Source organism: Kogia breviceps, chromosome 16, assembly GCF_026419965.1.
Source record: "Kogia breviceps isolate mKogBre1 chromosome 16, mKogBre1 haplotype 1, whole genome shotgun sequence".
In the NCBI taxonomy this organism is placed as follows: domain Eukaryota; kingdom Metazoa; phylum Chordata; class Mammalia; order Artiodactyla; family Physeteridae; genus Kogia; species Kogia breviceps.
In genome coordinates, this window is record NC_081325.1 from 4,050,162 (window position 1) to 4,172,057 (window position 121,896).

General features: G+C 46.5%; 1 protein-coding gene across 4 annotated transcripts; it reads left to right on the forward strand.

Annotated features, from left to right (window-relative positions):
• Nucleotides 1-20,915: 20,915 nt before the first annotated feature.
• Nucleotides 20,916-106,109, forward strand: TNFRSF19 (TNF receptor superfamily member 19). 4 transcript variants are annotated; one of them, XM_067016332.1, is made up of 10 exons: nucleotides 20,916-21,405; nucleotides 39,322-39,424; nucleotides 42,061-42,171; nucleotides 54,620-54,798; nucleotides 59,395-59,480; nucleotides 95,006-95,170; nucleotides 95,659-95,784; nucleotides 99,012-99,114; nucleotides 99,713-100,118; nucleotides 104,455-106,109. In XM_067016332.1, the coding sequence occupies exons 2-10, from the start codon at nucleotides 39,356-39,358 to the stop codon at nucleotides 104,485-104,487; spliced, it is 1,278 nt and encodes a 425-aa protein (XP_066872433.1). In that variant the 5' UTR covers nucleotides 20,916-21,405; nucleotides 39,322-39,355; the 3' UTR covers nucleotides 104,488-106,109. The 4 variants fall into 4 exon arrangements, with proteins under 4 accessions (XP_066872433.1, XP_066872434.1, XP_066872431.1 ...); XM_067016330.1 differs by lacking the exon at nucleotides 20,916-21,405 and adding an exon at nucleotides 29,267-29,456; XM_067016333.1 differs by lacking the exon at nucleotides 95,006-95,170 and having other exon boundaries at nucleotides 20,947-21,405.
• The last annotated feature ends 15,787 nt before the right edge of the window (nucleotides 106,110-121,896 follow it).

Consider the following 121,896-nt stretch of genomic DNA (forward strand, 5'->3'; position numbering starts at 1 on the left):
AAGAAGAAGAAATAGAAATCGCTAGTAAGCATTTGAAAAGATATTCAACCTCACTCGTAACCAGGGAAATGAAGATAAAAATAATGAAACATTATTTCATACTTATCAGCTGGCCAAAGCTTAAAGCCAAGCATTGGTTGAGGAGTACTGGGAACTAGAACAGCCTCTTGGAAAGCAAGTTGGCAACCGCTAGCAAATCCCTAAATTCCGCGTTTAGATCCCCTTGTGACGCTCTCGTATATGCGTACTTAGAGCTGTAGATAACGACGTTTAGTGGATGTCCATTGCAGCATTTTGTAACAGTGAAAAGCTGGAAACAACCTAAATGCTCAGCACCAGGGCAGTGAATAAACATTAGACATTAAGATCTACATGGCCGAGATGATTCTCAGCGCCTAGCCATGCCCAGCTCTTAGTAGATGCTCAATTAATACTTGTTATATATACGAGTAAGTGAATTCTAGTACATTCACACAGTCTCGTGTCATACAGCACGTAAAACAACCTACATGCATCAACATCAGTGAATCTCAGAGAAAAGACCTGCAAAAGAATTTGTGGAGCATAAATCCATACGTGTAAACTTTCAAAGCACACGTCTTCTCACCTAACACTCCATATATTTTACTTCGTATTTACTGTCTGTTCCTGCACTCTTTCAAATGTCAGCTCCAGGAGAGCGGGAATGTTTGTCTGTTTTATTTACTGCTGAATCCCCAGAAACTGGAACATTGCCTGGTGCAGAGTAGGCTCAGAATGAAGTATAAAGGCACAGCGGTCAGGAGGCTGACCCCTTTCAGGACAGTGATTGCCTCTGGGGACTGAGAAATGGGGGTGGGATGTGGAGATGGCTCCAGATATATTTTGTACTGTTTTATGTTTTAATCAACAACAACAGAATAGAAGCAAAGGTGGCAAATGCTGGCATTAAACAAATCTAAGTGACACATCTTGTCTGTTATGTAATTTTTCATATTCTTTAAGTTGATGAATAATACCTGTATAAAAAAACACAATCATCTCAAATGTGCAGCTTGATGAGTTTTTATATATGTATATGCCCACGTGACCACCAGCTAAATTAACGTTCACATGTTCAGCAGCCTATGAAGCATGTTTGTGCTGCTCCAGATTTATACCACTCCTGCCCCAGACAACCACTATTCTGACTTCAATAACTAGTAAATCTGCCTGTTCTTGATATTCATAGAAATGGGTTCATACGGCATATGCTCTGTTAGTCAACTTAATTTCATTGAGATGTATCCATGTGCTTGCATGTAGCAGTAGATCACTTTTTTAAAAAATGTATAGTATTCCCTTGCGTGAATAGATCACAATTATTTATCTAACCTCCTATGGTGGGAGTTTGATTTTTTCCCCCCAAGTTTTGGGCCTTTATGCATAAAGCATCTATACATTTCAGGAACATATTTGTGTACATATGCTTGCATTTCTCTTGCGTGGATCCTGGAACTAGAATTTCTGAGTCCTAGGTTAGGAATATGCTTGGATCTGGTAAAAACTGCCACGTGGTTGTCGGGAGCGGCCGCACCATCAACGCCAGCGCCAGTGGCGTCTGAGTTTCAGCTCCTCCGGGTCCTCATGAGCACCTGCTGCCACTGCCCGTCTTCTGAGGTTTTAGCCGCTCCGGTGGCGGTGGCGGCTTCTTGCTTAAGGTTCTAATGTGCATTTTCCTTCTTTTTTTATTACTATTTTTTACATTTTTATTTTATACTGGAGTACAGTTGATTAACAATGTTGTGTTCGTTTCAGGTGCACAGCAAGTGATTCAGTTGTATACGTACATGTATCTATTTTTTTTCAAATTCTTTTCCCATTCAGGTTATTACAAAGTATTGAGCAGAGCTCCCTGTGCTCTACATTAGGTCCTTGTTGGTGATCTATTTTATGTATTTATTTATATTGGAATAGAACTGCTTTACAATGTTGTGTTATTTTCCGCCATACAACGGAGTGAATCAGCTGTATGTATTCCTATATCCCCTCCCTCTTGGACCTCCCTTCCCCACATCCCATCCCTCTAGGTCCTCACAGAGCACTGAGCTGAGCTTCCTGGGCTTTACAGCATGTTCCCACGAGCTCTCTGTTTTACCGTAGCTGAAAAGGACACGTGCACCCCAGTGTTCATTGCAGCACTATTTACAATAGCCAGGTCATGGAAACGACCTAAATGTCCAACAACAGATGAATGGGTAAAGAAGATGTGGCACATATATACAATGGAATATTACTCAGCCATAAAAAGGAATGAAATTGGGTCATTTGTAGAGATGTGGGTGGCCCTAGAGTCTGTCATACAGAGTGAAGTAAGCCAGAAAGAGAAAAACAAATATCGTGTATTAATGCATGTATGTGGTTATCTATTTTAAATATAGCAGTGTGTACATGTCGTTCCCAAACTCCCAATCTATCCGTCCCCTCCTTCCCCTCTGGCAACCATAAGTTCGTCCTCCAAGTCTGTGCATCGGTTTCTGTTTTGTAAATAAGTTCATTTGCATCATTTTTTAGATTCTGCTTATAAGCGATATCATGTGATGTTTGTCTGTCTCTGTCTGACTTAACTTCACTTAGGGTGATAATCTCCAGGTCCATCCATGTTGCTGCACATGGCAATATTTCATTCTTTTTAAAGGCTGAGTAATATTCCATTGTATATACGTACCACATTTTCTTTATCCAGTCATCTGTCAATGGACGTTTAGGTTGCTTCCATGTCCTGGCTATTGTAAACAGTGCTGCAATGAACACTGGGGTGCGTGTATCCTTTCAAACCATGTTTTTCTTTGGATAGATGCCCAGGAGTGGGATTGCTGGGTCATATGATAGCTCTATTTTTAGTCTCTTAAGGAACCTCCATACTGTTCTCCATAGAGGGTGTATCAATTTACATTCCCACCAACAGTGTAGGAGGGTTCCCTTTTCTCCACACCCTTTCCGGCATTTATTGTTTGTAGACTTTTTGATGATGGCCATTCTGACCGGTGTGAGGTGATACCTCACTGTAGTTTTGATTTGCACTTCTCTAATAATCAGTGATGTTGAGCATCTTTTCATGTGCCTCTTGGCCATCTGTATGTCTCCTTTGGGGAAATGTCCATTTAGGTCTTCTGCCCATTTTTTGATTGGGTTGTTTGTTTTTTTTGATATTGAGCCGCATGAGCTGTTTGTAAATTCTGGAGATTAATCCCTCGCCAGTTGCACTGTTTGCAAATATTTTCTGCCATTCTGTAGGTTGTCTTTTTGTTTTGTTTATGGTTTCCTTTGCTGTGCAAATTCTAAGTAATAACATTCAGCAACTTCATTTACTCATTGGCCTTGGGAGCCCACTTATGTGAAGTGCCCCATCTAACAATTAGGTTGTTTGCCTTTCTTATCATTTGTAAGAATTTTTCATCCGTTCTGAGGCAGGCTCTTCAGGTCCTCATATGGTGAATATCCTTCCCTAGTCTGGCTTGCTTTCCACGTACTCAATGATATTTTTTGGTAACTAGAAATTTAGAATCTTGGTAAGATCCACCTGCATGTTTTTGGATATTTAAAATATTTAGCAATTTAAAATTTTTAATTGAAAATTAAAAAGAGATAAGGGCCTTTTCCTTTTCCTCCCAGTTAGAACATATGGTTGGAAGGATCCCTCCTCCGTCCCTTCCTTTCCTTCCTCTTCCTTCCTTCCTTTTTCCCCTTCTTTCCTTCTGTATTCCTTCCTTTTTTCTCTTCCTCCCTTCATTTGCTGTATATTCTATGACTTGTCTCTAACTCCAGGATCAGCATGGAGGGGAAGCTCTTCCTGCTCTCTGCGGCCCTCCCCTCCTTCGCCTCTGCCCTCTCCCCTGTGAGCCTTCCTTGGGGGCAGAGGCAGGTCTTCCTCCCTGGGGACCGGGGACCTGCAGGCCTGGAGGGAGGGGAGTGGGGGTGAAGGCCCAGCGCGCAGCCCCGCAGCCCTGTGCACCCCAAAGGAAGGGCAGGCGGGTGGCAGGTGCTGTTGCACAGGGCAGGCTGCTCCCATTCCACCAAGTTTCTGAAACGTGTCCCCGGGGCATAAGTGCTGGGATAAACTGTGTGGAGAGGCGGGGCGGCCCAGACACACTCACGTTGGGAGAATAATACCACAGAATTTATAGAGGGAAAATAGAGATAACATAGTACAGCATAAGGCATAGCTCAGAAAAGAGAATACATGCTAATCTACCCATCAGAAGAGTAATAGAATCAAGAGGATCAAATTTGAGAAACAGGTCATTCCTAACAGAAATTAGTCATTTATTTATTCAGCCACTATCTATTGGCCATCCACTGTGCCATACCCGACGTGAGATGCCGAGAATTTCTACTAGCTCCTAAAACGCATTGATCCAGTCCCTAAAGGAGCTTAAAGGGCAGGGCTGGCCTGGAGCCACATTATGAAATATGCAGTGGAACATGTATCATTGCTTTTCTTAATCTTCTTTTTGCAAGCTTCTCCCAGCCGCTTTCCCCTCTCTGTGGTTCATCTTTGAACTTTAGACACCAGAATTTAAAATTTATTATGGGAAATATATATATATATAGTTAGTGTAGTTGTGTCTTAGTGAGAATTTAGGTCTCCCAATAGTATTCCTCTTTTAAAGTTTATCTATTTTAATTGAATACATAAATAGTTACGTCTTAGTGGGAATTTAGGTCAACTGTCCTCTCCCAATAGTATTCCTGTTTCAAAGCTTATCTACTTCAGTTACAGTGGTTGACTGGCTCCAGTAAAGGAAATCAGAAGAAGGTAGAAACAATCCATCAGCAGACGATGATGATAAAAAGTCCTTTCTGTTTCTCCCTCCTCCCAGGTAAACTGTCTCACATTTTATTATTGTTAGGAACTTGAAAGGCCGGCTTATTTAACTGTGTGCTTGAAGTAACCTCAGTGAGAGTGAAAAGGAAAGTCTTGAGCTGGATCAAATGCTCCACGGATTTACATCACGGAACAGCAAAGGAATATTTTCTCTGCGGTCTGCTTCTCGACCAAAGAGTACCTCTGGGCTGCGCAGAGCAGCGTCTGTTAACAGGCGTAAGTTGATATAGTTGAGAGGGTCCGGAGCAAGGCACCAAAATGATCAAAGGAGTGGCTGTGCGTTAAGGTCAAAAGGGCTGGCAGAGTGTAGACTGGCCGAGCTGTGGTGGAGAGGGAGGGGATGCTGCCTGGGCGCTCGGTAAGAGTTCTGCAAATATTTGAAAGGTGCTAACACCCGAGAAGGCAAGTCCTTATTTTGCTTCCTTGGAGGTGACATAATGTGAAACAGTAAAGGTAAAAGTAAGGAAGGAACAAAGTACCCAGAACATCAGGAAACATTTCCTACAAATAACAACTGAAGTTTTTGAAAAATGTCAAACATTAGATCCACTATGCCCATAGTAGAAACTAACCATGAATAACTTCCCTTGTTTGAGAATCATTGTCTTTCTTACCTTATTATCCAACATTTAATGCTCACTAACCCACCTTCTTCTAGCTGTTGCTCCAATTCTTTCATATCCTTAGAGATCCCATCAACGATGTTGTACCTACTTTTTGGCAGAATATGATTTATGTAGCCAAGTCATATAGACATATACAAATAAGAAGCCTTCTGAAGTGGCCATCGCTGTATGTGTTCCATACGTAGCATCTTGGTTAATCGAGGAATGCAGAGGTTAGAAGAACAGGGTTTTAAGAACCAGAAGCAAGCTTGAGGGAACCGCTCTCATCAGAGAGGCTCATTGACTTCTCCAAAATGCACCAGCCTGATGACTGAGGAGAGAAAAAAAGCAGGTCTCACCACCGTGGGGCCTGATTCCCGGTCTACGGCAAAAACGTTTTCTTTCCAAAGATGCAGTGCTCTCTGACTCTATATGACAGTCTCAGTTCCATTTTTCTTAAAGCTACAATTAGCCCATTTTAGGAAATGTTTCTTTGCCAGATTTCCAAATTCTCCCACTTTTATTATTGCTAAGAGGAGATCTGTTTAAATTTGCGCATCAGTTTCATTCACAGTACAGCTCTTAGCCTGACGGGAAAATGACTTTGGACAAGACTCCCCGGGTGCCGGCCCGTCACTGCCCCCTCTGCACGGCGACCCGCTTCAGCCGAGAGGGACGGTTTCTCCCTCAACACAGAGGAGCAGCCCTGCTCCGTGCAGCGTCTCCGTGTAGACAGAGCTTCCCGTCGGCACACCTAAGTCTGAGTTGCCGAGAACCCTGGAACGGTCTCCCCAGAGTCCGGGACGGTCTTCCCAAAGGAAGTGTTGAGGTTGGGACTATGCTTGTTTCTTTCTACCTAGGAAATTCACCAGCGGCGAGATGATCGTGGTGGGCGAACCGCATCGCACAGTGATGAGTGGTACGTTTCAGCCCCTGCTGTCACCCTCCACTGACTGTCTCTGTCTGGTTCTCGGCACCGAGCCGGTCTCGAGGTCGGCCAGGATGACTGACTCGTGGTCCCTGCCTCCCAGGAGCTCAGGGTCTGATGTGCAAAGTGGAAACAGAGACCAATTTATAGCACTGTGTGGTGGGGAGCTACGATAGGGCCAGCACGTGCTGTAGGGATAGAGAGTGCCACAGAGATAAGTACTGCCCACGGAGTACGTGTTTCTTATTGTAAGTCACATCACACATACAAATGCTGAAAACCCTTTAGAATGTAAACTAAGTACTCTGGAGGTGACTTGCTGGCTTGACATTGCTGGTAAAAACACGGAGACTAGCTTGGAGAAGTCAGGCTTCCTAATCATAACACAAAATCCAGAAATCAGGGGCAAAACGAAATGTAAAATTGCTTCATTGTGCATTAATATGCAAGGGTAGATACTGGAGGAAGGGAATAGGAAATGAAGTTAGGAATGAGGATAGAAGGGAAAACATGTAAAATAAAGTAAAATACAATACAGCAAAACAAAATAGAATAAAGTAGAATACGTCAGAAGAGTCTGTAAGCAGATAATAGTATGCCTTGAGCTAAGAATAACGATTGTGTTAAATGCGTATACAAACACGGAAAAGTTTAAAATGCAGTAGCAGATTTGGAGACAATATTTGCAACATATATAACAGATAAATTATTATTTATAATACCAAAATTATTGTTTCAAATCAATCAGAACACATTAAATAAGAGAAAAAGACAGGAAATCACAATAGTGGAAATACAAATGACCAATAAATATGTGAAAAGTTGCCTAAGTTCACTTGTAGTTAATATGGAATGCAAATTAAAATGAGACAATAGGGCTTCCCTGGTGGCGCAGTGGTTGAGAGTCCGCCTGCCGATGCAGGGGACGCGGGTTCGTGCCCCGGTCCGGGAGGATCCCACGTGCCGCGGAGCGGCTTGGCCCGTGAGCCATAGCCGCTGAGCCTGCTCGTCCGGAGCCTGTGCTCCGCGACGGGAGAGGACACAACAGTGAGAGGCCCGCGTACCACAAAAAAAAAAAAGAGACAATACTTTTCACCTATCTAATTAGCAAAAAAAAAAAAAAAAGTGGAAAATGCCGATAAATCTCAATGTGAAGCAAAGGTGAAGGTTGGAGTAAAAGAGCTGGCAGCAATACTAAATGATAAAAACATTTTTGGAGAGTAATGCAGAGATACCATAAAATGTATCATTTCACCTAGCAATGTTCTAGGAGTCTTTCCTAAAAAAATATTAGCGGGCTTCCCTGGTGGCGCAGTGGTTGGGAGCCCGCCTGCCGATGCGGGGGACGCGGGTTCGTGCCCCGGTCCGGGAGGATCCCACATGGCACAGAGCGGCTGGGCTCGTGAGCCATGGCCGCTGAGCCTGCGCGTCCGGAGCCTGTGCTCCGCAACTGGAGAGGCAACAGCAGTGAGAGGCCCGCGTACCGGGGGAAAAAAAACGTATACTCTAAAAAACAAAACATATTATCATTTGCTGGCAAAGATATTAACTATGGTACTGTTTACAATAAAAACATAATTGAGAATAACTTAATATCCACTAATAAGGAAATACCATGCTAGCATTCTGATATATTTAGTATACAAAAGGTAAGTTTTAAAACAATAGAGCAGAATATAGCATAATCACATTTTTGTTTAAAAATAAGTAAATGTGTGTGCGTGTGTACACAGTGTGGTGCATGTGTGGTATGTGTGTGTGGTGTGGCGGGTGTGTGTGTAGTGTGTGTGGTGTAGGCATGGTGTGGTGCGTGCATGGTATGGCTGGTGTGGTGTGTGTGCAGTGTGTGCACCTGCAAAGACACACGTTTGGAAGGCCTCCCATCACAGGGCTGGCAGAGTTGGCCTATGTAATGGGATTAGAATGGAAGGAAGGAAGGGAGTTCCTTTTCACTGTACACATTTCAGTGTACTTTGAATTTTTATTACAGATTCCTGTACCGATGTTCTGATCTGAGTCACATTTCTCTTTTCATGCTAGACCTTTAGAGAGGAAATCGTGCAATTTCTATTCGAATTCCAACACAAGAGACCTTTTTCTTAGCAACCTCATTTGAGGACAGTGTCTTATTTTGCAGTCTCTCCCCCAGTGTCCGAGAGGCTCCCAATAAAGGGAGTGATTTTCAGAGATATTTGTTTCCTAAAGCTTTGCACGTAGATGTGATTATGAGATAAAGCAGCAGCAATGCATTTCCTGTATTAAATATCACACTGAAGTAGCACTTAAGATACCGACCGACCAGAAGGTTAAACAAACATGAGTGGAAGAGCACCCTTGTCAGAAACCAGCTTGCTAGCTGCCTTCTCTATTCAGGATTTGCCAGTAATGAAAAGCGTCTTGCTTTTTAAATTTTAAAAAAATTTTATTTATTTATTTTGGCTGCATTGGGTCTTTGCTGCGTGCGGGCTTTCTCTAGTTGCGGCAAGCGGGGGCTACTCTTCGTTATGGTGCATGGGCTTCTCATTGCAGTGGCTTCTCTTGTTGCGGAGCACGGGCTCTAGGCGTGTGGGCCTCAGTAGTTGCAGCACGCAGGCTCAGTAGTTGTGGCTCGTGGGCTCTAGAGCACAGGCTCAGTAGTTGTGGCGCACGGGTTTAGTTGCTTTGCAGCATGTGGGAACCTCCCAGACCAGGAATTAAACCCGTGTCCCCTGCATTGACAGGCAGATTCTTTACCACTGCACCACCAGGGAAGTCCCAAGCTTCTTGCTTTAATCGTTTGAATCCATATAATTTTTATAAAGAAGAATAAATTAGGATTATGGGTGATATGGATAATGGTTGTTTTTTTTTTTTTTTTTTTTTTTTTTGGTGTGTGTGTGTGTGTCTGTGGTACGTGGGCCTCTCACTGTCGTGGCCTCTCCCATTGAGGAGCACAGGCTCCGGACGCACAGGCTCAGTGGCCATGGCTCACAGGCCCAGCCGCTCTGCGGCACGTGGGATCTTCCCGGGCCGGGGCACAAACCCGTGTCCCCTGCAAAAGCAGGCGGACTCTCAACCACTGTGCCACCAGGGAATCCCGGATAATGTTTTTTACTTTGTTTTTCAGTACTTATCCAATTTTCTATAATAAATATATACTGTTTTTGTAATCAGAAAAAAAAACCCAGTCCTTGAAATTTAACATTTTTAATAGGAGTACCCATAAGCCTCCTACAGGGGATTTCTGTAGTCCAAGAAGCCAAGGTTAATTTACAGAGGCTATTAACACTTAAGTTGGCAGGGCTCCCTACTTGTGAAAACTAAAACAGTGTTTTAGGAAGATATTTAATTAACAGAAAAAATAGTGCAATAGTGTAAAACAACACAGGTTTGGAGTCATACACTCCTGAGATTGATTTTAGCCGTGTGACCTTGGAAGGTTGATATATCTTTTCAGACCCTTGGTCTCCTGGCCTATGAACTGGGGGAGTTGATTATGAACCTAGCAGAGGACCATGTTGAAGGGAAATGGTTCACCAGGAACTATTGTTAATAGCTTTGCAGAATGCACGTGAAAACTGAGTGTTCCATTATGTTCCCAACCTCTTGGAGACCCCAAATGAGCTGTCAGATCATCAAGGCACTTGAGGAGAACTGGACACTTTCCTGCCTCTGATCATAGACTGTCTCCTGGCAGTGTCCCAGGTGCACTGGGCCCCAGGGTCCTTCACTTCTGACTTCTTACTGGTTGGACTTGCTACATCTTTCAGGGGCTGAGGTCTTTGCTATTCATCATGACATGTGCAGCCCCTCCAGACCATACCCTTAGTCTTACTTAGCACAAGAAGATCTGGGCCTTCCTAGCATCTCAAGGTCTGTGCCCTCTCTCTAGGCAGCCTGCACCACACCAGGATGGCAGGCTCACAAAACGCAGCCCCCAGCCCCAGCACACACAGGCCACTCCTATTGTCTTCCCATCATTCCTCCCTGTCTCCATGGTGACTGCTGCCCTCCACCATACCCTTAGCTGGTGAAGGACCAGACATCCTTCTCTGTTTGGGGGCACTCTGCCCCTCCAGTAGTGGAGGACTCACTCACTGTCCAGCTGTGCCTGTATATGAAAGTCCTTTTAAATCATTGAAGTTTATGCATACAATATACACTTCATTTCTTATTTTGAGAGAATCTTATTTATAATCTTATACATTTATCTAAGGAGTGGTGAATCCTTAACCTCGAACGTGAATGAAGTATCCCCTCTGAAAATTGTCATAATACTCTTTGCACTTTTTGATGGTATAATGTAATACTAAATATAATACTAAATATAATATAAAATATCACAGTAGCAGTTTAAAAAAAAATCAAAGTTGTCCACTTTCAAATACTGTAAAACATGTTGCTTGACAAAATACAAAATATCTTCTGACTTCACCATGAGAAATGCTTAGAAAAAGCAGAATACAGGGTGCTTTTCTCTTCCAAAGAATTTTTTCTCACCTGATACGGTCAGAAATGACTTTCTTTTAGCAATACTTTAAATAGCAGGGAGTTAAGATGTGTTCCATACTTACTGTATGCCAGTACTATTCTAAGTTTGACAAATCCTTAGGGAGTAGGTACACTTATTGTCCCAAATTTTAGAGATAAGGAATCTGAAGTTTAAAGTGACTTATTCACGCTCGGGATTTCATGTGGAAATACTGGAATTCAAGCCAACACAGCCTGGCACAAGCAAACATTCACCTAAGCAGTGTGGCTCCAGCTAAGACATTAGAAAGTGAAAAGTTGACTAGAACAGTTTCTTTTTTGCAAAATTCCTTATATCTACTTCCAAAAATGTATGCACCTCTTACTTGCTTTTAATGATCTGTGAAGATGGAAAATAAATAGAGGCTAAACAAGTACAACCTATAGGCTATGACCTTGAATAAAGTTAGGAAAGGTCCATAATGTAGTCATTTTCTACAAATTAAAAATAGCAACTGCATAGTGTATGCTTTATTGAAAGGTAATTTTATATCTAGGGAAGAAATAATACCAATTCTACACAAACTTTCATAGAAAATAGAAGAAGAAGAAAGATTTCCCAACCTATCAATAGTTTATGAGGCTGGCATTACTCTATACGAAAACCAAACAAAGACATTGCAAGAGAAGAAAACTACAGATCACTATCTTTCATGAACATAAATGCAAAAAAATTGAATCCAGCAATATATTAAAAAGCTCAGACAGCACAACCAAGTCCCATGAATGCAAGACTGAGCTGCCCCAACATTTACAAATTAATCAGTGTAATTCACCACATAAACAAACTGAAGAAAAACCATATGATCATCTCAATAGATGCACAAAAAAGCATGTCACAAAAGTCGCCATCCATTTAAGATGAAAACAAAACCTTAGAAAATTAAGGATAGAGGAGGCTTTCCTCAATATGATGAAGAACAAAATCCCAGAAAAAAATCCCAACAGCTGCCAGGTACTTAGTGCTGAAAGACAGATGCTTTATCCTTGATATTAGGACAAAGGCAAGGATGTGTTCCCTCCCTGCTCCAATTCAACATCCTAACGGAAGTCCTAGCTAGTGCAGTAAGGCAAGAAAAAGTGTGTGAAAGTGAATGATTATCCATCTACTCTAACACTTTACTTCGCAGTCAGCTTTATTTTGCAGGACTGCTCTATTACACTTCTTTTTAAAAATAAATTTTATCTTTTCCTGATTTTATTCAGCAGTTATAATTATTCTGTGTGTTTTATTCCCCCAACTATGTGTTAGGTGCTTTTCAATTTCATAAATGATTGCATCATTAAATGTTTTGACTTTAGATCAGCATTTCTTAAAGTAGATTTTAAGAGCAGGCTTTTCTTTATCTAACATTGTACTTCCCAATGAAGCCAAAATCTCTCTCTCTCTCTCTCTCTGTAGTAGTATTCTGAAGACATTCATTACTGTATCTTTCTGTATGTTCTCACCATTCCATTAGCAGTCTAATTACCTCATATATCATGTCCAGCTTTCAACAAAAAATCATAAGGCCTGTTAAAAGGCAAGATAATGCACAGTCTCAAGAGTCAAAGCAAGCATCAGAACTAGACTCAGACATGATACAGATTTTAGAATTATCACATAACTAACCGTGATTAATATACTAAGGGCTCCAATGGAAAAAAGAAGACAACATGCAAGAACAGATGTAATGTAAGCAGACAGATGCAAACTCTAAAAGAGAGAATTAAAAAGAAAGGCTAGAAATCAAAAACATTGTAACCGAAATGAAGAATGCCTTCTATAGGCTCATCAGTACACAGGACACAGTGAAGGAAAGAACCAATGAACTTGAAGAAATATCAGTAGAAACTTCCAAGCTAAAATGCAAAGAAAAAAATGAAACAAATCTACAGGATACTTACAAAAGGCATAACACACAAGTAATGAGAATGTCAGTAGGAGAAGAAAGAAGGAAGGAAGGAAAGGAAGGAAGGAAGGAGAGAGGGAGGGAGGGAGGGAGGGAGGAAGGGGGAGAGAGAGAGAAAATATTTTAAATAACAACGGCTGATGAAAAACACCAAACCACAGATCCAGGAAACTCAGAAACTACCAACCAGGATAAACACAAAAAAATCTACACATAGGCATATCCTATTTAAACTGCAGAAAACAAAAGACAAAGGGAAAATCTTGACAGAAATCTAAAAACAAAAAATCAACACAACAGAAAGACTTTACCTATCAAGAAACAAGGATAGGACTTACATCAGACTTTTCATTAGAAACTATGAAAGCAAAAAGAGAGTGGAGAGAAATATTTAAAATGTTGAGGGCTTCCCTGGTGGCGCAGTGGTTGAGAATCCGCCTGACAATGCAGGGGACACGGGTTCGTGCCCCGGTCCGGGAAGATCCCACATGCCGCAGAGCGGCTGGGCCCGTGAGCCATGGCCACTGAGCCTGTGCTTCCGGAGCCTGCGCTCCGCAACGGGAGAGGCCACAACAGTGTGAGGCCCGCATACCGAAAAAAAAAAAAAAAAAAAAAAAAAAAAAATAAAATGTTGAAAGAAAATGCAAAAACTCACCAAATAATTCTTCAAAGAAAAGGAAAGTAATATAGGTCAAAACTTTAAATCTACATAAGGGAAGCATGAGTAAATGAAGGTAAAATAAAGGCTAAATTTTAAAAAATTCTTAATGGATCTAAAAAATAACTGTTCAAAGTAGCAACAGCAACAGTGCATTGAGTGATATAGCATATAGATATGTGAAAAAAATGACAGCAGTGTTATATAAGAGATGTGAGAGAGGAATAGGAACGCTTGGTTATAAGGTAACTGTACTACCCATGGAGCAGCATAGTGTTATATGAAAGTGGTTTTAGATTAATTTTTAGTGGTTGCCCTAGAGTTTGCAATATACATTTACAACTAATCAACAGATTGAGAAGGAAGATATTAAATTTTCTTTGTTCACAGATGACATGATTACAGACAATCCAAAGAACTGACCCAAATAATTAACAAAAAAACTTCTGGAGCTAAAAAGTGATAACAGCAAGATTGTAAGATATAATACACAAAAGTCAATTGTTTTCCTATATACAATCACTGAACAGTTGAAACTTGAAATTATAAACACAATATCATTTATATTAACAACCCCCCCAAAACCTAAAATACCTAGGTATAAATTTTTTAAAATATATGATCTCTATGAGGAAAACTACAAAGCTCTGATTGAAGAAATCAAAGAAGATCTAAACAAATGGACAGATATTCTATGTCCTTGAATAGAAAGATTCACTATTGTTAAGATGTCAGTTTTTCCCAATGTAATCTATAGGTTCAATGGAATCTCAGCCAAAATCCCACATATGATACATGACATTGCATTTGTCAAAATCTATACAACTATTCTGTATAATACCATAATGGCATTGAAACTATTGTGTATGAAACATGATATTATGCATCTGTTAAAATCCGTAAGAACTGTACAACAGAAAGAGTGACCTTTAGTGTGAACTAAGGACTTCAGTTTAATAATAATGTATCAATATTGGTTCATTCATTATTGCAAATATATCACACTAACATAAGATGCTAAAAATAGGGGAATGGGCTTCCCTGGTGGCGCAGTGGTTGAGAGTCTGCCTGCCAATGCAGGGGACACGGGTTCATGCCCCGGTCCGGGAAGATCCCACATGCCGCGGAGCGGCTGGGCCCGTGAGCCATGGCCGGTGAGCCTGCGCGTCCGGAGCCTGTGCTCCGCAACGGGAGAGGCCACAACGGTGAGAGGCCCGCGTATCGCAAAAAAAAAAATAAAAATAAAAATAGGGGAAACTGTGTACAGGGCACAGGGGGTATATGGGAAATCTCTGTACTAACTGCTCAACTTTTCTGTAAATCTAAAACTATTTTTTAAAATGAAGTCTATATGTATAAAAATGTAAGCAGTAGCATCAGCAAAATGCAAATTAAAACCGTCATGAGGTACCAGTAGACTCCATTCGAATGGCTAAAATGATAAAGACTGGCAATAACAAGTTGATTTTTTAAATTAATTTAAAAAAATATTTATTTAGGCTTTGCTGGGCCTTAGTTGTGGCACACAGGATCTTCGTTGCAGCGTGTGGGCTCTTTAGTTATGGCATGCGTGAGGGATCTAGCTCCCTGACGAGGGATTGAACCCGGGCCCCCTGCATTGGGAGCGTGGAGTCTTACCCACTGGCCCACCAGGGAAGTCCCAACAACAGCAAGTATTGTCAAGGACGTAGAGCAAATGGAAATCTCATACATTATTGACAGGGATGTAAAATGGTACAATCACTTTGAAAAATTTGGCAGTTTCTTGAAAAGTTAAACATATACCCTAGAACCCAGAAATTGTCCTTCTAGGTATTTACCTAAGAGAAATGAAAATATATACCCACTCAAAGACTTGTACACAAATGTTCATAGCAGCTTTATTTATAATAGCCCCAAATTGTGCTTTAATCCCTCTCTTCAAAGACTTTCAGTAATGCTCTGCTTCACGCAACAGTACCCCTGGCTGGCACTTTGGGAGAAGGAAGGAGTCTTCTGGCCACCAGGGAGGACAAGTCCAGCCAGAGCAGGGGGTGAGAGGAATTTTTAGAAAGCAGATTGGAGGGTGTATTGATCAGGAGACTGTCAGCCTTCTGAGATGCTGGATCGGGGCTCTTGATTGATTTTCTTAAGCTGCCCAGACAAAGCATTACAGACTGGGTGGCTTAGACAACAGAAATTGAAGTCAAGCTGTTACCAGGGTTGGTCTCTTCTGAGGCTGTGAGGGACAGTCTGCCCCAGGCTTCTCTCTTTCGCTCTTGGGTGGCCATCGTCTCCTACCTGTGTCTTCACATCATCTTCCCTCTGTGTGTGTCTGTGTCCAAATTCCCTCCTTTTATAAGAATATCGGTGATATTGGATTCAGGCCCACCCTAATGACCTCATTTTAACTTGATTACCTCTGTAAAGACCCTGTCTTCAAATAAAGTCACATTCTAAGGTACTGGGGATTAGGATTTAAACACATGAATTTGGGGGATTCAATTCAACTCGTAACAGGCTTGAATCATTCTCTTTTTATAATCACGTATAGCGTGGTCCCAGATCATGCCAAAGGGGTCCCAGGGCTCCTGACCCACCCAGGCTTCAGATTAACCAGGCCGAGGAGCTCTGTGATAGCCTGCCCTTCCCTTTCGACTACTGACCCCAACTCAAATTTGAGTTCGATATCCCAATTAAATATTGTTCTTTTAATCCTCACAGAGAAGGAAAAGGAACTTAGCTTCTCTTGGAGGGTTTATTCTGCTGGATGCTTTTTTCCCCAAATTTTAAAATTGTGGTAAAATACACATAACAAAATTTACCACCTTAACAGTTTTTTGTTTTGGTTTGGTTTTTGGTTTTTGTTTTTTTGGTACACGGGCCTCTCACTGTTGTGGCCTCTCCCGTTGCGGAGCACACGCTCCGGACGCGCAGGCGCAGCGGCCACGGCTCACGGGCCCAGCCGCTCCGCGGCACGTGGGATCCTCCCGGACCGGGGTACGAACCCGCGTCCCCTGCATTGGCAGGCGGACTCTCAACCACCGCGCCACCAGGGAAGCCCCTCTGTCACCGTTTTTAAGTGTACAGTTCAGGGGCATTAAGTACGTTCATGCTGTGGCATGACCGTCATCACCACCCGTCTCCAGATGGCTTTCCACATTGCAGGACTGAAACCCCGTACCCAGTAAACAGTAACACCCAACGGCTTCCCTCCCAAGGGCCTGGAACCCGCCATTCTACTTTCTTTCTTACTAAAATTTTCTATTTCCTCTTTTCTCCCGCACTCCAGCCTCTGGCAACCACTCTTCTACTCTTGTTGCTATGAGTTCAGTGCTTTGTTTTGTTTTTTAAGATTCCTCATATAATAATGCAATATCTGTCTTTCTGTGTTTGGCTTATTTCGCTTAGCATATGTTCTTCATGTTCATCTGTGGTGTCACCAATGTCAGGATTTCCTTCTTTTTCAAGGCTGAGTAATATTCCGTTGTATATATTCACGCCGCATCTTCTTTGTCCATTTGTCTGTGGGTGGGCACTTAGGTTGCTTCCGGGTCTTGGCCGCTGTGAACGTGGGGGTGAAGGTGTCTCTTCAAGACAGTGATTTCATTTCGTCGGACACATACTCAGGAGCAGGATGCTCTCACGTAAGGTCATTGTCTCAACGGCACTAATAAGGTAGATGTTGTCCCCTTCCCCTTTCCTAAACTGTAGTTTAGGAAAATGAAGCTCAATGCCATTGAGCCAGTTTACCCCATTCTCCAAGCTGTTACCCAGTTAGAGATGACGAGAGAGACAGAAACTCAGGCCTTGCTGGTTCCGGTGTCCACGCTCCTTCCTTGACATTGAGCTACTTCACACACAGACACGCACAGTGTGTAAATGAAACAGATTCTGAAATGATTCCTCCCAGCTGATGTATATGGAGCAGTGCATATCAGATATCATCCAGGATATATCCTCTGGACCGAAAGTTTGGAAAAGATGGCATTAAAGAAGACTTCTCGGGAACTCCAAGAACTCTAAAAAGTGATGGGAAAAAAATAATATGGATTGGGCTTCCCTGGTGGCGCAGTGGTTGGGAGTCCGCCTGCCGATGCGGGGGACGCGGGTTCGTGCCCCGGTCCGGGAGGATCCCACGTGCCGCGGAGCGGCTAAGCCCGTGAGCCATGGCCACTGGGCCTGCGCGTCCGGAGCCTGTGCTCCGCAGCGGGAGAGGCCGCAGCAGTGAGAGGCCCGCATACCGCAAAAAAAAAAAAAAAATTTATTAAAAAAAATAATAATATGGATTGCCTGAGCCTAGATCTCACAACTGTGGAAGGTATGTGATTTGCCTGTCAAGGTAGCGAACCAAAGGAGGCACGTCTCAGGTGTGGGAAAGAAAAAAGCACTCAGTGGGAACTCGGGGACATAAGACCCCTTCCTCAAGAACCTCAGGAAGCCGCCTCCATTCCTTGACGTGCACAAGTGAAGCCTCCTCAGGGTTAAGTGCACCAAAGGGCGGCCTGGGCCTCTCGCTGTGGGTCAGACGGCCGCCCAGCCCCACGGCACAGCCAGGTGGCAGAGACAGGACTTGGGGAAGAGAGCGAAACATGCCATTGGCACGCGACGTGGCACTAGGAATCAGCAATGAAGTACTGCCACTTGGCGTTGTTAAAACCGATCATTACGTAGCCTGTGGCGGCAGCATCAGATTTGATCGCTCTAATCCGAGCTTCTCGGAGGGGAAAGAGGAAAGCTGTGCAGCGGCTCCCCTTCCTGGACTCGTGCAGAAGCAACAGCGGTGCAGCCACGCCCCCACAAGGCAGGGGCTCCGTGGCCTGGGGCTCTGCCCTAATGAGCCAGGTCGGGAGGCCTCATTCCAGGCGGCCTCCAGCCACGCTCTGCTCCTGGTGACACGGGGCCCTAACCTCGCTCCCTTTCCTCTTGCACGTGGGGGGTCTTGGCCACAAGAGAAACAACTCAAAATAATTTTCAGCCACTTGGTGAATAAACTCCCCCACTGGAGATGAAATCGCATTGCTAGACATGTTTTGAACTACAGGTCTTCCTTGATGAGATTTGTGTAAACCGAGGATCATTTCAGTGGTTTTCATTGAAGTCCCTGCTTTCAAATGCCCCCTGCCAGGTTCCAGTGGAACTGTAAGAATCCTAAGAATTCAGCCCCTCACCTATTTCTATTGGTGTTGAGCTCTATCACGACATTAGGGTTTACTTGCTTATCCATAGAGCCTTACAGGGCATGTAGGTGTTATGAGTTCATATGTCAGTGTATCAGGAAACCTAATTTCTGAGGGCAGTTTGGTGGAATATGGATTTAACACTGGATGCAACGTTGGATTAACTCAGAGAAGAAATGGGCATATTTCCTATTTCCATTGGGAAATATTTTGTCCTTTGAGATATTTTCTTTGCATTCAGTGGAGCCCAGGAAACGTTACATGGAGTCCAGGTATCACAGGAGTTTTCCTGGTGTACTTTGGAGAAGCCATGGGAAATCACACCTGTATCACATACTGTCCAAGCTCTGAGTATCTTTGAGAAATGATGTGTGAGGGAGGAAAATCATACAAGAAATGTTGGATAAAATGACTATTTTTTAAAATTTTTTAAAATTATTTTTGGCTGCGTTGGGTTTTTGTTGCTGCGTGCGGGCTTTCTCTAGTTGCGGCGAGCGGGGGCTGCTCTTCGTTGCGGTGCGCGGGCTTCTCACTACGATGGCTTCTCGTGTGGAGCACGGGCTCTAGGTGCGCAGCCTTCAGTAGTTGCGGCACGCAGGCTCGATAGTTGTGGCTCACGGGCTCTAGAGCGCAGGCTCAGTAGTTGTGGTGCACGAGCTTAGTTGCTCCGCGGCATGTGGGATCTTCCCGGACCAGGGCTCGAACCCGTGTCCCCTTGCATTGGCAGGCGGATTCTTAACCACTGCGCCAACAGGGGAGCCCCTAAAATGACTATTTAAATGTTATACTGAGCTCATTAACTGTTGAAACCAAAAATTTTGCTATCAAAATTTGTTCGAGAATCAAAGAAGTCTGGAAATAAACACACCATAAACTACATTTTCAAATATCACATCAGGAAAAAGTCAGATGAAACTAATTAGGAAGGGAAGTTGTATAAATTAAATTCTGTTGTCTTCTAAGTTTTGCAAAAATATTTTTAACTGGCCTTCTAAAAGTTGGCAAGTTGCCATTAGAAAACAGAAAATTTTCCTTCAGGCCGTAAAAGAGTGGTCTGGAATTCAGAAATGCACTGTAACCTAGATCGTAAAGAAGATGAATTTTTTTATTTTTTATTTGGATAAATACTAAAAATAAAGTAAGCTTATTTTATTGAATCTGCTACTGTTAAGGAAGGGTAGCAAGACAATTCTACATAATTTGCAATAAATTTCTTTATTTTTTGAAGCATATTTTAAAAAATTAATTAATTCATGTTTGGCTGCATGGCTTGGTGCGAGGGCTTCTCATTGCAGTGGCTTCTCTTGTTGTGGAGCACAGGCTTCTAGGCATGCAGGCTTCAGTAGTTGTGGCACACGGCTTCAGTAGTTGTGGCTCACTGGCCCTAGAGCGCAGGCTCAGCAGTTGTGGCGCACGGGCTTAGTTGCTCCACGACATGTGGGATCTTCCTGGACCAGGGCTCGAACCTGTGTTCCCTGCATTGGCAGGTGGATTCTTAACCACTGTACCACCAGGGAAGTACAAAGTTTAATCTTAAATTATGGATAAATAGACTAATGTGATGATTTTTAGTGAGTAAAGAGTTCAAACTATGGATTTAGCAGAAACGGCCCTAAAAGTCAAGGAGCACAGCTTCGGGGTAAGCACGGGGCAAGGCTATCCTCTACATCATCCTTTTCTTTTGTGAATTTTAAATGCTTCACAAGTGTTCATAAATTACACCTATCTAAGAAGGACACGTTGTTTTAAAATATAGTTTTCTGAATCCCAAACTAAGACCAAGACTAAGATTAAGTGTCCGCCCAGGGCCTTAAGTGAGAGGGTGACAGATATCAGACACTAGGTAACTCTTGGTTATCTGCTCGTTAATTGCTTTAATTAAAGTACCGCTGTTTAATTGGCAAAGTCTAACAATTTAAATTTCAAGGAAAAGACAGTTTACTTAAAATCCCTAAGGACCTGTCACACTGCAAACAAAAACACACTTTGAAGAAGTCACCCTCTCCCTCCGGCAGGGTCCTGGTGCTTTTCCGAACCATTCTGGATACTGGACCCCCGGTCTTTGGGAAGAACTGTGATTTCTCTACGGAAGAGGCAATTATAACACGCTGTCCTCTGGAGCCAGGGTGGATCAGGGGGCCTTTCCCGCTGGAATCACCCCGCAGTACCGCCAGGCCTTCCAGCTGGGCAGCAGATGACAGAGCTGCGCGGCGTGAGTGGCAGGCGTGCAGCGCGATTAGAGGCCGGGCCGCCCTGCTTCCCGGGGCGGGGCGCGCTCCCCGCGGGCGGTGCAGCCTTCCTGCCAGGCCCGGCGCGGTGATGTCATGGGATCCGCGGCTCGGCGAGATGAAAGGGATCCAGCGCGGCCCGCTGGCACCAGGCGCAGCTTCCAGCGCGCAAGCAGGGCGCAGCGTGGGGACCCGAGCGCTGCGGTCCCGCCACTCAGCCCGGGCTGGGGGCACCGCCGGGCCAACTGGGTGCAAGAAAAAAGGAGCAAAGCAACGTGATCCGGGGCAAACAAAAGAATCCGAGGACGGGGAGGCGGGAGGGAGACTACCTGCTGAGAGGAGCGTTCCGGGAGCCCTGCGCGCACACACGCAAACTTGGCCTGCCTTTGATGTACTGCAGCTGATCACCGATCAGATTACGGGCGTTTCATCGCGCTGCTCGTCTGCCTTTGATCTGCAGGGTTCTTTTTCTTCTCCTGGATTGGAAGATTCGTCTGGGCTTGCGCTGACATACATTTTGGGGAAGGTAGAGCTTTTGGCCCAGAAGCGCTGCCAAGGAGAAACTCAGCTGCCGAAAAGGGTGAGTACTGCAAAGAGTTCAGCACGCTGAAGGCACAGCGTTCATGTTTCGTTGTGGCTTTCAGTTCACTTTTCCTGCGTGTTCTCAGAAAAGACGGTTTTAGTCCAGAGAGCGCGAGCATTTCTGTGCTTGAATACCATGTGTATGGATGAGAGGAAACACGATACTCGGTGCCGTTTTAGTAGTTTGTACAAAGGGTTTGCAATCTGTCGCGCACATTTTACTTGGAAATGAGTTGTTCCAACAGGACAGAAAGGGAGAGAGCTAACTTTAGCAATCACCCGCCGCTGCAGAGCCCGAGGTCTGTAGGCTGTAATTGCTCTAAGTATTTACAGGTTGCTTTACTTAGTAGACGGGCGGAGGAACTCTACTGGATGCCAATGTTTTCCTTGTTTTCTCATAGAAAAGAGTACAGTGCATCTCTGACAATACTGTTGCTTTATTTATTCTCTCACCTCCAAGACTCCAACCTATCAAATACATTTCCTTATGCAGTGTGTATCCTCGAAGGAATCACTGGAGAGGCGTTCAAGTATGATTAAAGCCTTTTCTGGGTAAAACTGAAGAATTTTCGAACAGAGAGGTTTAGGTTGTGCTGTTTGTTTTAAAAAAAAAAAAAATCCTCTAGTGGTTTTCTGGAACCTTTGGCAATAGCGCAAGCCTCATGTACAGAAACATTCACAGAGTTAATATTCCTAAATTAAAATGTACTTTAAATGTAGTGACAGCTGTTGTGAGTTAAGATTTGCCAACTCTTTATGAAAACTGAGTAGTCAACAGTTGTGATGTTACATACAGTTTTTAGCCACATTTTCACTTTAGTTTACGCTCAACATGGCAAAACCAAAATATATTGCTGTGCTGAATTTGAATGTTCACTTGTTTTGTCAATTCAGTGATCACATGCGTGTGCGCGTGCACACACACACACACACACAGAGTAAAGTCTTTACATCGAGATGCAAGAAAATACAGTGGAAATGTAAGAGCGCCATGTTCACATTAGTTCATTTTAATATTCTGGTCTTAATTTGGGGGGGGTAAAATATTTATCATCACAGTGGTCTATTTTAATGCTAGCCAAACCACAGAGAAAGTGTAAGTGATGAGAGAGACGGGTTATTCTTTAGTCTGAAATTCTGATGAGACAGGAAGGGCCTAATGAGTCTCATTTCACGTGTAATTAATTTTCCAGAGCCAATTAATTATATTACTTTCTAAACTTTCCTCCTGATATTCTGAGGAGGATAATTAGCATTGTTTGCTTAATTTAAAAACTGACAGCTGTTAAGTGGAGATTATTTAAAACCCTCCCAAACTGACTATATTTTTAAGATGTGTCAGTAAGAATTTGAAAGATTTAACTGTTGTTTTTAGTCATGCCAAGAGAGGCATTTAAATTTTTGTTTTACTGACAGTGTGGCAAAGCATGTTCACAAAATCCTGAATTATCAGCTTAGGTTGATTTTTTTTCATTTGTTTGCTGAAAAAGTCCTCTTTAAATCACAAGAGCAGTAGTAATGTTCACATTAGGATAAAGAAAATCAAACTTTTAAAATAATGACTGGAGAAGATGCCCAAAGAAATAGTGTGCTTAAGAACTCAGTCATTGAGTTCATGTTTGGGACTTAAAAAAATTTTTTAATGACTATTTATTCTGCTACTAGGTTCATTCTAACAAAAACAGACTTGCTTCAACACAAAACAAAAGGGAGAATTAGCAATTATCTGATTAATTTAGGTTTTGTAGAAAACTAGCTTGGGAAGTCAAGTCATTGAAAATTCGCTTCAGTGTCTGAATTAATTCAGTTAATTGTTTGCTTCTTGTGTCTTGGTTGAGAAATGAAACAGATTGTATTTGATATTAAAAGAAGGATGCCTATTGCCGAATGTACAGGTACAGTCAGTCTCAAAAGCTGTCTCTGAATTAATTGCCGCCTGATGACCTTGACTGTGATTTAAGAGGGGATACTCCATAAGATTTCCACTGAACGAGACCCTTATATTACATTTTTTAAGCACTTTCCTATCTGTTGCTTCAGTGGCAGCTTTGTTACTGCAGAAAGTCCAAGACTTCAAACGACTTATTTCTAGTCCTGATTCTGTCACTGATGAGCTATGTGACCTTAAGGGATATTTGCTTCACTCCCTAGTGTTCTCATATGGGAAATGAGGGAGTGGATCAGATCACCCTCCTGAAATAAGCAGGGTGGAATTTTTATAGCCATCTTACAGATGAGGAAACTGAGATTGCAGAAAAGTCACTTGACTTTCTTAACTAAGTTACGTGGCCTGTTTTCCAAGTCCTGGTCCTGTGTCCTTCCCAGTTCACCATGGATATTTTCCAACACCTGCTAAAACAAATGCACTGCTGACTGGAGAACAGGGTTAGTTTGAAAGATCAAGATAATCACTTCCTTCTGCTATGCAGTTTTTGTTTCTATGATAGATGTGTCAGTCAACTGGAGTAGTCCGCTGACCTCCAGCAGTTGCTTTTGCTTCAGTATTTCTAACCAGTCTGAACACAATTACCGCTACACATAATTTACCAGGGCGTTTAAAATAATTTTCACAAAAATTTAATGTATCACTGCAATGTGGAATTATATATATTTGTGTGTCTGTGTGTGTATGTATACGTGTGTGCACATATATATATTATGCACATCTTTTGACATTATATGCACATCTTTTTGTGTTTCCAAGGAATTGATACTTTCTTCGAAGATGTCAGTGGTGTGCATGAAACGTTTAATAGTTAATTAAAGGCTGCTATTCCTCCTGGGAGATTCCCAGTGGGATTTTGTGAGATTTCAGTTTACATGTTCAATATGGGCTGGTACGTGATGTATATTCCCTATTACATTTGATTATGTGAAGAATCCTTGAACATGTTTTCACTAACTCCTTCTGGGTTTTTTCTTGAGAAAAAAGGAATATATTTCTTGTGAATAAATTTATTTATTGACTATACATCTTACACATATACACTGCTCTCAAGGCCAGATATCTCTCATGTCTTATCACCCTCATAAAGTTTTCATATAAAGCTTTGCAGATCATTACTTAGTAACATTCACTAGTATTTATTAATGTACTAGTCATTCATTCAGTAATATTTATTGAGTACTTGTGTGCTAGGCACTCTGACAGTATTTTTTCAGGACACCATCTCATTTAAATTTCCAGCAATTAAGTTTGTCATTCCAATTTACAGATGAGAAAAGTGAGGCTCAGAGGGGTTAAGTAACAAGTGCAAGGTCACAGGGCTGATTAAGTGGCACCGCTAGAGTCTATCTGATTTCAATTCGGGTTCTTTTGTTCTAGGGCTGGGCAGTTAATTCCTTCTATTATAAGAATCACATACAGCTGAACTTAACTGTTAGCAAACATTACAGCCAAAATTTGGGCGCAAAAACGTGCTTTTTTTTTTTTCTTTCTTTCCTTCTTTTGGTGTATTTTATGAGCGCTATCAGAATTTTTTGATAGGGTTTTCCATCGGTTGGCCTAGAATCTTCACCTATAAAGGACCTCAGGACGTTATTTATTCTTCCTCTGCTTCAGGACCGGACCACACTCAAGCATCCACCGTTGGTCTGGTTGGTCCGACTCCCTGTGACGGCAGGGCTGGTCCAAGGCACCCTGGAAACATTCAGAAACTGGTGTGCCTTTAAAGAGTGATTCTTTAAAATGTCAGCACCGTTGAGGGGAATGGGCTGTGAAAGCGGGGGCGGGATCGGAGGCTCCCTGGTGGCCGTGCTTCATTTCTCCTCAACTGTCACAAGCCATTCAGCTTTGCTCCAAGCAGCCCCGCAGATCCACCCACTTGCTGAAATCACCACTCGGAAGTGACCAAGTCTCACATCCTTCGATTGACAGGTACTTTAGCATCATCCATTGTGACTTAACTCAGATCTCTGGTGACAAGGTGGAGGGAGGTGAGATGGGGGTGTTGAGTGACTTTATGAAACCATTTCTTCCAACGCAAGCGCCTCCCTTTGTGAGAAGAGTTCTGAGAAGTACAGCTTTCCCCATCCTGTTCATGGTCCCCCGTACTGAGACAGCCCTATGGCCTAGCCTCATTGGCTGCTGCCCTGCGAGCCTGTTCCTTAATTCTGCCACATGCGGAGGAGTCCCCTGTATTTATCGGGAAGCAGAGGAGGAGAGCCGATGGCTCACTTCTCCTCTCAATAAACACATGAGAAGAGTCTGGCCCACGCAGTGTCGTAAACACACCAGGGTCAGTGCAAGCGCTGCAACTTATAGCACCTTTGCCCTATAAATGTCCTGAGTTTGACATCATATCAGCTAAATAAATACCCTCCTTGGACTTTTCACGTGTATTAATTTAAGCATTCATGGTACGGTGATGATTATGTTAGGGTTCAGGAAGCCTGGATTTTGGATCCTGCTTTGTGTTTAACTTGGTGCGTGACCTTGGGCAAGTCGCCCCCCATCAGGCCCCAGCCCTACGCTGATAGTTTGATTGGCAGCCGTGGGTGCTGGGAATTACTGAAATAGCTGGGTCTTGGTTATTTCCCCCCTTATTTTCTTAACTATATTTGGCAAACTTCACAACTCTTTGAGATTGTGGCCCCTCATTTATTCATTCATTCAACAAATTTTTAATGAGTACCTACCACATGCCAGGCGCTGTGAACAAAGGGACAGAATTCAGGATTCTCGTGTAGCTTGCATTCTATTCCCTTTTCCCATGAAGTAGTGCTCTACGTGGAAATTACTAGAGAGTCAAACAATTTTCCATTAATTTTGCTTCCAGTGAGCTAGCTTATCACTGAACTTATTTCCTCAAGAAGTTTGTTACTTCATTGGTTCAACTCTTTTAGGAATATATTCTAAACAAATACACTGCGTATCAGCTTCGACATTGCTAAAACTAGCTTCAGAAAGCCAACCCGTAACGTAGTCTTAAAAACAACACCTCTGCCGAGATCTTCATAAGAATTTGGCTTTTTCAGGGAATGCGCTGGCGGTCCAGTGGTTAAGACTTCGGGCTGTCACTGCCATGGGCCTGGGCTCAATCCCTGGTCGGGGAACTGAGATCCCTCAAGCCCCAGCGGCCAAAAGAAAAAAAAGAATTTAGCCTTTTCACTAAAATTTCCATTCATTAATGACAGTCAGTGCTCTAAAGGGAGAGAATGCTTGCAGTCCTAACTCCAAGCATGGGTTTCATTCTGAAAGAGCGTAGGAGTCATATGATTCTTTTTGTACCACCACCGGGTCCTCCTTCCATCAGACACTGTGCCCAGGTCACTGACACTCAAAGTGAGGTAAGTGGGCGGCATCTGTTAACTTAAGCGGCCTCTTCTTTAAAGAGTAAGAGGCGCTTAGCAGCTCTAGTGCAGAGGTTCAATGGCTCTCCACTGTCAAATACCATTTCAGTTGTCATCGATTTTTGACGCGTGGCGTTGTGTGCCTGACAGAAGGTACAGCCCTGCCAACAATGGCTGCTATTTAATGAGCACTTACTGTGTGCCAGGCATTGGGCCAGGCTCTTTAAATACCGTGTCTTATTTAACAACGACCAGTGAAACAACTTACTTCAACAGCAGAAGATATCGAAAATGGGGAAGGTCAAGTAAGTTTTCTAAGGGCATGCAACTAGCCAACGGCCAGCTGGCCTCCAAGGCCAGAATATGCGATGCCAAAGGCTGTGTACGTTAATAGGACCTGTCCGCAGAGAGCTAGCAGCGGGCTCACGGAGGAGAGCAGTCACATACAGGTGACATGACGCAAGAATGAGTGAACGAAATAATGTGCCACTGTCTCTGAGTAGAAAGGGAGGCCAGAGAAAAAACAAAGTAGTTCCTGCACTGGCAGGTTCAGTTCCTCTCAGCAAACACTTATTGAACATGCGTGTCAATGTTTGATACTATCGGAGATGCAAGTTTGGGCAAAATCTGCTGCTTCTCGAAAGCAGGACTCCTTTTCAGTCCTTGAGGAAGAAAGCTAAGTCCCAGGAACTGCAGACAGGAGGGTGCTGTCGTTGTGGTAGAAAGGCCTCCGAGCTCGCGGTGACTCCTGAGAGCTGTGGCTTCTGAGCGGGTCCCTTACCAACTCAGGGGAGGGAGCGTAAAGAGGAAGCTTGGGGCGCAAAGGAAGGGCAAGTTCAGGGCACACAGGAGGCAAGGCACGCAGACCAGTTTGGCCAGAACTTCAAGTGTCCCGTCTAAGGCAGGAAAGATAGAGTTGAAGATGTGGGTGGAGCCCAAACATGGAAATCCCTGACTCGAAGCCGTCCTGCACAGTGAGGAATCTTTGTGAGTCTTTTCACCGGACAGTGACCACGGTGAAAGGCAGGAGGAGAAGCAGAGCAGCCACGAGGGAGGTTGGCAGGGCGGTTTGACGGCGGGGCGCTCAGGGGAAAGGTGCGGAGGGCCTTTACGGTGGTGGACGGGGTGGTGGATGAAGAGAAAACCAGGAGGAAAGGGGTGAGTGTGCGAGACCCTAACAGAGAAGCAGCAGTAAGTCATCTTAACCACGGTGGCCGGAGGATGCCCTGTGCGCTGGGCTCTGGGCTACGAAGAAAATAAGCTGTGCCCTCGGGAAGGAGAGGTCTAGTTAGACACACAGGTGACTTCCATCTAAGGGCGAGCTTGTTAGGGAACCTCGGGGTGTGATGTGGTCCCAGATCACAGCTGACAGGTAGGCTGGGGACAGGCACACTCGCCTTGACGTTCGGACAAGACAGTGCGTATCATTGGTAAATGGTTAAAAATAAGTCGTGATTGTGGCCTCTGTTCCGGCCATGACAGCCTTGAGGCTGACACTTGGAAGGGTATTTTTAACGTGTTTTTTACAAGTACTTAGTGGCGCATTCGCCGTTCTCAGTGCGGGGTCACGAGACGGGCGGATTGGTGACCAACTGTGACAACTTATTCATTCTCTCAGCAAACACGTATTGACCGCTACCGTGGGCCTTGCGGTATAGAAAGGAAACACGGGATTTGGTTCCATTCAAAGAGACGTGCAGGTGTGTGCCGGGGAAATCAAAACCAACACAGGAGGAAGTGGTGGCGCCCCTGCACCAAAGCGGGGCGTGCGCAGTCTCCTGGGTTGGGGGGAAGTCTGTCCACTTACTCACTGGACGGATGAACGACAATTGCTTACATTTCGACAGCACTGTAGTGCCGAAAACCTATTTGTTCTGTGCGTGGTTCTTTCACTCCTTCCGCTAACTCTGTAGAGCGGGCCCCATCAGCTTCGCTTCGTAAGCGCGCGAAGTGGAGCAGTTTCGACACCGTCCTCGAGCCGCGTGTGGAGGCACGAAGCCCGGACCTGCGCGGCCCACGATCCCCGGGGACCTGGGCCGGACCGGGCTGTGCCCGCGCCGAGGCGGTGGACGCACCCCGACCTCTGGAGGCCAATGTCCGGCCGGCAAAATGGGGAGGACCCGCCGGGAAAAGCATCTGCGAATGACGAGGCGGCTGGTGGGCCGGGTCCTGGTGATTCGGACCCGCCGCGTACACGTGTCACAGCGTTTCCCGGGCCTTTCCTGGCGCAGAGGCGGGCGCGGGGTAGAAGGTCACCGGCAGCGCAGAGGCACAAAGGCCTGGAAACAGGACCAGGTGGACGCGAAGGCGCCCCCCTAGCCGCAGGCAGGTCCCCGACACAGCCCCGCTCTCCGTGGTCCTGGTGAGACCCGTCCTGCCTGCCCAGGTCCGCCAGCGGGATGCAGTCAGCAGCTCCCGCAGCTCGGGGGACACCAGCATCTGGACCGCGGCCCGGGGCACCCGGGGGACTGCCGGGACGCAGCCCGGAGCCCAGAGGGTGGGTGGTGGGTGGTGGTTTCGATGTGGGCGGGGCTACGGGCTGGGCGGGGCTTCCCGGTGGGCGGGGCCTGGCGGCGGCCGTTGCCGGGCTACGGAGCAGCGCGGACCGGCGGCGCCTGGACGTGCCGGGTGTGCGCTCGTGGAGGGGACCCCGGCCCAGCTCGGTACCGAGTGCCGCGCTCTGAGCCCGTTTCAGCGCGTACCGGAGCGTCAGATCGCCGCAGGAACCTGCGGAGCAGCCTCCAGGCACCCGGGAAGGTAGGTGTCCCGCCGCCCCCGGGGCCGTGGCGCCGCGCCGCGCGGCGGATCTGCGCGGGACGCGCGCGGAGAGGAGGCAGCTGCGGGCGGAAGGAGGGGGTGCCGGCCTGGGCTGCTCGCGTGCAGAGTAGGGGGCGGGAGGACAGGGCCGGCGGAGGCGACTCCCGGGGGGGCCGACAGCAAGGCCACCGAGATGCTGCAGCTGGAGGAAGCGGAGGGCGTGAGCACCCGCCGGCCCCCGTGGGCGACGGGAGTGGCCGCGCTGAGCCCCGCTGTGCAGGGATCTTGTAAGTAGAAAGGCTACATGTAGGCGAAGGCGCGTGAGTGTGTAAGTGTGTGCGCGAGGCTCTGCCGGGGCCTGGACGGGGGCGCTCCAGCCCGTCCTGGCGGGAAGCGGTCTGCAGGCCGGCCGGCCCGGCGGGAGCTGGGGAGGGGAAGGGAGGGGAAGGGAGGGCACACTCGGAGGATGTGCCAGCAGCCCGTAGACGCAGTGATAGGAAGGGCCGCTCGCACAGCCCTGGTCAAGGGTCTCCTGCCAGTTCATGGAACAGAAATTTCGCTCATGCACTCGTGAGGGTGACGTTTGGAAGCGTCCAAGTACAGCGATCAGTTTTGATGGTAGCGAACTATGTGTCACACCTGCAGTTACCATTGTAAGAAATCCCAGTCACTTTTTTGTGTGTGCATTTTAATGAAAGGATTCAATTTGCAAACAACAAAAAAATAAGCATTGTTCGATATTTCTTTAATTGAAACAGTTTAACAAACTACTTGTGAATGGGTGGTTTTTACTCCAATGACAGTTTTCCTTTACTAGAAGACGATTTCTTTATATAAACAGGAAACAGTTATTGTTAAACATGACTTCCACAAACAGAAGGATTTATTTTAATATGTTGTTATTTCATGACCAGATACTTGTATGCAAAAGGGAAGATTCTATTGCATTCATTCAGGATTTACTCCATATGTTTTCTGCTGTACGGCTTCACCGTAGGTGTAGTTTAAAAACATGTTTATTTCAAGCACTGTTTATTATCTAATTTAAACATATGTAACTAGAGGGGGTGAGAATAGAGTCCTTCCCTGGAAGACAGTTTTTGACAGTTATTCACAGAGATGTCGGTACTTAAAAAGAGTTTTTCTTTGCATAATATTTATGAAGTTCCGAGAATAATACAAAACATAGAAACGCAATTTCATTTTGAAAATACTGCCTTGACATGAATACATAGTGCATTATCATGAGCTCTATGTTTGTTCCTTTTTAACCCATGGAAGTGTCTCATGACATTTACTTTGTTACTGAGGCCACATGGCTTTATTAACTTTGGAATGTTTTTCCATACTAAGTGCTAGCTCTAGGATGTTGTGTTAGCATTTTCTGGGACATTCATGGAAGTTAATTTGTTTCTTTGGTGGGGGTGTTTTTAGGCTCTGAGTCCAGACTGGATTTTGAATTTGAAAGGTAAGGATATAGGAAGACTTTTTATGCACTTGAAATTTTAATGTAAAGTGCCTCTCCTATCCAGAAGACTTGAATAAGGACCACTGCTAAATTTAAGTAACGTTTAAGAGACTTTTTAAAAGAACAGAAAGAAAAAATTTTTTTTTGCTTTAGATGGTCATCAAATTTAATTTATATATAATGTGTTTGTACATACATGTAATAACCACATGCTGTGCTTAATACGTTAACTTAATTTACTAGTTGTAGCTCTAATATATGAATCCAGGGTATGTTGGGGACATTTGAAACCTAAGTGAGGAATTCTGCTAACATGAGGAGAATATTCTTCTCCTTTTTCACCTATTTAAACCTCTGAACCCAAGCTTAACCCAATCCTCTGCAACCAGTTTAACCATTCAAAATATAACAGAGCACAAAAAACTGAAAGCATCTTTAATGAAGAAAGCCAAGTCCTCTTAAATCTGATGAATCAATATTTAAAGTCAAGCATTTAAAAATCTGGAGAAGGCCAGCATGCTCTATCTGTTGACAACAGGTTGAATAAGAATACCCACCTCGAATAAATGTACACCCCAGATAAAGAGACAGCTGCTTATGTGATAAGAGAGCCAGGAACAGTTAAACAGCTCAAGGCGTTTGTCTCATGGCAGCTGATTCTTAAATGTTCATAACCTTTCTAAAATGACCTTCTGGCTGAAGAAAAAGAACAGTCAAGCTGTAGGAACGCAATTTCCTTTCATGATTTACTGGCTGAGCAGTGAGTTCATTCATCGTAGTTTATCTGTCTCAAATGTTTACATTTAAAAGTAAGATGTTTAAACAGTATTGGGTTATCGTCTAGTCCACACATCACAGAATAGGTACCTTTTAAATTGACGTTTTAAGACCTGGGTTTTTAAAAAGAGAACAGCCAACCTCAGCAATTATGTAAGACAAAGGAGCTTGTCTACCTCAAGATTAGATGTTAGTCAGCCAACTCTTCCCCTTGGTCTGCTCCGATGGCTCTAATCTGAGGAAATTCTAAAAGAACGGAGGCCTCTTCTAATGGAGAACACCACACACGTTACAAAGAAGGACTTTGGAATCTCTCCAGGCTTCTGAAATAAAAATGTAAACAGCTGTGTTGTAGCCATTATTATGCACAATTCTCTAGAATAGACTGTGTCAGCGTTTGGGGTCCCCTCAGGCCTTGATGCTGCCATTGTCCCGTTTGGAGTTTAGGCCTGAGAAACGTTTGTGAATTGGGGGAAGCGCACGTTAGTTACAGCACGCTTTGCAGATTGAGCGTTCTGAGAGCACTAGGACTGACTTTCCTGAAGCAAAAATGATAACATCTGCAACTCAGAGAGATGAAAAGAATTCGTCTCAAAAAACCCTATCCTAGGTTAAGTTCTGTTGGAAAAAATTATAGGAGCCTGACAGTGACTGGCCCCTAATGTTTTTGAACTTTGGAGGAATTGAAGATATTGTATTTGGCAACAGGACATTTTAAAGCTTGTAGAGTTTTTAGTAGAAAATATTTCTTGACTCGAGAAGGGAAATCATTCTCATTTCCCAGCCAACAACAACATGTGTATTTTTATCACCGCATACCTTCGTGAGCTTCCTAGGCTACAGAAAGGGCTGCCAACCCTGCCGTGTAGGAAGAACAATTTTCAGGATATAGTGAAATTGAACACGAAGATGAAGAATAGCTAGAGGCTAGGGGTTATTGCCCCGTTTGGAAATAACTACCCTAAATTTCTAATTATTTTTTTATTCTTTTCACACATGGGACTGACATTATTCTCAGCCATTTATGATTCTGTTTCGCCATTAAATGTAAAAGGCTGTATGTGTGGCATTGGCGCCATTTCAGTGCTGATTTTATAAATTGTAAGCCTGCCAGTGTATTTTTTTTTTTTTTTTTTGCGGTGCGCGGGCCTCTCACTGCCGTGGCCTCTCCCGTTGCAGAGCACAGGCTCCGGACGCGCAGGCTCAACGGCCACGGCTCACGGGCCCAGCCGCTCCGCGGCACGTGGGATCTTCCCGGACCGGGGCGCGAACCCGCGTCCCCTGCATCGGCAGGCGGACTCTCAACCACTGCGCCACCAGGGAAGCCCAGTGCCAGTGTACTTTAATGTTGATTTCTTAAAAAATATTTCAGGTTATTGCATACTGGAAAAATGTATGAGTTGGTTGTAGCTTCATGATCTAATTTTTTTTTTAACATCTTTATTTGGGTATAACTGTTTTACGATAGTGTGTTAGTTTCTCCTTTACAACAAAGTGAATCAGTTATACATATACATATGTTCCCATATCTCTTCCCTCTTGCATCACCCTCCCTCCCACCCCTCTAGGTGGTCACAAAGCACCGAGCTGATCTCCCTGTGCTATGCGACTGCTTCCCACTAGCTATCTATCTTACGTTTGGTAGTGTATATATGTCCATGCCACTCTCTCACTTCGTCCCAGCTTACCCTCCCCCCCCCATATCCTCAAGTCCATGCTCTAGTAGATGACCTAATGTTAATACAGTTTTGCTCGATGAAAATGTTTACAGGTTGCATGCCCTGTGTGCTGGATAATAAATCAAATGGCTTTGAAGGGATGGCGGGGGCGAAAAAAAAGAAAATTAAGCAACTTATTCTGAAACGAATTACCCAGATTATTTGAATTATTTCAGATTCATATATTTTGGTCATTCATAAGATCACAAATAAACACTCTTCTCAAAAAGGTTACTGAATTGTTAAAATTAGAAAGATACATACCAGATCTTCCTCCTTGGTGATCTTTGTCGATATTATAGCCCTATATTCAGAAATGGGGTCCTCGCCTGAACTGTGTGCTGCCACCATCACTTATAGTTCAAGCTCAAGCTGTGGTTGCACAGATTTTTCTCCTATATTATTTTATCCCTTACCACAGCCCTAAGAGTAAAAATATTATCCCTAGCTGATGAATTTCTTCATTTATTCAGCAGCTGTTGGGCCCATATTTTGGGTGAGTTACAGTTCTAGAGGGAAATTGCAGTTCTTGTCATGAAGGCCTCAGACCCTAGCTGATGGTAAGCTCCAGTGGCTTGGTGGGTGATGCATAAAGGAAGGTTGCCCCCTTAGGGAGCAGTAGGAACTGAAGCGCCAGACGCCTCTGTTCTTCTATGGACGGGACAACAGATGCTCAGCTAGCTGTAGCTCACGTTGCCCTAATGTGGGACTCATGGATGCCAGGCTTTCTGATTTTTTTCAGGAAAATGCTTCATTTTTAATATTGAAAACTTCCTTTGAAAATTAAGTACCGTACTGACAGAAGGAAAGGATGCATCCTGGCAAGATGCAATACAAGAGCTACAAAGAGAGAAGGAACCAGATAATCATCCTGTGAGACAGAGAGATATCCAGGCTGCTAAGGAAGCACCAAGGCGGGTGCCCGTGCCAGATTTAGGGAGATCCCGGTTTGACCGATTCGGGGAAGGCACGGTCGATGAGGCCCAGTGCGTAGGAGAGCCCCGAGGCAAAAGAGGGGCCGGCCGTGGAGGGCCCTGCAGGTGGAAGCAGCCGCCGCGGTTCAGATCCAGGGGGCTGCCCCTCCGCAGCTGCTCCCGGAACCCCTGAGCTTTGCCTGGTGACGCAGCAGCCCAGGTCTTCAGGATCTGCACGAGGAAGGGAAGGGGGGCTGCACTTCGTTTCGGCGTCTGTTGGGTTTACCCCGTCTGGAGGCTGGCCATTTAGGAGCAGCTCGGGCTCCTACCTCTTCTTTTTTGCTTGCCTGGCTCTTCTGAGACCTGCGTGCACTTGCTGCAGAGCAGACGGTGAGGCAGGAACGCCATACGCCCGCATCTTTGGCCTCCTCCTCATATTTAGGCCAACTGTGAAAACCCTTGTGGGCCCATCGTACATCATCTCGTAGCGCGTGTATCTCGTGCTTGACAAGCCCTCCCCCAAATAAACAGAGCACGGAACTCCGCCTATAAAGGCATTTCTTTACCTTGGCCAGACCCGGAAGTTACAAGCGATTTCAGTAAATACCTTTGTATGGCCTTATTTTTATTTTAAATACTATTACTTAAATGCTTGCCATTTCATTAAACCTTGCCTTCTTTTTATGAATGCCAAAGCACTTCATAAGGTGTTTCATTTGTTTCCGGGAAATGCAGGGTCACGCTTGTAACACCGCACCGGCTAAATCGTTTATTTCTAAATAGTCTGTGGCCAGGTGGTATGAGAAGTCTGCGCGGCCCTGCTTAGCTGGGGGTCCCTGCAAAGCACACCTTGGCTGCGTCCTCCCCCAGACGGCACCACCTCCTTTCAGGCACCTGATAACCGCTTAATCGGAGTTGGTGCTCGTTCGACGTGGTATGTGGTTACATAGCTTCGCTCGCGTTGACCAGTTGGATGTGGTCCTGCTGCGCTAAGTGGAAGGGACTTGGGTGCTCCGCGCGGTGGGTGCAGCCCTTAGTCAAGCTGCCAGGGCGCCAGGGCCCGGCCTCGGGGTCACCGAGCGTGCATTCGCTCTGGTTTCCACTGTTTGCAGTACACGTGTCCTTCGGCCCTCCGCGTTCTCCCCGTTGTGTGGGGACAAAGTTCTACGTTAGAGGGTAGGTAGTAAGGAAGGAAGCTGTACTTCTCCTAAAGCACTGACAGCAGCACTTGATACCGTGAATGCTAAGTTCACACTGACCCTGTTCTCAGTCTTCGAACGCTTTCTGCAGCCTCAGTCCAGAGGTCTGAAACGCTCCCTGCCCCTCGATTGCGACTGTCTGCATCCTGTCCCGTGTTTGTCCAGAAGGTTGCAGCCTTCCGGGCCTGTCACACACACACGGGGCCGTTTGCCCCTCAAGGACGCTGTCACTAACAGTGGTGGCCACCATCGCCACCGAGCCCGGAGCACTTACTCTGGGCCGGGATCAGTCACATCTTCCAGCTGTTAAGCTCACCTATTATTCCTCACAGCCGTCCAGGAGGCGGTGCTGTCACGACGCCCAGTTCAGAGAGAAGGAAACAGACTTCGGTCAGGTCCGCAGCTAGTGAGTGATCCTCCCAGGAACGTCAGCAACCGTGAGCTTTTCCTCTGTCCCAGGCCCTGGGCTTCGCATCTTACCCGCGTTATCTCAGCGGCCCCTCGGCACGGCCCAGGAAGAGGGGCCTGCTTTTGTCTCTGTAGAAGCGTGGTCTCCGAGTGACTTCGCTAAGAAATGGGACTGAAAACCCAGGCGTTCCGGTTGCCATTTTCCTGTGACCATTCTCAATAACGCCCGGGCTGTTTTCAGTTATGGTGGGTTTACCGGCCGAAGACTATGTGAACTTGGCCTTTACATCGCCCCGATGGCTCTCGGGATCACCCGGCCGCGTCTAAATTACATCTCAGCCTCTTGGTGTACAAAGCCAGGTTAAACAAGGAGCCACAGAAAACAGAAGTGGCGTATTTCAGTGGCACAGTTCAATCCCCAGCTCCCAGTGTAAGAAATCTTCTGTGAAGAACTGCTGGCGTTTTTTAAGCCAATTAGGATTTTTAAAAATACATCATTATATCGTTTAATCCTGTGTCCTAATCGGAGGCACCGAATGCCTCGAGAAGGCAGTCAGGTTTTATATAAATCTGAAGCAGAACGTCTGTCCTGTTCGCTACAGAAAAGTTAGATCTGTTGCGTGCAGACAGATCTCAGGTGTTTTCCACGGTGTGTTTTCCATCGTCTCGTTGCTTCTTCATTCACTTAGTTAATCCCGGAAATGTTCACTGAGCACCTTTGTGCGCCACACGGGGAACACAGAGAGTTCTAGGCGTGATCCTAAAACTGAATGCTTTAAAGGAACACTCGGTCTGGGAGCGAAACTGACCTGCAATGTGACGGGGCTTGTCCATGGATGCGGAAAGGGCTGCGGAACCCCAGGGAGACTCCGCTTGGCTGTGGACCACACTCAGCAGAGTGATAGTTGAGCTGCTTTCCAGAGGGACCCGAGACGCGAAAGGCTGTCCAGACCAAGAGGGCAGGATCACGGGTGTCCAGAAGAACTGTGGGTGTTGGGCTACGGCTGAGCTGGGCGGACAGTGAGAGCGGTGACCCGTGATGGGGCCAGCAGGCCGGCAGGTGAGACCATACAGGGCACAGGTGCCGGGCCGAGGAGTTCAGAAGATAATTTGCAGGGACAAACCCACCGGTACCCCTGGAAAGTTAGGTGTAGCGATGCTCCTTTTGCATTTCCCATTCAAACCACTCAATTTGCCATGTGTGTTGGGAAGATAAGACAAATCAGCACCTTGGATCTAGTTCCATTAATGTTTTTCCACCCTATCATCTAAAAAACACCCAAAATCTTTGTGATGCAAAAATCATAGTACGCTTTGTTCAAATTTTCTCCTTTTTTTTTGGGTAGTGTATATGTGGTTTTTATCTCATCATCTTTTTTAGTTTATAAACTTTCAAAAAGGATCATGCTATTACCTTTATTGCCCCAAGAGCACTATACATATATATTTTTTTCATTATTAATGAAATATTTACACTACAAAGATTTTTTTAGGGTAAAAAATTCACCTGGATCGCCACCGTACAAACCTGAACCGTCGGTAATACGTTGGCATATTTATTTTTGTACACAAAATGGGTGTATCTTACAAAGTCAGAATCATAGCGCCATGACTTCTAGCTTGATGTGCCTTTACAAGAAGATGCTGCGGTGTTTGTGTGCCTTAGACAGTAATCAGCACTGTATCCCAGGAGAGTTTTCTGTGTAAACTAGATGCTCGATTATCGACTGATTATGGACAGACTCTATCGATCTCTTTATTGCTCATGTCTTATGTAAATGCTTTGATATTTATACCCTCTTTTCCATATTAGTTTACGTCCTTGCAGATTTTATGTTTTTTACTTTAAAAAAAATTAACACACTAAAAAACAATGAAGACCCCGCTGGGAAAGAGGTAGAGCCTAAAGCATACCTTTCAGGGAAGGTGATTTTATCTTCTGACCCCAATCCTGAGTCTACACAGCAGCAGGTTGCATGGTTGGGTAATTGCTAGATGATTTTGAGATATGCAAGGGGGGAGAAAAAGCTATGACCAAGAAGCTGAAAAAGAAAAAAGAAAAGAAAAGCCGTTTGAATTCACTCAGAATGGGTCTTTCATTCAACCAAGTTTAAGAATGATTTTTCATTGCCCTGGTGGTTGGACCTGCTGGGGCAGCAGGGGTGACCACCTGGGTTGGTCTCCAGGCGGGGGTGGGGTGCGCGCCCGGCTGGCTGCTTGGTCCACGGTTAGGACAGCAGCCCGCTCAGCCCTCTTCCTTGTTGTTATTGTTGCTGTTTTCCTTGAGCTCTTTGGTTCTGGTTCTCTGCTCTGGGTTTCTGTTAAAGAGAAACCGAACCATTTTTTCCTCTGTCTGATCGATGAAGCAACCAGCTGAGTCTTCACTTTTTAAAAATTTTCAAATAAATCTCTGCTCTTGACACCGAGTGGATCCGTAACACAAAACAAAACAGATTCGTTTCTACATTTTCGATTATTCCTGGTAAAGATAAAGAGGCTTAGTTTATCTTTTCTTGAAATGTCAGGATAGCGCCTCCAATGCATCACTTGTAAATGATTTTTAGATGGTTTTAAATAAATGCTCATTTTTCTGCTAGTAGATGATTTGCACTGCACTGGTTTGGGGAAGAGCTCACAAATGCCAGATGTTAGCTATTTCTGCTCCCTAGTGGAGCTGAAGGCCCGATACCCAAGCACACGGTTTTTATTAAGCGGAGCAGGTTGCTTTCAGGTGTATGTGGCACGGGACGTTGCAGCCACCCACCTGGGTTTGCACCCAGCTCTGTCTCTCACTGGCGATGTGACCTTGGGCAAGTGGCTCAGGCCTCTCTGAGCCTCAGCCTCTCCATCTCGGAAACGGGGACAATGACAGTGTCCACCTTCCAGAGTAGTTGTGAAGATGGAATGAGTTCTGCTAAAAATGGTGCCTGGCACGGCGTGCTTAGCATGTGTTAAGTGTTACTTTATCGTTATCATCCTGTGTGACTAAACCCGTATAAATGGAAGGTTTCTGTAAGTCACAGTTTGAATGTAATTCTCTGCTGGGTGAAGTCGACTGGACGCGGTAGAGACTTGGAGAGAAAGAAAATAAAGGCATGTGTAGCCTGGGAATTCAGAGCCAGCAGGAGTTTTGTATATACTGTGTAGGTAGACAAAGCTTCAATTCTCATAACCTAAATTTGTAAAGAATTACATCGTATTTGTCAATGGTATCCTTTTAAAAGGTGATTCCTTTTAAAACATGAATAGTGTTATGTTTTACTTACATACTAAATAATATTATGTTTTACTAGTGTATATAGTAACCGGTAACATAGTATAGTAAATACAGAATGCAGTCGCTCATGTTATTAATGTTAACTGTATCTTCTTATCTTTTAGAGCTCTTCAACCAGAAATACATTTAACTAGAGCGATGGCTTTCAAAGTGCTACTAGAACAACAGAAAGCATTTTTCACGGTTGTAGTTTTACTAGCCTGTTTGGTAAGTCAACTCTACTTTCATAATAATGTGGGGAAAGGATTCATCGAACTAGTACCCAATCTATTTTCTATTTCTAACCCCATATCTTAAAATTTTCTTTCAAATTCATTTTATCATTGTTGCATTTAATTAATAAGTCAGGGCTTCCCTGGTGGCGCAGTGGTTGAGAGTCCGCCTGCCGATGCAGGGGACGCGGGTTCGTGCCCCGGTCCGGGAGGATCCCACGTGCCGCGGAGCGGCTGGGCCCGTGAGCCGTGGCCGCTGAGCCTGCGCGTCCGGAGCCTGTGCTCCGCAACGGGAGAGGCCGCAACAGTGAGAGGCCCGCGTACCGCAAAAAAAAAATAATAATAATAATAATAATTAGTAAGTCAGAGGTTGCTGTTGGGTCTTGACTTTTGTAACAATGGTCGCAGTTATTTATTTAAATCTAGATGAAATCGTAAAATCACAGCCTCACTCGTTGCTGCCTGGTAATGATGCTCCATTGAGTTTATAGGCAGATGCCTCTCACAGCACAGCCTAACAAGACCTTAGATTCTAGTTTGGAGCCCATGACTTCACAGTTTGTGAAAAATTAGGAATCATTTCTTAAATGCTGTCGTTTTATATAGTTATTTATATCCTTCTCGGTTTCAAAAAGCATCAAAGACAGATGGAGAATTGTAATGTTTGACAGCTTTAACACAAAACATCTATGAAGGTGTTCAAAAGAATTACTGAAACAGTTAATCTGGAGATGCAGTCATGATCTACAAATAAAAAAAGAATTATTTACACTGAAGACAGTTCCTGAAGTCTTCTTGGAAGACGGAGTAGGAGGAAATGGGGTCCAGTTGGAGTCTGACATGCAGATAGACGTAAGGAAAACATCCCTTCCTTGAGTCGAGGTTGTTAAACATTGGAAGAAGTGGTCCACAAGAGAAGCTGTGGCATTTCTTTCTCCGAGCGATGCAGTGTCTTTGTGGTGGAGGGTAGTCTCCTCTCTCCCTTAAATAAAACCAAACTCCTCTAAGATGGCTTGTTAATGAGGGTTAAGAAAGGTGGGGGGTGATTACTAGACCTTTAGCCCCAAGTCATGGTTTGGTCTTGAACCCCACCTTGAATTCTCCCTCCTGCCTGCTCTAGAGGTTAAGGCTGTGATTTTATTTGAGGAGGTTGGCTGACTTCATTCTAGAAATTTGCCTCAAGGTGGAGGCAGTTTGTACTGAATAACCTCCCACTGTTGTAACCATCAAAAGCCATTCCTGTGCACTTGTGCCGTGGACATTACACACACCAGTCTCTGTTCCTCCAGTGCTTCCTAAGGCTCTCGGTTTTCCTTGAGGGAAACAAAATTGCATCAATAGTCAGGAATGTTACTGAGGGAGTCCCTGCTTGATGTAAGAGTTTGAACTGAATGTTGCCACCCGTCTGAGGTTCTGTTAATATCACCGTTTTTAATGAAATACCATCTGTTAAGAAGCAGATAGACACACTTTTGTAGGATGGTGTGTATCAGTTGAACTTACCATTTTTAGGTAAAATAAGAAATAAAGACTATATCTTGAAAATGACTTACAACCTTTGTTTTTGCAAGGCAGATACTCTTTCCATTTAAGTCCTATGCTGTGAACCACAGCTTATTGTTAGGACATGGACAACAGACTTGTGGTAGCCAAGGGGGAGGGAATGGGGGAGGGGTGGGCTGGGAGTTTGGGGTCAGCAGATGCAAACTATTATATACAGGATGAATAAACAACAAGGTCCTACTGTAGAGCACAGGGAACTCTATTCAATACCTGGAGATAAGCCATGATGGAAAAGCATATGAAGAAGAATGTCTATATGTGTATAACTGAATCAGTTTGCTGTACAGCAGAAATTAACACAACATTGTAGATCAACTGTACTTTAATTTTTAAAAAAAGTATATTGTTAGGTCCAATTTAAGTGGCAAAATGGCAGTCAGTAGGAAAGTAAGTTCATGTTTACACGACACTTTTACTTTGACGCGTTCGGAGAATTGGGCCATTGTTATTTTCATCATTATCAGGAATTTTACTGATCTCACGATTGTCAGAATTTTTTGAATGATGAACTCCAAGTATATGGAATTCAGCTGAAAAACTTCTGCCTCAAAGCTGGGTATCAGATATGCCTAAAAGATAATAACAAAGTTCTTGGGACTAGTATATGTATTCCATTTACTTATTTATTCAACTCATTATGGATGAATATGTTTTCTTAAAGAGCAAAACTATAATTCTTGAATTCAGATTTTTTCAGGTTGCAAAAGGACCTCGGTCTCTGCATAACTGTTCTTCTATACCTCTTCTTACTTAGAAAAGAGAGCAGTTTCTACCTAGTCTTACCTTGGGTACTCAGAAAAGTGTCAGAAGAAGATAGCAGTTAAATCCAGAAAAAGAGAGCTCTCGTTCAAGGCATACCGAGAGGCATCAGGCTTGTTGATTTATTTGTTCCACTGACTTTTCCAGAAAGTGGTTATTGTTCCTAAAGTGAACACTGAGTTGGCCTCGCTCTGAATTAGTGTTTACATTCCGTGATTATGTGAATAACACTGGAGATACTGTTCCTTTTTTTGTGAAAAGTAGAATTAACTTCCCTTAAGATAACGTGTTGTGAAACATTTTTTTCAGACATGTAGAGTGATCTGTGAAACGGGAGGCTGTGGACAACAGGAATTCAGGAATCGGTCAGGAAACTGTGTTCTCTGCAAGCAGTGTGGGCCGGGCATGGAGTTGTCCAAGGTAACTGTCGGGTGTGTGGGAGAGTTGTAGATCTACGTCTTTAAAATGCCTGCTTTTCAGCGAAATTCTTTCAGTTAATGACTAGGGAAGATTTCTTGGTTCGTCGTGTCCCTTTAGCCAAATATTGCACAATTCCCGTTTCAATACCTTCGATTCATGTGTCTTACTGAGATAAAAGAAATAGATTCTAATAACCGTAATTCGATAAATGTCATTGTTGTGTATAATTTAGTGTTTATTGTATTTTATTGAAAGAATAGAATCATTACACAACAAGGCCCTCCTGTATGGTGCAGGGACTTACTCAGTGTCTCGTGATAAGCTGTAGTGAACAGGGATATGAATAACGGGGTCACTTTGCTGTGCAGCAGAAATTAACACAGCATTGTAAATCAACTCTACTTCAATAAAGTACATTTTTAAAGAAAGAACAGAATCATTAAGGTTTATTTGCTTTAATTAAAAAGAATCAGCATTCTACTAAAGATTTAAAAGTAAAGCACTGATAACAGAAAATGGTAATAATACTATTTGCTGGGCCTTCTTTTTCTTAAAATTGAGGTTACAATTACTAGTCAAGAAAAACAGAGCCCAGCAGTGTCTTAAGTAAGCAGGCTCCAAGGGAGCAGTTCTTTTCCAAGCCAGAGTTTTGAACATTCCTTTGACAGTGCCAGGATGATTATATTAATTTTCCCACTTTGAGTGTATGCTACTCCCAGGAGCATCTTAAATGTATTCATCTTCACCACTGCTTGCGAAGCAGCTGTGTGCTGGCCGGCGGGGGGACGGGACGGGGACGACGACGACGACGACCGGGGGGTGGGGCGGGGGGGCTCCAAGTTCTGGGTGTTCCCGGGCACTTCTTCCGTGTGAGCATGTTCAGAGCTGCACGTGCATTTGCTCTATTTTCTGACCTTTTGAAGACGTTACCAGTTGTGGACAATTGATGTATCGTTTTTGTTCTAAAGAATGCACCAAGGTCTTCCTGGTAGAAAGGGAACAAAAGATGTGTCTTTTTATTTTAAGTGACTTTTCAAAGAGAAGCCCTTTCCCCTACAGTCTGCCGTTCTCTGAATTTGAGTCTTGTCATTCATAGATTTTTGACCGATGATGTGCAAACAGCAGGAAACAAAGAATTATGCATTCCACAAGTGATTCCTGGTGGATGGCCTCTCTGGGTGTTGTGTTTAATATGTTGGCTTTCAGCTTCTTGTGCCGTCCGCTTGGAACGAACTGGCTGAACGTTGAACTCTGCGGTGTCTAGTTGCTGAAGCACCCCAGCCGACGTTTTTTAAATCCCTGTGGATTGTAGTAACATAACGTTTTCAGACATAGGTTTTGCTCTGTTGGATGTAGAAAGGTCCTTTATAACAGCAGGCCTGCCTATCTAGGATCTGTCAACAAAGTAGTTAAGAGTGCGATTGTGCCGGGAGGAAAACAGTGATGTTTCTACCCCTCAGAGTTCTTTTGTCAAATCTCTGCGAAAATATGAATGAATCACAGATTGGAAGAGATGAGTGAATCATTTCTAAGAAATTACTCCCTAACCTTCATCCTTTATCTAGAGAATGAAAATGAAGGTTCTATCAGCTCACAGGTTTTTTTTAAAATCCATCCTCTGAGATTATCTGATAACAGTTTCTGTACTTCATAATTTCCCACAGATATCCGTAAGAAACTTTTTCATGAGGTAGTAATTTTCCCCGAGTATCGCAGTAGCTGTCCAACTTTATTTCATCAGGAGCAACCAAAAGGAAGCAATCTGCCTGTGTGTACTTTTTTAGTTATTAATATTTCTGATCATTTTCCTCATAAAAAAAAAGACCAGGACAAAAAATTGAGTGAGAAAGAGTAAAAGTAAAGGTAACGACACCACTGAAATATTAGATTCTCAGGACCCACTCAGAAGCACAAATTTACAAATGCAGAGTGTGTCCTGCTTGTCCTGAGGTGTCCACCCTGCCGCAGGCAACCCCTCAGCTTTCACCCTCACTGTCTAAACAGACCGCCCAGCTCCTTGTAACAGACACTTAGTGAATCGTTGCTCAAGGAGCGGATGGATCTGTCAGCCTCCGATAGGTTTTGGAAAAAAAAGGTGACAGTTATATCTAGTGATATAAAAGTTAATGAATGTGTGATTGTGTGTTGCAAATAATGTTTTGCCAAGTCTTTTAGCTTGGTTTTAGCTCTTAGTAAATAAAATTAACGAGTGAGCCTCGCTCAGGGTCTAAAATGTAAAACATAAGAAAGGCAAAGGAGTCAAACATACCTATGGAAGTAAAAACACATTTTTATTTTCTAGTTAGTTAATCAAGGCAAAGGATGTGAGTTTTTTATAAACAATTACTTTGGAGCTGGAAGTTTCTAAACTGTCCACTCATGAAATTGCAGTTTCTTCCTTCCAGGCTGCCTTTATTAAATTTTCAGCAAGAACACATATCTTTCAAAGGAAGGAAGAGTAAGTTCTGAGTATATTAAAATCAGATAAATCACTTAAATCAACAAGTATGTTCAACTGGTTAATTGTCACTTCCAAGCTTCGCAAATCAAGGCAAAATTTATTCTTTTCACTGAGACTAAGTTTTTGTTAAATTGTTAGATAACTACATTTATAAATAGTCTGTTTGCTTGTTGCTTGGAAGACTAAATATATCATTGGGGGGGTTACCTGTTAGTTTGTAATGAAGCAGATGAGTGCAAGAGTCTTTACTTTTTTAACTGAGGTGTACCATTTTGGTTACCAGTGGTGTTTGAAATTTTGAAAGCACAATAAATAGCAAATATTTTATAATTAGTTATGAAAAAGTAGGAAAGCTGGATCAAATTATTGATATCTACAACTAAAGTTTTCTTTATATTAAGAATTTTTAAAAGAGCATTTTCGGGGCTTCCCTGGTGGCGCAGCGGTGGAGAGTCCGCCTGCCGATGCAGGGGACGCGGGTTTGTGTCCCAGTCCGGGAGGATCCCACGTGCCGCGGAGCGGCTGGGCCCGTGAGCCATGGCCGCTGGGCCTGTGCGTCCGGAGCCTTTGCTCCGCGGCGGGAGAGGCCACAACAGTGAGAGGCCCGTGTACCGCAAAAAAAAAAAAAAAAAAAAAGAGCATTTTCACCAAACATAGAGCTTTTAATAATCTTTATTCTAACATTATTATGTAACTTATCCTGCTGTACTAAGCATAATTTAAAACTTCTGTCCATTTTTCTACTATCATGTCTGTCCAAAATAAATTCTGGGTCATGAGGTTCTTCGAATTTAAAACATATATCTATACCTTAAAACTCAAGCTTGGAAATACTTTGGGTAAGCAGGTATAGTTAAAATTTCCATCTGTGGTTTTATTACTCCTAATCATTATTTTCTTTGGAAGGCATTCAGTCCTGCCTTTTCACAAGGTACGGCTTACTCTCCCATGGTTAGGTCTCTACATTAGGACATGCAGTTGGGCTTGTTGGAAGGTGCCGGAAGAGCTTTCCTGGGGCAGCGTGTGCTCTGCTCACCTGTGGTGTGTGGTCAGTGTTTCCCGTCCGCTTTTAACTTCCTTTCAATTGTGAGAGCATAAGGAGTCTACACAGCAGCTCCAGGTTCAGTAAGACCCTTGATGCTTGTTGAGAGCAGTACCCTTCTTATCTCTGGCCACTTTTTAAACGAGTACTTATTTTAATCTCTCACCCTGGATACTTTGCGTGTGTTCATCTACAGGGTGTGTCTTAACCTAAAAAATCTGGACTCTCTCTCAAAATGTCTTTAACTGTGAGTCTGTGAGATATACCATGCAACGAAAATCGCTAACATTGGCCAACATGTATTATAGTGAGCCAGGTTCTATGTGATCTTTGTATGACATAAGGAATTCTTACAGCATAGGTCTTAAGTGGGGAGTATAACTACCCCTGTTTGCAGATGGGACACAGAGGTTAGTCGGTGGGTCCACCATCACTGTAAGTAAGTGACAGTGTGTGTGTGGGGGGGGCGCTCTTGGGGTCGCTGTCTGCCTCCCGTCTTGATAATGCCCGAGGACAGCGCACCTGGAAGGACTTTCTGCGCTGATGCACGTGGTCTCTGCCTGTGCCGTTCAGCACGGCTGCTACGAGCCACTGTGGTTATCGAACACGTGAACTGTGGCTGGTGTCACCGAGGAACTGGGTTGCTTATTTTATTTCATTTTAAGTAATGAAATTTAAGTTTCCCCACGTGAGGTCATGGTTGTCATATTGGACAGTGTCGTTCTAGAATGATCGACTTCCCTCCAGAAGTTGTGGCTTAGGACCGACTTCGAAAACAGAGACAAATATCCCAGCGTGTGCGATGCAGGAGCTGCTCCCGGAGCCTCCTCCTCCTCCGGGTGGGTGGGCACTGTCCCTTCCCGCCTGTCCCGCCCACTGCACTGGCTCCGCCCACCAGTGCTGCCCTGGCTCCGCCCACCAGTGCTGCCCTGGCTCCGCCCACCAGTGCTGCCCTGGGGCCACCCTGAGCCCTAGCATCTCAGCAGTCCTTTTGGTTCCCAGGTCCCTCCCACAGAGCCCCAAGCACCATCTCTGTCATTTCGGCTCTTTTTAGTAACTCAGCTTAGGAAGTCGTTTTCCTGGATCTTTGGGAAAATATGTGACGGGTCACCGAGCCATTTAGAGTCTGTTTTGAGGATTTTATCCCCTTGGGCCATATTTACTCTCTCCCGCACTGCAGGGTTTAATTTTTAGTCTTTGAAAGTTTATGACAAAGATAATGAATAATGTCTTTTTCCTATTTCCGAGGCAAAAAATACCGAGTCTGATTTCCATGGCTCTGTAAGCAGCTACGCGGGGCGTTTTGACCCCGACCGTGTGCGTGAGTGTTCGGTGGCGATCGCCTCCCGGCAGTCAATCAGGAAACTAGTTTTTGCATGAGCCTCTGGAAACAGACTTCAAGTTTCTGGAGCGGTTTTCAAAGTAAGCTTTGCTAAGCAATTATTGGGATGACTTCGGTTAGTGTGAAAAAAGTTAATTCTTGTAAACAACAGCGTCCTTCCCTCCACACGGGTGCATGTGGGGCTTCCTATTTTTAAAGACGTCTCCTCTTGGAAAACTGTTTACATCCTTATGAAGAAAATCACACAGAAAACTAATGTCATTTTCAAGCATAAAAATGATTCATTTCTGCCATTTAATTACAGTGTCGCTCACTTCATTTGTGTTTGAGTATACCTAATCAAGCCCAGGGGTGTTTGGCAGATATTAACAAGCTCTAGCTTGTAACTTTTCGTTAGAAAACTCAACTATGGGCTTTCACAAACCAGAAGTTGGGGGGATACGTCTTTGGTGTTGTTTTCTGAAAGGAAGTTAAAAAGCTGATTGCTGAATACCAGCCACACGTGAATCTAATGTGTCATTTCCATTTGTGTGCCCTAGATTTTCTTTGTAAGTAACTTCTTCTCCATCCAATTTGAGCTTTCAAAGTTCAGAGAACCCAAGTTAATACTTATTGGCTGTACAAATAAGTAGTGCTTTTGACCGGAGGCCCCTGGATGTGTTTCCTGGATAATGCATGGTCTGCGAGGATCTCCCCTGTCCGGGGTGGGGGGGCTGCTCCCCCAGCGTTTAGGTGGGATCCACTGGTGTTTTTTGTTCAGTTCTGGATTTGCAGAGGGAGAGAAGGGATATGAGCACTGTTTACTTTCAGTCATTTTGCTACTGGAAAGCCACCAAATGTGGCTTAAAAATATTGGGCAGAGTGACAGAGCCACGGCTGCCCCCAGCTCGGCTGGAAGAAGCCCAGCTGGGTCCAGCCCTCTCTCGCTTTGGAACCAAGATGAGGAAGCTGCTTACACCTCCAGCCGCCCAGGGGCAAGACTTGGCCTTACCAGCTAGGAGATACTGCTGTGGCCCTTACGGGCTTTTGCTCCCTGGGTTAAAATAATAGTAGTAGTACTACTACTAATACTACTACTACTAATAAACTTTATTAGCAAATACTGCTTCACACAATATTTGTTCATCCGTCCGTTTACCCAGCATTAGCTCTTTATTACGCACTGGCTGAACTACGGTGAAAGAAAAGATATTCAGTGGTACTTGCTGAAGTTGGCAGGGCGGGCATTATTCAGAACCTTTGCGGTAGGCATGCGGATCTTACGGGGGGTGGGGAGGGGCTGCTCTCCGAGCACAGCCTGGATAAGTGGGAATTCATAGCCGAGGAGCAGGGGTCGAGTCAGTGATGGGAATTACTACCAGGAGACATGAGAGGAAGAGAGTGTCTGACCGAAGCCGACCCGACGGGGTTCTTGGTGAACGCAGGGTGGGACGGTCGGATGTCACCTGGGGGGTGGGAGGCCGAGGACCCTGAGGGTGAGGGCCCCGGTTAAACCGACCCCGCAGGGTTCTTGCTAGAACTAGATTTCACGAGGACACGCGCAGACGGGCCGGGGGAAGGTTCAGAAGCCCGACTCGAGCGTGGTCACGCAGAGGACCTTTGACAGCTCCAGGGACGTGGGCTTTGGGTAAGGCGGGGTAGGGGGCGACGTCGGATGCCAAGGCTTAGTCACTTATTTTATGATTTGGGGAAGTAAGGAGGAACCGTATGGCAATGCCTTTTTAAAAAAAATTGCATTCTTTTTTTATCCACGTGTATATTTTCCCACCTCAAAGTTTATTAATTAAAAGGTCTTCTCGTCAATTCAGGCAAGTCCTAGGTATTTCCTTTAAGGTCATAATTTCAAAAATAAAGAACTGCCATATTGTTTTAAAGCCTCAATGCATTTCTAGCATTGATATTAATGGCAGACCGTCCTCCATAAAAATAAAACATGTAGCTAATTCTGGTAACACGGGAAAAACTAAAAGATCTAATACTGTTGATATTTTCATGAGATGCCCAATTAGATCACGTGATCCCCGCCAGCTCAGTGGGCCGTGCTCGAAGGGTACCCTCTGTGCCCCAGCACCTGGGATGCAGTGATGAGTAAGAGAAGCTCCGGCGGGGTAACAGCCTGCATCCCCACTGCGCCACCAGGGAAGCCCTAATAATCTTTTTTTAAATGGCAAATACTTTAGAGAAAGTATATATTTTTAAAGTTTTATTGAAGTGTAGTTGATTTACAATGTTGTGTTAATTTCTGCTCTACAGCAAAGTGACTCAGCTATACATACATACGTTCTGTTTCACATTCTTTTCCATATGGTTTATCATAAGATATTGAACGTGGTTCCTTATACAGTAGGACCTTGTTGTTTCTGCATCCTACACATACTAGTTTGCATCTGCTAATCCCGAACTCTCACTCTGTCCCCCCCCCCCACCCCCGCTCGGCAACCACATGTCTGTTCTCTGTGTCTGTGAGTCTGTTTCTGAGAGAAAATATATTTTGAATAAAATTCCCCCAAATAATCTATCTCTGTACAAGATACCTGCTCATGGTACCTGCTCTGTACATTTTGGTACTCTTTTGTCATAGTGATGATACAAAGCCTTATCTCAACCCCTCACCTAAATCTACTCCAAAGAAAATTGCTACAGCTGCCACCAGAGCATATAAACTGCAGGCAGGGCTTCCCTGGTGGCACAGTGGTTGAGAGTCTGCCTGCTGATGCAGGGGTCACGGGTTCGTGCCCCGGTCCGGGAAGATCCCACATGCCGCGGAGCGGCTGGGCCCGTGAGCCATGGCCGCTGAGCCTGCGTGTCCGGAGCCTGCGCCCCGCAACGGGAGAGGCCACAACAGTGAGAGGCCCGTGTACCACAAAAAAAAAAAACACAACAAAACAAAACTGCAGGCAGAACTAGTAAGCCAATATCCAGTTGCTAAAGGCAAGCTATGATGCATTTGGAGCCTGGCTTTGTTTTCTTTCTGTACATGATTTGGTCCAGTGTAGAATGAACCAAAAAAAAAAAAAGTTTCATGAAATCCTCATTCTATAAAATCTAATGACATGGGGCTTCCCCGGTGGCGCAGTGGTTGGGAGTCTGCCTGCCGATGCAGGGGACGCGGGTTCGTGCCCCGGTCCGGGAGGATCCCACGTGCCGCGGAGCGGCTGGGCCCGTGAGCCGTGGCCGCTGAGCCTGTGCGTCCAGAGCCTGTGCTCTGCAGCGGGAGAGGCCGCAACAGTGAGAGGCCCATGTACCGCCAAAAAACAAACAAACAAACAAAAATCTAATGACCTGTAAATCACACACAACGATACATGGCAAAAACTCATTGGTCGGGCTTCCCTGGTGGCGCAGTGGTTGAGAGTCCGCCTGCCGATGCAGGAGACACGGGTTCGTGCCCTGGTCCGGGAGGATCCCACATGCCGCGGAGCGGCTGGACCCGTGAGCCATGGCCGCTGGGCCTGCGCATCCGGAGCCTGTGCTCCGCAACGGGAGAGGCCACAGCGGTGAGAGGCCCGCGTACCACAAAAAAAAAAAAAAAAAAAAAAAAAAAAACTCATTGGTCAGAGCGGTCCTTATGTACAATATAAACTCTAGACATGGTCAGGAATCAAAAAAGAAGCACAGGGCTTCCCTGGTGGCGCAGTGGTTGAGAATCCGCCTGCCGATGCAGGAGACACGGGTTCGTGCCCTGCTCCGGGAGGATCCCACATGCCGCGGAGCGGCTGGACCCGTGAGCCATGGCCACTGGGCCTGCGCGTCCGGAGCCTGTGCTCCGCAACGGGAGAGGCCACAACAGTGAGAGGCCCGCATACCGCAAAAAAAAAAAAAAAAAAAAAAAGAAGCACAGAGATTTCCCAACACTAAAGTATATGTTCTTTCTCAAAAGAAATGGAACTGTCAACACACCTGTGTAGATTCTGTCAAGTTCATTTCTAGTCAGGTCATTTCTCTAGTTTCTCAGGATCGGAGGGAGGAAGTGAGTGGCTGTAGACAGAGGCGCTCAGCAGGAGGAAGGGAGGGCAGCTGGCCACGTGGCAGAGGCGTTGGAACAGCAGGACGGCCCCACAGACCCAGGACTGCCCACTTCTTTGTACGGCGGCACAACGCAGTAGCGGATTCAACCGGGAAAGGTTACATTCTCTCTTATGTACCCATTTTCAAAAGCACGTACTTGGGATTCGTTTTAGAAAAATTTTTATTCAGTAAAAATGTTTTAGATGGAAAGTGATGTTTGAAGTAGCCTGGAAAAAATTGGGGTCTGAAGACTTATTTACGGACACCTGTGCTTGATTTAGAGTTTAGAGGCTTTATGTGTTTTCCCTTTTATTCCTCAGAGTAACCCTGTAGGGCCTGCATTTTTATCCCATCTCACAGATGAAGAGTCTGAGGGTCAGAGAGTTCCCAAAATAACTTAGCCGGCAGGTGGGCGATGTGTCTTTGGCTCCAATGCAGGAAAATATACACTTTCCCCCTGTATCAGCCTGGCTTGAAAAGCAGCATTTCTGACGTTTGCTGCCAGTTCACAGACGCCTACCTCTTTCCCTTTGTTTTCCTGTCGTCCTCTCCCTCCCTTTGTCTTTCCTTCTCTGTTGTGTGTTAACCTGTATATGAGACCCTGACAGTCCCAGCTGCCCGGATCAAAGCGTGATGTTGAAATCGCTGCCGCAGGAACTTTGAGGGATAGGCCCAGCCTGCGAGTGAGGAGGTCCCGCCCCGGATGTCATGTGCACACGCTTTGATCCTGGGACTCGGGCTGGGAGGCTCCCTTCTGTGCCTGAAGAAAGCCTTTGGATGCCTGGGGCTCTCTCAGCAGCTAACGCTGTCCCAGTGCAGATTCCACTGCTGTGCACAGCCCCCCAAAATAGCAGTGGCCTCCCTCCCTCCAAGACCAAGTACACATCCCAAGAAATTCTTTCTCAGTGTGTGTCTGTATTGTTTTCCTGTTTACTAGAGACGCTTTGTGCAAGAAATCAAATCATTACAGAAGTATAAAAACTGAAAACACCTCATAATTCCACTACCCCCCCCCAAAAAAAAAGATAATCCCTGTTAGCAATTCTAAAGAAATTCTAATTTGTGAATCAGTATTTAAAATTCTTCCCCCCTGCTCCTGTCGGTGCCTTTGGTTCAGAACATTGTCTAGGTGGAGCCCTCAGGGTCTGGAAGGTGCTGACCTTCTGCTTTCTTTTCCTCCCCTGCTCTTTGCTGTGCTTGTTCAAGACACACATTTGAAAGATGGGCAGAGAAATTGAAGGAGGAAAGGAAGGGATAGCCCCTCCCAAATGTGAGTGAGTTCATTACTGAGGTCTGGATTGAAGTATCGTTGCTAATATCCTTTATGGAGTGGCTTTTTGAGTACAGGGAGTACTTTTCTTTGTGTTGGTTTTTCGCTTTTTATTGAAGTACAGTTGATTTACAATGTCGTCTTAGTTTCAGGTGTACAGCACAGTGATTCAGTTCTACATACATATTTAAATTTTACGGAGAAATAAGAATTCTGACCTCGCTGGATCTGTGTTGTGGCTTCTGTGGTTCCCAATGAGGAAGCTGAGGCTGTGAGTGGGCTCCCAGCATGCCCTCCATGTGGGGCTCTGTTTGCAGCTCGAGAGCTGCTGTCTGATTTTCTTTTGAATGGCCAGTGTTCTATAGAAACCATCACATAGTGCAGATAACCGTGTTAACATTTGATATGTAATCTTTCAGACATCTTCCTGTGTATATGTCACATAAAGTGCCTGAAAGTCCCAGAGTGTAGTGGTATGAGGTCTGGCTCTGGAATTAAACCATGTAGGTTCGTACCATATGACTCAGCAATTCCACTCCTAGGTATACATCTGAAAAAAACAAAGACACTAATTTGAAAAGATACGTGCACTCAGTGTTCATAGCAGCACCATTTACAATAGCCAAGGTATGGAAGCAACCTAAGTGCCCAGCCGCAGATGAATGGATAAAGAAGATGTGGTACATATATGCAGTGGAATGTTACTCAGCCATAAATAAGAAAGAAATTTTGCCATTTGTGGCAACATGGAAGGACTTGGAGGGCACTGTGCTAAGTGAAGTAAGTCAGACAGAGAAAGACATATACTGTATGATATCACTTATATGTGGAATCTAAAAAATACAACAAGCTAGTGAGTAAAACAAAAAAGCAGCAGACTCAACAGATAAAAGAGAATAAACTAGTGGTTTCCAGTGGGGAGAGGGCAGGAGAGGGGCAATATAGGGATAGAAGATTTTTTTTGTTTCTTTTTTTTTGCAGTACGAGGGCCTCTCACTGCTGTGGCCTCTCCCGTTGCGGAGCACAGGCTCCGGACGCGCAGGCTCAGCGGCCACGGCTCACGGGCCCAGCCGCTCCGCGGCACGTGGGATCCTCCCGGACCGGGGCACGAACCCGCGTCCCCTGCATCGGCAGGCGGACTCTCAACCACTGCGCCACCAGGGAAGCCCAGGATTTTTTTAAAAGGATTATTATGGGATTATATGAAATCATGTGTGTGAAACTTTTGAAAATTGTAAAGCACTATATAATAAATAAATGAATGAATTAATTAATTTAAAAAACTTGTAGGTTCAAATCCTAGTTCTGACATTAGCAGTGTCTCTTTGGTTAAGGTGCATGCCTTCTGGGAAACCCCGTACCCCCATCCAGGAAATAGGAGCATGGGAAGCACTTTCCTCATTGTGGGGGAGGATGAATTAATGAGATTCTGGCATAGAGGAAGCGCCCAATAAATGTTAGTACTTACTATTAATGTTTTTGTAAGAAATGGGATCATATTTCTCATTCTGTTTTATAACTTACTTTTTAAACTATCATGAACACTTGTCTATAGCATTCTTTCTGTGATTGCATTATAACGCCATCATATGACATGCTGTGATTGATCTAGTGCTTGAACTTGTGCAAATGATTGTATGCAGGTCAAAGAGCCGTCTGTGAAGCCCATCCTTGGAAAGCAGTTCTGGGTTCTGATGGCCAAATCTAGAGAAGCTTGAGACCTTTAGTATCACCGGGTTTGATCCAAACAAGGATTTAGTGTTCTTATAAGCATTGTGTAAGCATCCTCCCTCTCTCAGACAGTAATAAACAGCTAACCATTCCAAGTTTCTCTACGGATATTGTAAGCTTCTGACATTTCGTATGCAGCTGTCCTTGTGTTCTATTACTTATCAAAGCACTTATTTTCTGCCTTGGTAAGTGAGTAGGTGTCTACATATTTCCCCGACTCTAGCTTCTCACCACTCAGATGACCAGCTGAGCTGGAGAAGAAAGTGCCATAATTTCGCCCTAAACTGGTGATAATGCCGTAGCAGCGGGGGTGGGGGGAGGGGGGGGAGGCAGGGGGGGAGGGGGAGAGCCTTTCTTATTCAAATGCAGGTGCTCCTGGAATAAAGTGGATGAGTAAGTGTACTTAGGTCCTAAGAGAGATTATTAATTAGCAGGGGAGACACATTGGAACTCCCTGAAGGAGCAGCCTTTGTGTCCAGAGAGGCGGGCGCCGGGTAGAGTCAGCAGCCCAGTTCTCCGCTGTCTCCTCGTCCTCCTTTTTCACGCTCGCTCGCGGGGTCTGAATAGCTGTCTCTTGCCTGTTCGTCCCCGCAGGAATGTGGCTTTGGCTACGGGGAGGATGCCCAGTGTGTGAGGTGCTGGCCGCACAGGTTCAAGGAGGACTGGGGCTTTCAGAAGTGCAAGCCGTGCCTGGACTGCGCCCTGCTGAGCCGCTTCCAGAAGGCCAACTGCTCTGCCACCCGCGACGCCATCTGTGGGGACTGCCTGCCCGGGTACGTGGCCAGTCCTTCCCGCGTCATTCGCCAGTTAGTCTGAACAGGCTTTTCCCCGGTTCCCTTCCAAGTGCAGACAGACGCCCGCTGATATTAACCTGAGCCCACTTGCTGAGGTTCGTGGCTCTTCTCTTCTCTGGGCCTCCTGTGTGCCCTGCACGGCGACAGGCGTGGTTAGAATGAAATGGATAAGCGTGGGGACCGAGGCTCAGTGTCCCAAACATCCTCAAGAGTTCCTGCAGATCGATAAAAAAAGAAAACGTGGACAAAGGGACGAAAGAGGAAACAGACAGTTCACAAAAGGGGAAGCGTGCGCGTGTGGCCTGTGACCGTACAGAGATGTCTGTCCTCAACATGATCGGAGAAAGGCAGCTACCGCCATCCAGTCATTTCTGCAGTGTTTTGTAAGGCATCACTTTGGGGGGGGGGGAGACAGAGATCCCCACCCACAGGCAGCTTATATCCTAATAAGATTTGACAAATACCTACACAGCAAATGGTAAGCTAGACAAAAAGGTGGAAGATAGGATTGCTATGGAAAAAAAGAAAATCTCAAGCAGCTCAGGGCATTGGGTGGTGCCCCCTGCGGGATGCAGGGGATGCAGGTTGCGGGATCAAAGTGGGTCATCAGGATGGGCGAGGATGCTGAAAAGGTGAGCTCTCTCTGGACACAGACCCTGAGGTGGACATGGCCTGGTGTATTTCAGAAACTGCCAAGAGGCCAAGGCAGCTACAGGAGAAGGGAGAGCGGAGAAGAGGGAGAGGCAGTGAGAGCAGCAGGGGGTGGGCAGGTGCACCGGGGGAGACCTTAAATGGGCACGTTGAAAAGGAACCCAGGCCGTGGACAGAAAGGGGACCACCCCTGGGCCAGGTGGGGAGGCAAAGCCCAGGAGGAGGAGCTTTAACATTTTAAGTGCTTCTAGGTAACGGTTGGCCGGACATGCCAGATAAAACAGGCCGTTGGAAGCCAGAGTCCCGATGAAGCCCGGCACCCAGGCGTGGTGGTCTGTTGGGGCCGAGGCATTGCTGCAGGAAGTAAGGAGGGGAGGGGACAAAGTGAGCATCAGGAGAACCTCATTAGTATCTAGTAGAGCCAGAGGAGAGATCAGGATTCCTGGAGCTTTCATGGCACCCAGGCTTTATTGCAGGAGTCAAGCAACCGGGGCCAGGCAGCGTGACAGGAGCAGCAAAGTGAATTATGTAGTGGCTAAGCGGTGTACATGAATTATTGTCTGTGACGTTCACAGTGTTTTAAAGACGAAGAAAGTGAGCCTTATCGTTAAGGTTGCTCAGGTGAGGTGGCACAGGCAGTGCGCGGTGTGGCTTGGACTCTGCCACCAGAATCCACGCTCCAGGTCAGTGCAGACGGAGGACCCTGACTGCACTCGCGGGCTCGTGCCCATAGGAGCAGGGATTTGACAGATGCTGGGTGCCAGCTCTGGGGCTTTTAATGAAGCCAGAGGGCAGATAAAGCTCTGGGCCTGAAGGCCAGAAACAGGGCAGGAAATAGCCTCATGGGTCAAGCAAGTCCTTATGCGAAGACTCAGAACCCAAATGGATGCAAAAAGTAGTGGTCTTACACCAGCAGCACAAGTGACCAAAGAAAAAATAGCTATATTTGACTTCATCAAAATTAAAGCCTTTTGTGCCTCACAGGATACCATCAAGAAATGGAAACAACAACCCCCAGAATTAAAAGAACTATTCGTAAATCATATATGTGATAAGGGACTATCTTATCTAGCATATGTAAAGAGCTCTTACAACTCAATAACAAAAAGACAAATAACCCAATTAAAATATGGGCAAAGGATTTGAATAGACATTTCTCCAAAGAAGAGACACAAATGACCGGTGAGCTCATGAAAAGATACACAACGTCAATTAGTCAGTCAGCAAACGCAAAAAAAGAAAAAAAAAAAACCCACATACTTCACACCCACGAGGATGGTTATAACCAAAAGACAGGCAATAACAGGTGTTGGTGAGGATGTGGAGAAACTGGGAGCGTAAAATTGTGCAGCCACTTGGGAAAACAGTACGGCGTTTTCTCAGATGGTTGCACACAGAGTTACCACGTGACCCAGCACTTCTACTCTTGAGCATGTAACCAAGGGAACTGAAAACACGTCCACACAAAAACTTGTACGCAGATGTCCATAGCAGCCTTCTACATGAGAGTCAAAAAGTAGAAATGACCCAAATGTTCATCAGCTGATGAATGGATCAACAAAATGGAGTGTATTTAGCAATGGAATATTATTCAGCAGTTAAAAAGGAATGAATTACTGATGCGTATGGCAACATGGAGAAACCTAGAAAACATGCTCAGTGAAAGAAGCCAAGCACAAAAGAACACATATTGTAGGATTCCATTGGTGTGAAATGGCCAGAATGGGCAGATCTAAAGAACAGAAAGTAAGTTAGTGGCCGTCTAGGGCTGGTGGTTGGGAAGGGTTGAGAAGAAAGGGGAGTGATTGCCAAAGGATACAGAGTTTCTTTTCTTCCCTGATGAACATGTTCTAAAATGGATTGTGCCGATGTCTACACAGCTCCCTGAGTGCACTAAAGACCATTTAGTGGAATACTTTAAAGGGATAGATTGCACAGTATGTGAAGTATATCTCAGGAATCTGTTATTTTTTTTTTTTGAAAGTAGTGGCCTGTAATCTCAGAAGACACTGATAGCTGTGAATATTACTACCCAGAGTCTTGAGCTTGTGAAAACTGGGCACCTGATGCCTCTCTGCTCCTGTTCTGACGAAGCCGTGTGTTTGCTCCTCTGCCGTCTTCACCGGGGAAGAGGATGGGTGTCAGGGAGAGGAGGAGTCCACGGGGGGCACCAGGCTGAGCTGGGCAGTGCCCAGAGACCCAGGACTCGGTTCTTACAAGGGGGAACCCAGGCGTGGGCTGCTGGAGCGCGATAGGAAGCCCCCCCCCCCAAACATGCTTCACCAAATTCGTGGTCACCTGAGCCCACCGCTTTAGTGTCACAGTGTTTGTTCATTCTGTAAATAGATGCGAAGACGTGGGAAAGTGAGGCATGAGTAGACGTTGGAATGGTGTTTCGCGGTTTATTTATACGATTCGTTTAAAATTACATCCTTTCTAAGCGAGCGTGAAGGTAGGAGGCAGGCGCCAATTACAGAGTGACTCCCCCTCTTCCAGGGTGTTTCCAGAATGCTCACCCAGCCTGACTGTATTTTGGGGAAAGAGGAAAATAGTTGACACCCGTTTGACAGACAGGAAAACTGAGGCAGAAAGAAAATAAACAAGTTGCGTATTGCCTCCAGAAAAATGCCGAGGTCGGGCATAAGGCGGGCAGGTTTATCCTCTGCGGCCGCGGCCTCTCTCACATCAGGATCTTCTGCTGCCCAAAGGCCCAGCCCCCCACCGGACACCCGTGTGGAAAGTCTGTCCCGTGTGCTACAGTTTGACCAAGTAGGGAAATTCAGTGCCCTCCTTCCCAAATACGGCCAACAGCTTTCGGCCAGTTACTTAATTTCTCTGATGTTGATTCTTCTCACCTATAAAAATATCACCGAATCATAATACCAGCCTACAGACTTGTCAGAAGGATTAAGAACATAGCTCATGTAGAGCGCCTGGTACACAGTAAGCACTAGATAAATCCTTGACATTGTTGCCAATTAATGCTATTGGGGCCCGGTGAAAGCTTTGCAGAAAGTGGCCAAAGGGCCTCCAGCCCCTGTTCCGGCCCCCACGCCCCCTTCCCTTCTCTGCAGTTTGCACTCACTTGTTAGAAATGAGGTTGAACATTTCACTGTTAATTTTTTAAATTTAATTGCATCATCTTTCTAGTTTTAATTACGAAGTTTTAAAATGACGAAATGCTCTTCTTTGGGGAATTAGTGGGTTTTGCCTGTCTTTCAGTTGCCTTGTTCACTTTCACCATAATGATTTTTAAGTTTTATGTTATAGTCTTAAGTTATAGACAATACCACGACTCGAACTATTTTCCAGTTTTCTTTTGCCCACTATGTTGGTGATACTTTGTTTTTGCTCTTCAGATGCCTCTAGTATTTGTACGTCTGTGTGTGTGTGTGTATGTGCACACGTGCACACGCTTGTGTGTTCAGAGCTGTTAATCTCTTCCATTCTGGCTCCTGGGTTTCTTGTCATGCCTAGAAAGATGCCCCCTTGCATCACGATCGTATCAGTCTCTGCCTGCATTTTTCCAGTAGTTTTATGGTTTCCCTAGCATCTTTGGTCTCCGAATTTCAAAGGTTAAAAACTAGCACTTCACAGGGCACTTTGTCATTTAAATGACAAGAGAAATGTCCAGATTTCGTACACCCTCACGGGCACCTCACCTCAGTGTACGAAAAGTGGGGCTGAGTAGAACCTACAAAGTTAGGTTTTAGTGAATCGTTATTTCTTAAGCGTTCACTCTATGCTCTGAGACCTTTCTAAGGATGTGTCTGTCTGCTGTTATAGTTAAGCCTTTGAGAACCTGTTTTTTAAACATTAGAACTGGTTTTGGAGACTGCCAGTAATTTATCACATAAGTCTGTTTGCTGCAACTGTGAGCTTAGGTGAAAATGCTAACAAGGATTCTTTCCCTTGCTCTTCTAGATTTTACAGGAAGACCAAACTTGTTGGCTTTCAAGACATGGAGTGTGTGCCTTGCGGAGACCCCCCGCCCCCCTACAAGCCACACTGTGAGTAACGCCATGCAGAGAGCAGAGGGGACCCTGGGCCTTTTAAACAACCTTTCTTCAGCGGGCACGTGGAACAAAATCTCTCTCTGCCGCGGAGCTTAGAGTGCGTGGCCTTTTATCGGGAGTCCAGCAGGACAGAAAGCGCTTTTGTCGTGTGTCTCAGTCAGCAAACTGCATCCATGGATTGGAATCTCGGGTGAAGCACGGAGGCGTTGCTGCTGCCATGCTCCATTCAGCCTCTTATCTTTCATTCTAGATCATACCTCAGGCAACTCCAGTTAACTGGGGGGTCCACATGCTACTGCATGGCGTCTCTGCGCCGGGCTCTTCTCCTCGCCCCCAGACGCTGTCGTGCGGTGGCTCCCAGGCGTTTCTGGGGGCGCCCGCTCGGGGAATGGCGGTCGCCTGCCGAATGAGGGTGCATCCTCGTCCATTTCATTCCCTCCTTCACGTTTCTCATTTAACAAATAAGGAGAAGGAGAAAACCCATTACATGTTGGTAGAGAGGAAATTGTGCCTCCTCTTCTTTGTATTAACATTAGTAGAACGTTTTGACCATGTGTTTTCCTTTCGATGAAAAAGGCGTTTGTTGCAGGTTATTAACCTGCATTGATTTTGAGGAGGAAGGAGTGATTCCCCGCTCCCCTTAGTCCTACATACAAATCCGGCCAATGAAAACCCAGGAGAGAAGTCAGAGGGCGAGCGCCCCCCAACCCCGGCCCCCAGGTGTGCTCAGGGCAGGCGTGTCTCCGCTGCGCAGGGCCTTCCTGAGCTGTGGGGGCAGCGAGGTCCAGGAGGAAGGCTGGAGGAGGGCGCCGTCCCTGCATGGGTGGCTCTTGACTTGCGGGGAGGGTGAGTAATGCAGATGTTTATTTAGGGACAGTTTGCTATAATTTTCCATGCCTGGGATCCGACCTCTTGCTTCTTTTTGTGACAGAAGCCCCCTTTAATCCATTGAAAGTCATTGCATTATTGGATCAGGTCACATGGTACTTGTGTTTCCAAGAATGTCATGGAGTTTTGCAGTCCCTACTATTAGGACCTTTACCAAAACACGTTACTTTCTACATTTGAAGTGACGGAAAGGCAACGAACTTGACCCTTTCCAACTTTTATAGAAACGTACCTTGACCCCCATCTTTATGATAGGTAAACGTTAGCCAGATGATTCATTGCAATGAACAGATGCAGTATTGAATACCTGTTATGTATTGGTCACAATTCGTTTTACTCCATTTTCGCAATGTCTCATCATCAGCTCTCACTTGTCATTGAGGACACCGGGTCCAGAGGGGTTACTAACTTCCCACTGTTGGCTGGTAGTTGGCAGGGACAATATTCCATCCCAGGTCTAACTCCAAATACTACGTTCCTCACCCCCCACGCCCTACTGTCTCGCTAGAAAAACCCAGCTGTCCAGTCTGTCCTCTGTTTGCTGGTGTAATCCACTCCACGTTGACTTGTTCCTGTATTATTTGCGATAAGGTTCGTCATGTAACAAAAACTCTAGAAATCTAACATAGGGGAGATACAGAAAGAGTCTCTTTTTGCTACACAGCCCGTGGAAGGACGCGTCCCCTTTGCCAGCTAAAATGTGGCAGCAAACCTCGTCCTGCCAGTGGCTCAGCTCAGCCATCATCGTGTCCAGAAGGCCAAGATCATGCCCTTCATACTAAACGACCATACAAAGATTTAGGGGAGAAATCAGTATTGCCCAATTTAGAGTTGGAAAGTCCTAGAGGGTTTTTTTTCCCCCTTGAATTTATTGAGTTTAAATTTAAGGTAATCTGGTCATAAGTCTGAGGCACTGGAAGCTTTTGCCTTTGGGGAGGGATCTGGCTAAGCTTGGACATCATAAATTAGCCTTTAAATGTAGATTTCACATGTACCCTTTAATGTCTTGTAAAGCTGTAAGTTATAGTTTGAAAAGGAAATTGGCTAATTTAATGTATGTGTATAGATGTGTGTCTCCCTCTGTGAGACTTTTTAGAAAGCAAAGAAATATACATTGCTTTTCAGAGTCAGACATGCGGTACACACAGCTAGGAGCTTTTGGAATTACGAAACAGCTGTCTGGTGGTCTTTAGTGAGCCTTAATCCTTATCACTTGGAAGGAAAGTTTGCTGCCTTTGGCACAGTGCTTGGGAATAATTCCAGAACACAGCTAGTCTCTTCAAAAGAGATCTTGAGGTCTTTGGGGGACGTTATGTTTTCATTTCTTCTACTTCGGGCTTTTCCCCTCGTCCACGAAAAACGGGTCCTTCAGTGATCTTTCCCCGAGGAGTTGCTGTGTTATTTAGACTCTAAGCTCAAAGGTGGTGGCACCTCTCAGGCGCCCTGGAGCGATGGGGCTTGTTTCAGTGATACACGTGGCAGGGGAGGCTGCACTCCCCAGGCCCGGCGGCAGCCCTGGAGCCTGGGGGCTGTGGCCTCGGCAGCAGGACGCTCCCCGCAGCTACTTTTTCAGGCTCTGCTTCCGTCCCCCGCCCCCCCCCCCACAACACTCTCAGCGGGCTGCCGGGGTGTGCACTTCCCTGGTCGGGCTCCTGAAGGAGAGAGTCCGATCGGCGCAGGTAAACACCGTGGTCCTGGGAGGTACAGCCTTTCCCACTCAGCTGCTGAACAAATACGTGGGTTCCTGCTGGGAGCGCGCACAGCACGGGGCACACATAGCTCCGGTCCCGCCCTTCGTGGAGCTGAGGGCGCAGGCGGCACCTGGATGCGCCTGGCGACGGATCAGTCCCGCCCGGGCGGGCCTGGGAGGATCCTCGGCTTGAAGAAGAAGTGATGGGCGATGACTCAGGGAGCCGGGAGTGGGGCTGGCCCACGGTGACTTTCCAGCTGTGATCTAAGGATGGGCCTGGGGAGAATGAGCCCAAGAGGAGGAAGCTGGGGCAGGGCGGGGCGGGCCAGAGAGGCAGGAGGTGCCCTTGGACTTGGCCCCGCAGGTCTCTGGCAGCCTTTGGAGGGAGTGATGGAAACAGAAGCCAGACGACGGTGATGTTGTAGGAGGTCGTGCGAGGAGAGGAGCGGAGCCCGGAGCCGACGGCAGGCCCCTCGGTCCCGAGCTCTGGCTTGAAGGCGACGCGCGGGAGGGCGCAAGGCGGGCCAGGGGGTTTGCTTTATGTGGTTTGCAGGCAGGAGACACATCTGCCTGTTTGCAGGTTGAGGGGAAGGGCCAGTTGAGAGGGGCTGACTGTTCTCTATGAGAGAACAGAGGAAGGATGTCACGTGCGGTTTGTTGAAGGATCCAGAGAAGGGTCGGCCTCTGGTGGCGGCGAGGGCCCCCGTGCTGTAACCAGGGCCGGGCGGGGGGCAGGCGGGCAAGAAGGCGGGCTCGTGCGTCCAGGGTCCGGCGAGGCGCTCTCGTTCTTGGCTGTGTGCGCGGGAAGCACGAGGTGCCCCGCTGCCGGCTGAGGCTGGACCGGCACGGGTGGCTGGGGGGTCTCCTCCCAGAGAGCGGACGGACTAGATTAGAGTAAGCTGCGGGTTTCCCAGGAACACCAAGCGTCCGCTGGAGTTAGTGGTCATGGTGAGGCCTTGTTTGCCTCTGCTGTGATATCCGTGGGGGCTTCTGCTGCCACAAGACTTACTTAAATTGTACCCCCAATGAGCAGCTTATTGCGAGCAACAAAGAAGTCCTTAAAGAGGATGACTGTCTGTGTTAATAACACCAGAATAATTTTAAATGACTGTAAATACATTTTTTTATATGATACCTGAAGCAAACCGAAGATTTACTTCGCGAGATTTTACCAGAAAACTTAACAGAAAGCACAAGATTGAAGAGTTCCCATATTTCCGTCAACTCTCCAAAGGGCCACCCAGGCCCACCCTTGTCTTGGCTGGTGTAACTGTGGCGGGTGACTGAACTCCCTGGGGGCTGGGTTTCATGTCTGTAAAATGGGGTGCCCCCCGCCCCCCCCCCCCGCTAAGGCTGATGTGAGTAGGAGATGGTCGGTATCTGTGATCCTCTGTGTGGTGTCCGGGCGGGCAGGAGCTCCAAGCTCTCAGCTCCCTCCTTGCCACTTCTACCATGCGGTGCTTCCTGGGCACCTAGGCCTCACCTCCTAGCACTTGGGAGAAACTGCTGTCTGGAGGAAGGGCCGCGGGACTGCCCGGGGGTCTGGTGGGTAGCAGAGGCAGTGGTTCAAAGACCCGCAATGAGTGTGGGAAAACCGCCCCACTCAACCGGACGGGGGTAACAGGAGATGGAGGAGCCGTTCGCCATCAGATAACAGATCTGTTCTCTGCTGCTTAGATTTGTGATCAAGAATGTCTCAATAGGCGTTTCTCTCCCTGTAGGGCATACCTGTGTTGCTTGTAAACTGATTTCAAAAACTAGGAGGGACTTCCCTGGTGGTCTAGTGGTAAAGACTCCGCTTTCCAATGCAGGGGACGCGGGTTCCATCCCTGGTCGGGGAACTAAGATAGATCCCGCATGCCGCAGGGCAACTAAGCCCACACGCCACAAAGTACAGAGCCAGCGCGACACAACTAGAGAAGCCCGCGCGCTGTGACTAAGACTCGACGCAGCCAAAAATAAAAATAAATAAATACAATAAATATTTTTAAAAAAAACTAGAAGGAAATCTCTATCCCCCCCGACTCTTTATATTGGCCCAGTCTTAAGGAGTCCTCGGAATCTTGGCGTCTACCAGCAGCAGAGTGTAGGGACACAGCCTGGGACCAGCAAGAAGTCTGGATTCTCGTCCAGGCTCTGCCTGGACCGGTGGCGTCACGTCGGGCAAGTCAGCTCACCACTGTGAAGCTCCGCTTACCCCATGGAAGATGGGGCTAAGCGTGCCATGCTGGCCGAGTTTAGATAGAACTGAATGGAACGGCGTCCAGAAGCACGCCAGCCTTCTTCCCAGTGGTACCTGCGGCCCCGCCCACCCCAGGTGTACCCTTTGCGGGGTACGGAGGCTGGGAACTGCCCCCCCCCCGGGGGGAGGGTCTCAGATGCAGCCGGCTTTGATGTTGCCTTGCCGGTCCTCCCCCTGCACTGGGGGCTGAGCAATGAAGGTTACCTAGAAAGGGGCTGCGGTGGACTTCTGCGTTTGGTTACTCGGATGTGGCCAGAATATCAGGCTGAAGGGTCCCTCCTCCGGCTGGCGGCTTTCCTCTCTGCCCCATTGCCTGAGGCCTCATGCCCGCTGCCCAGCCAACGGGAGCTTTAAGCTCTCCTGCCCGCATAGTGATGACGGATGTGTGAACATCAATTAGTCTGCCTGTAGCATTCATTTGTGAGGATGTCTGGTCGACATCGCCGCAGACGCAGATAAATAAATGTTAACCTTTACGTAGAAACTCCTGCTTCAGGCTTTGCCCCTCATCGTAGCTTCACCTCCTGATAAGGTGCAGCTGTTTAGAGCACTAGGAGAAACAGAGAAAAACACCAGGAAATTTTAGAACTATGTCCTGCCACGGGCCTGATAAGAAAGGCAGATTTGGTGCGATTTCTTTTAGACCTGTTTACTTAATTTGGAACTGAAGTTGGAACAAATGGTTTAGAAAAAATTCGAAGCGGGTTTTTATTTAAGGGTGTTTAACCTAGATGTTTGCTTTGTTCTTGGGGGCTTTGTAAAACGAGCCACGTGATTCCGAAGAGATAAGCGATCAGATAAGTCGCCTGGTGGGGGAGAAGGAAAGTCGGGAGCTGTGCTAACCTGCAACTATTTAAGCATTTATATGACTCAGTACTCTCAGAAAACCCGCAGGTCTCTGCACCAGTAAGTAATACATCACATTATGAAAGATTGATTGTTTTCCAAAGGAAACTCAAACTGTCTTCTAAATAGCGAATGAAACTAATTTCGAAGTAAACTTTTAAAAGAATTATATGCTCGTTAAAGATAGTTTTTAAAGTTAAATAGAGAAAAGGGGAGAACATCATAAACAAAACATTTCCAGCATTAGCACATACAGAACAAAATACAGCCTCCTGATGGGTTTCTTTGCAGTATTTTTTCTATCTGTACTACTCATCTTTTTATAAAATCGGTGTAATTATTCTGTACATACAATTTTGTATCCTTTTCCCACTTGAGACGTATATTTTTTCATGTACTATTCTAAACATTAGTGATATTTTCGAGTGAGTATGGCGTGGGCCTTGGACTTCAGGTGGATTTCAGGGCTGTCTCTGCCCCACGCATTGCACTGTCCACGTGTGCGAGAGCCCTTCCACAGGTGGGCAGGTGGGTGGATGTGTCCAAAGGCACTGATATTTTTCTCTCTTGATCTGCAGTGCTAAGTTGTTTTGAAGTAAGGGTGCCTGGTAAACACCTCTTTTAAAGAGAACCGATTGAAAAGGAAATAATGGGGAGTGTTCTGAAATCGATGCCAGTAGGGGTTTTCCAGTTACTTGTGGTGAAATACAGGTGACCTCAGCTGCTACCTGTGTTTCAGCTGAACCCCTGAGGTTCAGAAGCCAGTTCCTGCCGTCCTGCCAGCACCCAGGACTCTTCATACTACTGGGGACTAAAACACTCACTGAATCTGATCAAAGTGAGTGACATAGAATGAGATGCAGAGAGGTACATAGAATCCGAAAGATTTATAGCAAATCCATTTGCTTTGGAAACCCCATGTGATGTTATTGCATCTGTGTGTGTCTTCTGTTTCTGCAGCAGAGAGTTCTTCTCCTGGGCTTGCTAATGCGTAGTGGCCTGACTTCCTGGAGTCCTTCCTGGATCCTCTGCAGGACAGGCCCACAAAGCCGCCCTGTGCTAATTAAGGGTTCAGTTGACAGAGGATGATGCTCACGGAGTCTGTGGCCCTCAGGCCGCAACTCTTAAGCGTCAGGCGGGGGGGTCTGGTGCCCTGGGTGTGCTGGTGGAGCCCGGCTTCCAGACCGTTTCAGGCCAGATGGGGGCTCCTGGACCTCCTAAACGGTGGAGAAGGGCAGCTTCTTCAAGATTTGGGTCTTTCCTGTTAAACAGAACAGGGTGGGGAATAGGAGGACAATGAGATCCAAGGAAACAGCCTGGGCTTACAGGGCAGCCTCCCCAGGCACCTGAAGCAGGTTCCCCATGCTGTTCACTCTTTATTCTTTGGTGTAGGGAACCATTCTCCTCTCTTCCTTCCACTTTCCGTAGTTCTCTGCTTTTTCTCAGTATTATGTGATTCCCTTACTTTATTGACATACCGTCTAAAACAGTGGTCACGGGGCTTCCCCGGTGGCGCAGTGGCTGAGAGTCCGCCTGCCGATGCAGGGGACGCGGGTTCGTGCCCCGGTCCGGGAAGATCCCACGTGCCGCGGAGCGGCCGGGCCCGTGAGCGTGGCCGCTGCGCCTGCGCGTCCGGAGCCTGTGCTCCGAAACGGGAGAGGCCACGGCGGTGAGAGGCCCGCGTACCGCAAAAAATAATAATAATAATAAGATAAAATAAAACAGTGGTCACGGAAGGTTGCTTATGGGGGAACCAAAGAGACCGAGATCTAGCAGGGCTCCCTGCAGGGTCCCGGCACGAATGTCCTGCATCGAGGACGCCTCGTGAACGCCCGTGGGGTCCACCTAGGCTTTACTGCGGGTGATGCTCTGTCGGCCCAGGCAGCCGGGCGGAGGGCAGGAAGCGGGGCAGCAGCCGAGACAGGCAGAGAGGTGGACGCAGAGAGAAGCGCGAGGGCAGCCTGTGCGTCCGGCGGGGGGGACGCGGGACCCCACGGGGCAGCCACAGGGCGCCGAGCACGCCGTGACGTCATGCCGTTCACTGCAGAGCAGGAGGACCAATTCCGCCTCAACGACGCCCCCCCCCCCCACCGGGCTTTCCTAATGGCACTCACGACAGGCACTGCCGTTTTCATTATTGCTCTGGACCCAGAAAGGGGAGGGGCGGGGAGACGCCACCACATTCGTTGAAATCTTTTTCAGAAAACAGAAAACTGCTGTAACTTCTTTGAAATGATTTCCATTGCAAATGGTTAACCGTTTTTGAAGCAGATTTGCTTCTGGAGGTAAACAACTGTTTTCTAAACATAGGTTGACAATTCGTTACAGCAAACTCCTCGTTTTCCAAGGAAATTAAAAAAGTAGCAGCAGGACAGTTTCAACATCTTGGCCTCTTGAGAGAGAAAAGAGTGTGTGGTAAATGCAGCTGCTTTGAACGATTGTTTAGCTGTTTTGGGTATGTATCTTTCCTTAGCCCTAGCTTCATTTAAAGTTATAAAAATCAAAAACTTTTAAGAGAAAAATGTTTCTGACGCTCGTGCGCTCTATGTGTGTTCTTTTCTCCCGGTATAAAATTGCCAAATATTTTGTTAAGCCATTCACTTGGTCCCGCATAAGAAGAAGAACAGGGAAGGGCAGTTTAGCTGCCTTCACTGGGTCCGTGGACCGTGTCCCTTGAGTCTGGAGATGCTTTGAGAGCTCTGGTCAGCCGGCTGCCGTCTGGCAGGTGGGAGAGTCCCCGTCTGGAGACGCTGAAGGCTTTGGTCCCACCCTTCGAGCGGGGCAGTTGATTATTACCCAGTGGGCTATAAATCTAGCTTCTCGGCCTTTATGTTTAGTCTCTTTCAGACATGTAAAGTCAATGAGCTCGTTTAAATATTTGCTCACGAAGAAAACAGGTTGTGGTTTGTTAAAGCCCATCCCTAAATTAAGTGAATGTAGGATTAAGTGCAGTTTATTTAAAAAATATAAAATCCAGCAGGCCTGTTTCATTAAGTTGTGGACTTTTACAAAGGGTACAGTGATTTGTGTGTGTACCCATTAAACTCTTGCAATAAATAGGTGTGGAGAAAAGCCGTCTCACAGTTTATGCCGGACCCGTCGTGGGAACACTCAGAGTCGCAGCTTAGCGATGACTCCGTCTCTTAGAGCAGAGCATTTATTCTCAGGAGGTGGTGTTGCCAGGGCGCCTGCCGCCTGGAAACCAGCGCGTGGTCCTTCAGGGGCCACACTCCAAGGGCGCCTGGAATACGTAGTAGCTGCCTCCGTGGAGAGGGGTCTTTTTGTCTTTAAACGTGGGTGAGCGCCCGGCTGCTTCCCACGCCAACTGCTTGACGAGGGGTGTCATTGGAGGAACATTGCTTTGAGGAGGGAAAAGAGAAGCATCAGGAGAGTTTAAAATAGCAAGCAGGGGGGCTTCCCTGGTGGCACAGTGGTTAAGAATCCGCCTGCCACTTCAGGGGACACGGATTCGAGCCCCGGTCCGGGAAGATCCCACATGCCACGGAGCAACTAAGCCCGTGCGCCACAACTACTGAGCCTGCGCTCTAGAGCCCGCGAGCCACAACTACTGAGCCCACGTGCCACAACTACTGAAGCCCACGCGCCTAGAGCCCGTGCTCCGCAATGAGAAGCCACCGCAATGAGAAGCCCGCGCACCGCAACGAAGAGTAGCCCCCGCTCGCCGCAACTAGAGAAAGCCCGCACGCAGCAACGAAGACCCAACGCAGCCAAACATAAATAAATAAAAATCAATAAATAAAATAAAACAGCAAGCAGGGCTTGAGTTCCGGAGGGTATGACACTCCATCCGCGTCCTGCAGCCTGTGCTGCCCTCACATAGCCGGGAGTCGGTCACAGGGAAGAGAGGCAGGACTGGAACCCAAGTCAGGCCGACCTCTCCAGGCCAGCTCGGAAGGGCCAGGAGTAAGAGTTTAATTTCAAACTTAAGGAAAAAACATTGACACTATACTTGAAATGTAGTTGAGTCATCCCACTTGAAAAAGTAATGTAGGGCTTCCCTGGTGGCGCAGTGGTTGAGAGTCCGCCTGCCGATGCAGGGGACGCGGGTTCGTGCCCCGGTCCGGGAGGATCCCACGTGCCGCGGAGCGGCTGGGCCCGTGAGCCGTGGCCGCTGCGCCTGCGCGTCCGGAGCCCGCGCTCCGCAACGGGAGAGGCCACAACAGCGAGAGGCCCGCGTACCACAAAAAAAAAAAAAAAAAGAAAGAAAAAAAGAAAAAGTAATGTAAAATAACTCAAAGGGAAAATAAAAAGTTAAAAAAAAATTTTTTAAATAACTCAAAGGGTGGAAAAGGTAGTAGAAAGTAAAACGTGGAAGCTTAAACTCAGATATCAAATAGGAATTAAAAAAAAAAATAATATCCCATTTCAGGTGTTCAAACAAGTATTTTAACTGCTTCGTTTATTATTTTGACCGTATCAGAGAAATGAAGTGTGTGTGAGGGTTTTGTCTATATATTAATCATGTATCCATTTTCTTAAATATTCAGGACGCTTCTTTTCTTAATACTGTACAATTGTAAGGAAAAGGAAGAAGTGCTTCTTTTGTCTTTAACTGTTCCAAAGTAATTTTTTAATGTACTGGACATACAAGAGGAGGCATCCATTTTACGTGCACAGTTCAGTGGGTTTTGACAGACGTGCACGGCTGTGTCATCATCTGCCCCAGGGAAGGTGCAAAAGTCTTTCCAAAGGGGAGTCATCTCAAGCAGAGCCTGGAGTCACCTCAGAAGGGTTCTCTTTATCATACTTACCACTGTCTTGAAGATAGGGTTTAGACATCTTTTTGTTCTCTTGCATTTAAAAAAAAAATGTATGTATGCATACGTTAAAAAATGTATGCATATATTACTGTTTTCTGTCCACGTTTCCTTTTCTATGTGGAGACCAAAGGGTTATGGTGTGAAATGTCGAATTTTGTGTTTAAATGATTTTCTGCAAAATCTTCAGTATCAAACTTAAACAGTGCACTGAAAATCGATCATCCCTGGAAAGCTTTCCAGTGGTCATAAGAGGCATGCTTTTCTTTAAAATGAGGAAAGTTACTTTTTCAAATTTTTGGTGTTAGGCTGCTTAGCTCGGGAAGTCTCCCAGGGAGTCCTTTTTGGGGGGCCTAATGCTCGTCTGGAAAGCAGAGGCCGTAAAGACAGCTCTCTGACGTGATAACTGTCGATCAGTCTGTCCTCTTGTTCACGGACAAATGTACTGAATCCTACCCTGGGCACTGACATGGCACCAGGGACCCTGGAGTGAAAAACACAGACTAAATTCCCAGTGCTCAAGGAGCCGACGCCCTAGTACTCCAGGGGAGAGGGGTATTATGTACGATAAGGTGGTCAGAAGAAGGCCTGTCCCAGGGTTCCTGACGCAGGGAGGAGGGCAGGGCGTGGGCAGAGACGGGAGCCCAGCCGGTGGGTGCAGGACCTCGGGACACCGTGCAAACCAAGGGGGGCCCTGCCCTCTGAGGGAGGACGTTAACTACAGGAGTGGCAGGGCGTGACTTCACATTTCACAAAGACCCTTCTGTGCTGCTGAGGATGGACTTCAGGAGGCCAAGGGAAGAAGCAGGGCAGTTCAACGCAACGGTTTTAGCTGATTTGATGAAAGGACGCACTTAGAAGAACGGGCTTCCCACCCGTTTCTCAAAGAGTTAATTTTTTTTTCGCCGCATATATTAATAGTGTAATACTATTTGTTATATTTTACCTTCTCTGTGATGTCAAAGAAAATCACAGAAGAATACCGTTCAGTTGATTCTTTTCTAAACTTGGGCAAAACACACATTTTGCAGAGGTGAACTTACGATTTTATATCACATTGTAAGATTTTACTGCATGATAAATGTTTTCTATTATTTTCGGCCCTGGGGACACGAGAAGGATCTGAAAAATAAGATCCTGGAAGTTTCTCTCTTACTTCTAATGCTCATTAGCACTGAAAGGACACACCCCTGACTACCTCATTTGATCATCCCAAGACTAACGCCAACCAATATCTACTTGATGTTTTTGTGGATTAGCTCATTTAATCTTCATTATGAAGAGGCTTGCTTTTGAGTCCTGGTCCTAACGGCTAACTTTCAGATGAGTTATTTAACTTGTCTGTGTCCCAGTTTTTTCATGTACCGAAGGAAGATTCTTACAGGTTTCAAAGAGGAAATAAAGGCCGCTCAATTGAACTCCTGAATCCGCTTCACATTCCATACCTCAAGACACATGTGCTCTTTCCAATCTAACCCAGACTTGGGTTCTTTACCATAAGGTCTGTCAACTGTCAGGTTATAAATAAATTAAGAGCAGGGTCAATTCTGCTGTAACAGAGACAGCAAGAAACACAGTCCAAATCCAGATTTTCTCTTCAGTCTAGACCCAGCCACATGAAACTGGGCAGACGTACACACGTTATTTTTTCTTAGTTGGAAGTTAATGGGTGGCAATGATTTGAGTTTCATCATTTTAGAATAATTTCACAGAAGATTACTTCTTTCAAGGACTTCCCTGGTGGAGCAGTGGTTGAGAATCCGCCTGGCAATGCAGGGGACACGGGTTCGAGCCCTGGTCCGGGAAGATCCCACATGCTGCGGAGCAACTAAGCCTGTGCGCCACAGCTACTGAGCCTGCGAGCCATAACTACTGAGCCTGTGCTCTAGAGCCCGTGAGCCACAACTACTGAGCCCACGTGCCACAACTACTGAAGCCCGTGCGCCTAGAGCCCGTGCTCTGCAACAAGAGAAGCCACCGCAATGAGAAGCCTGTGCACCGCAATGAAGAGTAGCCCCTGCTCACCGCAACTAGAGAAAGACCGCGCGCAGCAACGAAGACCCAACGCAGCCAAAAACAAAAAATTACTTCTTTCAATACTGCAGTGAGGTAAATAAGAATTATCCACTTTACTAATAACAGGGAAGCTGAGAAGTTCAGGAGGCAGAGTCCTTAGGTGAAAGCATGCTGAGCTGGACACTGCCTTCCCCGAGGATGAAGTCAAATGAACAAGGTCGTGCTTTCTCGGGAACACGGAGTCCAGGGCCCCGAGTGGAGCCTGGCACTCAAGGGGTTAAGCAGAGTCCTGCGCAGGAACCAGGAGGGCAGGGCCCCAAGTTTCATGTCTTTGTTCCAATTCCCAGATGGCAAGCCGGTCTGTTAGTTGCAGTTGAAGCGAAACTATTTTTGAGCCTGTGTATCCTACAGCACGGATGGTTGAGGCCATAATAATGTGTTTCTTTTACGGTGTCTTTTCTGTTTCTTGATGTGGAAGTCTAAAAGCTTCATTGTTTCATCAGTCAAATAAACACAGCAAGACCTTATGGGACTGTGGGATAATAAAAGGAAGAAAAACATCCTTGAAAGCAGGAAAAAAAACCTTTTTCTTTATTCTGTTTACAGAGAAATGCTATAGACACTCTGCGGCGATTGTGTGGCTTATAATTTTTTCAGCGTTAAATATGGTATTTATCATAATTACAGTATCAAACAGTTATAATCCACCCAGTGCCAAAGACAAGGCTAAAGTAACGAGCTCTCTCTGGGCATCACAGACTTTCTCCGAACAGCACCGGGCGGTGAAAGTCGCCGATCGATCGCGCGGTTGAACTGCAGACAGTGGTGGCCCGGGGTTCACATCCCAGTCTCACCAGCCACTCTGCTGTGACAGTTGCCTTGTCTGTCCTTCCTTTTTTTTTTTTTTTTTTTAAAAAAAACACCTTTATTGGAGTATAACTGTTTTACAATAGTGTGTTAGTTTTTCCTTTACAACAAAGTGAATCAGCTATACATATACATATGTTCCCATATCTCTTCCCTGTTGCGTCACCCTCTCTCCCACCCTCCCTATCCCACCCCTCTAGGTGGTCACAAAGCACAGAGGTGATCTCCCTGTGCTATGCGGCTGCTTCCCACTAGCTATCTAATTTACATTTGGTAGTGTATATATGTCCATGCCACTCTCTCACTTCGTCACAGCTTACCCTTCCCCCTCCCCATATCCTCAAGTCCATGCTCGAGTAAGTCTGTGTTTTATTCCCATCCTACCACTAATCTCTTCATGACATTTTTTTTCCCTTAGAGTCCATATATATGTGTTAGCCTACGGTATTTGTTTTTCTCCTTCTGACTTACTTCACTCTGTATGACAGACTCCAGGTCCATCCACCTCACTACAAATAACTGAATTTCATTTCTTTTTATGGCTGAGTAATATTACATTGTATATATGTGCCACATCTTCTTTATCCATTCATCTGTCGATGGACACTTCGGTTGCTTCCATGTCCTGGCTATCGTAAATAGAGCTGCAATGAACATTTTGGTACATGACTCTTTTTGCATTATGGTTCTCTCAGGGTATATGCCCAGTAGTGGGATTGCTGGGTCGTATGGTAGTTCTATTTGTAGTTTTTTAAGGAACCTCCATACTGTTCTCCATAGTGGCTGTATCAATTTACATTCCCACCAGCAGTGCAAGAGTGTTCCCTTTTCTCCACACCCTCTCCAGCATTTATTGTTTCTAGAGTTTTTGATGATGGCCAATCTGACCGGTGTGAGATGATATCTCATTGTAGTTTTGATTTGCATTTCTCTAATGATTAATGATGTTGAGCATTCTTTCATGTGTTTGTTGGCAATCTGTATATCTTCTTTGGAGAAATGTCTATTTAGGTCTTCTGCCCATTTTTGGATTGGGTTGTTTGTTTTTTTGTTATTGAGCTGCCTGAGTTGCTTATAAATTTTGGAGATTAATCCTTTGTCAGTTGCTTCATTTGCAAATATTTTCTCCCATTCTGAGGGTTGTCTTTTGGTCTTATTTAGGGTATCCTTTGCTGTGCAAAAGCTTTTAAGTTTCATTAGGTCCCATTTGTTTATTTTTGGTTTTATTTCCATTTCTCTAGGAGATGGGTCAAAAAGGATCTTGCTATGATTTATGTCATAGAGTGTTCTGCCTATGTTTTCCTCTAAGAGTTTGATAGTGTCTGGCCTTACATTTAGGTCTTTAACCCATTTTGAGTTTATTTTTGTGTGTGGTGTTAGGGAGTGTTCTAATTTCATACTTTTACATGTAGCTGTCCAGTTTTCCCAGCACCACTTATTGAAGAGGCTGTCTTTTCTCCACTGTATATCCTTCCCTCCTTTATCAAAGATAAGGCGACCATATGTGTGTGGGTTTATCTCTGGGCTTTCTATCCTGTTCCATTGATCTATATTTCTGTTTTTGTGCCAGTAGCGTACTGTCTTGATTACTGTAGCCTTGTAGTAGAGTCTGAAGTCAGGGAGCCTGATTCCTCCAGCTCCATTTCTCGTTCTCAAGATTGCTTTGGCTATTCGGGGTCTTTTGTGTTTCCATACAAATTGTGAAATTCTTTGTTCTAGTTCTGTAAAATATGCCAGTGGTAATTTGATAGGGATTGCATTGAATCTGTAGATTGCCTTGGGTAGTAGAGTCATTTTCACAATGTTGATTCTTCCAATCCAAGAACATGGTATATTTCTCCACCTATTTGTATCATCTTTAATTTCTTTCATCAGTGTCTTATAGTTTTCTGCATACAAGTCTTTTGTCTCCTTAGGTAGGTTTATTCCTAGGTATTTTATTCTTTTTGTTGCAGTGGTAAATGGGAGTGTTTTCTTAATTTTACTCTCAGATTTTTCATCATTAGTGTATAAGAATGCCAGAGATTTCTGTGCATTAATTTTGTATTCTGCAACTTTACCAAATTCATTGATTAGCTCTAGTAGTTTTCTAGTAGCATCCTTAGGATTCTCTATGTATAGTATCATGTCATCTGCAAACAGTGACAGCTTTACTTCTTCTTTTCCTATTTGGATTCCTTTTATTTCTTTTTCTTCTCTGATTGCTGTGGCTAGAACTTCCAAAACTATGTTGAATAAGAGTGGTGAGAGTGGGCAACCTTGTCTTGTTCCTGATGTTAGTGGAAATGCTTTCAGTTTTTCACCATTGAGAATGATGCTAGCTGTGGGTTTGTCATATATGGCCTTTATTATGTTGAGGAAAGTTCCCTGTATGCCTACTTTCTGCAGGGTTTTTATCATAAATGAGTGTTGAATTTTGTTGAAAGCTTTCTCTGCATCTATTCAGATGATCATATGGCTTTTCTCCTTCAGTTTGTTGATATGGTGTATCACGTTGATTGATTTGCGTATATTGAAGAATCCTTGCATTCCTGGGATAAACCCCACTTGAGCATGGTGTATGATCCTTTTAATGTGCTGTTGGATTCTGTTTGCTAATATTTTGTTGAGGATTTTTGCATCTATGTTCATCAGTGTGTCCTTCCCTTCTTTTCCCCACAAAGATATGCATGCTAATATGTGGCACAGCTCTGGTGGGGGACAGGTCTCTAAGCCAAGTGATCTGAAAGCAAGATTAAGAAGAACAGAAACCAGGGAACTCCCCTGGTGGTCCAGTGGTTAAGAATCCGCCTGCCAGTGCAGGGGACGCGGGTTCCACCCCTGTTCTGGGAAGATGCCACGTGCCGCGGAGCAACTAAGCCCGGGCGCCACAACTAGAGAGAAGCCCACGAGCCACAACGAAGAGCCCTCATGCTGCAACTAAGACCCAGCACAGCCATCAATCAATCAATAGATAGATAGATAGATAGATAGATAGATAGATAGATAGATAAATAAGCTGCTTGTTTCAGCTTCAGAAAAAAAAAAGAGAAGGGCAGAAACCAAGTTCAGTTAAATAATTGACCAAGACCAAGTCTCAGCTACTGGGACCTTCCGCCTCGTGGCAACAGGTCCCTAGCCAGGATTTTCCCCCTCCCGGGGATGCTTCTGCACGTCGGGTTGGACTTCAGGACCCCCTCCGGCCGCCAGCCTTTCAGGTCACTCCCCACCCCACAGGCCTCCAGGGCTGTCTTTCTACCTTTTGGGAGCCTGAACCCCTCATCCTAACCCCACCCCAGCACCTTGCCTGTCGGACCTCTTATCACACTTGTTCCAGGCCTGTCACGGGCTGCTGAGTGCCCTTGAATCCTGTTTTCCTTTGGTTTTTTTTGTTGCATTTTTGATGGCACTTCCAAGGACACACACATCTTGAGGAGTAGAAAACTGTTTATCTTGTCCATCTATAATTTTCTTTTGTCCGGCTGAGAAGAAATACAGCTGTTCACTTCAACGCCTTACATTTTAAAAAAATTTGTTTTTAAATGTATTTGTTTTATTTATTTATTTTTGGCTGCACTGGATCTTCATTGCGGCGCGCGGGCTTCTCATCGCTGTAGCTTCTCTTGTTGCGGAGCACGGGCTCTAGGCGCGCGGGCTTCAGTAGTTGTGGCTCGCGGGCTCTAGAGCGCAGGCTCAGTATTTGTGGCTCAGGGGCTGTAGAGCACAGGGCTCAGACGTTGTGGCTCGCGGGGCTCTAGAGCGCAGGCTCAGTAGCTGTGGCGCACAGGCTCAGTTGCTCCGCGGCATGTGGGATCTTCCCGGACCAGGGCTCGAACCCGTGTCCCCTGCATCGGCAGGCGGATTCTTAACCACTGCACCACCAGGGAAGCCCTCAATGCCTTATAAGTGTAGTTAATTTTCATTTTCTGGATAGAAACATTGCCCTTTGGTGCTAGGAAATAAGATCCAAAGCCAAATTTAAAGAAATGATAGGGCTTCCCTGGTGGCGCAGTGGTTGAGAATCCGCCTGCCGATGCAGGAGACACGGGTTCGTGCCCTGGTCCGGGAGGATCCCACATGCCGCGGAGCGACTGAGCCCGTGAGCCATGGCCGCTGGGCCTGCGCGTCCGGAGCCTGTGCTCTGCAACGGGAGAGGCCACAACAGTGAGAGGCCCGCATACCGCAAAAAAAAAAAAAAAATAATAATAATAATAATAATAAATAAAGAAATGATAAAAGGGAAACCTTTACCACTCCCTGTTGGTTAACAGTCGATCAGCAGTGGCTGGTCAGCTTCAGTGACCAGATCCCTTGGGGAACAAGAGGCCTGGTGAGGACGAGGCTCCCTTCCCAGCTGCTTCTCACCCCTCCCGCCAGGACCCCGCCGGGGCTCAGCGCATCCGCCCCTGGGTGGGTTGCCCTCCCCTGACCCCTCGGGGCTCCCGGCCGGTGTTGGTGAAAGCTGGTGGCTCAGAGTCCGGAGCAGCCACTGCTGGCAGACTTGGGCAGCAGGGCAGGATCTGCAGGGCGCAGAGGACATGGTGGGTGAGAACCGAGTGGAGGCTGGTGGGAGGGAGAAGAGGACAGAGGTCCAGGTGTTTGGAAAGGCAATTTTCAAAGCAGCGCATACCCGGCTGGATGAGAAAGGACATCCTCAAGTCATTACTCTTCTGGCCATTGTAGTAGAGTGAGTGATGACACTGCGTCTTTTCAGCTCGGAGCGAAACGGAACCCTGCGGGCAGGATACAGTGCTTGTCCTTCGGGGGTTAAGGGCTGTCGGCTCAGTGTGTGTCTCCGAGGGCATTTGCACCGGTGAACACGCGGCCGGTGGTGGACGCTCTGGGTGGTGCCGTGTCTCGGGAAGAACGTGCTGGGCTCCCCGAGACTCCGTTCAGACATGCGGTGGGGGCTCGTTTACTTAGTCGGATGAGGCTCGCGGTGGAAAATCCGGCCTCAGCTGGACAGGGAACCGAGCCCGTCTCTACACACACCAAGCGGAGACTCGGTGACTTCTGCCGGTGTTTAAAAAGCATTTTTTGTAGCCACGCAGGTTAGTAATTGAAGTCCGAAGATGTAGTTGGGTAGCTGTGTTGGTGAGAATCTGAACCCACCACCACATTCCTCCTTCAACTCACACCATCAGCTTGTCGCAAACACGTGCATCACCGACTTTGCGACCCTAAGGTGTCCCCAGGTGGGAGGAAGAGTCACTCGCAGGTAAAAGGTCACAGGTGAGGTCGAGGAGAGACAAGACGGTGAACCATCCCCGACGTTGGGTAGCACTTCCCGTCGCTCAGCGTGTCTTTTTGGCCGTGAGCGCTGTGCTGGCCAGGTGGTGGTCCAGCCTCCTTCCTCTTCACTGTCTCCCCTTTACCCCTCTTCCTCTCGAATAAGAGGGGCTCTCTTCCCACGTTGGCGGATCCACCACGTCGCCGATGCCCACCGAGCATCGCCGTCCACCCTCAGGAAAGAATAAGTCAAAGTCCTTTGCCCACAGAGACAGTTGTCACACATCCGTGGAACTGGCCTTTTTTTCTGCTGTAATTTCACAGTGAGGCCAGACCATCTAAACACTGTCAGATACATACATGACAACATACAGATTTCAGACAGTCATGTGTACTAATCTCTCTTCCTTCAATGCCCCCCTTTTTTTTTTGCATTGAATTTAAATATGTATCATTGTTTGTGCTCAAAGTCTGTTTCTGTTTATCTGTCAGTATGTCGGTGCTAAGTCCAAACTGTGGTCTCAGTGCTCAAGGAGCTAGAAGAGGAAGAAGCAGATTGTTTTAGTTTCTTCTCCCCCAATCCTGTACCAAGAGTGTGTAGTAAGTACAAGGCTTTGAGAGACGCTTGGAGATCTTGGACAAACGTTATACTCCGTCGGGACTCTCACCTGTGTCTCACCCACACAGAACCCTCCGCCAGTGTGTTTAAGAAGCAGTGAGGGCAGGTCCTACAGCTTGTGTGCCACGTTCCTCTAGAGGGGGACCAGAGGGTTGCTTCAGAGTCTTGGCAGGCGAACCCCTGCTCTGTATTCTCTGAGCTGTCTCTGTGCCTGACCGTTAATACTGTTTTGATTTGCCTAAAGCTGTTCTTGCTAAAGGCTTTTCTTAGTAATAGCTTTGCCACTTCTTTCACAGTATTCCATGAGGCTGAGTCATTTTCCTTGTGGTCGCTGATTCTTATGTAACATTGCCTCTGTTACCATTGGGAGATCATATGGTGGGACCCTTTGAGATACTTAGATAAAAGTAGCGACAGCTGTGTCTTTTGGAAGAAACGCGTCTGAACTTCTGGGGAGAGTCATGTTGGTTTGTCTTCGCTGTGAATTTTCCTTCTGAATTTTCCTGCCCTCTAGGGCCGTGTAACAAGGACCCAGGCTGTCCCATCGGTGTATTCAGCGGCCTGCCCACTACGTAGGCGGTTCGGTTGGTTTAAAAGACACTCCAGATCCCGACATCATAACAGTTAGAATATAACGTCTGGTTCCGAGTCATAGCAGGGGGAAGCATGGCTAACGCAGAAGGTTCTCGGTGGGAGGCACCACGCTAACCCTCCGTGCATCACGTCGTTCAGCTCTCACAAAAATCCTACGAGGTAGTTACTGTTATTTCCTGATTTTACCCATAAGGAAACTGGGGTTTCCTTCATTTGCTGGTGGTACCACAGCTAGTAAACGGCAGAGCCAGCTCTTAACCAAGAGTATGTGCAGCCATATAGACAATGGAATATTTCTCAGCCATAAAAAGCAATCAAATTGAGTTATTTGCAGTGAGGTGGGTGGACCTAGAGACTGTCATACAGAGGGAAGTAAGCCAGAAAGAGAAAAACAAACACCGTATGCTAACGCATATATGTGGAATCTAAAAAAAAAAAAAAAAAAAAAAAAATAGTTCTGAAGAACCTAGGGGCAGGACAGGAATAAAGACACAGACGTAGAGAATGGACTCGAGGACACGGGGACGGGGAAGGGTAAGCTGGGACGAAGTGAGAGAGTGGCAGGGACATGTATACACTACCAAACGTAAGATAGATAGCTAGTGGGAAGCAGCCGCATAGCACAGGGCGATCAGCTCGGTGCTTTGTGACCCCCTAGAGGGGTGGGATAGGGAGGGTGGGAGGGAGACGCAAGAGGGAGGAGATATGGGAACATATGTATATGTATAGCTGATTCACTTTGTTATAAAGCAGAAACTAACACACCGTTGTAAAGCAATTATACTCCAATAAAGGTGTTTAAAATAAAAGAGTATGTGCAGCATTTTACAGTAAATGTTAAAGCCAGGAAAAGAGAGAAGGAAAAAAGGATAAAGGCCCACAGATGTCCCTGTACCACACTTGGACCAGTGGGGGGAGGCTTCTGTCCAATCCTTTTTAAAAGCTGAGCTCTGGACCTTCAGCAGCAAAGTGAATTCGTCAACCAGCAGTGCTTCTAGTTCAAACAGCATCCACCTCCACGGCAGCTCTGGGAGAAAGAGCTGTGTGTTTGCTGTTTTAATTCTCACTCAGTAGAATCAGGTTCATGTAAACACAACTTGCATGAGCTCCCCTTATGTGAGCCGACGTCCACTAGAATCTGCTAGTTGTTTGTTATTACGTGTGTTATCTGGATGGTCACGGCCACTGTGTTCTGCTTCAACATCAGTAGGCCTAATTACATGCAATTGCTCTACATAATCAAAATCCTGATACTGCATTCTTTTTTTTTTTTTTTTTTTTTTTTTTTGCGGTATGCGGGCCTCTCACTCTTGTGGCCTCTCCCGTTGCGGAGCACAGGCTCCGGACGCACAGGCTCAGCGGCCATGGCTCACGGGCTCAGTTGCTCCGCGGCATGTGGGATCTTCCCGGACCAGGGCATGAACCCGTGTCCCCTGCATCGGCAGGTGGATTCTTAACCACTGCGCCATCAGGGAAGCCCCTGATACTGCATTCTTATCTTTAACCCTTTGATTGGTAATAGTGTTCTGTCAGTTCCAAACTCTTAACAATCAGTTACCTCGTTTCTCCACTGTCTTTAGTTAAGAGTTTCTACTATATAGCACAGGGAACTTACCCAATATTCTGTGAGAACCGATATGAGAAAAGAATCTAAAAAAGAATGAATATATGTATATGTATATGTATAACTGAATCACTTTGCTTTATACCTGAAACTAACACAACCTCGTAAATCAACAATGCTCCATTAAAATTAAAATATTTTTAAAAGTAAGAACAACAACAAAAAAGGATTTTCCAAGGGCAGAGATAAAGTTGCAGATAAGAACTGATAGGCCTGTTATTTAAAGAAGTTTCTTTCAATAACACACCTCTTCTTTTAATCACACACCTCTTCTAGGGTAAGAAATTCAGAAACATGTTTGGATGAAAGCTTTCCAGAATGCAAAACGGAGCTTTGATTCATATCACCAGTGTTTTCATTGCAAGATGTGGACTTTCCTTCTTTAATTCAAAAGATAATCATGCAATAATTGGAACCATTTTGGAATATTGACTATAATCATATCTTTTTAAATGTCTTGTGATAGAGAGTAATGTTTATTAATAATCTAAAGGAAAGACTGTATATAAAGATTATGAGAATAGACGTAAATGTGAAGGACACTTCCAAACGCTTTAAATTTAAGAATGCAGAGAATTATATCCACCACCCTCCCCCTCCCTCCAGTTTCCGGAAGGACACTTCACATTTTCTTCATAGTTTCCTCCCAACAAACGTAGTAACAAGCTGAGAATAGCAATAAAGCAGCGGCGGGCAGGCAGCCCAGAGGGAAACAGAAATTGATCAAGGCAGAATATGGCAGATGGAGAGAGGGCTCAGAGGTCCTCCATGGGGGTCTCAGGGTCTCCTGCTCTCAGCAACCTGAGCCACCGCCATCCCATAATCCCACAATCAGGGCGCCCAACCGTGCCCGTCACAGGGTACCCTGGGTTTCACCTTGGTTCTGTAGCCTTTCAGCTTTTACATGTCACGTTATTTATCCTCAGTGATTAGCCCAACTTGGCCAAGTGGGAAATAAAGACACAAAAGTTTACTTCTCAGAAGTGGGTTCTGCTTATGATAAAACCATATTTGTGAATCGTCTGTATCACTATTAAGAGAAGAAAGCAAGCTTGAGGCCACCTTGGGGTTCTGCCTTGATCCACTTGCATTTAAATCATGAAAGGACTGGTAATTAAGGCAGTGCCTGCAAGGGAACTTAAAAGAAGGAAACGAGCTCAGAAGTTCCGTATTTATAAACAAACGTTAAAACATTGCTCAACAAAGGAAAAATGCTTGCCTAGCTGCACTGTTTTAGATGTGCTCTCAGTTCAAAAAGGAACATCAATAAACAGTTTAGGGCACTAACTTGGGAACTCAGCACTCAGAGCATGTTTGAAAACTGGTGTGACACGATGAACTTTTGGTTTCACTTGCACACAACTGACTGCCCCAAATACAGATGTTACAAGATGGTCTGGCCAATGTTTACTAGGGTCAGAGTCTGGTAAACAGAAATGTCAAGTTGAATGATTTGGGTGAAGCTTCAAAAGTAAGGTCAGAATGATTCCTTTTAAAAAAAGATGCAAATCCTAGTATAATCCTCTATCATACCTTTGAAAAATGATACTTTCTTAATGTAAATAATCTTGCTTAATAAGTAATGAAATCTTGCTTGAGTTGTGATTACTATTTGTTATAAACTCCCACTGAGCTTTGCTCCTCTTATTTTACTTTGTGATGTCGTATTTTGAAATCACATTTTAGTTTCATTTTAATTCAGAGATTCATTCAACAATAAATTTGTAGGCAGCTGCAATGGGCAAGGTCAGTAATTTTTTAAAAATATGATAGTTCTATTTGTAATTTTTTAGGAACCTCCATATTGTTTTCCATAGTGGCTGCACCAATTTACATTCCCACAAACAGTGCAGGAGGGTCCCCTTTTCTCCACATTCTCACCAACACTTGTTATTTCTTGTCTTTTTGATGATAGCCATTCTGACAGGTGGGAAGTGATATCTCACTGTGGTTTTGGTTTGCATTTCCCTGATGATTAGTGATGTTGAGCATTTCATTCTGTCTGTTGGCCATCTGTTGTCTCCTTTTGAAAAATGCCTGTTCAGGTCCTCTGCCCTTTTTTCAATCAGGTTGTTTGGGTTTTTTTGATATTCAGTTGTATGAGTCCTTTATATATGTTGGATATTAACCCCTTATCAGTCATATCATTTGCAAATATCTTCTCCCATTCAGTAGGTTGGGTTTTTTTTGTTTGGTTGATGGTTTCCTTTGATGTGGAAAAGCTTTTTAGTTTGATTAGGTTCCAATTGTTTCATTTTGCTTTTGTTTCCCTTGTCAGTTTTTGAGAGGAGACAGATCTCGAAAACTATTGCTAAGACCAGTGTCAAAGAGAGTACTGCTTGTATTTTCTTCCAGGTGTTTTATGGTCTTTTCATTTAGGTCTTTAATCCATTTTGAGTTTATTTTTGTATACAGTGTGAGAAAATGTTCTAGTTTCATTCTTTTGCATGTGGTTTTCCAAGCACCACTTATTGGAGAGACTGTCTTTCTCCACTGTATATTCTTGCCTCCTTTGTTGTAGATTAATTGACCATAGGTGCATGGGGTTATTTCTGGGCTGTGCTGTTCCACTGATCCATGTACCTGTTTTTGTGCCAATACCATACTGTTTTGATGACTGTAGCTTTTGTAGTATAGTCTGGAGTCAGGGGGCGAAAAATCACAACTCTGTTTTAACTTTCCTCTGGACTTGTTGAAATTTGATTTCTGTAACCAATCCCCCAAGTAAATCCTGATGTTGCTTAGTTATTTAAGAACTAGGAGATTCGATGAAGACCTGCTTCATCCTTTCCATACTGGACATCTGGATGCCATTTAGGTTGAGTTTAGAAGATGGGGGAGTGGAGATGTTTCCAGGCCTGAGTCTCTTAACAGCAGAGATATGGAAGGGAGGAGGAGATCCCCAAGAGACCGGCTGTTGACTGCAGAGCACTGCCACTTGCCTCATGGTGGCACTCGCTGGATTTGGGGCAGCTGTGGTGTTCTGAGAGGAGGACCTGAAAGTGTTACAAGAGTTGTTGGATTTGAACAAATCTGCTTGGATCGGAGCAGCCCAGTCTGAGCCTGGCCACCACCGCTTTGCTCACATCTTCTCTGGGGGCACACGGCATGTCTCTCTGGGTGCTGGGTGTACGGAGAACCACCGGCTCGGGGCAGGTGCAGGCAAGGACTCTTGCTGATATATTGTTTTTATCGTGAAAGGGTTAGGGTTTTGTCAAGTACTTTTTTAGCATAAATGAGATGATCATGTGTTTTTTTCCCTTTCATTTTACGTATTACGTTGATTGATTTTTTTTTTATGATTAATCATCATTGCCTTCATGGGATACATCCCACTTGGTCATGGTGTATAATCCTTTAATATGCACTGACTTTGATTTGCTACTATTTTTGTTGAGGGTTTTTCATATATATTTGTAAGGGATCTTGATCTGTAGTTTTCTTTCCTTACACTGCCTTTATCTGGCTTTGGTATCAGGGTAATGTTGGCCTCATAGAATGAGTTAGGAACTCTTCTTTCCTCTTCATTTTTTGGAAGAGTTTGAGAAGGAATGGTTTTGATTTTTCTTTAAATATTTGGTAGAATTCACCATTGAAGACTTCTGGTTCTGGGCTTTTCTTTGTCGGGAGGTTTTTTTGGTGGTGGTGGTGGTGGTGGTGGTGGGTTTTTTGTTTTTGTTTTTTTTCTTTTGCGGTACATGGGCCTCTCACTGTTGTGGCCTCTCCCATTGCGGAGCACAGGCTCCAGACACACAGGCTCACCGGCCATGGCTCACGGGCCTAGCCGCTCCGTGGCATGTGGGACCTTCCCAGACCAGGGCACGAACCAGTGTCCCCTGCATCGGCAGGCAGACTCTCAACCACTGCGTCACCAGGGAAACCCTGTCAGGAGGTTTTTGATTACTGATTCCATCTCTTTGTCATGAGATGGGATATGAGATAATAGTCTCTCTATTTTGATTTTCTGTCTCTTCTGTGTCAGTTTTGTTGGCTCGTGTATTTCTAAGAATTTTTCTATTTTACCTAGTTTATCCAATTTGTTGGTGTATTGTTGTTCATAATATTCTCTAATAACCTTTTTATTTCTGTAAAGTCCATAGCAATGTCTGCTCTTTCATTTCTGATTTTAGTTATTTGAGTCTTCTCCCTTTTTTTCCTGTCAATCTAAGTTTCATCAATTTTGTTGATCTTTTCAAAGAACCATCTTTTGGTTTTATTGCTTCTGTCGTTTTTCTCTATTTATTTGTCTCTGCTCTAATCTTTATGATTTCATTCCATCTGCTAGCTTTTGGTTTAGTTTGCTCTTATTTTTCTAATGTCACAAAGTTAAACATTAGGTTATTGATTTTAGATCCTTTTAAATGTAGACATTTGCTGCTATAAATTTCCCTCTAAGCACTGCTTTTGCTGTATCCCGTAAGTTTTGATATGTCGTTTTTTATTCTTATTCCTCTCAAAGTATTTTCTAATTTCCTTTGTGATTTCTTCTTTAACCCATTGGATATTTAAGAGTATATTATTTAATTTCTGCATATTTGTGAACTTCCCAGTTTTCCTTGCATTATTGATTTCTAGTTTAATTCCATTGTGGTTGGAAAAGTTACTTTCTATGATTTTAGTCTTTTTAAAGCTATTGAGACATGTTTTGTGACCTAACATGTGGTCTATCCTGAAGAATATTCCACATGTACTTGAGAAGAATATATGTTCTGTGATTGTTGAGTACTTCCTATTATTCTTAGAATAGGATTCAAGCTCCTCACTACAGTTTACAAATCCCTACATGCACTGATCCTGACCAGTTCTCTGGCACTGTCTCCTTCCACTCTGCTCTTGGTTTGCCCAGGAATTCTTTTTATTTCCTGACTTACTAATTAACTTAATGCTTTAGTGTAATAACATTAAATAGATGAATGACTGGTTAACTTAATTCCTTAGTGAAATAACAATAATGTACCTTTTGATACCGTGTGGAACCATTGCTGTATATCTTCGTGAAAAGTTTATAAACATATATGGAAAAAGATTGAATGTAAATGTTCATAGCAACGTTATTCATAATAACCAAAAGGTGGAGACAACTCAGATATCCACCATCTGATGAATGAATAAACTAAATGTGGTCCATCCATACAGTGGAATGTTATTCAGTCGTAAAAAGGAATGAAGTTCTGATGCATGCTGTAACATAGGTGAAACTCGAAGACATTCCGCTAAGTGAAAGAAGCCAGACACAAAAGGTCACATGATATTTTATGATTCCATTTATATGAAATATCCAGAATAGTCAGATTCATAGAGACAGAAAGCAGATTAGTGCTTACCAGGACATGGGGCAAAAAGTGGGAGAAAAACCATCACTTTAGTGGTGATGGTTACACAATGTTGTGAATGTACTCAGTGTCACTAAAGGTAAATTTTATGTTATGTATATTTCACCACAATAAAAAAGAAAGTCAATTCCGTTTAAAAAATATATTTTCTTCCGTGCAAACAGAAAAAAAACCTCATTTTCAAATAATGTTTTTTATCAGTTATTGAAAAACAAACCACATAGTTCAAAGACCAAAGTTCAAAATGAAAAATAAGTAAAATGATAAAGACTCACTCTTTTACATTACATCCAGTGTCAGAGTGCTTGATATAAAATGGATTTTAGAAATCCACCTATTTTATTTATTGTTTATTTCAGAGGAATATGCCGCTGGCTTGAACTCCAAAGGGTTTATCTCAACAGATAAATGAAATCTGGTGGTAGGCAGTGCAGAGGATGTAGAGCAGGGATCGGTAAACTACTGCTCTTTCTATGGGAATATAGTCCTAGCCATTCATGTACATATTGCGTATGGCTCCTTTTCACTGCAGTAGCAGAGTTGAGTGGTTGCAAACCTTTACAGGAAAAGTTTGCCCACCCTCAGTTTAGATACTTCATTGAGCATTTGACATCACTGAGTATTCAAGCCTCCTCCACAAGGTACTCCAACATCCTCAGTAGCAAACTTTTATCCCCACGGCTGGCCAAAAAAACCAACCCGGGCACATTTAGGTAAGGATATCTCCATGAATAAGAATTACACAGTTTTTTCCTCCCAGCTGGATTATCACTTGCCTGAGGACAAGAACCATACTTTATATTTACTTATATTCTTTATACTTTGCATTTAGAAAAGTAAGAAATAGTTTGATTAGGTCTACAAAAAAATCAGAGGAAAATACTCAGGGACACTTTTGATACTCTCTGTCTTCATTTCTCAGAAATAAATTACTGATATTATTTTTCTACATGTTCCTTTGTTATCCATAATCAGCAAATTCCACTTGGAAAGAAAAAGGAACAGTGCTATTCTAGCATGTCAAATAAAAGGTAATCATGTCTTCTTGCCCTTCCTTCATCATCATTATCATCATCATTATTATTATTTTAAATAAAACCAAGGATACTTCAAGTGCCCCCCCAAAAAAAAAAGAATAGACGCTTTCTTTTAATGTGTGTGTCCCTTATAACTAGGGGCAGGCAGGGCAAGAGAAAGAGGAGGAGGTGAGAAAAAAACAAATGTAAATCGTAATTGCATATCAAGACCCTCATCTAAATTAGAAGAGGATCTATGTATAAAATAAATAAGATACACGGATATAATGTGCCACACAGGGAATATAGCCTATATTTTATTATAACTATAAATGGAATATAACCTTTAAAAATTGGGAATCGCTATGTTGTCACACCTGAAATTTATATAATTCTGTACATCAACTATACCTCAATAAACAAATAAATAAATTAGAAGAGGGAAGAAAAAAATCCAACTATTTTGTTTATTGGCAGACTTCTTCAGTACATCTGGAATTCATACATTGAGTGTTACCATAGATATTTTTGTTTAACCAGTTTAGATTAACAAGAGAAACCTTACACTCCAGGACTATATCCTCGCCTCAGTCAAGATTGCAAAATGCTCTTTGTGAATATATTTTTTTAATGAAAGGACATAGCTAGACATAGATTCATCAGGTTTTACATTTGAACAGTTATTCAGCATGGGGTTTTTTGGTTGGTAGTGGTTGTGGTGATGAAAGAGCACAGAAAGCAACGGATTGATTTGTACTTTCCTTGAAAGAAATATAAAAGTCAAAGATAAAATAGATTACTGAAAATTATTAGCAAACGTCTCAACTGTAAGTTTATCTTCCTGAACTAATTGTTGATTGAGTTGCATGTGCCCAAGCGCGGTCATCGACAAGTGAAAAGGCTCACATTTCCAATTCTGTTGGAGTTTCCAAAGTGACCTGTCACACAGCGTGACACCTGCTGTATTATTTTCTTATGTGAACTCTCTGATGAAAATGCAAGGCATTAGTGAGACCTTAAACGTGGAAGCCCAGACAGAAGCGTAATTAGTTCATTTACAACTGGTTCTTCCCTACTCTATGCATCTGACACCCATCCAGTTCTACCATACAGACCTTAAAAAGAACATTTAAAAAATAAATTTAAGGAGCCATATGTTCTTTTGCACTGCGATTACATGCCAGAGCCTCCTTAATCGTGGGGCAAGAGAGGTTGAATTTGTGAAGCTCTGTTTGTGTTTTAAGTTAGGTCAAGTTATATTGTATATGTTAGCTAATTAAGTAGAATTTACTGGTCTGTCCAAAATCTGAACTAGCAGTCCTTCACACCGTAGTATATTTTTTTGCCCTAAGCAATATCGTTGGAATATTGGAAGGAGCATAGCTTAATTTTTTTTAAAAAGAGCAGACAGACAAATCGGGCCTCAATGTAGGTTCAACAACCTGGTGGTGATTCAAATGAGAAACTTTTTATAGATTTGTACAGATGTCTTCATTTTTAAAAAATAATTTATCTTTTATTCAAATCGTTGAATACTTTGTATTACAGTAAATTTGATTGAAAAAAATGAGGAAAGAAATCAGTTTTTTAAAATATACTCGTGTTGAAATCAAACAAGCCAGCCAAACGTAGTACAAACCAAGGAACCCCCGTAGTTTGCTTTGCTTTCCAGACGATGAATACCCAATGGTGGTTTAAACGAAAAGCTGTTTATAGATCTGAACAGACGTCTTCGTCTGTAAAACCCTGGCTGTGAAGGATTATCATGACATTTCAAGAGTGGGTCGTAAGAGGCTGGCCCTCTGTAGGTGTTTGGTGTGTGGCATCTGTGATAATGTTGGTGATTTTGGATGACTTTCTACAAAAAAAAAAAAAAAAAAAATTCATGGGCTTCTGTTGTCAGCAGACCTCTAAATGTTCGTGTAATTTTCCCCACCCCTCTGAGTGGTTTTAGGGGGAGGGAGTGGGTAAAAAGGTAAGATAAAGAGGCCTAATTTGGTAAAACCATAGGAATGTGATTTAATCGTTCCCTGTATCCAGTTTGCCTAAGGGTCAGTTTCAGAAGTTGACACCAAAGCAGCTTTTGCTGGAAGACGTGATTGACCTCCTGAACGTCCTCTCCTTTTCTGGCTTCTTTGGTAATTCACTCTAAATCAGTTGTTGCTACGTGTGGATTTTTAACTAAGATTACGTTTGGCGGACAGTAACTTAAATGAGATCCCTTTTCGATGCGCCCGTGGGGTGCTGATTCAGATTGAATAGCGAGAGCTAAATTTTTGTCTCATTCTCACTCTGAGGTTATAGCCGATAGATAACCTTCAAGGTTTGTGTATTGATAAATCTGCGCAACCCTTGCTTTTTCTCCCAGAGTCAAATTAACATCACGCAAAGTTAAGTGCCTGCAGATGCAACTGTTATTTTCCTCCAGCTGTTTGCACCTGTACTGTCACCAGCCAGAGGTGGAGGGATAAAGGCCAGACGCATTGCAGGTATAATCTCACCCCAGTGACCGGTCAGTGTGTCATTTAACCAACTTTGGGGAATACTTAGCGTTTTCCAGTTTCTTTCACAGACACGCATTCGTTTCATCGTTTACATTTATTGGGCACCAGCTGCGTGCCCAGAACTCTTGTAAGTATCGTCAGTACAGAGGTGAACAAAACCGATGGCATCTCCGCCCTTGCGGAGCCTGTATTTCAGGGAGGGGTTTAATTGGCTGTGCTCAAGGCTAAGCAGCTGTAACGGGGAAGCCCCCCAATACTGCAGCCGCTGTAAGACAGCGGGTCCTCTCCGTCCTCTAACCGTCCAGGTGGAGAAGCTGGGCTGCAGGTGTCCTTCAGAGGCCCAGTGTCTGGCCCCAGCCTTTGGGTAGCTTCCTCACCTGTCCTCCTCACCCATAGGATCCAGACTGGGCTGCTGCTACGTGCAGCTTCAGCCCCAGTAAAGGGGACTCCGGAGTAATTTGTCCCTCAAGCGGAGATGCCACGGATGCCGCACCATCCCCTCCGCTCATCCGGCCGGGCCCCCCCGCCCCGACTCTGATTCGGACGCATCTGGCAAATGTCGCCTCTTGCTGGACCAGCTTAAACACAAGGCAGGGGGGTGGGTTTGGGGCACGGAGTGGGCTGTACTGCTCCCACCACAGCGGGGAATGACAAGGAAGCACCCACGTTAAATATATGAAATGTCAGGTGGTGGCAAGCGCTGGGGAGGAAAGGAAAGCGGGGGGCCATTGGAGAGAGATGACAGTTTTAAGGAGTTGAGCAGGGAAGCCTCACTGAGTAGGTGACACCTGAGGGAAGAGCTACACAGCAGCAAAGGGGTGGTGCTCGCAGCCCCGGGGAGGGCGCTGCAGACCGAGGCCCCGGCAGGGAGGAGAGATTCGTGGGGCGCAGGGCGGGTGCCGGGTGTGTGTGTGGGGGGGGGTCGGGGTGGTGGAGAGCTCGTCTGGGGATATGCCGGGCTTCAGGTGCTTCCCCCTCCACGTGGCGACGTCCCGCTGGCCGTTGGGTTTGTGACTCTGGAGTTGGGAATGTAAAGTTCAGAGAAGCGAGATGCAGCGTCTGACTCAGTCCTGTTCTTTACCGTAAAGACCGCCCCCATCTCTGGGGGGAGAAGCCGGCCAGGCCACAGAGAGGTCCCGGGCTCCTGACCGCAGACCTGTGCGGGTGTGCAGGTGTGCATGGAAGCCCGCTCCGCCCTGAGAGAGATTCTCATGGCCCCTCGCAGTGGATCTCGGTGCCACCTACGTGCCACTGTGTGATCGTCCCTGGGGAGGCTGAGGTCCAGGGAGGGGCCACGTGGTGCCACCCAGTTCCCTCCTCCTTGCTCAGCACCCTCTGTGGAGAGTGGGCTCTGGGAAGAGAGAGCTTCTGTTCAGCAGGTCTTTAAACACAGCCACCTCGGGCGTGAGAGAGGTTGAACGAGCAGGGGGCTCTGGAGGAAGCAGAGCTGCAGTCGCTAGTAGAGGGCGTCTGGGCGCCGCCCCTCCTGCCATCCCGCCCTCGAGTCCTTTCCGCAGAGTTTCCCCTCTGCCCAGCTCGTCATGCGACACTGAGATCCACGCTGGGCCAGGGGCCCTCAAGTGGAACCAGCTTCCATGCACACCTGCGCACCTGCACACGTGGACAGGTGTGTGATCGGGAGGCCCGTGGTCTCTCTGGGGCCCGGCCGGCTTCTCCCCACAGAGATGAGTCCCGTTCCGCTCGTCGTTACCGGCCAGATGTCTTACCTGCATCCCTGGACAGGGTGGCCCACCGGCAGGGATCCGAAGGCCAGGCTCCGGTTCTCAAGCTGCCTGCGTGTTGCTGTGTGACCTTGAGCAAGTCCCTCAGAGTCTGGGTCTTCTCCTCTGTAAATGGAGGGTGGTCAGCGGACTTCACCCCGTCGTCAGGAGGGTGGGCTCACCGGAGGTGCATGTCAGCGTCCGGTGGAGGAAAGCACGCCGAGGTCCACTCCGGCCTGAGCTCCTCCTCAGACTTTCCCGAAAGCAGTCGGGGCCCGGCAACAAATCCCCGCAACGCACACGTCTCCGCAGCCACGTTCCGAAGCTCTTTGGAGGCTGGGGCGCACGGGCGGCGTCTCGGCTACTCGTATTCGCTCACCTTGTCGCGCTGCAAAGCGGGGAGCAGGCCTTACAGAGACACTGGCCAGGCCTCGCAGGCGACCCCCGTGTTCTCATCTGTGCAGATCCTCACTCGGCGAGCGACGTGCCGCGCGTAGGACCGAGGCGTCTCAGTCGCTGCGGGACACTCAGTACCTCGTCGCCCCGTCGAGCTGAGCCCACTGAAGTGTTCGGTGTGAAACCGAACCCGTGTACGGTGTGTCCTGCAGCATAAAATTTAAGCGAAGGAACAGCTCTCACTCTGAAGTAACCTGCCAAAGGGGGTGGTGCTGAGATCAGGGAGGAATCTGATAACGTAATTGGTGAGGGTGAGACGTGCCTTTGCATCCCAGAAAAGTTAAAACTTTCCGGAGAATGTGGGTAGTGTGATTCCCGATTCCTTGGAATTACCCTCAGGATCCTAGCAAGGTGAGGGTGAGACGCCTTGAGGCCTCGAGGTGCTTGATCAGGGAATTGAGTTAAAGCCGTGGGCGGAAAGAATCTTGAACCTCAGTATCATGGCAGCAGCTACAGGTCAGAGAAGCGATCGTGTTTGGTTTGCAGTCGATAAATCCTTTTCTGAGCCGGACCTGAGCGCGGTAGAAGCCACTTCACACAGCTGGCACCGCTCCCTCCCCTCTGTTTTTACTGCTCCAGTCAAAAGAATGATAAGAAAATAGGCTTTTATCGGGAACTGATGTGAATGAGTTTCTGAGGGTGGTTCTAAAATCTAATGATATTCGCCCCAGTGTCTCATAGCTTCTGTAGTTATGTCTGCATTGCTGGTGTGACTGACTGGAGAATGATGAACCCATTTCCCATTAAAAAACAAAAAAAAAGACGGTGTTTGCTGTCTGGGTTGTCGTAAACTTGTCCACATAAACAAGAATAAAGAATGTGGCTTTCGGAGCGTGCTTCCCGTGGGGACTCTTGGGAGGGGTGCCTTTTCGTATACAGGTGTCAAAAACTGAGAGGTGAAACGTCCGTATTTTTCTTGTTCATCTTCAGCTGCTCCTGCCTGGGAAATGCACAGAGAAATAGCTTATTTGGTGTAATTAGGCTTGAAATGGATGTTACTATGACAACTCAGTAGCGTTGAAATCACACTATTCGTGTGCCCTTCCTTGGAAAGATATGTGTTACCAAGACTTTTCCGATTGGCTTGGGGGAAAATAAACCCTGAGCCACAAACCACCAAATTAAAAATATAATACCCGTTTGAGGGCATTTCAGCTTATTCGTGTTAGAAACAGTTCCTTTTCTATGAAGGCAAGGAAATTGACTCATCCATTTTAGAAAGGTTGTAAACAATAAGAACCCAGAAGACTCTAATCTTGATCTACTTTAACCTGAATTCCCGGTCCTTGGTAGGGTTTTCCTGAATATCTAATACTCCATTGATCAATGAGTTTAACTTAATCCTTACATCCTAGTTAAGAACTTTATCTTCGACTCAAATAATGTATTCAGTCTCATTTGGATAACAGTTCTGCTAAAGCCTGCTATTGACTAGAGCTTGGTTATTTGGTGGAAAGTTTCAGCCAAGGGGCCCGATCTCACTCTGAACTAAACCACTTTCTCACAAACGTAAATCACCTTCACCATTTGGTCGCCATAGGTAACACTTAATGTTTCCCAAGCGTAGCCCACGGTTTTACTTGCATTCGCTATAAATTCCTATTCGTGTGTTTACTTATCAGTGTTTGCACAGCTGTGCTTGTGTTCATAGGTCCTCTTGTGAATTTGTCCACTGACAGAGGCTGTTTCAGGTTTAGATTTCATCTCTATCAGGTCAGAGGTGTAATCTATTGAACTTGCTGCTGTATGATGAACATCTAACGTGTGTGATTTGATTATGACAGTATGTCTACGTAGCTAGAAGCGCTATTTTTTTGGTGAATATTAAAACGTGTTTACAAACAGATATCCTTCAAAATGTATGATTGGATTGAGATTCTTATTCATCCAGGTCCAAGGCATATGGTTTATGTGCCTTGCCCAGTGGCGCTACGACACATGTACGAGGGTGGCCCAGAATCACCGAGTGTAGGTACACCAAGATCCAACGTTCCAAAACGATCGCTGCCGCGCTGTCGTATTTTTATGGTTCAATAATATCAGCCCTGAAGTTTCTCTCCGGCTCCAGCCTCAGGGCTCGTACAGTGGAAACCGGGCTTCAGGGCTTGGGATGGGGGTGGGGCCTGTGCAGCCAAGAGTGGGGAGAAAGTACCAGGTGGTCTTTTGTGCCGTGTGCAGCACAGATGCAGACACCAACCTGTCGTCTCTAGGGCTGCCAAGTCCGTTACCGTCACCGTGAGCCACGGGGGAGAACGGCCCTCAAGATGTGCTTTGTCCAACTTGAGATGTGCTGTCAGTCTGAGGTCACAACGGTGTTCGTTTTTTATTTCTCCAAAACTTAGGTGTTGTTCAGTAATTTAACAGCTAAGGCGTTAAAAAAAAAATGTTCACTGTCTCCGGAAGTGGGGGCCTCCTGTGAGGTTATGAATGATCCAAGTCCTGCTTTCCCCCTAAAGTTGACCCCCAAAGCATACTTCAGTTCGGCCTGCTTAGAACCGTAGAAGGTCTGGCTCCAATTAAAGAGCGCATGTCGAGGGCTTCCCTGGTGGCGCAGTGGTTGAGAGTCCGCCTGCCGATGCAGGGGACACGGGTTCGTGCCCCGGTCCGGGAAGATCCCACATGCCGCGGAGCGGCTGGACCCGTGAGCCGTGGCTGCTGAGCCTGCGCGTCCGGAGCCTGTGCTCCGCAACGGGAGAGGCCACAGCAGTGAGAGGCCTGCGTACCGCAAAAAAAATAAATAAATAAATAAATAAAAAATAAAAAAAAAAGAGCGCATGTCGAGTGCTTGCTCTGTGGCCCACGCCGCCAGGGGCCGGGGAGCAAGAGCAAGATAGCAGATTCCCAAGTCACAGACGCTTCTGGCCCGACGGGCCCGACAGCACACGCGTCAGGGCTGCGCGGGGTTGCTGCCGTGGGGACAGAGGAGCGTCGCGGGTAGAGGTGCGGTATTCAGGCGATCTCCCGGGCGGAGGGAGGGTCTGGGCCCGCTAGAACACCTCCCCCTGGGCTCGTCGATGTTGCGTGAAGGCCGCTGCCGCAGGGGACCCCGAGTTCGGTGCGAGCACCCGAGTCCCTTGGGTGGTCGAGACGTGCTGACTCCATCCCCGTGGTTTTCAGGTACCAGCAGGGTCAACCTGGTGAGGATCCCGTCCACGGCCTCCAGCCCGCGGGACACGGCCCTGGCTGCCGTGATCTGCAGCGCCCTGGCCACCGTGCTGCTGGCCCTGCTCATCCTCTGCGTCATATATTGTAAGCGGCAGTTTATGGAGAAGAAACCCAGCTGTGAGTTCTGAGCTCTTTCTGTGTCTTAGCATCTTGGTGAAGGGCGTCGGTCATCGCTGCCGTCCGGGTGTTCCACGAGAGCCTGAGAGGAGAGTCGGGTTGCAGCCAAAGGGACAGAGAGAACACGTGGAAACAGGCATCCCGGGGGCCTGCTCCTCCCCAAGAAGCCTCCTGCCGAAGGGCGCTGAGGGCGCGGCCACCGGGCAGCCATCACTTCCCGGGGATCTGAGGAGGCGGGGGTAGCCCCGCCCCTCGGCAGAAACACGGCTCGTCTGAGTTCTGGCAACACAAGTACCTTACATGTTGAGCTGTCTTGACCGATTGTTTCATATCTTTGCTTCCGTGTAAGAAGAAGTCTTTTTAAATGTGAACAACAGCTCTCCTTTCCTTTATAACTGCAAAAGCTGGGGTAGTTCTGGTTGCACTGGGATGTTTGTGGGCTCCTCCCGGGGGAGCTGTCCTGCTGACCGAGTTCTCGGCCTCCGCAGGGTCCCTGAGGGCACAGGACCTGCAGTACAACGGTTCGGAGCTGTCCTGTTTCGACAGACCTCGGCTCAGCGCCCCTGCGGCCCGCGCCTGTTGTCAGTGCCGCCGGGACTCGGCCCAGACCTGCGGTAAGTTCGGCGCTTGGGCGCCCCTGGGAATGCAGGCCCTGAAGCTGCAAAGAGCTGCTCCCACTCCGTTTTCTAGTTAAAGCTAATCCAGTTCAGCCATTCTCCCCCCGTCCCCTGATATTTGGGGTGTTTCGTGTCTCTCAAGTATTTAACAGGAAGGAAGCAGCTCATTAAAAGTCTAGAATTTCTCAGTAACTTTTTAAGCAAGTTTGCCTTTATGTTGGGGTGAATTGATTGAAAATAATATGAGCCTTTTGTAGAGCAGGGGATCCATCTCCTTTCTTGTCTGGTGGATGCCAACTGAACCTGCATGTAAGTGTCTTAGTGTGTTTGGGGATATCTTAAAGAAGAGGGAGGAGGGAGACCTATGGCAGGGTTTTCCACAGACCATAATTGCCTCTGGGGTTATTGACAGAAGTGAAAGTTTAGGGAAGTCCAGGCAGACCCCAGAGATACTGTGGGTTCGGTTCCAGACCCCTGCAATAAAGTGAATATTGCAATGAAGCGAGTCACGTGATATCTGGGGGCTTCCCAGTGCATATAACAGTTATGTTTGCACTGTACTGTCGTCTACTAAGTGTGCAACAGCATTATGTCTAAAAAAATAATGCATACACCTTAATTTAAAAATACTTTATTGCTGAAAAATGCTAACCGTCATCTGAGCCTTCAGCGAGTATGGTAATAACATCAGAGATCCCTGATCACAGATCAGCATAACAAATACAATAATAATGAAAAAATAATGAAAAATTCAAAATATTGGGAGAATTACCAAAATGGGACACAGACACAAAGTGAGGAGATGCTGTAGGAAAAATGCCGTCGATAGACCTGCTCGACGCAAGGTGGCCACAAACCTTCCCTCTGGGAAAAAGCAACAACTGAGGCACGACACAGCCAGGTCTGCCTGTGATTCAGATGGACTCGGTTTCTAACGTGGGCAAAAACGGGCAAAGGTAACACCAGCTGGCACACTTCCTGCCCCTGTCCCCACAAACTCACCTCCTCTGCAAAGTAAAAATCGACGCGGCCGCAGCCCTTGCGGAAGCCTGCCCTCCGCCTGCTCCTCACCTCACAGGTCCCCCGGCACCTGTGGTTGCAGTAGCGCAGCAGCGTTTTGTCTCCTGTAACCTTCCTCGAAGTTAAACCTTTCCCAGTTCAGTTGCTGATTGTCTCAGAACTGTCCGATCTTTCTTTTCAAGAAATTGAAGGGTTCAGCTTCTCACTCTAATATTGAATATGTGGGATAAGGCATCTTCAATGTAATTATTTCTCTGCTGGCCACTACCGTCTTCTGCTTTAGGGTTAAGAGTAAAACATGGGATTTCCATAGCGCGCGGGGATCTGGTTTTGCCTTTGCCTGCAGAGATCGTAGACTCAGCTCCTGGCAGCACCGATGCCTTGGTGATTCTCAAGGCGGCGCAAGCACTGCATTTTCTAGGTGCTGTGCCAGGCACTGGCCCTAGATCAGAGTTAGCAAAGAGGATCGCTTGAGAGAGAAACTTGGGTTTGAAATGGGATCACGTACAGCTTCGTGCAAACTCTGCCTCATCGTCACTTCTATCTGAAAAGAAAGATTAAATACGCGGATGGCTTTGTTGCAGGTTTTTGTCATAGAACGCAGAGACTGGACAGAATCCGCCCCCGCAGTCACCTGCCCAGGTGCAGTGTCGCTCATCATATACATTGCTTCTTCCTTAGTGGCAGTGCCTATTTTCTTTTCACTTTTATTCGGACATAATTTCAGGCTTACGAAAATGTTGAAAGAATAGGACAAAGAATTCCCACATACCCTGTACCTAGATGCCCCCAGTATTAACATTTTATCTCATTTCCACATTTGCTTTATCATTTGTAATCTCTTTCTAAGTGTGGTGGGTGTACACAGTCGACCCTTGAACAACTTGGGGGTTAGGGGCACCCAGCCTCCGCCCAGTCAAAAATCAGCGTGTAACTTCTAGTCGGCCCTCTGTATCTGCGGCTTCTCTGTGTTCACGGTTTCTCCGTATCCGTGGTCCTGCATCCTCGGAGCCAAATACCCACCGGTCGTGTGGCACTGTAGTACTTACTGTTGAGGAAAATCCTCCAATACGTGCAAATCCACGTTGCTCGAGGGCCAACTGTGTGCTTTACAAAGACGTGTACACAGTTTTAAAATTTCCTTTTAAAAATCAGTTGCAGGGGGTTCACTGGTGGCCTAGAGGTTGGGATTCTGGGCTTTCACTGCCGTGGCCTGGGTTCAGCCCCTGGTTGGCGAACTGAGATCCCAGAAGCTGTGCAGTGCAGCCAAAAAAAGAGAAAAATCTGTTGCAGATAAAGGTGTCCCTTTACTTCAGTGCTTGTTTCCTAAGAACAAGAATGTTCTCTCATACAGCAGCACGATTAATGCTGATTTCCTGATTTTGTCTGTATGTTTTACTACGTTTCTAGTTTTATAAAATCAGAACTACATATGTCTGTATATGGAGAGAGAGAAGTCCAGAAGGCTGTTCAGAAATGTGGACAGTGTTTTGAAGCTTATGGAATTAAGGAAGATTTATTTTTTAATTTCTGATCTAATCTATTTTTAAAGTTTTTTTTCTTCAGTGAATGTGTATTACCTTTGTAACCAAAAATACATATACCGCTTCAGTGAACATAATAGTTTGCAAAGCCGTGTGCACGTAGATAGTTATTCTTTAGGATACATTCCTAGCAGTAAAAAAACAAAAAGTTGTGTGTGTACTGAGTTAAAGGGTTAAGACGTTTCTGTTCTGCGCTGCACGGCTGGCCCACTCTGCAGAAACACTGTGCTCTTTGCGCCCTCATCAGCCATAGGCGAAAGTCTCATTTCATGTACCCTCTCACCATTCCTCTCCATCCTTAGTTTCACTGTAGTAAAATAAGACATCGCCTTATATTTACCGTTTCAGCCGTTTCTCAGTGTACAGTTGGGGGGCCTTAAGCACGTTCGCATTGTCATGCAACCATCACCGCCGTCCCCAGCACTCCTCCACGACCCCAAACTGAAGCCCTGTCCCCTTTCAACACTAACTCCCTATTCTTCCTGGCCTCCAGCCCCTGGGACCCACCATCCTACTCTCTGTCTCCAGGAATTTGACTCTTAAACCTCAGAACCCCTTTCCCCCCGAAAGTCACCCACAGGGGAATAGCTAGATTTTTCAAGAGCAGTGTTGGACTGGTATAAACAAGCGCTGCGCCTCACAGCCTGCCGGCTTCCCTAGGGCCCGTGCATCCTATCCCCTCCGCGTGCTGTGACGGGGCCTGCGGCGTCGGCCCAGAGACTCCTGGTTGTAGGGTGCACTCCAAGGCCGTTCTTCAGGACAGGTAAATGGGTGTTTTCTAATCTATATAGTTTCGTGTTCCCGTGTGCAAATATACAGGCTACTCCTTTACCAGTTTTCATGTGAAGCTATGGGACGTCACTTTTTTAGTAGTATCAATAACATTCTAGACATTGTAGGGGGTGGGAACTTTGGCAAGAATTAGGTAAGTGTCTCGGGGCTACTGGTAGCCAATGTAACGTTCTTTATTCTTTATATTCCACTAATTTTGTTTTTGTCTTATTTTCATGACTTGTGACACTTCCATCATCTGTAAGTAATTTTTAGCATGTCACATACTCAGAGAATTATAGAACAGCAATCAAAGGAACTCAGTTAAGACCCAGGGAACTGCCGATTTTAGACATCGGATTAAGTTTAACTTTATTGGTCAGAAGTAGGTATAAAAATTCGGTTTTAAAGTAAACGTCGTAATTTAACCTACTGTATTGGAGCAAGTTTATAACAAAGGAAGCATGAGAATTCTGCCTCAATAACTTGTTTATTGCATCTAGAAAACTGAAAAGCATAGCTGGAATGTTGCTTTCTAGTAGGTTTTTCCCCCAGTAGAGTACTTACAGCTCTTTCAAACATGCGTCCAGAGACACAGGTCCAGCGGGGGAAGCATTGCCGACTTTCTTCGGGTCCCTTTCGAGGTCCATCTGTGGCGAGTTTTTGGACGCCTGGCCTCTGATGCAGAATCCCAGCTGTGGTGACGACGTCTCTTCTTGCGATTCTTATCCTGAGCTCCCTGGAGAAGATGTCCGCTCTCTCAGTCCAGAGAGTGCAAGCTCAGCATCCTTGGACTCAAACAGTGGTCGGGGTCTGGTTGGGGGAGCAGTTCCAGTTCAAGCTCATCCTGAAAACTTTACAGAAACTACTGATTTATCGAGACTCAACAACTCAGTGCCAGAACCAGCGCGAACGCGGGACGCGCTCACGGCCGGGAATCAGCTGGCTCAGGAGAGAGGAGACGTCCGTCACCTGGCCACTCAGCCGTCACCCCAGGTAAGGCAGCGATGGATGCGGTGTGGCCACAGCAGTGACTTAAGGAAGCCCAGAGGGACCAGGACTCTGTCCCCCATTAAATGTGGGGGAACCTGGGGAGAAGGTCTTTCCATCCTTCATAACTTCTTATATGTTATAGGAGAATATATTTAAATTACATTTCAGGAGTCTTGTTTTTATAACTAACAGCCCACCTCTAAGGCCATCCAGGGCAGCCGCATTCTTTTCTCCTCTTGTCACTCCGGCTGTGCAGCACCCCAGCCCCAGCCCCATCCTGACCGAGAGATGACTTAGTTACGGGAGCATCTTGGAATCAGTTCCTCACCTTTCGTCTTCCCCTGTGATGTTCTTATGCCCAATACTTACATGCTATGCATTCATGGTCCAGTTAACGGGCATTGAGGTCCTACGGCTACCCTTTCCCCTCCTCTCTCTCTTTCACTGTGGTTTTTCTAGATCGCTTTGCTTTGACTGATTGATCAGTTTGCTTGGAAACTGATTGTTGGTTGTGACCTGGCACCAGCTACAGCAGCAGCAGACCCTGCCAGATGGAAGGGTCTGAAGTCAGGTTTTGTGCCGGGGCCGGTGGTGACCGCAGAGAGGTGGGGCTCTGGCGCCGGCGGCACCTGGGCACTGTCCCTGCTCCCTCCTGCAGGTGAGGAGGTGGCCTTTGCTGAATTTGACTTAGTGTGTGTAAACGTTTCCTGACTGTGAGCACATACGTTGTCGGTGTGCGTTCTTCTGGAAGAACGATGCCGGCCTTGAGTGTGAAAGGGCCGAATCACAGCAACAGGGGCTCCCAGGCCCTGCAAGCCCTGTTCTGCACAGACGGGGCTGCCCTCATCCTCGGTCCTTCCTGCCCCAGATCAGGGACGCGGCCGGTGAGCCACGACCACGCTGCACGGGCTCCTGGAGAGCACCCCTGTTTCCCTGAGACGTCCTGTCTTTGTCTAATAAAAATCAGAAAGAGTCTAAAGGTCAGTGTGGACGGACACAGTTCCTTCTGAGAACAAATATGTGGGTTTATATGCATCTAAATCTGCAGTACTTTTTTTTTTTTTTTAACTATGAAAGAATCTATAAAGCATGTACAGGGAATTCTGTGCTGAAAACATTTGTTGGCTTTGGAGAAACAACGATGTTGGTTTTCTCATAATAACGGAAATGAAGAAGAGACCAGTGAAAGGAGGAAAATCAGACAAATGAGGCCGTTTGGAGAAAGCACAGACTACGCACCTCTAGAGCTGGTAAAGCTCACTTACTGACCCTGTTCTGTGGAGCCGGCCTCTAATTTTCACGCTGTTCGTGAGGGTGATAAGAAAAGGCTTAAGAGTCGGCCCAGGTGCACGTAGGTCTCAGAATGCATGTGGCCCACAGACCTTTGGACAGAGAACCCCCCGCAGCCCAGAGCAGCTAACAAGCCCCGAGAACGGGGGAGGGGAGGACGCAGAAGACGGCATACGGGGCCCTTCGGCAGCTAATTCCAACATCCCAGTGGGATGCCTTGCCACGTACTCTAAAATGAACATCTTAGGACACTTAATATTTAATCTGAGTCGCGTTTTCATTACAAAATGCCGAAGTTTTCTTTTCCATCAAGTCACTTGGTTCTGATGATAAACTTGCTCGTGTTACCTTCACGAATTACCCGTTTCACCTTCTCGCGTATCTACTGTCAGAGGAAAGTCTGAGCGGCTGCAGTGGCGGTGCTGCCATCCGACTAGCTGCAGCTCTTCTGAGTATTGTCAGTAAATAGAATTACTGCTCATCTTAATTTTGTAGCCTGTCCCCAGTTTTGTGGTGTAAATTCTAAAACTAAGGAATAAAGCATCGCGAAGCCAAGCCGTGTCAGAAGCAGCTCAGCCCGCCCTTTTTCCCGTCGGTGTTATTGAGGAGGTGGAGGTAGGGTGGATGAGCCCTTTTGGCCCAGCTACATGGATGCAACATTGTAGAAACGTAGTTTAGTATATGTAACATTGGTGCATCACGACATGAGTTCTTTTCAAAGAGAGTTGTCAAGGTAATTATGATCACATAAAGATACCTTCAGCTCAAAGTCTGATGGAAAGTTATAATTACATATAAGTTGAAAGAGGAAATGTTACATTCAGGTTGCTCCATGTAATTTATTTGTTTATTTTTGAGGTAGTTCTCAGTGGCTAAGGACATCACCAAATTTTTTTTATATATAAATTTATTTATTTTATTTACTTATTTTTGGCTGCGTTGGGTCTTCGTTGTTGCGCGCGGGCTTTCTCTAGTTGCGGCGAGCGGGGGCTACTCTTCGTTGCGGTGCGCGGGCTTCTCACTGCGGTGGCTTCTCTTGCTGCGGAGCACGGGCTCTAGGCACGCGGGCTTCAGTAGTTGTGGCACACGGGCTCAGTAGTTGTGGCTCGCGGGCTCTAGAGCGCTGGCTCAGGAGTTGCGGCGCACGGGCTTAGTTGCTCCGTGACATGTGGGATCTTCCCGGACCAGGGCTCGAACCCGTGTCCCCTGCACCGGCAGGCGGATTCTCAACCACTGCGCCACCAGGGAAGCCCCACTCCATGTAATTTATTAATGAAGGGTTTTTATAGGCTTTCCAAGATGTGTTGTCTTATAACTATTAGATAATTTTGGCAAATCTAAATAAGACATCCTGAATTCAGGAAAGGGATTGTTAAAATGTAAATCATTTCCATTTTCTCCATATAATTAAAAATAGGAAATAATATTTTGAGCCCATTTTAAGCGAGAATCTTTTCTAAACTCTGAAAAACACTTCTCTTAGTTGTTACTGAAGTTACTGAACTTAACCTCTTGCAAAGAATTGGAACTTACTAAGTTACTGAACTTACCTCTTGCAAAGAATTTGATTTTGGAAGCTTTCTATTAATGGGCCAGAGGGAAGGACCCCTGGCTCCTCAAGTTCAAGTGCGGTGAGCTTGGCCCCTGATGTGGGGCCAAGGAGGGCACTCTTTTCTGTTTGGGGGAGTGGATGAGGGTAGCTGTTGCCAAAACAGCCCCAGCCCTTTTTAAACAATTTATTTCTATTTTATTTTCAGTGAAACTTTAATTTCCTACCCAGGCACTCACTTGTATTTTAACCTCTGTTTCATTTGAATACAAGTTTCATTCACTTGTATTTTAACCTCTATTCACTCTTTTCCCCCTAGCCTTATGGACATGTAACTGACATAGAACATAACGTAAGTTAACGGTGTGATGATTCGGTCTGTTGCCAAGTGCACCAAGGGGCTTTTGTCTGTACTTGGTGCGAGGCTCAGATTTCTAACGTGAGATGCATTTGTTTCCGAAAATTTAGTTTTACACGGCAGTCTTCCCGTGGGTAGTTTAATGCCACCCAGAGTCTGATGATGATAGTTAGGGTTCAGGATAAAGCAAATAGGCGTGAGAGCTGTCTTTAGTCTGTACGATTCCATTTGAATCAAATGTTCCCTAAACACACCTCCCCAGAAGGGAACCAGGGCTAAGATATTGAGACATCACTTGCTAAGATATTTGGGAGAATGAAGCCAGCCTGGTTAGTAACAGGAAAAGCTTTCTTTGGTGGTGTTTCTTAACCAACGTTTTAAATGTCAACATGAAATAATGGAAGGAATGGTAGAAAAGATATGAGATGACCTGGGTTCTAGTTTCTCAGTCTATCAAAATCTCTATTTTTTCCGTATTGGCCAATTAAGTATAATTTTCCTCCCTGGTAGCATTAATATGGTTCTTATGATCACATCAGTTGATCAACATATTTGATAAAACTGTCTTATTATTGAGGGAACCTCAGAAGTTTCTATTTCTAGATAATCTCCTTAGACCTTTGAAAAAAATTTTTTTTGTGAATAAGAGAAGTCTTATTCCCAGACTCTTTCTAAACTTTCTCCAATGGCTTCACAGAACTTTTAAATTCAAAGACTAAGAATAGCATTAATTATTAACCATCTTTGTTGTTTTAAAGAATAGACTAAAGAATCCTAAAATCTTTACCTACAATTGCTTTAAAGGAGTGCAACACAGAAACAAGCTTTAAATGTTTGACTGAAGTTGAAAATCAGCAAAAGATTTGTTCATTGATATAGTTCGTTTGGGGCACATTTTCATCTTTTAAGGACTGTTTGCACATATGGAGTGACTGTGGGTTGTTAGGAAATCTTTAGTTTTATTCTCAGAGTGCATGGGTACCTGATACTGGGACACCCTTACAGGAACTTCTTGTCCATATATTATAAAATTCATGTGCACAATTAGTAAAAGCTAAGCGCCGTAAACTTTTACAGTCACAGTTTAGGGCTTTAATTTGTAAGGTGCTGCGTTCAAAGCTGTCCTTCTGTCACCGTTTCAGGAGGCCGAAAGGACTCGCTTCTTCCTGCAATGAAGTGTCGTATGGAGCCCAAAGGGCGGCCTCTCCTCTGCTTATGGACTCAGCACCGTCTGGACCTCGCCTGGCTTCTGGGGGAAGAAAGTAAATCTGAACCACACTGATGGCATTTTAAGCCTTTCAAGCAGTTGCTTCTGAGCCAGACCAGCTGTAAGCTGAGACCTCAAGGAGTACACTCCAGGCACTTCTGAGACTTTGCATCTTTCCTACACAAGAAGCTTCTACGCTACAGGCTGACTTCAGAGACTGACGGGCCAAGTTTGCAGCCACCGAGCTGAGGGGTATAACGAGAAACAGAAATGCATTCATGCTTCTTTTCATGGTGGAGGTGGTTTGCCAAGACTGAAGACCCAGAGTATAAAGTTTCATTTACATTTTCTTTCCAGAAATAATTTCATATATCCTACTAAAAGTCAGTGTCAGCTTAGTTCCCTTAGTTTTTATGTAGGATGGGTTCAAAAGGGAGTGTTTTTTATTTCCTGAAGGTCACTTTTTCATCTTCTAAATAATTAGCATAGGAGATTAGAATTGACTTCACATGGCCTGCCTGGTTCTTGGGTTTATTAGCTGATGTTAGCTGTCCTAACTGGGAATCAGAAGAGACCAAATGGTGCAGAATTGTTGCTTCTCGCCTCAGCCACTGTCTTGTGAACGGCGGCTGCATTACTTGACAAGAGGGGCCGAGTTAGGACACGTGTTTGGGGAAGGACTGCCCGTTCCTCCGAGTGAAAAACCCCTTAGCGTGCGCGTACTAGATTAGCAGATTTATGTGAAAATCCATTGATATGGAAGCATTTGTTACTTCTGCCCCTGGGACTGAGCTTAAAAATCCAGAATTTCTCTTTCATAGAGAACCGGTATTTATAATGATCTTTTATTTGCATCATATTTTCTACTAAAGGCTTTAGAAATGACGGCATATCAGCTTTCCCTACTACTGAAACACATGACACCAGGTGAGTAGTCTTAGGAGATTCTGCATATTAGGACCAGAAGGCAAAGCACAGCTTGTAGGCAGCGTTTAGGTGAATGGATTATCACTGCCATCGTGTAGTTTGACCAGGATCTCATAGGGCTCCCACCAGTCTCCTAAGCTTCGTCAGCACAGTAATTCCCACCGTAGCCCAACGACGCTGGATTTAAGGGTCTGGGGCTTCTATGAAGGCGATCCATCCCCTACCACCTTGGTATTTACCTGCTGGAATTAGCTCTAGAGCTGAGACAGAAAACACCCAGCTCAGTCATGAACGAGGGGATGGCTCGTTTGCTCAGCTCTGTGCCCTGGAGAGGAATTATTTGAGCAGGATTTTTTTTTTTTTTTTTCCTGCTTGAACATACATGATCAGCTCTGGCTGTTGTCTTTTAAGTGATTACTCTTAGCTCTGTCCCATTTGCACTTAAAAAAGAAATAGACCTTTGAACATCCCTGTGTTAGAGAATGCTGAGATATTTTGTTTCCAAATCAGTCTTCTACTTGACATTTAAAGTGAGCATTAGAGGGTATTCCTGGGCGGTCCGGTGGTTAGGATTCAGCACTTTCACTGCCGAGGGCCTGGGTTCTTTCCCTGGTCGGGGAATTAAGATCCCGCAAGCTGCACGATGCAGCCAAAAAAATTAAAGAGTTTAAAGTGAGCATTAGAAATCTGCCTTTCCCAAGGACATTTTTACCTTCCCTCTCATTGCCCCGTGCTTTGCTCTCTTGCAGTGGTGAGCTCTCTCGAGGCCTTTTCCTCGTGCCGGGCCTGTCCCTCCATCCGCAGCTCAGAATCCCTGTGCGGACATGAGCTCAGGGTACGTCGTGCACGTGACCTCCATTCCTTTGACTGAAATGGGAAATCAGAGGGTCTCGTGGTAATGCACAGCCTTTCCTGTCTACCTGGTGTCCAGCCATGGTTGATTGACTTTCTTTTTTCTCTTCCTTTTTTAGCCTAAACCAATGGTTCCTAAGCTCTGGTACTCACCAGCTCTTCTGAGACTTGCCCTTAGGAAATATATGTAGAGTATTTAGGACCTGATCACAAGAGGTCCATGAAAATGCAAGTTTCACTTTAAGTCACATGTGTGCCATAGTTTGTAACCTCACCACTTTGGGGATGACAGAGGGGTGATCAAAGTAGGCCAGGGCTGTGCTCCTTTTTGTAACCTGAGTATATTTTCCACATGTAGAGCCCTCTTTAACTTCAAAGGCAAAAACACTTGCAGGAGAAAGATAAGCTTGATGGGAATGAGACTTTGGCCACAAATCCTGAAACATCACTTTTGATCAACAGAGAAATACTTAGGGTTAAAAAATTGATTTCATTTGAAAAATCCTGGGTTGTTTTGTTGTGGACCATTTTTAAAGTCTTTATTGAATTTGTTACAATATTGCTTCTGTTTTATGTTTGGGGTTTTCTTGACCCCAAGGCCTGTGGGAGCTGAGCTCCCTGACCAGGGATCGAACCCGCACCTCCTGAATTGTAAGGCGAAGTCGTAACCACTGGACCGCCAGGGAAGTCCCGATCCTGGGTTATTTTTATCCAGAGGAAGACAGTTTACCGCCGTGTGCTATGGAAACGTACACTGATCTTATAGTCTACCCTCTTTGTCAATGCTGTAGAGGACAATCCAGTTGGCATTTCATATCAATGTCCTGCAGAACTCAGATAAACTCAGCTGCTAGGGTGCGTCAGCTAGTAACAGGGCCGGGAGTGCGGGCGCTTGTGGCTTCCAGTACTGCAGAAGCTCACCGACAAGGATGAGATCAGGGTTGGAGAACAACCGCATAAAGGCATGGGCTTTTCTAATCTTGTGTATATGGAATGTATTTTTCAAATGTAGATTTTTCTACTTTAGATAACGTGTTAATGTTGCTGTTACCTAGGTTAAGCACTATTGTCTGTGCTAGTAAAAAAAAAAAAAATAGGAAAGCAAAAAATACCCATCATTGCTTTAAGGCAGTCAGCTTGCATCAATTTAGACCTCATCACGACTATTTTGCATACTGGAATTGATAAATTTGTACATGTTGGTTTTCTTACCTAACTAGTTTTGTAAGACCTTTTTTTTTAATTTGTGAATAAAATTGTTACCTGGTATTCTTATCGACACGTCTGGTGAGAAAATGGTTGATGGCGTGAATGCAGGTATGTGTCCCCCTCCTGCTCTCCGTGGAGGGTCTCAGTAAGATCTCCTCTTCCCCATGCATCCCTCTCTGGATTTCAGACTCTAGGAGGGAGATTTGGAATCCTCTGGCTACGCCTCTCAGGCTGGTCAAGCTACTGAAAAATGTACTGAGTTATTTGAGAAGCTATTAGTATCAAGGTTTTATCATGACCTCTTTTTTTTTTTTTTCCCCTTCATTTTGTGACACCGAGAGGGAAGGTCTGAAGAAGGAGAAGTTTTCCGTTCATTCTCTTTGGAGGTCAGTGGGGCGTTCTCCTGGGAGAGGTGGGGTGGGGGGGTGAGGGACACACACGGGGCAGCGCTGGTCACTGTGAGAGCCCTTGTTTCTTCCCAGCTCCTTCCCTTCTCCCTTCTCAGCCCCCCTCTTCCTTCCCTTCCTCCCCTCAGTAAATCTTCGAAAGCGGTTCCTAGATTTTTTTTTTTTTTTTTTTTTTTTTTTTTTTTTTTGCGGTATGCGGGCCTCTCACTGCTGCGGCCTCTCCCGCTGCGGGGCACAGGCTCCGGACGCGCAGGCCCAGCGGCCATGGCCCACGGGCCCAGCCGCTCCGCGGCACGTGGGATCATCCCGGACCAGGGCACGAACCCGTGTCTCCCGCATCGGCAGGCGGACTCTCAACCACTGCGCCACCAGGGAAGCCCGGTTCCTAGATTTTGAGAGGAATTTAGACTTCCTGGAATAAAATGGCTTATTTGTTTATTTTTTTAATTTAATTTTTATTTTATATTAGAGTAGAGTTGATTTACAATGTCATGCTAGTCTCGGGTGTAAAGCAAAGTGATTCAGTTCTACGTATCTATTCTTTTTCAGGTTCTTTTTCCAAAATAGGTTATTTGAAGTGTCACCATATTCCCTCAGCTTGGCGTGAAATGTCCATGTGGACCCCATGAGGGCAGAACGTTCATTAGCTTCTCTCCTCTTTCCCGGTGTCCATGCAGACTTGGGAGAGGGGGCCTTGGGGGGCCACCAGCTCTCTGAGGAAAGCAGCTCAGGTCCTAGGAGGGTCTAACAGGTATTCTGTCATCACACAGATGACACATTTGCATGATTACAACTATGAGGAGTCTGTTTGCAGCTGTCCACTTGTCATTCTGAATATGTCCATTTGTCCCATTTTAACTTGAGAAGTTGTCTGATTTTTTTAAAAACGTATTTGGCACCCAAGAAGGTAGGAGAGTGCAGCTTAAGTGTATCATTCAGTTATATTGAAGCTAAACAGCAATCTGAGAATTCCCAAAATCTTCTATCATTTTGAAGACATTTCACGAAGACCCGTTGGATGATTCTAAAGACGTAATTATCCCAATCGGCCCGCAGCTCTCAGTAATATTGCTTATGTCACATTTCAGCCGGAGGAAGGTTGCAAGGTTTCTACCGCAGAGATTCAGCAGGCCAGGGCTGGGTCCTTTCATAAACCACCCGTGGCATCTGAAGTAGTGTGATTTCTGGCTGCTTTCAAATTAGCCTTTCCAAGAGACTTGAACATTAAAAACTTAACCAGCAAAATACTTTCTCTGGAACCGTGTGTGGTCTTCTGAAGCAGGTTTCAATGATTCATCTGTAAAGACAGAGGATTCTTTCTTTTTTATCTTAATTTCTAACGGCATTAACTATTCCTGCTTAAGACAGAAATAGCTGTGTTCTCTCAGTGTTGTTTGGGGTTGCATGTAGCCGGCAGCGCCCTGCAGAGGGATTCCCCCCCCCCGCCCCCCGGTTTAACTGTTCACAGTCAATAGAAGGTCTGCAGAATAGGCTGGCAGTGAGAGAGGCAGGTGCCCACAGCCTGGTACACATCACCCCTCGGTGAGTCAGGTAAGAACTGTGTCCCCTGAAGTCTAAGCACAAATCTAACTCCTCTCAGAGGCCTTCTCTGGGAAGAAGCTGTTTCCTGTGTCAGCCCCTCCTTCCTTCCTTCAGTATCTTGATACATGTGTATAGTTGCAGAGGGTGTGTGCTCGGTCGCGAATGCAGTGCCGAGGCTGAAGCAGACACTCACTAGGAGGGGGACAGCCTTCTAAGTGTCTACCAAATGGGTCGCGATTGTACAGAGAGTGCAGATTCCTCTGAGGCGTGAGGGAGCAGCGACGATCTGCGGACGCTCAGGACGAGAGTGCGGAAGCTGCGGAACCTTGTTCACGGCGGAGGCCCCCACAGGCAGCACGTGGAGAGGCCCGGCTTGTTCTGGGAGCCGTGGGACCAGGTCTGCGGGGAGCCGGGGCTGCAGCGTGACGAGGGCCTGGTGTGGTGCCCGGGGTGTCAACTCTGCCCTGGAGGGAGTTTACTTGCCTTTAAACAGATGGGTGATGTGCCTTGAAAGCCCTGAGGTCTCTAGCCTTCCAGAAGCTTGGAAGTTACAAAACTAGGTGAGTTAGACCTCTGGCTGGGAGCAGGGGATGGGGCCGGCTGCGCGTGGAGAGGCGGATGGGTCAGTGCCCTGTTTGGAAATGCCGGGGTTGAGACTCTTCTGTCATCGGGCTCGCCTTGTCCTGTTCCGATCTCAGGGGGGACGCTTAGGACTCGCTGAAGCACCTGCTCAGGTCAGATCGGCGCCGCCCGGTCCCTGATTGGCCTCGGGCGGGGGCGGGCCTAACTCCCCAGCCCCGGGGTGGCCGTACGTCCCGCGGCAGCGCTGCTCGGGCGCCTGGCCTGAGCCGGCCACTGGGTGACGGGCGTGTGTCCGCTCGCTTCTAGATCTGAGAGCTTTGAAAACCCTGCCTGCCAGTGTTTTCTCGGCCCCTCGCCCTTGTCTTAGAAACGCTGCCACGTTCGCTGTTTGTTCCTCGGGTGGCCGAGCAGCCTGGCACGGAAAATCTCGGAGGCTGGCCCCTGGTTTGGGGGTGGGGGGGGCGCGGCGAGGCCCGGGGAGCCTGTGTGCAGCCCATCGGCTCCCTGGCGCTCAGCACCGCTGCAGGGAGATCTTCCCGGGCCACTTGAACCGCAGATAAGTGCCCGGAGAGGGAAGTCGTCCGCTGGCTGGAGATGGAGCCCAAGCAGGAGGGTGAGGGAGGAGCTGCACAGAAAACCCAGGACCCTCCCTGAACTCGCTCCCTCACCCGGGGGTGGGGGGGGGGGGCAAACCCCATGCGGGTTGGGGGCGGGGGGGGCGGAGCCGATGAGGAGCGGCTGCCGTCACGTGACCAGGGGGGGCCTGTTTTCTGCACAATGACTGTGTTCATCCTAACGTCCCTAAAGCCCAGGGAGAGAAACTGGGATTCAGTGTTTTTTCAGAGGCGCCATTCGAAGGTGGGGAGGGAAGAGCCGCGTGTGAGCTCGTAGAGAGCAAGCCTCCCTCCTTCCGCGGCTGCTGTCGCCCTCTGCGGCCCTCACCACGTGGCCTGAGGTCTGGGGCCCCCGTTTCCCAGCCACGCAGGTTCCAGCTAACGTGGGGGCCGCCTCCTGCGCCGCCACGGCCGCGGTTCCGTCCGCGCAGGGCGCCCCGAGCGCATTCAGGAGGGGAGCTCAGGTTGCACCCGAGTCCCGTGCGCCCGTGAACGTGGTGCCCCCTTGAGGGGTCGCCCGTCTAATAGACCTGCGTGGTAATATGCTCGCGCTCGGCGGTCCGACCTGGGACGAGGCGCCTTTACGGACGTCCCTTCCTGGAAGGTGAGTTTGATGAGGAGGCTATGGAAGGTCAGGTTCCGGCGGAGGCCTCTTGAGACAACGTCTTCTCTCAGCCCGTAAACCAGTCGGCCACCCATAACGCTGTGGATTCCAGTCTCTCTCTGAGGGGATCCCAGTTAGATATTGCGTCGGGGAGGGCGATGGGTAGCTTACGAGTCAGCTTGGCTGGACCGCGGCGGCCACGTGTTTGGTCAAACGCTGGTCTGGCTGTTGCCGTGAAGGCGTGTTTGGGGCGAGGTTAGCATTTGAAGCGGCAGACTTTGAGTCGGGCAGAGGACCCTCCGTAGCGTGGTGGGCCTCGTTCAATCAGTTGAGGGCTGAAGAGAAAAGGCTGAAGCTCCCTGAGGAAGAAGGAATTCTGCTTCCAGGCGCCTTCGGACTCACGCTGTACCATCGTCTCTTCGCTGGTCTCCAGCCTGCTGGCCTGACCTGTAGACCTTAGACTCGTCAGCTCCACAACCTCTTAACTCCTTAAAATCAACCTCTCTCTTTCTTCATCCACCCCCACCCCCCCACCAACACACACACACCCTGTTGGTTCTGTTTCTTTGGGAAAACCTGACTCATCCAAGGACCAGAGATTAATCAATCAGTCGGCCCTGAAGCTGCATAGACACCAGTGACCAGAACTTGTGGAGCCGTGATGTGAGTGCAAGGTCCTCTGGCGGGCAGACCGTAGAATCTCGAGGGGCTCCCGGTGTTCCTAAAGGCCGAGTCACACCTCCCAGAGGTCACTGCTCGGAAACCACTGGGCCGTCTCGTCTTTTTGTTCAGGCCCAGCTCCCTTTGTCCCCAACTCCCTTTCCTCCCTTCTCACAATTCCCATCCAGTCTCCCCCTCCTCTCTCCTCTCTCTACTGTGCAGACGGCCTCCTGCCAAAAGAGGCTTCGTCCGTGAAGGGAAAGGCCTGGCTCTTGCTGGTTCTGATACGATGACTGGACGTGGGTTCAGGGAGAATAAGAGAAAGCGAGCTACGGTTCTCTTCTGGAGGAACAGCCCAAATGACACTTTCCGCGGTGAGCGCTTTGCCTGTAAACACGGGTGTCACTAGTTGTGAACCATGCAAAGCAGCCAGCGAGTGTGATTCCCTTTGGCTGAGAGCTTCAGTCCAGAGAACTTGTAATTATTCCGCCTCTTCAGCAGCCCGGGCAGTGGGCACTGCTTTCCTGTGAAGAGAGTTATGCAGAGAAAGAGCCCAAGGCCTTCCGGGGACTCAGAGACAGAATCGGAGCGAGAACCTCTGTTGTCCTCCACGGCTCCCGGGGACATTCTCAGGAGTCCAGGAGAAACTGGTTCCCCGACACCCAAAGCAAAGTGCCTGCAGGCATCCCTTGTCCCTTCCGGAAAAGCCAAGCCCACCTGCACGATCGTATAAATCACTCTGGGGGAACACTGTCTTCGTTCTAAACACAAGTTCCGTGCTGCCCTCTGACTGGGATTCAAGGTCCCAGGAGTGGCATCTCCTACAAATCCAGCAGGCCCTTTCATAAGCAAACCAATTCCGTTGTCAATTTCCGCACCTCTTCAAACAAAATGTAGAATTTGTTAGTGTAGAGCAGGAGCCTGAATTTTAGAAAAATCCTACATTAAACAGCACAGTAGAGTCCGCCATGCAGGTCAACAAGCTCATGGCGTAGCAGGTAATCCTCATTTTAAACACACGTGCCTTATCTGGCCTGATCTGCCCCTATGGTCAAAAGTCTCTATGGCTCCATGGGTATAAATATTGTTTTTTCACCAAAATTCAATCCAGTGGATAAAGAGTTACCTCTACCAAAGATAATACCAGCTTTGGAGACAGCTCTAAAAGATGTCTTTGAAAGAAATCTTAAGTAACAGCAACATTATCAGAATAATGAATCGCCCAATTAAGGAACGTCTTTGAAGTTAATGATATTTATCTGGATATTCAAGGCTTGTTTGTTTTTTAAAATCTCAATACTTAACTGCTAGACCTCACATGCTGCACATTTCTGTCGGAAGTAATGAATATGCTCAAAGCCAGATTCCGCGCTTGGGGACCTCCTGATGATAACGTGACATTTGCAAACAGCTCCTCTCTTATTCAGCACTTTTACATCGTTATCTCATTTGGCCTTCACATCTGTCCTACGAGCAGGATTACGATCTTCATCTTACGGAGGAGGAAATGGAGACCCCAAGACAGTAAAAACCAGCCTTAAAGTCAGTAAATGGTAGAAAGTGGTAGAAAACATGTAAAAAGGTTTTCAGCCAATAGTGGTAGAGCTGAGATGTGAACCCTGGACTCCAACCCTCAGAGCCATGATCTCCTGGTCACGCCATGCAGCCGAGGAGTCCCTTTCCACCCTGTGGTGCAGGGAGAGGGGACCCGGGCTTCTGGCCGCATTTGTGTGGGATTGAAGGCGTGGGACTCGTGGCTTCACCGACAGCCCCAGGATGGAGCTGGAAGGACCGTAGAGATTGTGGTCCTGCAGCTTCAGCCTGGAGATCTGCAGAGCCCAGAGTTCTGAGGAGGCTGCCCCAGGGAGTGAGAGAGGCCTGCAGGAGGGGGTACCTGGCCCATCTCAGCCCTGCTTCAAACACAGGACCGTTCACCTCTTACTCGGCAAATGCACAGACGTGGACCCAGAGAATCCCCACTCCATCCTTGGTCTCCTGGCTCTGAATCCATGGAGGACAGCAGTAGCACCAAGAGCAAAAGCAGAAAGACCAGATTCTAGTCTGAGTTCAGCCACCAACAGCGGAGGGAGCCTGGGCCCATCACTTCTTTGGATTGCTTTTCTTTATAATATAAAGGCATCAGAGGTTCTTTCAGGCCCTTGTGTTCCTCAAGCTGGAATCCCGGGTTATGGAGACTCAGAGCGGCCACCGCAAGGGCACAGGCCCTCATGTCACAGCACTGTCCCTGCTCCCTACAGCCAAGCTCTCCTTCCATACCTGCCACATACCGTTGGCGGCTTCCAGTTCAAGCCCCAGGGTCCCATCCTTCTTTTACTGTTACCCCAGGAAAATGTTAGGACCTGGCTGTGATCCGTACCCCGCACCTCCACTATTTCTGGATGCTGTTGGGGCGGGAACACCAGGCTCCTATGAAAAGTGTGCAGACCATGGAATGCCAGAGCAGCCATGGGTCCCTGGGAGGGCGTCTGATCCTTTTATTCCTCTCTCAGAAATGTTTATCCATCCGCAGTGGAATGGATAAACAAAACGTGGTCTACCCATAAAATGGAATATTATTCAGCCTTAAAAAGGAAGGGGGATAGGGAGCTTGGGAGGGAGACGATATGGGGATATACCTATACGTATAGCTGATTCACTTTGTTATACAGCAGAAACCGACACACCATTATAAAGCAGTTATACTCCGATAAAGATGTTAAAAAGAAAAAAAGGAAGGAAATTCTGACACCTGCTATAACGTGGGTGAACCTTGCACACATTATGCCGAGTGAAATAAGTCGCAAACAAAAGGACAGTATATGATGCTACTTACTGTGGTGTACTTACAAGAGGCAAATTTATAGAGACAGAAAGTGAAACTGAGGTTTTTAGGGTCTGGGGGAGAAGAAGGGGTAGTTAGTGTTTACCGACCGGGTGTAGAGTTTACGTGAGAAGATGACAACGTTTTAGGTGGAGACGGTGGTGATGGTCACACAGCATTGCGCTGTACCTGGTGCCGCTGAGATGCACGCTTGCGTTGCCTAAAACTAAGTTTTATTTTGTGTATATTTTATATATTTTTTTAAAGCACAGTCTGTATCTAAATCAAGACCCTGGGGGCCCAGCCCACGCCTCTCAGGTGGGCCCGAGGCTGCAGCACACGCAGCTCCCCAGGCGACGTGAATCCCGGAGTCTGCGACGCTCCTCCGAGCTGTTCGCGGTGGGGGAGCCTGAGCCTGCGGCCCGTGAGGCCGGAAGCACCGGGTTCCCAGCGCGCCCTTCCCAGAACGCTCAGCACCTGCGGCCGCGGGACACGGCCCGGCCGAGACCGCCGACCTCGGCCAGCGGGGCCACCGCGCAGCCGCCGCCTTCGGACGCTCGGGTCGCCGGGGCTGCGGGTAGGCGGGGCGGGGTCGACGGGCGCAGCGCCCGCCCCGGGAGCCATCCTGACTTGCCCTGGGGATCCCTTCCTTCCTTCGGGTAGCGTCTCCAAGGGCGCGCAGAGTCCGGCTCCCGTGAAGACAAGGAGCCCGGCTGTGGGCAGGTCCTTGCGCCCAGCGCTGGCCCCACCCTCGTCCGGTGTCCCGCCGGCTGCAGTGCCCATGCGCGCAGCCCAGCCCCGCCCCCCTCCGCAGCGAAGCGGGTGGGCGGGGCCGCCCGGAGAACGGGGCGGGGCAGGCCGGGCCCTGACCCGGTGGCGGCACCCGCGCAAGTCACTTAACCTTCGCTGAGTCGTTTTCTTAATTGTGGCAAAAGAGACGTAACGTATAATTCACCGTGTTAACCCTCGTAAGTGTACAGCTCAGTGGCATGAAGTACTTCACACTGTTGCGCAGCCGTCACCCCCCGTCCATCCCCAGAACTTTTTCTCTTTCCAAACTGAAGCTCTGTCGCCATTAAACATTCACTCCCCAGCCCCTTCGCTCCGGGCCCTGGCCCCCGCCATTCTTACCGTCCCTATGACTTTGACGACTCATATACATGGAATCGTACAATAGTTATCCCTTTGTGGCTGGTTCATTTCACCCGGCATAATGTCCTCAAGGTTCATCCATGTTGTAGCTAGCAGGTGTCAGAATTTCGTCTTGAGTTTCCTTTGAACTAGTCCTGTGCAAAATGGTGATGATTTCTAACTCTCCAGAAAGAACATAGTAAGAATCACAGAGAAAATATGTAAAACTATCACAGAATAGGTGCTCCATAAGTGGAAGATATTACTATCTCTACATGTATTACCAGTATAATAAGATGTGGAAAGAGTCTGCAAGCAAAATGGAAGAGTCCTCGGACAAAAAAATGTTGCCTGCCATTCCAGTAAACGAGGGATGTTGCTTGCATCAAACCATCAGCCAGGACGGTGCACCCTGAGGGGATTCAGGATGGAGAGGAACAGGACACTGGCCCTAGACAGTTAAGATGCAGATCTAAGGAAGAATTTCGAGGAGCCCCGGCTCTCGCATCCTCCCATCCGTAGAAAAGCACGAAAATCACTAACTTGCGATGTCTGTGTGTTGTGATTAGCGGTCATCATTTGACGCTCCACTACATGTTTGCTTGTTTCTGGCAAAAACTCCTGTACATCCCGGCTCCTCCCTGACCTCCTCGGAGGAGCTTCTCAGAGCATCTGAGAGGCTGTCTCCTGGGCCATGGTCCTCAGCAAGCTCCCCGAATAAAGCATGACTCGCAACTTGTAGGTCGTGCGTTTTTCGTTTTCAGTCGACAAGTTGCCTCTGCCTGTTCATCTGGGCTTGTGGGGTTCAGGGGGTCAGTTCAGAGCTTCCCACAGTAACGTGGGATTCTTTGGAGGCGGAGGGAGACTGAGGCCAGACTGTGGTTTGGCGGCCTCGTTCCCCCCAGGAGGTGTGTGTAAGGGTGGAGGTGGGTAGAGGGTGGGAGAGGGTACAAGGAGACCGGGGTGTTTCATCCTGGAGCCTGGGGTGGTTTTCCAGCACCGCTGCAAGCAAACTGCTCTGGGCAGGCATGGAGATGCACGTCCCCCAAGCCTGGGTGCACACACGCACATGTGCAGACAGTGAGACGGCAGTAAGCTGGGAAGCAGTGGGCCAGGCTTCCCAGGGAATCTCCCAGAGCCTGGCATCCAGGAAGGAGACCTCAGCCATGAAAGGCCACTGCCTGTGGGTGGGCTGCAGGTGCCAGACCAGCAAGTGCGGAGGAAGCAGCAAGGGTGACGGGCAGAGTCTGCAGAGGTGACAGCAGCTGGAAGTTGGTGTTCTGTTCTGGGATTCTACCAGCCCCTGTCGGGTAAGCCTATCCAATACTGCCTCAGGGGATGAAGGCCTGGGAAAAACCAGCTACCCAGGAAGCCCGGGGAGCCAGGGATTCAGGCAGCACCGGCTGCACCCCACGCGGGGGCTGTGTCCGTGCTAATGTGCCACGGAAGTTTACCTGCAGGGACAGAAGAGACTCTGAAGAAAGAACCAAGGGCAGGAGGGACCAGACAGAACAATCTGAGAAAGCCCTCCTGCCCGGTCTGTCACCAAAGTATCTCAGAAGGGGAAACCAGGCACCCGGAGCAGGAACCAGCTGACACAACGAGGGCCAGATTACATCTCCAAGAACTTGCTGCCATCCAGCCACAGTCTGGAATAAATCTTGTTACATGATTAAAGATATAAAAGAAGAAATAGAAGATTATGGGACTTCCTTGGCGGTCCAGTGCTACCACTGCAGGGCTTGCGGGTTCAATCCCTGGTCAGGGAACTAAGATCCCGCATGCTGCATGGCATGGCCAAAAAATAATAATAATAATATGGGCGAGGAAAACAAGCAGATGTAGAAAATAAACAAATAGAACTTCTAAAAATTAAAAACATGATAAATGAAACTTAAAACAATAAATGGTTCAGAAGCAGAAGAGACAACTGGAAAGAAAATCAGTGGGCTGGGAACTGGACCTGAGGAAATGGAAGGGACGTATGATAGAGCACGTGAAACCCAAGACGAGAAAGTCTAACATGCGTCTAAAAGAAGTTTCAGAAAGAAAGAAAATAGAAGATGAGGGAAAGAAAATTCACAGCGGCCGTTTTCCAGGACCAAGTGTGTATCTCTATAGTCATGCCCTTAGATCCAGGAGAGCAGGCACCCTGCCCTGGGCCCTGCATCTCAGGGAGCCCCAGGGCTGCCAAGTGCCTTCCTCAAGGTTTTCTACACCTCCTCCAAAGGCGAGGATTAGCAGGGCTGGCAGTGTGTGGTCAGGACGCCCAGCGCCTGGAACGAGCCAGGGGGGACCACAGGCCTGGTTCCCCCCCCCCTTCAAGGCACTCTCTGGCTCTCTATGTGGCTTATGGGGACATCGAGTCTTGCTCCTCTGGGTTGCCCTGGGGCATAATTTAATGCTCAAAATGAACACGCGGGCCCAGAGGTGCACTTAAGTGCAAGAACATCGGCGTATGGCATTGCAAGATTAAAACGATAGAATCCATCAAACCACGTGCAGCGTAAGGAAGTCAGGAGGCGAATGATTGGTAATTGAGTTGCGAAGCCTCGGGACTTGGGGCCCACGCAGGATGCCGCCTGCTGCCGGAGTAACCAGCCCCCCAGCCCCCAACCCCCGGCGCCAGGGCCGATGGGGCGGCCGATGGAAGGCAGGAGGGGCGGCTGCAACCACACCTGCACCCAGTAGCATCCATCAGCGAGCCCGGATATCCGGCCCCTCGGCGGCCCCGGCGGAGCACAGCCAAGCGGGCCGGGGGCAGCAGGCCTTCTCCCTGAGGTTCAGGCCGGGGGACGCGGCCTGGGAGCGGCCCCGAGTCCCCGCAGAGACCCACGCCCGCCGGCTCAGACCCCAGCACTGGGCCTCCAAGCACCAGGAGCTGCCGGCCAAGCCTTCTCGGCGAGACCGCTCCGACGCTGGTAGGAAAGAAAGCTTGTTCGTTTGGGGCTTTGGCTGCTTTTCTTTTGCTTTTCTTGTGGCGGAAGAAGGCGGGGAGCAGGCGGAGAGAGCCCGCTGGGGACCCTGACCTGTCCGGGTCCCTCCCCCATCACCCCTTGCCTCTGGTCCTCCCGAGTCTCCCGCACGCGGGGCGCCCGCCCGCCCCGGGGAGCAGCCTGGGCTCGGGCCTCGACGCAGCGCCGCTGTCCCTCCCCTGGGCGCTGCGGGGCTTGATCTGGTCCCAGGCCTCGTAGCCCGAGGTGGGCAGGAAGAATTTCTCCTTTGTTGTGGCTCGCGTGCCTCCGAAGTCCCTCCGAGCACAGCCCGGCTCTCCTGGCCTCCCTTGCCCCCGACCTCGGGGCCGAAGCTGAGATTCCGTCTCGGACGCGGCTGTTTTCTCCCCCAGACGAAGGGCCCCCAGAGCGGGGAAGAGGGGACGGGCCCGCCCAGTAAGCACAGGCGCCCGGGCCCGGGTGTCGACAAGGCCCGCCTGGGCCTGGCCCGGCCGCGTAGCTTCTGTGACCGTGTCCCGGGGTCGGGCAGCTTCGAGGCTGTGCCGCCCGAGAGCCCCGCACGGCCCTGCTCGCTCGCACGAGGGCCCACGCTTGGGCGAACCCCCAGTTTGCCGTCAGCATCTTGAAACTCTCAGTACTTGTTTGAACAGGGACCCCTGTGTTCACTCGGGATCGGGCCCCAGTGGGGTAGAAACCTGGGCCTGGCCTGGAGCACGTTCATGTGACGACTTGGGGGTGAGCAGACGCGGGGAGACCGAGGGGGGGGTGAAGGAGGTGGAATCGGGGTCCTCCCCGCGCTCCTCCCCTGCCCCGACCCTCCTGTGTCTCTCATTCGAAATGCCCGTTGTGCCTGCTGGGACCAGGGCCTGGAAGGGTGCCGGGCAGCCCTGTCCCCGTGAGCCAAGGAACCCCTGCCCCCCCCACCGCCCCCCCACCCCCGCCTCTGCTTTTACTTTGTCTGAAGCATCGCAAATTACGGTGCCTTGAAAACAAAGAGGAAGCTTCCTTTGGATTTCCTGCTGTAGGCTAATCAGAGGAAAACAAATGTCTTCTGCAAGGTAGCAAAAGCAGTCAGTGATGGCTTTCGATGCCTGGCGTGGTCCTCCGGAGACTGAGCATTGGGTGGCGTTTGTGACGATCTGAGGACGGCAGTCCAGGTTATCCCAAGAAAGCCTGACTGGTGACTCCACCCTCTCTGGGTGTGGGTTCATGATCTCCTCGGTCTGGGAGAAGATTGGCCTCAGTACTTACTTCCCTGGGCTTTACAAACAAGGGGCCCTGATGACCAGCATGGGGGGTGTGGTGCAGGGAGAAGGAAGGAATGGAAATTGGGGGAACCTTGGAAGACTGGACAGGGAACCCTAGAATCCTGCCTCTTTCTCCGACCTTACGATGCCTCGGCTCATTCTTTTTTTTTTTTTAATTTTTATTGGAGTCTAGTTGATTTACAATGTTGTGTTATTTTCAGGTGTACAGCAAAGTGAATCAGTTATATATATACATATCCATTCTTTGTTAGATTCTTTTCCCATATAGGCCATTACAGACTATGAGTAGAGTTCCTGTGCGCTATACGGGAGGTCCCTCTTAGTTACCTGTTTTATATATAGTGGTGTGTACATGTCAGTCCCAATCCCTCCCCACCCCCGGCTCCAGCTCATTCTCAGGCAAACATTAAAAGGCTGGAAAAGTAGCACTTTAGGGAACATATAGGATTTTGGAAAATTTAGCCCATTCCATGAAAATCCATGCCATTTTACGAGCCTTGGTCTGGGTGGGGTGGGGTGAGAGGTGTGCCTTGCCAACTCAGACGTATGGAATAAATCTGAGAGTTGGAAAGGACTTCTATGTAATCAAGTCCTGACCATAAATAAGCAATATGGGAAAAGTCCTGACTATATTTATTTATTTTTTAATTGAAGTATAGTTGAGTTACAGTGTTGTGTTAATTTCTGCTGTACAGCAAAGTGATTCAGTTATATATATATATATATATATACACACACATATATATTTCCTTCTTTTTAAAATATTCTTTTCCATTATGGTTCATCATAGGATAGTGAATATAGTTCCTTGTGATATACAATGGGACCTTGTTGTTTGTCCATTCTTTATAGTTTGCATCTGCTAATCCCAAACTCCCAATCCATCCCTCCCCCGACCCCCTCCCCTTTGACAGAACAGAACAGAACAGAACCACAGGTCTGTCCTCTATGTCCGTGAGTCTGTTTCTGTTTCGTAGATAAGTTCATTTGTGTCATATTTTAGATTCCACATATAAGTGATATCATATGGTATTTGTCTTTCTCTTTCTGGCTTACTTCACTTAGTATGATCATCTCTGGTTGCATTCATGCTGCTGCAGATGGCATTATTTCATTCCTTTTTATGGCTGAGTAGTATTCCCTTGTATATATGTACCACATCTTCTTTATCCATTCATCTGTCAATGGACATTTAGGTTGCTTCCATGTCTTGGCTATTGTAAATAGTGCTGCTATGAACATAGGGGTGCGTGTATCTTATTGAATTATAGTTTTCTCTGATGTATGCCAAGAAGTGGGATAGCTGGATCATATGGTAATTCTATTTTTAGTTTTCTGAGGAACCTCCATATTGTTTTCCATAGTGGCTGTACCAACTTACATTCCCACCAACAGTGTAGGAGAGTTCCCTTTTCTCCACACCCTCTCCAGCACTTGTTATTTGTAGACTTTTTAGAAATGGCCATTCTGACTGGTGTGAGGTGGTATCTCGTAGTTTTGATTTGCATTTCTCTAATAAAACAATGTTGAGAATCTGTCCATGTGCCTATTGTCCATCTGTATTTCTTCTTTGGAGAAATGTCTGTTTAGGTCTTCTGCCCATTTTTTTGCTTGGGTTGTTTGTTATTTTGTTGTTGAGTTGTATGAGCTGTTTGTATATTTTGGAAATTAAGCCCTTGTCAGTCATATCATTTGCAAATATTTTCTCCCATTCTGTATGTTGTCTTTTCATTTTGTTTATGGTTCCTTTGTTGTGCAAAAGCTTGTAAGTTTGATTAGGTAGCATTTGTTTATTTTTATTTCTAT

Coding starts and splice junctions, on each gene's coding strand:
- TNFRSF19 (XM_067016332.1), top strand. CDS start 39,356: ATGGCTTTCAAAGTGCTACTAGAACAACAGAAAGCATTTTTCACGGTT. Junction 95,785..99,011: donor GGACTCGGCCCAGACCTGCG/GTAAGTTCGGCG, acceptor CGGCTTCCCTAG/GGCCCGTGCATCCTATCCCC. Junction 99,115..99,712: donor AAGGCCGTTCTTCAGGACAG/GTAAATGGGTGT, acceptor ACATGCGTCCAG/AGACACAGGTCCAGCGGGGG.